General features: G+C 35.8%; 3 protein-coding genes across 9 annotated transcripts; all 3 read right to left on the bottom strand.

Moving 5' to 3' along the window:
* Positions 1 to 10891: 10891 nt before the first annotated feature.
* Positions 10892 to 74158, bottom strand: LOC127541232 (sulfotransferase 1B1-like). Of its 2 annotated transcripts, XM_051966437.1 has the most exons (9): positions 30608 to 30702; positions 30310 to 30433; positions 22733 to 22911; positions 21132 to 21260; positions 17785 to 17882; positions 14241 to 14367; positions 13677 to 13771; positions 12089 to 12269; positions 10892 to 11101 (listed from the first exon to the last, which is right to left on the bottom strand). In XM_051966437.1, the coding sequence occupies exons 3-9, from the start codon at positions 22875 to 22877 to the stop codon at positions 10989 to 10991; spliced, it is 888 nt and encodes a 295-aa protein (XP_051822397.1). In that variant the 5' UTR covers positions 22878 to 22911; positions 30310 to 30433; positions 30608 to 30702; the 3' UTR covers positions 10892 to 10988. The 2 variants fall into 2 exon arrangements, with proteins under 2 accessions (XP_051822397.1, XP_051822398.1); XM_051966438.1 differs by lacking the exons at positions 30310 to 30433; positions 30608 to 30702 and adding an exon at positions 74118 to 74158.
* LOC127541234 (sulfotransferase 1 family member D1-like) lies at positions 36242 to 74216 on the bottom strand. 5 transcript variants are annotated; one of them, XM_051966443.1, is made up of 9 exons: positions 74118 to 74216; positions 61596 to 61750; positions 60955 to 61045; positions 59322 to 59447; positions 56644 to 56741; positions 52213 to 52339; positions 42740 to 42834; positions 41192 to 41372; positions 36242 to 37481 (listed from the first exon to the last, which is right to left on the bottom strand). In XM_051966443.1, exons 2-9 carry the CDS (start codon positions 61626 to 61628, stop codon positions 37369 to 37371), a joined length of 864 nt encoding a protein of 287 aa, XP_051822403.1. In that variant the 5' UTR covers positions 61629 to 61750; positions 74118 to 74216; the 3' UTR covers positions 36242 to 37368. The 5 variants fall into 5 exon arrangements, with proteins under 5 accessions (XP_051822403.1, XP_051822404.1, XP_051822402.1 ...); XM_051966444.1 differs by having other exon boundaries at positions 60955 to 61003; XM_051966442.1 differs by lacking the exon at positions 60955 to 61045 and adding an exon at positions 63490 to 63638 and having other exon boundaries at positions 74118 to 74214.
* An 8947-nt stretch (positions 74217 to 83163) lies between these two features.
* Positions 83164 to 111767, bottom strand: LOC127541233 (sulfotransferase 1 family member D1-like). Of its 2 annotated transcripts, none has more exons than XM_051966440.1 (8): positions 111489 to 111767; positions 97409 to 97563; positions 95186 to 95311; positions 92503 to 92600; positions 89063 to 89189; positions 87519 to 87613; positions 86034 to 86214; positions 83164 to 83470 (listed from the first exon to the last, which is right to left on the bottom strand). In XM_051966440.1, the coding sequence occupies exons 2-8, from the start codon at positions 97551 to 97553 to the stop codon at positions 83358 to 83360; spliced, it is 885 nt and encodes a 294-aa protein (XP_051822400.1). In that variant the 5' UTR covers positions 97554 to 97563; positions 111489 to 111767; the 3' UTR covers positions 83164 to 83357. The 2 variants fall into 2 exon arrangements, with proteins under 2 accessions (XP_051822400.1, XP_051822401.1); XM_051966441.1 differs by lacking the exon at positions 111489 to 111767 and adding an exon at positions 104612 to 104627.
* Positions 111768 to 125908: the final 14141 nt, after the last annotated feature.

Below are 125908 nucleotides of genomic sequence, written 5' to 3'. Positions count from 1 at the left end.
AGAAGGCAAAGAATGGGGGGAGGTGCAGAAAAATTAACACTAGTGACGCTGGGATCAGAGCAATCATTAATTTTGTTAAGCTTATAGGTTTAGGGTCATGTGGCTCATGGTGCCCTCAGTGTTCCACAGGGGATTATAGGAAGGGCCTGGGTATTTAGGGGGCTTATATCCAAGTGAGTACTTATATAGGGTTCTAGTTACTGAGGAAAATATATGGCTTCAGCAGAGAGCCCATCAATCAGGTCACAAAAAGGAGCAAAGAACAGATCTGAAGAAACAAAGTGTGGGGATGTGGTTTGGAAAGAAATGTTTGGGGAAAGATATTATGTGTTGACTTTACACTAAGTCTTGTAGATCTTGTGGAAGGGTTGTCTCAGGGCACTCATGGGTCAGTTTTGTTCAGGAGTAATAACCTGGCTCCCATGTTAGCACATTTGATCATAGTAGGCCAGTAGAGTTTAACCACCTATTTATAACTAATTTTGTGCAATCCCCTATTGTCAAGTGTTAACTCTAGTTGAATTTGGTCAATTTGAATTTATTAATGAAAGAAAAATTAATTATAAAACTAAATTCATATAACTTACACATTATGAATTTTTTTCATGTAATTCACAATGAAAAAAATATGGATATCTCTAAACTCAGGCAGCACCCTTATTTTTTATGTACAGGAGGAAATAAAAACCAAAAGAAGTGAATTGACTTGACTGAGATCACACCTTGAGTTCATGGCAGAATTAGAGTTAAAGAATAAGTCTCAACTCCTCGTGCACTGCTTCTCCAAGTAATACTTGGTGGAAAAGGCAGGAATGATGGTCTGCAAAGAACTTCTCTCTGTGCTGAAATGGAGCTTGCTTCCAAACTGAAGTTCATCTTGATTCCAAGTAGTGGCAGGACCTTGTAGTTTGTGGAGTAAGCACATGTATAAGCATGTGTAACTAAAGAAACATCTTGTACTTTCTGTCCTATTCTAACAACTTTTTTTTTTTGTTGCAGTTTATTGTCCGCACATAATATATCATTGGTATCCTGTTTGTACAACTGTTTCATTTGCTGCAATTAATTATCTAAACAATATATCATTTAAAACATTTTAGAGCAGATTTTTTTTGCATATTTTTATGTTTTGTTAGTGTAGCCAGCCAGAATAGAGTAAGCAATTTTTTTCACCTTGTTTTTCTGTAGAAAAGGAACTCTATGGTAAAATCTAAAACCAAAACCAAAACAAAACAAAAACCATTCAGATAATATCTGTCTTTATATCTCTCCTTTGCTGAGCAGTTAGGTGACACAGTAGTGGTACACTGGACTCATCCTCACAAGTTCAAATTCAACTTAGGACATTTTCTACCTATATGACCCTGGGCATGTTGCTGTTTGCCCCAGTTTCCTCATCTGTAAAATGAACTGGAGAAGGAAGTGGCAAACTGTCCTAGCATCTTTGTCAAGAAAATCCCAAAATGGGTCAGAAAGAGGGAGACATGACTAACAGTTCTGAACAACAACAAAATCTTCTTTGTTTTTAAGTTAAAAATCTGTTGACTAACAATGTTATCTCTGAGTTTTTCTTTCAGGTCCTATGCTACAATATCGCCATTAGTGCAGTGGATAGAGTGCTGGAGTACTCATTTTTCTTAGTTCAAATCTGGCTTTAGATACTAGCTGTGTGACTCTGGGCAAGTCACTTAACTCTGTTTACTTCAATTTCTTCATCTGTAAAATGAGCTGGAGAAGGAAATGGCAAACCCCTCCACTATTTTTTTGTTAAGAAAACTTCAAAAGTGCTCACAAAGGATCAAACTGACCGAATGCTTGAAGAGCAACTCTGCCATGACTTGAAGATTATTGTATTTGAAAAGGCGTAGGATTAATCTAGGTTCAGAATTCACATTCAACTATCATAGTCTTAAAGAGATTGGGTACAAATTTATTACTGCTCAGAACCTTGAGTTAAACAAAATATAAGAAAAGAAAAAGAGGAAATAACATAAAAATAATGTGCAGTTAACAGTGATTGTTAATAAGACAATATAAGACTATATATATATAAGACAACATAAGACTATATATACGACAACATATAGAAATATATATATGTGTATATATATATGTGTGTGTATATATATATATATATATATATATACACATTGTATAGACAATATAAGAAACAAATAGACAACAGACAATATACATCATAACCATTACAAGGAAATGCCAACATCTGAATTCTAACAGCTGGGAGAACCTGGGTCCAAAATTCAGAATCTTGAGTGGGAGGCAGTGTCAGGCAAGTGGTACCAAACTTCCTAAATGAGTTCTCAAAGTTCCTTTCCACTAAGGGGTTTTTATATTCTGAGAACAAAGAAGGCACTATTAAAAATTCTCACTTAATATGTGGCCCTTGAGAGGAGTAATCCCCTCATGTACAGGACTTTTCTGTGGCAAGAAACTCACTGAAGAGAATGTTTGTTCTCTTTAGAAGGATTGTTTACTCTAATTGCTGGCCAGCTTTCCAGGGTAAACATGGGCCTTTCATAAAGGATGTTCATTAATTAAGGCACCAGGAAGATGGCCAATCTTCCTAATGCTTCCTGAGTAGATAACTGGGAACATGTTCCAAAGCTCTCAGCAAACAAACTTACATAAAGGCATGCCCAAGTTTACTGGGATTCCTTACTAGGATCCCTTATATAAAGGCCCCATGGCATTCTAGCAGTATCTTTTACTTTCAAACTGCTGTGCTTATGGTCTACATCAGCAATGTGTCAAGCTATAGGAGATCATAGCTTTTCATACCCTGAGTTTTTCTTTTTTAGGCTACTAGGAAGCTATATAAATAGTTTGAGACAACTCTCTGGATCAATTAATTCTTGAAGAAAGTTTCATTGCTTTTTAGGGAAAATGTAATCTATCCCACGCAGAGTAATAATGCTCTTACCACAGTGATATATATTTCAAAAAAAAATTGTGACTTAAAATTCTACTTGAGGTGAAGGTTAGGTAAATCTTAGACCATGAATTCTGGGCTAATTTTGGTGCTGGATGAGGGAATCATGGGAATTAGGGGGAGGATCCTGTTCCTGTTTCATTCTCCCCCCCAAAAATATTAATTCCTCTTTGAAAATGGTGGATATGGATCCACCTTTTCAGTTCTCCTTCTTCTCTTTCTTTATTTAGTCATTTTCCCTTCTACCATGCTCCTTATTTCTTTCTCCTTTCACTATGTTTCACCAAAGGGGGAAAAAAAGTGGTTTTGAGGTCCTCAAAGCAGGCTTCCATCCTATAATAGGTCATTACCTTTTTAAAAAACTTGCCTCTGAAATGGTTTTTTTACTTGATAAAAACTCCTTAAATCTGTTATCCTGACTTGGTATTTAAACTTTTCAGACACAAAGATTATGGTTTAGTTTGGCTGCCATTTTGGACGCTGAGAAAGAAGTCAGAACAATAAAGTCTGACCTTAGGTCTTTCCTCAGGGATTTGGAGGCCTCTTGACTTGGTATCTTAACTCTTTCATGCTTTATAAAATTCATTGAACAAAATTGATGTTTCTGAATCCTAGATCTACAAACAGAAGCAAGGGGAGCCATGGCAACTTGATTACATCAATCTTATGGACAGGGAGCAGGGTCTGTTCACTTAAGCTTCCCTATGAATTTACCTATTTTGAAGAACTCCTTCTTGTCTTGTTTCCCTAGAATCTAGGCTGTGTAGCCTTAGAAGAATGGTGGGGCTTGGATTGAATGACTTTCCAGCAGCATAAACCAAAGGCAACAGCAAATCTGTATTCTGTCTAAGACCCAAGATAAAGAGTCCTCTGCATTTGATAGTGGTTTTTACATTTTATTATTAATTATTCCCTTCCCCGGGCCAGTTTCCTTGCAAAATCATGAGATAAAAAAGATGGAGGAATAATTAGGAAGATATTTAGGAAATTCTTAATATAACTGTAGAGTAAATCTGAATTCCAGTGCTAAAAGATATGACTGTTATATTTGGAAATTTTATTTTACATGTGTCACTAAAAATGCATGAAACTGATTTCTCCATTAAAAGCACAGTATAACTGAGCTAAAGAAGAAAGGAGAAGTTACCTACATGTGAATTTTAACAATTTTATACAGAAGTGTAATTAATATAAGCAAATGTCTGGAACAAGGAGACAAAAACAACCTAAAAACATCATCAAGCAATTAATTTATTTGCCAAGTAGCCAAATGCAATACATTTTAGAATATAGATCAGTTTGTAAAATATTAATAGAGATTTATGGTGGAAGTCTATAAACTAGGAATAATATGTCAACAAATGGAAACAATGGAATGTGAAATTCACAAAAAGAAAGGTTGGGAAGAGACCTAGCTGAGCAAAGTTCTCCTTAGGCCATTTAAAGATCAGAACAGAAAGGTTACAAAAAGAAGAAAAATATAAAAGATTTACAAAGATTTTTATAAAAAATCTTAATCATTGAGGAAAGTAAAGAGATCATACTTGGACACATCAGAATCCTTAGAAATGGCACCAAAGAGAATGAGACAGAGGAAAGCATCTGAATTAGACCAAATGAGATTAATGTTAGAGGGTATGAGGGGATTAGAAAGCATGAGTGGATGAAAAAGTTAATAAGTATTTATATACAGTAAGCTCTGGTGTAGAGGGCTGAAACTCTTGAGTGGATGCACTGAGGTCAGACAATCTAGCACTTAAGGCTTATTTCTATTGGACAATACTCTATTAACATATGCTTGGAAAATGGCTCTTCCCACTATTCTGTACTGACTCGATAATTGGTGTATACAGAGAATTGTAGGAGGGACTAGGAGATGGAGTAAGACTAGCCAGGGTCACTTTGGCGGTAGATGAGGAAGAAAGTGGTTGTGGAGATTCTGCGTCCATCCAATTCACTCCTACCCCTAAAGACCAAGAATAAAGACTAAGGACTTTTGCTTAGCCTGACTCCCACTGATTCTAAGGTATCCTGGGTGCTAACGTGGTCATCACATACTGGGATACAAATTGAAAAAGTGGCTAACCCTGTTGTCAATGAACTCTCCTTCTAATTAGGGGAGATAATATACATTCATACATACACATATGTATATGTGTGTTTGCATGTATGTATACATATATAGCTATGTGTATGTAGATTTCAATGAAGAAAGACCTCCAAATCCTAAGAATTCAGTGATAGAGTATATGGAAAAGCTCAGGCATTCTTAAATCATATATAGATCAGACATAAGTATTGAAGGTCTTCCAGATATAAAAGCAGGATATATGATAAGGCTGGGATAGAGGGAAATAGAGATTTCTATTTCATCAGAACCTTTTATCTTTTTGTTGTTGACTTTTATCTTTATGGATTATCTTGTATAAGCCATATTAGTTTTAAGGAGCCTAGGCAAACATGGGAAAATATTTTTTTTTCCTAGTGTTAGTGAGTCTTCCTGCTAACTAGACATCTCAAATGGGTTTTCATTAATTCCAGGGCCAGTTAAGGTAATGATGACGAAAGATATCAAGGAGAGTCATCTTAATGTTGGTGAGTCAAAAAATATCAAAAATGTAGAAAAAGCCTTTAATAGCATTATCACCCTCTTGAGGATATATATTAGTGGATCACTTCCCTGTGTTCCCTACTTTAAAATAAAGGCAGCTAATAGATTCTTATTATTTATTGACTTTCAGTTGACTGCTGAGCTGGAGCTCCATGGCTATACTAAACAGGCAATTCCTGCCTTTCCTACCTGTTTTTCTTGCTGGTCTGGAAGTATGACTCTCATAGCTCCAAACTGCAGTGGCTCTCAAACTTTTGTTCTCAGTATCTTCATGTTGTTAAAAAACTATCGAGGATCTGTTCAAAGAGTTTTTGTTCACATGGGTTATATTTATAGCTATTTACTATATTTGAAATAAAAAATGATTTTGAATTTGTAGACCCTCTGAAAGGGTTTGAGACCCTAACAATTCTTTGGACTACACTTTGAGAACCACTGCTCCAAAGGGTCAGATGGAGAAACTCATATCCCTCCACTTGGTGCTTAGCCACGAGGGTATGAGGGGATTAGAAAGCATGAGTGAATGAAAAAGTTAATAAGTATTTATGTGCAGTAAGCACTAGTGTAGAGGGTTGAAACTCTTGAGTGGATGCACTGAGGTCAGACAATCTAGCACTTAAGGCTAATCGATAATTAGCTAACAATCAACAGCAATACAGACTCCCCAAGAGTCACCCAAAGAGGGAGAAAAAGTCCAGAAAGGAGTCCATTTGGTGACAACAGGGGCTTTATTTGGAGTGAAATGTATGTAGAGGCATTTGCAATTGTCTCAACAATGTCTAAATCAGGGGTCCTCAAACTTTTTAAATAGGGGGCCAGTTCACTGTCCCTCAGACTGTTGGAGGGCTGGACTATAGTAAAAACAAAAACTTTGTTTTGTGGGCCTTTAAATAAAGAAACTTCATAGCCCTGGATGAGGGGGATAAACGTCCTCAGCTGCTGCATCTGGCCCACGGGCTGTAGTTTGAGGACCCCTGGTAAATGTTAGTCTCTTAATTGATTTTATTTATTCTATGATTATTTCTTAGCATTCTTTTTTCTACATAGGAATAAAATTGCCTGTTCTAGAACTTATTTTTTTGTACTTTACCCACTTTTTTTTTTTTTTTTTTTTTTTGCTGAGGCAATTGAGGTTAAGTGACTTGCCCAGCTAGGAAGTGTTAAGAATCTGAGACTAGATTTGAACTCAGGTCCTCCTGATTTCAGGGCTAGTGCTTTATCCACTGTGCCATCTAGTTGACCCTGAGCACCTTTTTTAATGACCATTTTTCTTGGTTGGAGAGGGCCTCTTAGACTAGAGACCAGTGTAGAACTGCTCCTCAAAATCTTTAGTGGAGGTGGAATTAGAGCTTTGGAAACCTGGTTCCCTTCTGGAGGAGACAGGCAACCCTAGAATAGTGAACATAGGGTAAACATAGAAAGTGGATACAATACAGGGAATGACCAAGACCACCAGCCAATATGGGCCCAATCTGTGGTTGTGGCCATAGCAGTACCTGGCTGGGCAATGTTCTAGAAACAGAAAAAGAATCTCCAGGAAAAAATACCATTTCATATGATCCTTGTTTGTGAGGATGTTCTACACTCACAGGCAAGTTTTTACACATAGGAATAGACCATATCGGCCACGTGTTGTGCCCTGAATCAGAATTACTTGGATGAATTGAGAGATGAGATTTATAGGCTTCCTTTTTGGCTCTATTATATTCCTCAGCCTTCTCTTGATCCATAAGTGAGGGCCACTGCCTATCTTCTACACTAATTTTTGTATTATCAAGCTGTCCATAGGAAAAAAATCTTTTTCATTTTCAAGTCCCTAGGGCCTTCTTCAGGACAAGTAATCTCCTGAGTGGGCTCACATGCCTTTACTTGCTCCTGCTTACTATGAGGTAAGCCTTTTTAGTTCCCAGAGGACAGAAAATTTCAATTCATCAGGGGGCTGATCTTAAAGGAAGACTTTAAAATGCATAATCTTGTGTTTCCCTCCATAGATTCTTTTCAAACACTGTCTGGATCCATTCCTATTATTTTACACTCACTCTTTTCTAGTTATTAAGAACCTCATTCCTCATCCTTAATTCTGTTCTCTCTTAGATCTATACAACTTGATCCTACTCCTGCAAAGTCTTACTCCAGATCTGCCTGCCCTTTCTTCTAGCTCTCTGGAGTAGCTATTTTATAATTAATTCCCTTTCAATTTAAACTTTTTTCTTTCTCATTCCTTCTTTACTCTAGTTCTCCTTGAGATGTCACTCTGTCCTGACAGCACCACTTCATTTACCACCTTTTCCAGTACTGGCTACATTTTCTCTCATCCTCCTCTTCAGTCCCCAATTCATTCATTGTGGTAGTGGTCAGAATGTTTTTTTCCTCATTGACACTTTCAGACCATCTGTTGACCAGATTCGTTAAATAATCTCTCCTCCTCTGACATCAATACAAATCCCATTACCCATCAAGCCTCAAAATATTCTTCTTTTCAGAAAGAAGGATTGCAATACCTGGCTCATAATCTTTCTCTCTTCCACATTTCTTGACCTCTTAAAAGGGGAAATCAACATTGATATTGATACCCTTTCAAATACCTTAATCTACCAGCTTCTATATCCAATCAATTACCATGACTTACTCCTATGAGAAAAGCATTACTTTCTTACAGAGATATCTTGTTGTCAGTCACAAGTCCATTTCCATGTTTATGAATTGAAAATTCCTCTATCTGAACCCAATATTTTATCATTACCTTTTTTTTATGCACTATGACCTACTTGAAATGGGGAAGAAACTGAGGTTCAGGAAATGAAAAGTCACTTGTGAGAGAAGAATTTTTGGATTGGAAGCATGTTCAGGATGCATGGAATCCAACTCTCATGCTTGACACATTAGGAAACAGGCTCAGGCATGGAAAGACATTGAGGCTCCCAGTGTCAGGACTAGAAGAAGCAATATAACCAGTGACATTTGACACACTTACTTAACACTGAAGAAAACTAATACTGAAGAAGGAAATGGTATTTTAGAATATGAAGGTATTATGATTGGAAGCAATGTCAAAATATTTGGAATTCAACACCCTTAATTAAATTTCTAATCCTCACTGAGGTATTAGATAGAGAAAATTAATGAAAATTCCAGAGTAACAGGACTGGTAATTCTGGGAGTTGCTGTTGCTTGAATTGAAGGAAACTGAGGTTCAGGGAGGGAAAAACCACTGAGCATCACAAAGTGTACTTAGTCAAATGTGCTCATCTGACAGAGTAGGAAACTGAGGCTCAAGTGGGAAGCCCCTCTACAATATCCTTTAGGTCTCTAGTTGTTGGATTAAAGAGTGGTTATCTATTTCTTTTTTTTAATCTTTATATATATATATTTTTTTATTAAAGCTTTCTATTTACAAAACATTTGCATGAGTAATTTTTCAACATTGACCCTTGCAAAACTTTGTTCCAAATTTTCTCCTCCTTCCTCCAATATATGTTAAATATGTTAAAATATATGTTAAATCCAACATATGTATACATATTTATACTGTTATCTTGCTGCACAAGAAAAATCAGATCAAGAAGGAAAAAAAACTGAGAAAGAAAACAAAATGCAAGCAAACAACAACAGAAAGAGTGAAAATGTTATGTTGTGATCTACACTCAGTCCCCATAGTTCTTTCTGGGTGTAGCTGGCTCTCTTAATGACTGAACAGTTGGAACTGGTTTGAATCATCTCATTTTAGACAAGAGCCACGTCCATCAGAATTAATTCTTGTATAATCTTCTTGTTGCCTTGTACAATGATCTCTTGATTCTGCTCATTACACTTGACATTAGTTCATTTAGTTTCTCCAGATCTCTCTGAAATCAGTGGATATATATTTCATCAGTGGTTGTTCACTGTAAATGTTTGATCTGCTTAATCATTGTCACTTTCCCATTGTCCTTAGGGCTTTGAGGAATCTATGGCTATAGGTTCTATTAAAGAGGGAGGAAAGATAGTCTTCTGCATTGTTAAAAACTTTGAATGTTTTTTATTGGCAGCAACTTTGAATTGCTTTAATTGAATGTTTTTTTATTGTTTGTTAGACCCGATTAAGACAGCATCAGAGAGACTTAACTGCCTGCCCCTCTACCTCTTTCAAGTCTTTTTTTCACAGAAGAAGTGATGGTGAAGAACCTTTGTTGGATAGCAAGATTTTATTTGATGTTCCTCACATGGAATGTGTAAATGGTGTAGCTCAAGAGACTATCATTGTACAAGTTACAAATTATCTACCTCTAATTACAATGGATACCTTCTATAAATGTTCTCTATCCCTATTAGAATGTGGTATCGTTGTGAGTAGACTCTTTTCTTTTTCTATTTGTATTCCTGATTTCTGGTTCAGTACTTGATACACAGCAAGTGCTTTATAAATTTTTTATCCCATTTCTTCCTCCAAGTTAAAAACTTAGCAAGGTGATTTTGATTATTGTCCTTCAAACTCCTTCTCCATGAATTCTATGAACCTGAAGAAATAATGGCTTGTCTTGGTTTTATTTTTTTTTATTAATATGAGTTTCCCTTTATAGAAATTCTTTAGTGTGCATAACCAGTCATTAGGTCAATAAACACTTATTAAGCACCTACAGTATGCCAGACACTGTGCCGAGATACAAAGATACAAAGAGATACAAAGAAAGATAAAGAGCAGTCCCTGACTTTAAGGAGCTTACAATCTATCAACCAAGCTAAGTTTCCCTTAGGAGTTAAGTCTTTTCTAGATGCTGTTCTTTTATGGGAACATATGGACAGGATAACAGAGCATTTGTTTGGGAGATAGACTGGAAGTCTCTGTATCTGCTTTTCCTTGGCAGTCCTTTCCTGATTCAGAGTCAGACCTATGTAGCTACATATTTTCCCTGTCCCTACTGGTGTGTCTATGCAATATAAAACCAATTGAAAGTGGGGGAAGAGGGAGAAGCCATTTCATGTGGTGTGAAATATTTTGGGACAGTCAATTAGTGAATCTGTTTCACTTGGTTTTTTAATTTATTTACCTATCTTTTTATTTGCTTATTCATCCATTCATTTATCTATTTACTTGCTTACTCACTTTGTTTGTTAATTTTTTTATTAATTAATTACAAGAGTTTTCCCCCTGATTTGGAGGGGATGATGGGGACAGCAAGATGGATTAGAGAAAAAAATAGATGTCCTAATTTAAAAAAAATTACATTAAATTAAAAAAAAGAAAGCTATTTGTCAGGAGTTGGAGAGGAGCTGGATTTCTTAGAAATTGCCCCAATTTTTGGCTTTGCTTCTTATGCAATTATTCTTATTTGAACCATCAAGATAGTTGCTTTTATTTTGTAGGTTGAGGGGAAAAACTTTTATTAGAGATATTTATTGAAATGTAATTGCAACAAATTTACTTAATACATAAAACTTTTTTTTTTTTCAGATTTCAGTTCGGAACTTCAGAGTTGTTCCCCTCATCTTTTTCTCATAATCTGCATCAAATTTCTCATTTTGTGCCACAGTAAAGTAGTTCTTCCAGTCACCAGCAATCCCTGAAGACAAAAGACAGAAAAAAGGATGAAATTCCCAACCAACTGAATAATATTTTAATAAATGCTAACAATTACTTCATCAAGATGACTAGAAGAAGAAAGCCATTCCATTTCTCCATGGGCTGAAACAAGAGGAAATAAAGTTCAAAAAAGGTTGAAGAACCTGGGTAATAGAGTGGCTAAAGCACTGGATCTGGAATTAGGATAAGATCTGAAGTCAAATCTGTCCCTCAGAAACTAGCTCTGTGATCCTGGCCAAATTGCTTACCTGTTTGCATCTTGGTGTCCATAACTGCAAAATGGGGAAAATAATAGCACCCGCCTTCCATAATTATAAAGTGCCTTGTAAGTCTTAAAGAATTAAATAACAACATCTTCCACCACCACCACCATAATAGTAGTAATAATAATAATAATAATTCCAACTCTCTTACTTATAAGATGTGTGATCTTGTTTTTAATGCCCATGAGTCTTAGTTTTCACATGTATAAGATGAGAGAATTATAGATGACCTTTAACTTCTCTTCCTAATTTAATTGTTTTGATTTAGACTTTCAAACTTGGGCTACTAACTGGCAACATAACTTAGGCAGAGCAGGGCTTCTTAAAGTTTGTCTACTCATGACACCTTTTTCATCTGAGAAATTTTATACAGGTATGTAATAGATGTCTAAATTAAATATTTACTGATAACAAATCATAACTTCATAACTCGTACATTCAGTTATGAGAACCCATATGGGTTCACAAACCACAGTTTAAGAAACTCAGCTGTAGAAAATAGATCACTTTAATTTAGGAATAGTCACATAATTATGGATAAAGTGTTTAATATTTCAATGCCCAGAAAATTCTTTTAGAATATAAATGACAAATCATTAAAGCTTTGAATTGTATTGGTAGAGGGGTTTTCCATATTGGGAGTTCCTCACATTGATAAAATTGTGGGTCTGAAACAAAAAAAAGTTTAAAATGGCCATATTTACCCTTGCGCATGAAAGGAGAGATTTTATGGTCCATCAAAGAAGTTGGTAGTAACTTGTAATTCACCATTAAATTATCTTTCATGGATTCAAAGGATGTGTGTTGGACAATTCTGTCCAAAGTTTCTTCATCAAATTTCTTCCCTAGGAATTGCAACACCTTCTTAATTTCTCTCTTTGGGTCCTATGGATGGAGGAAGACATTTTGAGAGATAAGAAAGATGAAGGTCCTCAGTAGTAATATGAATTAAATATAAACCAGTTAAAGAAAAGGTCTGTGATAACTCCCTCTTTAATTATGCTTTTATTTGATCAACAATGTAAATATTTGTTAGTGCATTTGATTCTAAGTCATGTGAACTCCCTTGGTAAGATGATTATTCATCATCATGAAGCTTTGTGATCTTGGTAGCTTTAATCTTTAAATCTCAGTTGAGCTACAAAGTTGTACAATGATAAAAAAGGAAAAAGAATTTAAACTTAAAAATTTAATAAATGTTTATCAGATTAAAAATTAATCAGAAATAAAACATTCTTCTTTGATCCATGATAAATGCTGCTTTTGGAAATGGAAAGCATACTCATTTCAATTATTCTGCCTTCCAAAAAAATAAGTTTCCTCATTTTTCTCTACTCTTAATATTTTAGCAAGACAGTCAGATGTGGGAGAAAGCTAGATACAATCTAAGTGATTCAATGAATAGAGGGCTGGCCTGGAGTCAAGAAGACATGGGCTCAAATCTCAACTCTGACACTTATGTTTGTTGTTTGCTCTTTCTTCTCTAAAGGATATCAGGAAGGTGACATTTTGACTTTCAAGTCAAACTTATGTTTGTTCAACTCAATCCAACTTTTTGGATTTAAGTGAGCCAGAGTTGTGCAAAATCATCAGTTTTGCTTTCTCCTCCTAGTCATCTGTATCCAATGGTAAGACATAGGACTAGATGATTAGTGATAGCCTTGGATGCAGTGGGAGATTTTGTGTTTTTGCTATGTATGTGACCTTTGGTAAATCAAATCATCTCCCTAAGCCTCAGTGTGCTCATCTATAAAAAGAGGATTTTGGACCAGAGGTACTTTAAGGTTCTTTTTGGCACTAAATCTAGGATTCCATAAACTGAATCAGAAAATTCATTATGATTCTGTCACTTATTGGTAGTATAAGCCCAGAAAGACAGTGTAGAATTATTTAGTTTACTTAAGATAGATATTGACATACTCAAAGTCAAACAGGTAATAAACATCAGAATTGAGATATGAATCCAAATATTTTGATTTCAAAGAAGTTAGTCTGAAGAATTTGAATAAAAACTATTTTGTGGAATTATCACATCATCATTGGTACCTTATCCATTGGTACCTAATCCATTATAGCTGAATCTTCTTATGGCCATGATTATACATAACTGATCTTCAAAAATTAAAATATGCTGGAAATCATCCATTCAATAGATGTTTGTATCAAAGATAAAGAGGTTAGTATGGATATCTTGAATGGAAGCTTTCACCTATTTTATTTTAGCTGGAATCAACCTCTCATCTCAATGGTAGGAAAAGGATTTGCTGAAATATATCACTGTGTCAACTCTACCTCTTTTATGTCCTCGTAGAACAGATAGAGTATAGGGTGATCTTTCTTCTTTTCCCACCAGCTCGTGACATGTTCGTGCCAGTGGCCATAGCCCACTACATTCAGAAAATAAAATGGAAAAGGAAAAATGCATTAGAAGCATCCCATACTAAGTTGAGATTTCTAGATATATCATGAAATATACCTGCAATTTGTTTTAATCCTGCATATGAAAGTTCAGAAGTAAAAAGAAAATGAACTTGCTCCTCTTCCCCCCAGTCCCTGCCCCCTGAAATTTCTTGTTGATGTTGATGATTGTGTCCTTGTGAAAGGTAAGTACATAGAAGTACTGAATTTTAGTTTAGTGGAAGACCACAAAGAAAAAGAAAAAACATGGGAAACCATGGAAATCCCATCAAGGAGAGAACAAAAAAGATGGACATTCAAGAGGATAAAATGACTTAGATAGGAAATGACTTAGAAGAACAGTATTTACTGAATACTTTCTGATCTCTACAGTACTTCTGCCAGCAGCATCTTTTGTGACTCTTATCTCAGTAAATTTATCTTAATTTCTTTACTTACCATTCCCAGACATAAATTTCTCTAGGTACTCAGCAAATGTGCCTGGATCGGGGTGGAACTTATTCATTCTGTCAAAATGGTAATAGGAGACTGCCACATCCTTGGCGTTCCGAGCCACATAGATAACCTATAGGCAGGCAGTGGAGGAAAGAGCTGTTATTATAGGGAGTAGAGCCTAGAATACTGAAGAGTTCTCCATTTAAACCTGTGGCTAAAACTACTTGAGCTTTGGAAATGGGAAAGGTAAAGATCAAAAGCCATAGGTAGTAGACAATAAATATGGTTTCCTTTTCTTCTTGGACTTTATACTGTCTTCATTCTAACCTCCTTCATCTCTTCCCCCATCTCTTTTTCAGCTCTCAAGCTCCACTATGGGAGTGTTTTTATTTATGTCTGTATTTGTATTTCCAGAATTCAGCAGAGTGCCTGGCATATAGCAAGAATTTAATAAATGGTTGTTGATTTGTTGACTGATTTGTAGTTCCACAAATTTTTCAGGAACTTTCTTTTCCAGGAGAGTATATGAGGAGTTTTTGTCAGTGTGTATGTCTGAGTCTTTTGTATTTTACACATTTCTTGTCATGGAGAAAATAAATAATAGTCATATATCTGATTTATTTTATATTGTAGGTACTTTTCTAAAAAGGACACTTAATTTTTTCGAGACTCTAAACATGAATCATTAGAGATTGCCTACTTGGAGTCAAGGACGTAATGAGCCAGAGAATATGAGAAAAGTCAAATTCCATTCCCTTACAGGTCAGATTCTGAGGATTGAACTTAGTTCTGCATGAGGCAGCCACAGTCCAAAGCTGAAGGTGCTTTCTACATTTAAAAACACAATCTAACTTTATTTAAGAATGTAAAAAACCCATTTTTTAGATCATTGATAGTATAAGAGCAAATGGCTGGATGGATTTGCTCCATGGGAAGTTACAAGCTGGTTCAAACCACAGTTTGGTACTTTAAGTCCTGTGGGGATCATGGGAAAAAAGGACTCCCCAGAATGATAGAGGGATAGAGTTTCCTTCCTAGAAAAATTGATAGACTTTGTGTAAAACTATATCTACTATGGAGGCTTTGTTAGTTTTTCCCCTGGCAGGGAAACTATCCTTGAGATTGGATTGGTCCAGGAAGTGATGGTTTTTCTGATTGCTTGGGGTATAAAAAACCCTTCAGCCTTGGTGGGCTGTATCCTCCCCAAAACATCCTGGGGTTCAGGTTCTTTTCCATTTGGAGATGTTATTTAGTCATTTTAAGTGATAGTATGAGAAATACTGAAAAGTTTGGTTTCCACCAAGTGTGGCAAGCTTTGAGGTAGTATAGGATAGTAGGTACCACTGCCCAATGGGTTTTCAGAAAGTGAGAGGTTAAGGAAGGGTAAGATTCCACAGGACAATTAAGTTTCAATCTCTCAGAAGCCTTGAGCAAACAAGGAATTAGGGGGCTAGGAAGGATTCAGCCAATCAGAAAGAATTTTATGGTTTTGAGAAATTCAGAAACTTAAGATAATAGCCAATCCAACCCAAAATAGTTGGAATCAGTAACGTGACTTGACCAAATCACTATTGCTTGCTTTGTTCACCATTTTTGAACATGGGATGCATGATGAGGGAGCGTGACATGCTTATACATATTTAAGGGAAGACACATAGTGTGTCTATGGGAAAGACTGTAACCCTGAAGGAAATGGACCAATCCAGTCTTTGAAGGGAGGGACTGCACCAAACTAACAAGTATAAAGTTTCTCCCACTTCTGTTCTCAGGGCTTCATGGGCTCCCTCTTCCCAAAGAAGAGTGGAGCCTGCTTCTGACCAGAAACATTAACATGATTCTTTATGATTCTTCTTTAATAAATTTTCTTTAACATCTGATTTTTAGTATCAAGAGTGCGTTTCTAACAATGCCAAACTCTTTGTTTTCTTAGAGTTTTCTTGGCAAAGATATTAGAATGGTTTGCCATTTCTTTCTGTAACTCATTTTACAAATGGGGAAACTGAGGCAAATAGGGTTAAATGATTTGGCCAGGGTCACACAGGTAGTAAGTGTCTGAGGCTGGATTTGAATCCGGTTCTTTCTGACTTAGACTTTGACTTTCTGACTGGCACTCTATCTACAGCAACACCACTTAGCTACTTGCTGTTTGGAGATGAATGGGGCCATTTTTACCTGCATTCTTTTTGAGTATTCTTATGATGGCTATGATTAAGTAAGCCATCTTTTGTTGATATTGGATGGCCTATAGGTATAGCATTTCATTTTAATCCTGAGCCTTGAAGTAACAGACTAGAGGCCAGCCTTGCCTATAAGAGTCTATTTGTAGGCTGACCCATCCCCAAGTTTCTGTATCTGTTTATGGATTCTGGCCTCCTTAATCATTTTCTCTGGTGTGAAAGTGAAGGTCTTTGCATGCTCTATTCCCATATCATACATGGAATAGTTGAATGGAAGATGTAAATCCCGTTACCCACAGTTAGGATATACTAGGCTTAATTTAGAATACTTTCCTATATTAAATCCAAATTAGAACAACAAGCAAAAGAAAGAAAATGAAAACACTGATGTTGAGGGAGTTAGTCCTAGCATTGGACTCCATCTGTGTAAACCTAGAAATCTTGGGGGATGGGTAGAATCTGATTAGAGATGTAAAGTTCTTGAAGCCAGGAATTATTTTTACTTTTTTCCTTGACACTCCCAGGGTCTTTGAGGCAGAAAGAGAGAACATCAGCCTAAAATCCATGAAGACCTGGATTCAAGTCCCTTTGATATATCCTGACTATGTGGCTGTGTGCAAGACATGTGACCCTGAAGTTCTGTAACAACTCTAAGCTCCTGAATTGCAGAGAAGGTGGTGAATTGCATTGGTAAAGGAAATGCCTGTACTAATCAAAGGTGTAATCCCTCTCCTTCTCTCTCCCCACAAAGTTCTATATATACTCATTTGAAAATAGTGAGCATTTAACAAATGCCACAAAGCTTCAGCTAACATCCCACCTTCTACAGGAAATCTTTCCCCTTTAATTCTACTAATAATATTTAATTCATCTTATCTAGTTCTTGCTGGCATATAGTTGTTAACATGTCTCCCCCATTCAACTGTGGTCTCCTCCAGAGCAGATTCTGCCATTTTCTTTTCTTTATATCCCCAGAACTTGGTGCAGTGCATGATACATAACAGAGACTGACATTAATGAGCTCTGTCCTTAAAGTACTGACCTTTGTCACTTATCAATGATCCCACTTTTCTCTCTGCTGAGAAATTAAGAGTCACAAAGGTGAGGATTTAACTGGAAAACTAGTGCAAAGCTAAGCTGGAAGAAATGCTTACATTACTTAACCTTTCTATGCCCTTAGAATTGTGAGAGGGAAGGCAAATGATGATATAAACTTGCCTTGTCTATCAATGTAGTTTGCAAAGCACTTTCACACATGATTCTTTAGGGTGGGCGAGGCAGGTGCTATAATCCATATAGTCCCCTGTTCTTTTGTCTCCTACTCTGGTGCTTTATAAAAAACTACTTTGTTTCTCAATGCTTGGGGTTACCTTGCAGTTGCTCTCCCAGAAATTCTTAGGAAGGAGGGGAATTGGCAGGTGACTCTTCACAAATCGAGGAGATGGCAGCTTTTCTAAAACATCTGTACCTGAGAAAAGTCATGTACATGTAGAAATTAGATTTTCCACTTGAAATTTCTACTATCTTGTCTTAATTGATGCTTTTCTTGCATCTTTCTGAAAAGTATTATCTGCTTGGGAAGACTAACCCAGTCTCTAGTTGTCTTTGTTTTTTTTCATGCTGGGAAGAGCTGGGATGGAATCCCTTCTCCACATCCTCCCCCTTATTGAATCAACTCACCACTGGATCACTGAAAACAGAGGCTGCAGTTGAATGAAAGCAGGAGCTGGGGCTTGGAGGTCCTATGCACACATGATCCCCTTTAATGTCAAAGAACTACCCATCATCTCAAAACTAAGGAAAAATTTTTTTTGCTAATAGCATTATTCCAGCTAATATGACCTTTTGTGGGTAACATGGAGTAGTGGACAGAACATAGGCTTAGAGTCAGAAATACTTGGATTCATATTTCCTGCTTATGTGACTCTAGTCAAGTGTCAGACAACTATATGACTGCATAACATCGTGGAAGACTGGTTTCAGAGACTAAGTTGTTGAGTTTGGACACTGAAAAGACTTCTTGTTGTTCAGTCATTTTTAATCATGTCTGATTCTTCATGACTCTAATTAAAATTTTCTTTGCAAAGATATGTGAATGATTTACCACTTCTTATTCCAATTCATTTTACAGATGAGGCAACTAAGGCAAACAGGGTTAAGTGATTTGCCTAGAGTCACACAATTAGTAAGTTTTGTAGGCCAGATTCGAACTCTTCTGACTCCAAGCCTTGTGTTCTATTCACTGCATCACTTAAGTGTCCAATGAAAACACTACAGGTCTATATATTGTATTGCCTATCCTTCAAGTAATCTGTTTAGAAGTATCTATTCAGAAGTTCCATGGCCAGCAATCCTTTGCTTTAAGTTCCACTCTCTTATGTTTACTATTTGACTTTGTCAAATCAATTAATCTCTTTTAGCCTCAGTTTTCTTATCTAAAATGAGGGAGTTGGACTTGATTTGCCTCTAATGACCTTTTTTGTTCTAAGCCTATGATTCTCTGATATGCTAGGAAGACCAGAAGTACATTTTCCAAGTCCATGTATTGCCCCTTCTGAAACTTAAAGTAATTTACATGGAAGTTAATACTATGGGAAATAAAGAGTATTTTTCCTGTGTATCAATATGTGCTTCATTAATTAAGAAGAGGTCTGGACTTTTTTTTTCTTTTTTTTTAGAAGACTGAGACTTCCTTTCTTGCTTAAGCTAGAGACACAGTGGTCACTCCTGGAGCTAATCCTTATGTAAGCTTTAACTTGCTTCATTTTCCTAAGTGAGCTGGTTTTAGGCAGCCAGGTGGAACCTTCACTTTGAGCACTAGTTTTGTTGGTGCCAGATATATTAGAGACTCTGTTGGAGCTCAGGACTCCCTACTTAAGTGATCCAAGCCTCTCCAATAACCACAGCCTCCTCTGAGACAAGGATATTTGCTATCACGAGTGTAGACCCATGATTTTATGGGGCATTGGTTCTCAAAGTGTGAGCATTGGGCCTTTGGGATTTCTTGGAGACCTTTTTAGTCATATACTCGTCAAACTATAAGTCAAACTACTTTTAATAGTTTGTAGTCAAAACTACTTTTATATGAAAACTAAGATGCTACTTGCCTAATAAAATACTTTTTGCCATATCCAATTACATATCTGTGTGAGTCTGGATTTTCTTTAGCAAAAATAACATTGCAACACATTGAATGAAGAAGCAGATAGGAGAATCCAATTGTCTTCTATTAAGTCAGACATCAAAGTTTTGAAAAAGATATGTAAAGCAATATTATTTTTCTCACTGATAAGTCTTCTTATTTTTCATAAAGTAAGTTACTTATATTGACATGTGATGGGTTTGTTATTATATTTTAAAATAAATTATAACATTAAATTTTTTTTATCAGTTTTAATTTTAAATACAGTAAATATTGGTATAGACCGTAAGCCCACATAAACAAAAGCTCTCAGGGGACTCTCAATAATTTTTAAGAGCACAAAAGGATCCTGAGACCAAAAAATTAGAGGGTAATTGGGATAGGGAACTTCCTGATAAGGAAATTCCCTTTATCCATGTAGTATGCAACTTTACAATTTATATAGTCTTAGAAAGTTGTCTTGACTCTAGAATATTGAGTTTAGTGACTTGACCAGCCAGGATGGATTAGAGGCAACATTTGAACCCAGTTCTTCTTGAATTTGAGATAAATCCTCTATTTACTAAACCGCATTACCTTTGTTTCTTGGGAGTGCTTTAGTGATAACTACAGGCAGATACATCTGCCTGTGCGGTTCCCTAAGATAGCGCCTTGTGCCACGGTCAATTAGTATTAAGGCAAATGTGTGTTTATTGGAGGATATTCACTTAATAGTGGTTTGCTTCAATTTCCTCCTCTGTAAAATAGGGGATAATAATAGCACCTACCTCCAACAGTTGTTGTAAGGACCAAAGGAGATAATTGTAAATCTGGCACATAGTAAGTGCTAGTATTAATAATATTTGTAAAGAGCTACTAGGAATACAACTACTACTATCACTACTAACACTACTTCTACTACAAATACTACTATTACTACTAACACCATCACCATTACTACTACTACAACTGTTACTATCACTGCTATTACTATTACTACAATACTACTGTTACCACCATTTTAACAACTATTACTATTATGACAACAATTACTATTTACTATGGCTACAAACTACTACTATTACTCTTACCACTACTACAACTATTACCATCACTAGTACTACTGCTGCTGCTGTGGCTATTGCTATCAGCAATCAAAGATCAGCTAGAACTTATATCACACCCATAGTTAGTGGGCTAAGTTTTTGCCCTCAACACCCCCAAGTGTGACCTGAATCAACTTAAAATGTAATAGGAAAATATTGAAAAAAATGAAATTATAATAGAACATAGATAAATTATTTTTGGGGAACAATTCAGATTCATTTTTTATTTTGAATTCTAAATTATTTCCCCTCCCAGATCCCTCCTCTGCCCATTGAAAAGGCAAATGATATTATACCTATTATAACAAAAAAGAGGAAATGTTTATATCTGTTTTTCTAAGTTATGAGCAGCAATTGTAATCCTGTCGTACAATTAATGGGACTATTTCTATTTTTTAGGATAAAATACTGAGCCTTTTTTTTTTTTAGCAACTTTATCCTTGAGAAAGATAATCATAATAAATTATGAGAACATTTATAGGGTAAATACTTGTGGGTAATATTCCAGGAGCTGCTGACTCTAACATTGGGATACGGTCAGTAATTGGAACATTTTTCTGTTTTTCAGCAAAACCATCATTTTTAATTAAGTCCATGATTTCACTCATCCATGTGGTACCTGAAATAAAGGCAAAAAATAATAGTCATACAATGAACTTGTATTCAAGGGTACAAGTAGTAATGAGATCAGTGGAGATGGGGCCAAATTTAGAATTAGGAAGTACTGACTTTGAATCCTGCTTCAGACATTTATTAGCCAGATAATTCTGGAAAAGTTGCTTATCTACATTCTGTCTCAGTTTCCTCATCTGTAAAATGGACTTAATAATAGCACTTGCTTCCCAAAGTTGTTGTGAAAATCAAATGAGTTAATATATATAAAGCACTTTGCAAATCTCACAGGCTATATGAAAATTAACTATTATTATTGTTATTTTTATTTTGTTACACTTTTTGTTGTCAAGAATCAATCTGTAAATAAATTTAAAAACATGATTAAGGACCTATTATGTGTTTGTCACTGTGTTAAGCACAGGGATACAAAGAAAGGTAAAAGATAGCTTTTGCTAAAAAATATTCAGGGCAATAAAATGAGAGAAAATTTAAATAATTCAGTCTCAGGAAAAAAAAAAGGAATTGAACTAACTATAAAAGAAAAGAACCTGTATGCTAGAGGAGAGGAAAAAAAAACAGTTATGGAAGGATTTCAGAAAGTAGGAGGGACAGTGAGATATATAGACACAGATCAAACAAAAGAAGCAAGAAGCTGAGATCTCTAGGCTAAAAAGGGTAGTGTAGAAACATGGGCAAGAGAAGCAATGAGAGAGAAAGCCAATGACTTCCTCATAGATTCATATTCACAGATAGATTTACATCTCCCAATTTCCATTTGCATAAGGCATTATATTTTACAAGGGCTTTCATATATATCATCCTAATGGATGTACATCATCCCCATGGGTTCTCATGCTAATCTTATGAGATTTATGTATGTATATATCTGTATATGTATGTTATATATATGTGTGTGTGTGTGTGTGTGTGTGTGTGTGTGTGTGTGTAATCAATATGCATGTGTATATGTATATGTGTGTCTTATAAGCTAGTTAGGCAAGTGTTCTTAACTGGGGGTACAAAAACTTGATGTTATATTTTTTTGAATCAACTCCATGTATCCTATTTAACTATCTTTACATCTCACAGGGCTGATGTGAAGAAGAAATGTTGTTGAGGACAATAAGAGTGTATGGGTGAAGCAGTGTATAGAGAGTTGGGCTTGGAGTCAGGATTCAAATCTGGCCTTACTAGCTGTACAGTCCTGGGCAAATCACTTAATTCTATTTGCTTCAGTCCCTCAACTGTAAAATGAGCTGGAGATGGAAATCACAAGCCACTATCTTTGCCAAGGAAACCCCAAATGGAGTCATGAAGAATTGGACATGACTAAACAGCAACAAAATTATTATTATTTCATAATTTCATCAGTATTGAAAAATCAAGTGATTTGTGAAGATGGAAGGGGAAAAAATTGTAGGGGAGAAGGAAATAAGAATTTGGGACAGACATCTCTTTTAAAGACATGATACTCACCAGACTTGGGATAAGTGATTATCCAAATATCTTCTGGCCTGCATTGGAACTGTTCAATCCTTTCCCAGTTGAATGTAAAGGCATAAACCATAGGGTAGCCATGGATAATCTTGAAATCACGTCGGATGAAATCTGGAGAACTCATTTTGGTGTTAGATGGTGGATGTATAATTGTAAAACTGAAGAAGCAAACCAGAACATGATTAGCAAAACATTGTGAACAAAAGCAGAAATTTATATGGGTTCAAGATACATTGAGAAGGAAGAAAAGAGAAGAGGAAGGAATATAAATTTGGGTTGAATCTGAGTTAGAAGTGGCCATGAATACAAGGCCAAACAGTGTGAATATTATCCTGAAGACTAATGGGCTTCAAAATGAGAAGCCATGCCATGACCCCAAAGAAATTGTGACCAAATAATCAAAATGTAGGCATCCTTCCTTAACCTGGGGCTCACCTCCAATCTCATATCTACTCTCTCTCTGTGAAAAACTTGTACATCCTGGTGAAATAAATTAGACTGAATTTTAAGTTTTTAGTATCTTTTTCTGCCTTTAAATATATGTTCATAAATATCTATAATTACATATATGTAAATTATAAATTCATTTTGCTTATGCCATAAAAAGGAAAAGGCTAATTATAATTATATCTGTTTATTTAAAATATTTTATTCCTGATATCTGTAGCATAGGTAAAGGATAAATAAAAGCAAATCCTAAAAATGATAAAAAAAAGTATATCTATGCCTTACCCAAGGGTAATCTCATAGTTTAGGAGAAAACATTTAAGAGCCCTGTGATAGTTAACAAATAAATGAAGTATAAATAAAAGGAAATGCAAAACCTTATTATTTGAGCCTGCAGAAGTCAAATTACTACTTAGCTCAGAAAAACATTCTCCCTTGGCTTGAATAACCATGCCAGATTACATTATAATGTTTAAATCTATATCACCTGCGATCAAAACTTCAGATTTAGGAAGGCAGCTGGGAATGTCTTTGATCAGAGAGAACAAAAAGACTTCCTTAAGGTGAGGATGATTCTTGGAATCTAGAGAAAGGCTCCTTAGTGATTAAGAATGTAGAGAGCCCCCATTCTTCTATGTACTTTATTACAAAACTTCCACTCCCTTGCTGCCTTCCCTTCATTATTTTGCTATGCTTTTCTTCTCTGAAGAGAAGATATTTTTGTAATAGAAACAGATGGAACTGGGAAGCTTTTTTCATATTCAGATGGAACCATAGGGTTGTGAAGTCTGTACTAAAAGTCCCTGGTGATTCCCTGGACAAATTTTACTTTGCATTTAGCATGCAAATGAGAATTAATTATTCAAGTTGGGGATACTGTTAATGGAGACGGGGGTCAGACTGAAAAGATGTGGGGATAATCAGATAGACTGGGTCACCAAATAGCCTCCATCTTTCTGGCTTCAAGTCTAGTGTTCTACCTCTTATGCTGCCTGCTGCCCTATAGGGGAAAACTGGTATTAAAATTCAGGCCTCATGACTTCCATTCCTATTCACTTTCTCTCTGTTTTTTAAGTCATTTATTTCTTAATGGAATAAATCATTGATTTCTGTATAATGAGTAGCTTTGGGAAATTTTTTTAAGAGTTTCCAATGTTAATGGAAATTTGCTAATCATTTCTCATATTTCCTTTGAGAGTCTTGAAGAGTGACTCTTGTAAATATTATCTCACATTTCTATGGCACTTTGGGTTTACAAAGCACTTTTCTCAGGACAGCTTTCTGTGATAGGTGGTACAGTTGTTATTTAAGATTGGCAGCTATAATTTACATTCCATCCCCTATCTTTACAGCTAGCAAATTCCCATCACTTGTCACTCTCTTTATTTCTGTATAACTTAATCACCAGCCACCAAGTAACAAACTCTTCCCCAACCTCTACCTTCCTGTGCTCTCATCCCCATTTTTTATCAGCTCCATTTCCCCCATTCTAACTTTGTCCACTCCTTCCTTGCTGCCCTCTAGAACTCCTGTGCCATAGTGAACAAATTCCTTTTGTTCTGGAATTCTTTCTCTAATACATCTATTGATTTGCTATCATTGAAATTTGACTTCTTCCAGAAGTCATTGCCCTCCTGGTCATCCTCTCCATTACTTTTACTCACATTACCTGTCACATTGACCCTGTAGAGGTGGAATACTTGCTCACCACTGACACTTGTAATCTCTTCTTTTTTCATTCATTGCTCAGTAACCTCACTTCCTTTGAAGTTCATTCTATTAAAAATTTTGTAAATCCTGTTAGCTATTGCATATGGGGCCTCATGCCACATGCCACAGGGCAAACATATTCAGTGCTTGGGATGATGTTTTCCTTTCTTCAAATTATGCCCTTATACTAGAAGATTTCAACATATGTGTTGATACTTTCTCACACTCCCTAAATTCCTAATTCCTCAATCTCTTTAAAACATGACTTGTTTCTATACTCATTCTCAACCACACACAAATATGGTCAGTCCATAGATTTCATCATTACAGAAATCTGCTTTACTTATCAACAATCTCTAACAAGCCCTCTATCTGACCATAATCTCTTACTAGCCTAACCCTCTTTATGCCTCACCTCTCCTAAATTTATTCTTCTTCATAATCTTGACCTCAATTTCCTGTCTCTCCTTTCCTTTATATACTTAGATCATTATCCTGTTGAGATTTCACTTTTCACTCCTTCTACTCTCTCCCTTAGAGATAGCTAATTCAACTCTTCACATTATTGTTCTATTGCATCCCCCAGCTGCTTTGCTTAAATACTACCAATCTTGCCAAACTCTAAACCTGCATTATTTTCACCAAAGACTTCCTCCACTTTACTTATTTGATGCTAAATGGAGTTAGAGAATGTCACCTAAGAAGAATGACTGGATTACACTATAGTTTTATGGTACCTAACTACAAATAGTCTCTCAGGGCAATATTCCTTTTTATTCCTCCCTAAGTGATTCTTTATCTCACTTCCCACAGAAGTTATTCCAGATCTCTTCTCTCTTCAAGCCTTCCACATCTTCCCCTCACTTTATTCTCTTTGTTGAAGATCTACTTAACTAAGAAAATTATCATTTGATGTGAACACCTTTGTCCCTTCTTTTTATTTCAAACCCCCTTCACATCGTTCTCCATTCTGTTGTCCTTTACTCCATCCTCTGACAATGAAGTGATACTTCTTTGTGCCAAGGCCCAGACTTCTTCACATGCCTTCTCATTTTCTCCATCCTATTGGCCGCTCAAGCATCTTCCTTTCTAATACTGAACAATTTATTTCTACATTTACTAGTTTTTCCCCTAATATCGTCAATCACCCCCAAGTCTCTCCTATCTTTTTCAGATAGGACCAATGTGTTTGCTTTAGAACACTGTACTTATTCAATTCATTGAAGGTTCAATGGTAAGGGTAGGGTTATTGTTGAGAAGCAACAGTGACAAAGCCCTTTGAGAAACCACAACTATTTGAAATATATTTCTACATCACAATGAAGCCTCAGAGTAGGATTTTGTGAAGGGAAACTGATTTATTGGATACTCTTCAAGTTCAGGTCCTCTGAAAACAGGTTTTTTTTACCCAGCTAATCTTGTCTCTGGTTCAATTATTGCTTTTGACCAGCATGATTTCCCAGTGAAAACTCCTTTCCTCGAATAAGTAAATGCCAGATGTTGTAACACTATCCTAAAACCCTACTATGTGCCAAAGTGCCCTAAACCTAGCCTGATAATAGGTTTAGGTTCTGGAAGGTACACTTATAAAATGAGTGCCCTGTTCTGAGAGACAACAAAACAGTAATGGAATGAATACTGGATCTGGAGTCAGAGAACTTGGTTTGAATCCCAAGTCTGCCACTTCTGATTGTGTTGACATCAAGCTATTCCACAATTGATGACCATTCCCTCAACTTTCAGTTCTTTGCCATCACAAAAGAGCTGTTATATATAATGTATATATAAAGGTTATTTTGTTCTTTTTGGGATACAGACCTAGTAGTGCTATTGCTGAGTCAAAGAGTATCTTTAATTTTATAACCCTTTGGACAAATATACAAAATACACTTTTAAATTTAATCTGCATTATTAGCATTTTCTCTACCACCTTTTAAAGTTTAGAAAGTCAGCAAAACTAAATCATGTCCTGACTTGTAGCCTTAGAAAAAACTTGGAATTTAATAATTAGCTCTTGAGATTGGTTTTGATAGCTCCAAGAAAACTAAGCTGCTTCCAAGGAGTTTACAGACTTTGGAGGGTGGGGAATAGCATATATACAGGTGAGAAAGCCTCCAAAGTATACAAAAAGCAATTCATGGTACATTTAATGTTATAGAATATTCTAGTGCTCTAAGCTATGAAATGTAAGATTAATATAAAAAGACATAAAAAGCTTAAATATATTGATGCAAACTTGAGCAGCATCAAGGAAACAGCATGTACAATGACTCTAACAATGTAAATGAAAATAACCACAAAATGGAAAGTAAATGTTACAAAATTACAAAATTCAATCTTGGCACCAAAGAACAGATAAGAAAAGCTGCTTTTTCTATAGCTTTGCATAGTGGAGATCCACAGGTGTTTAACTTTGCATATATGATGAGCTTTTTCAAAGTCTTTAATAAGTTTTGCTAATTTTTTACATTTCTTGCTGTTTTTCTTTTAAAATATTCTTTATTATATGAGAAGGGTCTCTGGGAGAAGGAAGGAGTATAGAAGAAATTTAAGTGATATAAAAACAAAAATATGAATAAAATTTTTTAAAAAAAGTAATACAAAAGAATTTTAAGAGACGGAGAGAAACAATAACTAACTAATGGGATCAGGAAAATCCTCCTAAAGAATCTTGGCTGTGAAGATGTTTTAGAAAGAGAAAATAAGATCCACACACCATATATTATTGTAGCAGTATTTTAAATGTATTTAAACTTCAGAAAAGTGTTTTTCGGGGAAGAAGGGTCCAGTGAAGTGATTTCATCAGTGTAAGGAACTTTCTGTGAGAAGTCAACAATTTCTCACAATGTTAGGAAGAAGAACAGAAAGGAATAAGCCTACTATTATACTATAGCAACCACTGTGGTAAAAACTTTTTTGTTTAATTATATCTTTTTATTTACAAGAAATATACATAGGTAATTTTCCAGCATTGACAGTTGCAAATCCTTTTGTTGGTAAAAGCTTTTTACAAATATTACTATTTTTGATCCTCACAGCAACTTTGTGAGATAGGTGTTATTACTGTCCCTAGTTTACAATTGTGGAAACTGAGGTAGGCTGAAGCTAAATGTTTTGCACAAGGTCAGCTGGCTAAGAAATGTTTGAGGCTGAACTTGAACTCAGGTCTTCCTGATCTTTGCCTGGGTTCCCTCATTCATAAAATGAACTGGAGAAGGAAATGGCAAACCTTTCTAGGATCTTTGCTAAGAAAATCCCAAAGGGGGTCACAAAGACTGAAAAAACAACTGAACAACAACAAACCACAACAACTTCCCGACTCTAGGTTCACTGCTCTATCCATGGTGCAGTGAGTGAGCCAGGAACCCTAGGATGTTAAGTGAATTGGCTATGGGCCTGTGACAGTTTGTCAGAGGCAAAATTCCAATTCAGTTTTCCCCAGTTCCAATGCTGGGCCTATCTCTCAACTCTGCTGCCCTGTCTTTCTCAGGAAGAAAAGAAAAAAGAAAGCCCAGTGTGCACAACAATTAGTGAGTCTTTCCAAGGATCCCTGATTAACATAAACTCTGCTCTTTGCTTTTCTGGAGATAGGAGGAGCACCTGAGGACCAACCTGGATTCTAAGGATAAGCTGCAACTGGGAAACAGGAGAACCAAATCTTCTGATCAAATCACTCCAATATGGGACTTTCACAGAGCTTGGGAATTCTTGTTGAAACTTCTACAGCTGAGTGTCTTTTGATATGGATTGTTTAAAATCACTTAAAGTTTGATCACAATAGAAAAATTGTTTCCTGTTTTCAAGATTTAAGGGGCAAAGTTTTTCTGAAGGAATTCTCACACTCCTAATTACATTCTCACTGCTTCAAAAACTGTTCTTGGAATGCTTCCACTTGGCTGGAGTTGAGGCTCTTGGGTAATATTTTTTATTAACATAAAATTAACAAGTTTTCCTAAGAGTTAAAATAAGAGAAAACAGAATTGGAGAAACATCTAATTTGGGGGGATGGAGTGAGGGGAGTTTCTTCATCTAATTTTCAATGCAATACCAGTGTTTAAATCCTAACAAAACTGGGCCTCAGGTTAGTTCTCTGCTTAGTTTACATTTTAAAAGATGTATAACCCGATGAAAGATGGGTACTTTAATAAGGCGAATACTTAAGGGGGACATAAATCTATAGAATAAACTTCAGCAACTTTAGATCCCAAGACTGAGCTGAGTACTGTGACCAAAAAATAGTAGGGAAAAGAATTATGTTGGTAGGTGTGTTGACAAGATGTAGGTATTTTAAATTAGATTCAAAACAGGGAGAAGAAAAGGGATTGTTGTAGGGGTAGTGCAAAGAGTCCTGGAAAGACAAGGTGATATTTCAGTGTTGGTAGAGCTATAAACTTATCCAAACCATTTGGCAAACAATTTGGGAATATGCAAGACAAGTTACAAATTGTTCATATCCTCTGATTCAAAGATTATTTTACTTGGATTCTGCCCCAAAGAGATTAATAGAAGCAAGAAAGAACCCATGCATCCAGTGATATCCACTTTATTTGCACTATTTACAATAACAAAAAAGTAAAAATAAATGTCTGTCCAAGGATGAGTGGCTGGTCAAACTGCAACAAAGGAGAATGTAAAGAATCCAGAGACACATGAGTGTAAAGAGTAGAGTGAAGAGAGCAGGACCAAGAGAACAATGCCCACAATAAAGTGCATCATACATTTTAAGGTTCTTTTTCACAAGATGGAATTTGGACTGGAAGCTGGATATCATAGATTTACATATTTTAACATATTATATGTTATACAATGTGGAATAACAGAAAAATTCCGGGAATCCAGACCTGGATCTAGTACTGACTATCATTAATCATTTATGCCCAAAGTGTTTCCCTCTTATATGTGACAAAGCATTTCCTTCCAGAACTTTGTTTTTTTCATTTGCAAAATAAATTAGATAATCTCTAAGATTCCTTCTGGCTAAAAGTTTAGGCACTTTGTGTCAAAGTTACTTGATAAATCTAATCCAATTAATTCAGTTATTAGCTGGAGTGGACCTTAGAAATCATCCCAACATTTTCAAGTGTGAATGACTTCTTTTTCCTATTAAATCCATCCACAAAATAGTAGAAGTACTATGGATATACATTAAATGAGGAAATACATGACTAGAGATGTATTTAGTGCCAAGAAAATTTGGGGTTCAAAGACTGGGAATCATTGAATTGAATCCCTTCATGTTTGTCTAAAATCATGCATATAGTAGGGAACCCAGATTTCAATTCAGGTTCTCCAATGCCAGAACCTCTGTGTTCTCCATTGTCCTTTGTCTGACATTTTAGGTATTTGAGAAACACAAACATATGATGAAAAAAGTCCTGGATGAGAATAAAAGGACTTACCCTCTGGATCAAGTATTCAGTCTTTGCCCAATAAACCAGCCTTCCTTCCCTTTTTCTTCTGGTTGCAGTCTGTTTCACTTCTGCTTTTGATAACTGGACCTCCGATATCAATTTACACCCATCTCTAAGAGACAACAGAGTTTTCCTGGTACATATCTATTATCCACTTGAAAACCCTCAAATGATTTGAGGAAAAAGTACATAGAAATGATTGAAGGGTAGATTTGGCTCATAGACATGGTTTTGCAAGCAAAATAGGAAGAAAATAAATATCCCATCCGCCCTGTCAGAGACTTACCAGGAAGAGAAAACAGAAACGTGCAAATTCTGCAGTGGCTGCTATGTAAAGAGTTAAAAGTCTAGAGTTGAACAAGAGTTCCTGGACACAAAATAGGGAGGGCCATTTGGCTGAGAACAGTGAGTGCAGAGCCTTGGGCAAGGAGCCAAGGAAGAAATAAAAAGTTGCAATCCCAAGGAGCAAGACTGGACAAGTTATTATTTTTTAACAAGGTCTTTTTCCTGCTTGTTGGAGTAAAAAAAAAAAAAAACCCAGTAAGGAATGCAGCAGGTCGGGTCTATCATACCTGAACTTTGTGGTACTTTTATAATACTATCTGAGGGGACAGGAAAGCATTTGACTCATTTCCATCTTTCTCACTGGACTGTTATATTAAGGCCATTCCTTTGGATAAAGAGGATAGCATTCTGGGACCCCCGTCAAAACACCCATTACCTGAACACTATTACATATATGCTGTTCCTTCCTCTCCCCTCACCCTTCCTACCATATTCACATTTTGGCAATTGTTAGTTTGTAAGATTAGCTTGTTGTTGCAGTTATGTAATCAAGGAATTTTCATTCCTTTGTTTTTTCTCAATTACATGTAATTTTTAACATTCAAAAAATTTTGAGTTCTAAATTCTCTCTCTTTCTCTCCTTTTCCCTCCTTGAGAAGGCAAATAATTTGATATAGATTATATGTATAAAATATAATATAAAACATTTCTGTATTAGTCATGTTGCTAAAGAAAACACAGATCAAAAAAGAACCATAAAGTAAAACAAAATTCAATTAGCATTCATTTTTTGTGAGCAGATAGCATTTTTCATCATCAGTTTTTTGGAATTGTTTTAGATCGTTTTATTGCTGAGAATAGCCAAATCATTCCCATTTGATCATAATAAAATATTGCTGTTAATGTGTCCATTCTTCTCCTAGTTCTGCTCACTCCACTTTCATCAGCTCAGTCTTCCCTGCTTTTTTTTTTTTTTTGTCTCTCTCTTTCTCTGTATGTCTGTGTGTATGTATGTATCTATATAAAAAGTAAATGGAAGATTTAAACTTAAATGATTAGCATTAGCATTGAGGAAGACAGGGAAGATTCTTTTTCAAAAGATGGCTTTTAGATTGAAATTTAAAGAAAACCTGAGAAGTCAGGAAGCAGAGAAAAAAAGGAAAAGGAAAAGTGTTCCATCCATGGAGTTCAGCCAATTATAAATTATAGAATCAGGATATGTAGTACCTTGTTCAAGGGACAGAGAGTAGGCTATTGTAGCTGGTAAGTGCTTTGAAGGGACTATAGTGTAAGAAGATTGGAGAAGTAGAAAAGCATCTGAATGAGAAGGGATTTAAAAGGAAAACGAGAGAGAGGATGGAGGAAGAGAGAGAGAGAGACAGACAGAGAGAGAGAGAGAGAGAAAGAGAGAGAGAGAGAGAGAAAGAGAGAGAGAGAAAGACAAAGACAGACAGAGAGAGAGAAAGACAAAGACAGAGAGAGAGAAAGAGAAAGAGAGAGAGAGAGAGAGAGAGACAAAGACAGAGAGAGAGAGAGAGAGAGAGAGAGAGAGAGAGAGAGATTTTATTTTATTTTAGAGGTAGAAGGGAGACATTGTGGTTGACTGAGTGTGGGGAAGGTTGAGTCATATGGTCAGATCTGGACTTTAGGCAAATCATGACTTTTGACTGGAGGATGGATGAGATCTGAGGCAGGGAGAGCGACTCTCATTTTTCTATGACCTTCAATCGCTCCACTTGTCAGTGTTCTCCCCAGTAATGACTTAAGCTTTAGCTGCACTCTCCTTCCTTCCCTATCTCCTTTCCCTAACCAATTCAATACCTTTGCCCTTTATCTTATCATCAAGTATGCTTTGCCAAGCTTCAATCTTGAATTACTACCACCATTTGCAACCTTTACTCCTATTGACTTGCTATTAAATGGAGCTGGAGAAGAACCACCACACTGCTGATTTGGTCCATCATAAAATTATGTTATATAATCTCAACTGGACACTTTAGCAATTACATTTATTTATCTATTTTTATACCTTTATTTATTTCTATATAACTCAATAGTTATTGAAACCTTTTTAACTCTCTTCAACCCCTCCTCCAACTCTGTTAAGGACACTTCATGAATAAAAAATTGAGGCCATTAGCCCTACTTCTTTCCTCTTTTAATTTTACTTCATTTCTTTTATTCACTATCTCCTTCTTTCCTTTATTACATGAAGAGATATCCCTTTTCTTTCTTTTTTTAATTAAAAAATTTTTTTTATTAAAGCTTTTTATTTTTCAAAACATATTAATTCTTCAACATTAGCCCTTGGAATTGGAACCCTATTCCAATTTTTCCCCCTTCCCCCATATCCTCCCCCAGATGACAAGTAGTCCAATATATGTTAAACATGGTAGAAATATATGTTAAATCCAACAAATATATATGTATATATGTATTCATACAATTATGTCACACAAGAAAAAAAGAGAAGCAAAATAAAATGTAAGCAAACAACAAGAAGAATGAAAATGCTATGTTATTCCCACATTCAGTTCTCACAGTTCTCTCTCTGGGTGTAGATGGCTCTCTTCATCACTGAATAATTGGAACTGACTTTAACCATCTCATTGTTTTTTTTTTTTTTTTTTTTTAATTATAATTTTTTATTGACAGAACCCATGCCTGGGTTATTTATTTATTTATTTATTTTGCAACATTATCCCTTGCACTCACTTCTGTTCTGACTTTCCCCCTGCCTCCACCCCCTCCCCTAGATGATAAGCAGTCTTATACATGTTAAATATGTCACAGTATATCCTAGATACAACATATGTGTGCAGAACCGAACAGTTTTCTTGGTGCACTGGGAGAATTGGATTCAGAAAGTAAAAATAACCTGGGAAGAAAAACAAAAATGCAAGCAGTTCACACTCATTTCCCAGTGTTCCTTCTCTGGATGTAGTTGCTTCTATCCATCATTGATCAATTGAAACTGAGTTAGATCTTCTCTTTGTCGAAGAGGTCCACTTCCATCAGAATACATTCTCATACAGTATCGTTATTGAGATATGTAATGATCTCCTGGTTCTGCTCATTTCACTCAGCATCAGTTCATGTAAGTCTCTCTAGGCCTCTCTGAAATCATCCTTCTGGTCATTTCTTACAGAACAATAATATTCCATAACATTCATATACCACAGTTTATCCAACCATTCTCCAACTGATGGACATCCTTTCATTTTCCAGCTTCTAGCCACTACAAACAGGGCTGCCACAAACATTTGTGCACATACAGATCCCTTTCCCTTCTTTAGTATCTCTTTGGGATATAAGCCCAGTAGAAACACTGCTGGATCAAAGGGTATGCACAGTTTGATAACTTTTTGGGCATAATTCCAGATTGTTCTCCAGAATGGTTGGATTTGTTCACAACTCCACCAACAATGAAGTGTCCCAGTTTTCTCACATCCCCTCCAACATTCATCATTATTTTTTCCTGTCATCTTAGCCAATCTCACAAGTGTGTAGTGGTGAGATGTCCCTTTTCTATGCAAGCCAGACCCCTCTGTCTGAACAGGGGACCCCATTCCATCCTGTCTTCTCTAAGTGATTGCTTCCTCTGTCATCTCTACTCTCCCTTCAATCTCTCCTTTTCTATCTGCTGTGCCCCTGTTGCCTATAAACATGCCTGTGTCTCCCTCCTTCTCAAAAAACTCTTGACTGATTCATCCTTCCCTGCTACCTATCATTATGTATCTTGTCTTACTTTCATGGCCCAAGTCCTTGAGAATAGCATGTCAGTCAGTGCTCAACTTTCCTCTTGTTCTCTTTGTTTCTCTGTTGTCTTGCTTCCCACCTCATCAGCTTTCTCTAAATTTACCAATGGTTTCTCAATTACTAAATCTATGACCTTTTCTCAGTTAAATTGCAGAGAAGATTGTAACCTCTTAGTTTCTGGTTGTCCAGTGGTTGAAGCCCCTTGGACGTGGTGCCAAAAGGTATTGGTGTTATCTCCCTTGCTTCCACACATTATTGCAACTGTGATCTTCCTCCATTTTCACCACAGTGTGCTCTAGGGCTCTTGACCACTACTCTTGCTATTGACTTATTCCAGGACTTATTTAGCATAGTGTCTGGCATATAATAGGTGCTTTATAATGTTTACTATATTGTAGAGTTATATTGACTCCTGAAATTATCACTGATGAAAGAAAATCTTTAAAAAAAATTTTTGGAAGAAACTTGTAGAGAATGGGTCCACTGAATTGGCTCATTGCCAACTGCTGTCCAAATGCCACCAATGAACATGTAAGCCCAAGTATTTCAATGACAACATTGCCTTTCCACTATCCTAGACCACTGGCCCCACTTCCATTCTAGCCCCTGCAGTTATTATTGAAAAAGGGAATTCCTTTCAATCTCCCTTGTGAAAAGGGGTCTACCATCCATATCATAATTAATCCAAATTATTGATTACCACCAACAGGGCAGACAAGCCATTCTGGCTAGAATAGCAAAATAAACATAATGAGAAAGGAGTTGTATTCCTTTTCGAGTCAAATCACTGTTATCACCTCCACTTGCTTAATCTTAAATCTAGTTGAATAAAGCCTAGGACTCAGAACCTAAGATCCTTTGAAAAGAAACACCTTTTATACCACTGGTGACCACTGGCCATCAGTATTAATAGTTGGCAGAAAGCTTTGGACTCAAATGTGAATAATCTGAATCTTTAGAATAGTGAATAGTGGTCCTTTTTCTGAACTTTCATTATTCTAACAATTGATATCTCAACATTTTGCTTTGTTCTTTTACTATTTCTTATGTGTTTTGCCACTCAAAGAAGATTATGAGCTTTTTTGAGGGCAGGGACTATCTTATGTTTTCTTATCCTCCATGTTGCCTAACACAGGGCTAAGTACAGTCTCACACACAGTAATTACTCAGTGAATTAAGTAATTTGATTAAAAGTTGTTAGGATTCTTACAAAGTGATAAGTTGGTTGTCTAATTTAGCATGATACTTAATAAGTTCTCTAGCTCACTAATGTATTTAGCATACATTGTAGTTCATACCTATGGAGAGCATATATAAGCTAGGAGTCTCAACTAGGATTGACTTCCTGGAGATTCACAAGTCCAGGAGATTCACAAGTTCAGTGGGGGAGATTCACAAGTCACAGCTCCCACAATCCCACTCTCGGAGGAGGAGTCAACCTTTGAGTTCACACTTTTAAGAGATCAGCTATAAGAAGCTTTTGAAGCCTCAGCCAGGAGTCAGCAGAGGAGATTGAGAAACCAGAAACTGCCATTGGGCAGAACGGGGGATTTGGAAGAAGAGAGGCTGAAGCTGGAAGTGGCAAAGGATTAGCAACAGGAGCTCTTGGAACCAAAGAGAGAGATAGACCTCTAAGAAAGCTAACCAGGCTATTTTGGAAGAGACGATAAAGGATTGGATTTTAATCCCTGGCTGCATTTGAGGTGATTATTACTCTGAACTGAAATTAAGGCTGCCTCCAGAAGCTCCCCAAGAAATCTGTTCCCAGAGAATGATTATACTTTAGAGAAGAGAACATCACAAAAAGTACTGATAAATGCTTACTAAATAATTTCTGAAAGCTGTGTTCTGAGAATATAACAAAGAAATCTTGCCATTTTTGGTATTTGTTCTCTATATTTATTTTTTGTTACTTGATATTATTTTATATTATCATTGTAGATTATCCATGGAGAAAGTAACTATCAAAACATTGAATTGTTGTAAGATTATAATGCAGTTATCTTGATTAGCTGAAATAGGTTATTGGGCCACCTGAGGGTGAAGCTATCTATTACTTTTCTTGTGTAGACTCTTAAAAACTCATTGATTTGACACACACCAGTTTTCATGGAAGGAGACAGTAATGATTTGGGGAACTAGTTTTGTTGAAGGTTGTTTTTGAGTTTCACTGATCTCAAAGCTTCCCTCATGCTGAGATTTTCTTCCAGCAAGAGACATCATTTAATCCTTTCTACTACTTATACAATTAAGTCTTGAAGAAACAAGGTAGCATACAACTATAATTGACAGTTTTGATATCTGTGGCAGAGAGATCAAAATGGGATCTCAAATTAACTTGAAAACATATGATGTAAAAACAGTATAGGAAATAATTAAGACAAAGTCAATTGAGTAGGAGAGATACAAAGATGCTGAACTTTGTTAAGAGAAAGTTATATAGGTGTTTAGGTGGCCACTTTGATTGGGAACTTGGTGGGCCCTAACTAGTGAGGAATTCACTTCTGGCATATATTCTATCTTTTGGTAATTTCCACTTTAAACTAATAGTCTTTGTTAAAGAGGTACATTTTAATTCTACTGAATTCCATAAGCTATCAAACACAACACAAATTAACTTTGAAAAGTTTATAACCTTTTAAAATCATCAATCTAAGAAAATTTCAACCTTCTAAATTTTTTTTTGCTTCTGGACAAGGACCCATTGTTCAACTCTAGTTACAACATTGTACAATAGGAAAATGTGTAATTGGGTGCTTTTAAAATCATTGTTTCATGATTTAATTCTTTAAGATAATATAAACATTTGAGCAGACAGTTTATTAGGAAATCTTGGAAATCATTCTTTACATCTTCTGATTTAAACGTTAGGACTTTTCTCAGCAATATCTATATAAAGTGCTAAATCATGCAACTGTAGAAGCTCAAAGCCTATACATATTATTGATAGGTGTTTTTCTTCTTGCAAACATTTGAGAAGTTTGGAGGGAAGAGAGACATTCCTTAGATCTCAGACCGAAACTTCAGTGTAGTACCTTCCATTTGTTGGTTATAATATTTTTCGAATCTCTCATACTGGGCTACGGTGAAATGATTCTTCCAGTCACCTGAAATCCCTGGCAGAAAAGAAAGGTTAGACTATTAAACCATTGTATCACTTTCACATCAAACCATTTTTTGTCTGTTTTCCAAATCATGGCCCAAATCTTGGATTTTGATTTCAGAACCTTGCTTTACCTATTCTCCCTCATTCCTGTGGCTTTTCCAACATATGACTTAAATAGCTCTTGGACCATCCAGTAAAAGACTCTGGGATTTAAAATTTGAACAGTTTCATTTTCTTGCTATTTTATTGAACCCAGATATGGAAAATGAAGAATTCAAAAAGGTTTCCACCAAAATCCTTTAGAATGAAAATGGATGAAATATGGCTTTAAAAAAAGGTAGGCTAGCTGCCCTGGAGGGTATTTGAATATCATCACCATTTCTCTTGGTTATTGTTGTTCAGTCATTTCAGTACTGTATAACTCTTTGTGATCCTATTTTAAGGTTCTTTTGGCAAAGACTCTGGAGTGATATGTCATTTCCTTCTCCAGCTCATTTTACAGATGAGAAAATTGAGGCAAAAAAGGAGTAAGTGATGTGCCCAGAGTCACTCATCTGGTACGTATTTGAGGCCCAGATTTGAACTCAGGAAAATGATGCTTTCTATTTCTAAGCACAATGTTTTCTTCACTGCACTAAGGATTCCTTCAATCTTTTCTTTTAGCTTGGATATCTGTAGATAGCAGAGAGAATTATTAACATAATACCATTTAATATTCAAATAATCTTTAGCAGTAATACACAATGTTTCTAAAGTCATAGTACGATTTTAAGCCTTAAATTAATAGGCTTGTTGTTGTTCAGTCATGTTCAACTTTCCATGGCCCCATTTGGAGTTTTCTTGGCAAAGATTCTGGAGTAATTTGCCATTTCCTTCTCGAGCTCATTTTACAGATGAAGAAACTGAGGCAAAGAGAGTTAAATGAGTTCCCCAGGATCACACAGCTAGTCAGTGTCTGAAGCCAGATTTGAATTCAGGAAGGTGAGTTTTCTTGATTCCAGGTCAGGTACTTTATTCACTGTGCTATCTAGTTGTTCCCAATTTAATAGTTAAATATTATATATATATATATATATATATATGTTTGGGGCTAGATTTAACCTTTAATCTTTTTGATTCCTGGTCTTGCACTCTGTCCTAGACTCCAGATCTACCCAAATTATCTAGGAAAATTGCAGCAAATCCCAACAAGGAACTTTATTATTTTAATAAGTATGTAAAAGTATGAGTTGAATATTTCCATATCTCCAAATTTGCTCAAGCAAATATCCTTGACAGCATATTTTTATATTTCTCCCATTAGATTTAAGTGTCGTTTGTTTCTTTTTGTACTCCCATGTTTAACATAGTACCCAGAATATAATAGGCTCTCTCTTTGTCTCTCTGTCTCTCTGACTTTCTTTCTCTCTGTCTCTGTTTCTGTCTCTCTCTCTGGCTCTGTCTCTCTCTGTCTCTCTTTCTCTCTCTTTCTGTGTGTCTCTGAGTCTGTGTCTGTCGGTCTGTTGGTCTGTCTCTTATTTGAATTTCTGGACAACAATAGTAGAACACAACTGAACTTGGCTAATCCTCAAATCCCCAGAAGGTACTCTAAGCTCCAAGTCCCATAACATTTCTTGATTGATTCTTGTTGCCTTATTGTGTCATTCATTTCCATTTGTTCAATTCTGAATTTTAGTGTTATTTTATTTATTAACTTTTTTAAAACTTCTTTTTGTATTTGTCCAATTGAATTTTTGAATAAGTTGTTTTGTTCTATGGAATTTTTTTCCATTTCACAAATTCTGTTTTTTAAGAAGTTATTTTCTTTTTGTTTCACAAATACTGTTTTTCTGGGGGGGAGGGGTGTTTCCTTTTTCCAGTTTATCAAATCTATCTTTTAATGAGTTATATGCCCTTTCCATTTCACTGTGTCTATTTTGTATTGTCTTTTCCAGACTTTCTTGCAAGACTTTCATTTCCTTTCCCTATTTTTCCTCTACCTCTCTTAAGATCCTTTCTAAGTTTTTCTAGGAGAACTTTGTGTGATGGGGATCAGGTTATTTCACCCCTTGGAGCTTCATTTGGAGACAATCTGCCTTTAATCTCCTCAGAGTTTGAAATCTGTTCTTCTCTTTCACCATAAAAGCTTTCAATTTTTATAGTCCTTTTTACTTTTGTACTCATTTTTTTTTTTAAAGTTAAGGTCTGCCTTTAGGGTGGGAGAGGTTTTCCAAGAAACAGCACTTTGTCAATGCTGATTCACTCCTGGTGCTGGCTCTGCCATATGGAGTTGTTAGAGTCCTGGGGCTCTGTGCTGTCTGCCCTGGTGTTTGTGGTTGAAGTCTGCTCAGCTAGCCTGAGACTGCACTGTTCCAGGACTCTGAGCTGTCTGTGCTGGTGTTTGTGGTCAGCTGCCCAGGGCTCACTGTTCCTCTCCTGCTTCCAATTGAAACAGACTTTCTTTGGTCCTCTTCCTCCCACAAACTCTCTGCCCCGTGGAAGTCACACTGCCACATTGAAACTGCTCTGGCCTCTGGCTCTGCTCTGTCTGTGCTGGCATTTGTGGTCAGCTGTTTGTGTTTCTCTGCTTCTCTCCCATTTCTGATTGAAACAGATCTTTTCTGCTCTGTTTCCTCCTGCAAATTCTTTGCCTCGGGACACTAAGCTATCTGTGCTGGCTTTTATGCTCAGCTTCTTATGCTGGCTTCCTCCCTCCTGTTTCCAATTGAAACATACCTTTTTTGGCAATCTTTGAAATTATCTCCTGCTGATAATTGTTGCACTCCCTATATTTATGGGTTCTGCCCATCCAGAGCTAATTCAGAAGCTGTATTTTGTAATTATTGTGAAGGTTATAAAAGAAAGCCAGAGAGAAATATATGCTGTCTTCGCCATTTTCTGCCCCATACCATTTCAACCACCTATCCATCCACAACTTTTACTGAAAATATGCTAACTATATAAATTAAACACATATGCATGGGCAATTCTTCAACAATGCCCTTGCAAAGCCTTGTGTTCCAATTTCCCCCCTTTTCCCTACTCCCTCCCCTAGATGGCACAACTTAGTTATTTTATCAATGAGAGAGCTGCTCAGGGAAGTATACCCACCATCCCCCAGCTATTCTTGCTTCTATTTCTTTTACAGCTACTGACACTCTCTTGAATGAGGAAACCCAGGTCCTTTCAGTAGCCCAAGGTGTCTTGCTTTAATAAAGGATCTCAGGGAAGACCCTGGTTGGGATATTGGCTTTGTATGCCAAGGGGAAGTTCTCCCATGAAGGCTTCCCAACAGATAAGATTTATGGCAGTAAAGAAGTTTGCTATAGAATATTACTTTGAAGTTGTATTTTTCTTCTTGCCCCCTCATCTTATTACTCTCATAGCATGTATAAGTGGTATATTGAATCGAGCACCAAGCCTGGAGTCAGGAAAACCAAAATTCACAACCACCCTCAGACATTTACTGGTTGTGTGACCCTGGGCAAATCACTTAACGCTGTTTACCTTGGTTTCCTCATCTGACAAATGAGCTGGAGAAGGAAATCTTCATCAAGAAATGCCCAAATGAAGTCACAAAGAGTCAGACATAATCAACAATGACTGAAGAACAACAAAAAACCACTCATGGTTATTATTTCTCCCCCCCCCCCCCACTCCTGCCATCATTAGTTTCATGAAACTTGAGGGCTGGATTAGATGAGCTTTAAGATAATCTTTGAATAAGAGTGTTCCTCTTACCCTTTCGCATAAAAGGAGATATTTTGTGGTTCATTTCATCTTCTGGCACCATGGTATAATTGACTGTTGGGTTGTCTTTCATTATCTCGAAGGAGGTGTGATAGAGGATTTTATTCACAATCTCTTCTGGGAAATCCTTTTCCAAGAATTTCAGTATTTTCAATAACTCACCTTTTGGGTCCTAGAGAATCATGGAATGATAGGATTTTAAAGTTTGCATTATAATGGCTAGGTATCTCAACTCATACTTCAGAGAAATTCCCCATTGTAACATAGACAACAAATGGCTATGCAGTTCCTGTCTGAAGATTGCCAAAAAAGGAACCCATAATTTTTCAAAGGGGCTCATTCCATTTTGGGATAGCTCTCATTTTTAGGAAGTGTTTTGCTGGGATCATACCTAAATTACTTTCTTTATGATTTCTACTTGCTTCTGTTTGTATTCTTTTGGACAAAAAAAAAAACACACGAAAACTTAGTTCTTAATGAAAGCCCTGCAAATATTTGAAGACAGCTTATTAAGTTCTCGCAAGTCTTTCCTTATCTAATTTATCCTGTTCCTTCAAGGGATCATTATGGCCTCAAGGCCCTTACTCTGAATATTCTCCAGTTTATCAAAATCCTTCTAAAATGGAGGACCACATTCCATATGGCTGCTTATGGCACAATACAATTGTACTTACATTTTCCCATTCTTAGAAGATATGCTTCCCTGATTGAAGTTGAAGACATTATTAGCTTTTTGGGAGCCACATACCTTCTGATTTATATTGACCTCATGGTCCACTAAAATCCTTCAACTTTCTTTTTTAAAGAAAAAATTATTTTCTCTGTCATTTTGGGAAGATGGCAGAGTGTATCAAAAATTTCCAAGGTCTCCAACTTTTTTCTATAAACAGGACATCACCAGAAAATGAATGTAGAGTGGCAAAAATGAAGGGATAAAGCAATTGTTTTAATCAGACAACTTGAGGGGGCCTCAAGAAAGATACATCTAATCATGTCTCCCATCTTTTATATGGAAAGCTGATATATGTTTTTTGTGACTGAAGCATAGGATTTTATATTTATGCTTACTGAATTTGAACTTGTTGGAGTCAGTCCAGTACTTTATCCTGTAAAGGCCCTTTGGGGTCCTGATTTTGTTTTCTAGGATGTTAACTACTTTTCCCAATTTTGAGTCATCTCAAAATTGGATGAACATGACATCTATGATTTTATTTGAGGCATTGATAAAAATGCTGAATAACACAGGGTAAAGCACAGATCTGTGGGGCAACCCGCTGGAGTCCTTCTGGGATATTGGTGTTAAACCATGAACAATAACTCTTTGAGTCTGGTCATTTCAACTAGTTTTCAATCCATCTAATTGAATATTCATGTCTAATTCATCTCTCTTAATCTCCACAAGCAGAGTATGAGATACTTTGTCAGAAGAAGATAGATCATAGGATAGTTGTATCTGAAAAATTATTTATTGAAGAGCGTTTCAAGGGAAGAATGGAAGTATGTAGAGTTTCATATGGAAAAGGGTTGTTTTTCTCTCACCTCCTTCATATCTTCATAGAAGAGGTAGAGGATACGGTAGTCCTTCTTCTTCTCCCACCAGCCCTTCACATGGTTATACCAGGAACCATAAGTCACTAAGTTGCAAAAGATAAGACATTCGGGGGAATAAAGGTTTTGTAGGAAGGAAAGATTTTAAAAATCCACCCACATTTCTTGTTTTTTTTTTTTTTTTTTTTTTTTTTTTATTATGTCATGTTAATTTCCTTTTTTTTTTTTTTTTTTTTTTTTTTTATAATAAATTTTATTTTATTTAATAATAACTTCGCATTGACAGAATCCATGCCAGGATAATTTCTACACGACATTATCCCTTGCAATCACTTATGTTTCGTTTTTTCCCCTCCCTCCCTTCTCCCCCCCCCCCAGGATGGCAAGCAGTCCTATATATGCTAAACATGTTGCAGTATATCCTAGATACAATACATATTTGCAGAACCAAACAGTTCTCTTGTTGCACAGGGAGAATTGGATTCAGAAGGTAAAAATAACTCGGGAAGAAAATCAAAATTGCAAATAGTTCACATTCATTTCCCAGTATTCCTTCTTTGGGTGTAGCTGTTTCTGTCCATCATTTCTCCAATGAAACTCAGTTAAGTCTCTTTGTCAGAGAAATCCACTTCCATCAGAATACATCCTCATACAATATCGTTGTCGAAGTGTATAAAGATCTCCTGGTTCTGCTCATCTCACTTAGCATCAGTCCATGTAGGTCTCTCCAAGCCTCTCTGTATTCATCCTGCTGGTCATTCCTTACAGAGCAATAATATTCCATAACGTTCATATACCACAATTTACCCAGCCATTCTCCAATTGATGGGCATCCATTCATTTTCCAGTTTCTAGCCACTACAAACAGGGCTGCTACAAACATTTTGGCACATACAGGTCCCCTTCCCTTTTTTAGTATCTCTTTGGGGTATAAGCCCAATAGAAACACTGTTGGATCAAAGGGTATGCACAGTTTGATAACTTTTTGGGCATAATTCCAGATCGCTCTCCAGAATGGCTGGATTCGTTCACAACTCCACCAACAATGCATCAATGTCCCCGTTTTCCCGCATCCCCTCCAACATTCATCATTGTTTTTTCCTGTCATCTTAGCCAATCTGACAGGAGTGTAGTGATATCTCAGAGTTGTCTTAATTTGCATTTCTCTGATCAATAGTGATTTGGAACACTCTTTCATGTGAGTGGTAATAGTTTCAATTTCTTCATCTGAAAATTGTCTGTTCATATCCTTTGACCATTTATCAATTGGAGAATGGCTTGATTTTTTATAAATTTGAGTCAGTTCTCTATATATTTTGGAAATGAGGCCTTTATCAGAACCTTTAATTGTAAAGATGTTTTCCCAGTTAGTTACTTCCCTACTAATCTTGTTTGCATTCGTTCTGTTTGTACAAAGGCTTTTTAATTTGATATAATCAAAATTTTCTATTTTGTGATTGGTAATGGTCTCTAGTTCATCTTTGGTCACAAATTTCTTTCTCCTCCACAAGTCTGAGAGATAAACTATCCTATGTTCTTCTAATTTATTTATAATCTCGTTCTTTATGCCTAGGTCATGGACCCATTTTGATCTTATCTTGGTATGTGGTGTTAAGTGTGGGTCCTTGCCTAATTTCTGCCATACTAATTTCCAGTTATCCCAGCAGTTTTTATCAAATAATGAAATCTTATCCCAAAATTTAGAATCTTTGGGTTTGTCAAACACTAGATTGCTATAGTTGACTATTCTGTCTTGTGAACCTAACCTTTTCCACTGATCAACTAATCTATTTCTAAGCCAATACCAGATGGTTTTGGTGACTGCTGCTTTATAATATAATTTTAGATCAGGTACAGCTAGACCACCTTCATTTGATTTTTTTTTCATTAATTCCCTTGAGATTCTCGACTTTTTATTGTTCCATATGAATTTTGTTGTTATTTTTTCTAAATCATTAAAATATTTTCTTGGAAGTCTGATTGGTATAGCACTAAATAAATAGATTAGTTTAGGGAGTATTGTCATCTTTATTATATTTGCTCGGCCTATCCAAGAGCACTTAATATTTTTCCAATTATTTAAGTCTGACTTTATTTGTGTGAAAACTTTTTTGTAATTTTGCTCATATAATTCCTGACTTTCCTTTGGTAGGTAGATTCCCAAATATTTTATGCTATCAACAGTTATTTTGAATGGAATTTCTCTTTGTATCTCTTGCTCTTGGATTTTGTTGGTGGTGTATAAGAATGCTGAGGATTTATGGGGATTTATTTTGTATCCTGCTACTTTGCTAAAATTGTGAATTATTTCTAATAGCTTTTTAGTAGAATCTCTGGGGTTTTCTAGGTATACCATCATATCATCTGCAAAGAGTGATAGTTTGGTTTCCTCATTGCCTACTCTAATTCCTTTAATCTCTTTCTCGACTCTTATTGCAGAGGCCAGTGTTTCTAATACAATATTGAATAATAATGGTGATAGTGGGCAACCTTGCTTCACTCCAGATCTTACCGGGAAAGGTTCCAGTTTTTCCCCATTGCATATGATGCTTACTGAAGGTTTAAAATATATGCTCCTAACTATTTTAAGGAAAAGTCCTTTTATTCCTATGCTCTCAAGTGTTTTTATTAGGAATGGCTGTTGGATTTTATCAAATGCTTTTTCTGCATCTATTGAAATGATCATATGGTTTTTGTTTGGTTGGTTGTTGATATAGTCAATTATGTTAATAGTTTTCCTAATATTGAACCAGCCCTGCATTCCTGGTATAAATCCTACTTGGTCATAGTGTATTATCCTGGGGATGATTTTCTGTAATCTTTTTGCTAATATTTTATTTAAGATTTTAGCATCAATATTCATTAGGGAGATTGGTCTATAATTTTCTTTCTCTGTTTTCAGCCTACCTGGTTTAGGTATCAGTACCATATCTGTGTCATAAAAGGAGTTTGGTAGGACTCCTTCAATCCCTACTTCTTCAAATAGTTTATTTAGCATTGGAGTTAATTGATCTTTAAATGTTTGATAGAATTCAGATGTAAATCCATCTGGTCCTGGGGTTTTTTTCTTAGGGAGTTGATTGATAGTTTGTTCTATTTCTTTTTCTGAGATAGGAGTGTTTAGGATATTTACTTCTTCCTCTGTTAGTTTAGGTAAGCTATATTTTTGGAGGTATTCTTCTATTTCATTTAAGTTGTCGAATTTATTGGCGTAAAGTTGGGCAAAGTAACTCCTAATTATTGCTCTAATTTCCTCTTCGTTAGTGGTGAGTTCTCCCTTTTCATTTTTAAGACTAACAATTTGATTTTCCTCTTTCCTTTTTTTAATCAGATTTACTAAGGGTTTGTCTATTTTGTTGGTTTTTTCATAGAACCAACTCTTAGTTTTATTAATCAATTCAATAGTTTTTTTACTTTCAATTTTATTGATCTCTCCTTTTATTTTTTGAATTTCAAGTTTAGTGTTTGATTGGGGGTTTTTAATTTGTTCCTTTTCTAGCATTTTTAGTTGCAAGCCCAATTCATTGACCTTCTCTTTCTCTATTTTATACAAATAGGCCTCTAGAGATATGAGATTTCCCCTTATTACCGCTTTGGCTGCATCCCATACATTTTGGTATGATGTCTCATTATTATCATTTTCTTGGATGAAGTTATTAATTATGTCTATAATTTGCTGTTTCACCCAATCATTCTTTAGTATGAGATTATTTAGTTTCCAATTATTTTTTGGTCTACTTTCCTGTGGCTTTTTATTGAATGTAATTTTCAATGCATCATGGTCTGAAAAGGATGCATTCACTATTTCTGCCTTACTGCATTTGAGTTTGAGGTTTTTATGTCCTAATATATGATCAATTTTTGTATAAGTTCCATGAACTGCTGAAAAGAAGGTGTACTCCTTTCTGTCCCCATTACATTTTCTCCAGAGATCTATCATATCTAATTTTTCTAGTATTCTATTTATCTCTTTGACTTCTTTCTTATTTATTTTGTGGTTTGATTTATCTAATTCTGAGAGTGCAAGGTTGAGATCTCCCACTATTATAGTTTTACTGTCTATTTCTTCTTGCAGCTCTCTTAATTTCTCTTTTAGGAATTTAGATGCTACACTACTTGGTGCATATATATTTAATATAGATACTTCTTCATTATTCATTCTACCCTTTAGCAAGATATAGTGCCCTTCCTTATCTCTTTTGATTAGATCAATTTTTGCTTTAGCTTGATCTGAGATCAGGATGGCTACCCCTGCTTTTTTGGCTTCACCTGAAGCATAGTAGATTTTGCTCCAACCTTTTACCTTTAACCTGCATGTATCACCCCGCTTCAGGTGTGTTTCCTGTATACAACATATTGTAGGATTCTGGCTTTTAATCCATTCTGCTAACCGCTTCCTCTTTATAGAGGAGTTTACCCCGTTCACATTTATGGTTAAAATGACCAATTCTGTATTACTTGCCATCTTGTTGACCCCGGTTTATGCTTTTCTCCCTTCTTACTCCCTTACCCCCTCCCTTACCCCCCTTCCCAGTATTAAGCTTGTGAGCTCCCCTTGCTTCTCACAGCCCTCCCTTTTTCAGTATCCCTCCCCTCCCCTTAGAGTTCCCCCCCCCCAACTTACCCCTTTCCCTCCCAGTTCCCGTATTCCCTTCCACTTAGCTTATTCCTTCCTTTTTCACTTTTCCCTTCTCACTTTTCAATGAGGTGGGAGAAGTTTCACCATAGATTGAATATGTCTAAAATTCTTCTCTTACTGCCAATTCTGAAAGCAGTAAAATACTCACTATTTTCATTCCTCTCCATTCTTTCTCTCAGATATACTAGGTTTTCTTTGCCTCTTCATGAAATGTAGTACCCCCACTTTCCCTTTTTTCTAGTACAATGTCCTTTCCTCAACTAGTTTCTAGAACAAGGTATACATGTATTTTTTATACATCTTTACAGCCGAAATATAGTTCCCAAGATTAATCTTTACCTTTTTAGATTTCTCTTGAGTTCTGTGCTTGTAGATCAATTTTTTGTTAAGTTCTGGCTTTTTCATCAGAAATAGATGAAATTCGCTTATTTCGTTGAATGACCATCTTCTTCCCTGGAAAAAGATGCTCAATCTCGCTGGGTAAGTTATTTTTGGTTGCATACCAAGTTCCTTAGCCTTTCGGAATATCATATTCCAGGCCCTTCGATCCTTTAATGTGGATGCTGCCAGATCCTGGGTGATCCTTATTGTGGCTCCTTGATACTTGAATTGGGTTTTTCTAGCCGCTTGCAGTATTTTTTCCTTTGCCTGAGGGTTCTGGCATTTGGCCACTATATTCCTTGGTGTTTTGATTTTAGGATCCCTTTCAGTAGGGGATCGATGAATTCTTTCAATGTCTATTTTACCTTCTGTTTCTATGACTTCTGGGCAGTTCTCTTTGATAATTTCCTGGAAGATAGTGTTCAGGCTTTTTTTTTCATCATACTTTTCTGGAAGTCCGATGATTCTCAGGTTGTCTCTCCTGGATCTGTTTTCCAGGTCTGTTGTCTTCCCCAGAAGGTATTTCACATCCTTTTCCATTGTTTGATTTTTTTGGATTTGCTTGACTGATTCTTCTTGTCTCCTCGAGTCATTCAATTCCAATTGTTCGACCCTGATTTTCAGTGAGGTATTTTCTTCACTCACTTTTTTAAGATCTTTTTCTAATTGTCCAATTGAGTTCTTTTGTTCTGTGGAATTTTTTTCCATTTCGCCAATTTTGTTTTTTAGAGAGCTGTTTTCTGTTTCCAGTTCACCAATCCTATTTTTCAAGGATTTGGTTTCTTTATCCACTCTCTCTTTAACTGACTTCTCCAGGCTCTTTTGCCAAGCCTCCCTCTCCTTTTGCAGAGCCTCCCTCTCCTTTTCCCATTTTTCTTCTAGCTCCCTTGTGAGAGCCTTTTTAATTTCCTCCATGAGATTCATCTGTGCTGAGGGATATAAGGTCTCCTCCTTCGGGGATTCACCTGGGGACTGTTTGTTTTTAGTCTCCTCAGGGTTTGGAGTCTGCTCTTTATCTGTATAAAAGCTGTCCAGGGTTAAATTCTTTTTCAGTTTCTTGCTCATTCTGTCTATTTATCAAAGACAAACTATCAAAGAAACAGAAGGAAAAAAAACCCCTTGAATGGAGGCTGCTTTCTTTGGGGGAGGGGCAGGGTATTCGTGAGGCACAGGTCCTACTGTGCTATGGCGCCTGCGCACTGAGATCCGAGCGCTCTGAGATCCGAGCGGGCTAAGACACTGTGGGGGAGGGGTGGCCAGGTCCCTAGAAACTCCAGCTGTTTGGGATTGTATTCTTCACCCCCGGTGTTTTTAGCTTCTCTGCTGGGCTGCTGACTTGCTCCTATAGCAAAGCTCTCACCGCAGAGACGGCTGCGGTCCTACCCCCTCTCTGCTCCACCCGGTTCTGAGCTGCTATCTGTGCTCTGGTTGCAGCTGCTGCTACCCGCAGACTGCTTCCAAATACCGTCCCCGCCCTCGCGCAAAAACAGACCTTTCTTGACGAGTCTCAAGGATGGTTTCTCTTGGTAAGTAATTGTATGGTTTTTTTTTCAGTCGAGCATTAATTCAGAGGCATGAAATGAAATGAATAGTGAGAGAAAAACACGGAGATTACACAGAAGTGTATTTCCTCTCCGCCATCTTGGCCGGAAGTCCCCCCACATTTCTTGTTAATGTCACCATCATCATGTCATCCCATTTTAATTCAAGAAGCATTTATTAAGTGCCAACATGTTGAAAACACAAATTTTAGGGATATAAAGGAAAAAACAACAAGGAGCTTGTTTCCTCAAGGTACCTATATTTTGCTGGTGTAATACAATATGCCTCAATTGTTTGTTGAATACTGATACAATTAAGGCACTATGTTCTAGGAATAAGAAAGACATATTCTTAAAAATAAGCAGTCTGTGCTCAATGTGTTAGCAATCTAGATGGAATGCATAAGTTCTTTACTTCTCTGGGATTCAATTTCTTTATTTTTAAAACAGAGGGTTGGATTGGATATCTTCTTTGGAACTCTCCAGTTCTAGATTTAGGAGCTTATGCAAAAAGTTGGGACTTAAGCAGAGCTTTGAAGGACAAGTAGAACTTAAATCCTAAAAGAACATGGGGAAGGACATTTTATACAGGTAGAACATCATGAACAAGAGCAAAAATATTAACCTGTCTAAGACAGACTTGGGAAGAAATGAGTAGAGCCATTTTTGATGGAGGAGATCTGGCAGTGAGTTACAGAAGCGATGGTTGGGGAGACAGTCTAGGGAAGATTGTGCAATGTCTTGAATGCCAGTGTGAGGATAAGGTTCCACTGATTATTGCATCAGTTAAAAGTAATTCCCTTTGTTAAGTAAAATCATCTTTTTGATTGACAACCAGAATTAGTGTACACGAATCTAAATATATAGGCTTTATTCACATTCCATTTTGATTTTGAAATTCAATCAAAAAAGTGTCCATATCTAATTTGTTGGGGCAGGTAAGTGGCACCATAGTGCATAGTGCAGTGGAGTCAAGAAAACTCATCTTCCTGAGTTCAAATTTGACCTCAGATACACTGGCTCTGGAGAAGTCACTTAACCCTATTTGCCCCAGTTTCCTCATTTGTAAGGTAAGCTGGAGAAAAAATGGCAAAGTACTCCAGTGTCTTTGCTAAGATGGGATCATTCATAGTCAGGACTAAAAATGACTGAACAACAATAACCTCATTTGTTAAGGTTATATAATTACTTTTAAAAGAATAAGATAATCAATATAGTCTCTCCTGTATATTAGACAAAGCAATCTCTCTTTTATTGTGTAGCAACTGAGTTAAGTTTTGCAAAACGTGGAAAATTTGAGAAGGTACAGATTGGAGGCAGGAAGACAAGTTTGGAAAATTTTGAAACCTTCCAGGCATAAGATGAGGGTGTGTATTAGGGTAATGAGAATGAATTTTGGCAAATTATTGTGAAAAATGTTGATCTATAAGTTCTGATTATTTACAACACCTGTTCTATTGGGAAGGGATATCATAAAATATTATTTTTGTTTATCATGTTCACTTCTTTTTAAAATTTTTCCTCCATTTAAAAATTCATTTATTTTTAATACACATTGTTTTAGGAAACATGTTGAGAAAGTAAAATGAGAACAAAAGGGGAAAACCATGGGAGAGAAGGGAAAAAAAAAAAAAAAAATAAGTGATCATAACCTTTGCTGATTTTTATTCAATTCTCTATAGTTCATTTTCTGGATGCACATGAAATCTTTTGTTCTTTTTCTGGATGCACATGGAATCTTTTATCCAAAGTCTATTGAGTAGATTTTTTTGAATTTTCTTCATTTTTATAACAATAATATTAACATTTGAATAGTGTTTTCAGTTTTGCAAAGCATTTTATCTTTAAAAAAAAAACTTCTCATAACAATCCTGGGGAATCAGATGGTATCCTTAATTGACAAGTAAGGTTGAGAGAGATTAAGTAACTTTTTTTTTTTTTTTTTGCTAAGACAATTGGGGTTAAGTGACTTACCTAGATTTACACAGCTAAGAAGTGTTAAGTATCTGAGGCCAAATTTGAACTCAGATCCTCTTGACTTCAGGCCTGGTGCTCTATCCACTGCACCACGCAGCAATTTTAATTAGGTAACCATTTAAGATCACAAAGTGTCTAAGCATGGATTTGAATTCAAGTCTTCCTAAATCCATCTCTAGCATTCTATTCATTATGCCATCAACTATGCCCTTATTTCCTCTCTAAGAACATAGGAAATAGATAAAGGACATCAGTCAACATATATTAATTCCCTGTGAATTCCATGTCCCTTTATTCAATCATTCAATCACTGAGTATTTTTTACTTTTGAGCTCAGATCCAATGAATACTTAGTCTTTTCCCCACCTCTTTAAAAAAATAGCTTTTTATTTGTCAAAATACATGCAAAGATTGTTCTCAACACGCACTCCTGCAAAACCTTGTATTCCAAATTTTTCTCCTCCCTTCGTCCTCCCCTGCACAGCAAGTAATGCAATACAAGTTAAACATGTTCAATTCTTCTAAACATATTTCCACATTTATCATGCTATGCAAGAAAAATAAGATTAAAAGGGAAAAATGAGAAAGAAAAAAACAAGCAAAAAGATAACAACAACCAAAATAAAGGTGAAAAAACTACTTTGGGATCCCCATTCAATCTCCATAGTCCTCTCTCTCTGCAGGAGGATGGCTCTTTCCATCACAAGTCTATTGGAATTGCCTTGGATCACCTCATTGTAGAAAGAGCCACGGCCATCACAGTTGATCATCACAAAATTTTGTTGTTGCTGTGTACAAGATTCTCTTGGTTCTATCCACTTCATCCAGCAATAATTCATTTAAATCTTCCCAGACTTCTCTGAAATCAGCCTGCTCCTCACCTCTTACAGAACAATAATATTCCATTACTGAATAGTTAGTCTTACCCTTTCCAGTCATATATTCCTCCAGAAACTCCTCCCAAGTACCAGGCTCTGGGAACATCTTTGCCATCTTATGAAAATAATAGTAAGAGACAGCGACATCCTTAGCATTCCGTGCTACATAGATCATCTGTGGGAAGAAATGGGAGATTTGTGGAGATTAATTAGTATTCTTTTAAAAGAAGATAATTAAGTGACTTCAGTAACAGATGTTGCCCCTTCCTACTTTCAGATATAGGCTTCTATCTCTGTCCTCTGACAAAGGCCTTCATAGCTGTGCATTAGTACAGCATGGAGAGGAGGGGGCACCATTTTCAGGTCTCCAGGAATGTATTATAGTCAATTCGAATTGCCTTGAGAGAAGTGATTTAAATTTTCAACATGAGAATTTATATCTGAAATATTGGCAAAAGGCTACAAATCAGGATTAGGTTTATTGTTTTCTTGTTGTTGTGTTTATATTTAAGAGAATATTGAAGAAAATGTTAATAATATAGATTAATTAAACTGAAAAGTGGGTTCAAACTACATTTTTTTCCCTGTGGGATTGTTCAGTTGTTTAAGTCACGTCTAACTCTGCGACTTCACTCGGGGTATTCATGGGAAACATTCTGGAGTGATCTGCTGTTTCCTTCTCCAGTTCATTTTACAGATCAGGAAACTGAGGCAGAGGGTTAGGTCACTTGAGCAGAATCACCTAGCTAGTAAATGTCTAAAGTTGGAGTTGAATTGAGGCCTGACTTTAGACTCAAGAATTATATCCACAGAATCACCTAACTGTCCTCTACAACTCAGTTATTAAACATTCACCATTATACTACTGCATGTGTGTTTTTTTAACAAAAAAAATTATGTCATCACAACTGTAAATGCTCCACTATGAAAAGGTCCTCGCTAACCAGAATCCAATTAAATTATGAACTTCAATTAAAATCTTTTTCTGCTTTCTATTTGTAGGAAAAAGAAGCCAACCATAAGAAATTAAATCTAACACCAGAGATTCCATTTAAAAGAAAAGAAAAATCCAAATACTGCTGGCATAGTTGAGAATTTTATAGATAAGGCTTATGCTTTGGGAGAGAAGTGGATGAACTGACTAAAGTCCCTCTTCACCCTATGATTTTGTGATTCTATGACAATACATATTTTCTACTACAAAAGAACTATTGTTCTGTGGAGTGTGTAGACTTAGTTTGTATTTTGAATATGAAATATTAATTTTTTTTCTTACATGTCATTCTCTTACCTCTCTTCCCTGAAAACAAAAGCAAGGAGTGTTTTTGTATGCCTGGCACAGTATCTATCACAAAATAGGCATTCCATCCCAATTTGTTGAGTTTTGAAGTTTCAAGATCTGATTTTTAAAAGTAAAGCGGTCAGTTTTCATGACTCAGCAACTTACTCTTGAAAGTTTGCAAAGCTCTTTACATAAAGTAAAAATTTTATTCTTTCAACCCAGTAAGGTAGGTGTTAATATAATTTCCATTTTACACATTTAAAAAACTGAAGCAGACAGAGGTTAACTAGAATTTTAGGAAGGATGGAACTCAAGTCTCTCTGATTCTAGATCTAACACTCTATCCTTTAGGACACCTAGCTCTAAGTATAGTATTTTTTAGTTTTTTGATGACTACAATGCTTTGATATTATTATTTTGATATAATAGGGGTTGCCAGGTCTTCTTTTCTCATATGCTCTGACAAGAAGACAACACCATGGGAACATTCAGGGTAGAGTTGAAAAGAGAAAGAACTTCTGCTTCCACTCTCTACTTTTTGTTTTCCTGAAATAACACATGCCCTGAACTCTATCTCAAACTTCCTGTGGGAAGCAGGGAGTAGGGAGGTAGTTCTATGACCTTTTTTTCTCCCTTTAAATAAAGACTGTTGATTAGGCAGCTCTTCCTGTGCAGTGGCCACTAAGGGTGTTCCATTGCCTTCTCAAAGACTAGGTCCTTCAGATGTACCAGAACTGTCTCTGGAGATAGCCCAAAGGCAGTTATCCCATTCTACCAAAAGAATGACATTAAAGGCACTGCTGTCATTAAAGAAAATGCTAATTGTTTCAATACATTTTATTTATTAAGTTACAAATGTTGGCTACTATATGATGTTTTCAAACATTTATTCATCTATTTAATAAGTATTATTTTTTATTATGTGCCAGGCATTGTGCTAGACGTCCAAAGAAAATAACAAAATATCTTCTACTTTTTTTTCCTTTTTTTTTTTTTTAACTTTTTATTGACAGAACCCATGCCAGGGTAATTTTTTACAACATTATTCCTTGTACTCACTTCTGTTCCGATTTTTCTCCTCCCTCCCTCTACCCCCTCCCCCAGATGGCAAGCAGTCCTTTACATGTTAAATAGGTTACAGTATATCCTAGATACAATATATGTGTGCAGAACCGAACAGTTCTCTTGTTGCACAGGGAGAATTGGATTCAGAAGGTATAAATAACCCAAGAAGAAAAACAGAAATGCAAGCAGTTTATATTCATTTCCCAGTGTTCTTTTTTTGGGTGTAGCTGCTTCTATCCATCCTTGATCAATTGAAACTGAATTAGCTCTCTTTATCGAAGAGATCCACTTCCATCAGAATACATCCTCAAACAGTATCGTTGTTGAGGTATATAATGATCTCCTGGTTCTGCTCATTTCACTTAGCATCAGTTCATTTAAGTCTCGCCAGTCCTCTCTGTATTCATCCTGCTGGTCATTTCTTACACAATAGTAATATTCCATAACATTCATACACCACAATTTACTCAACCATTCTCCAATTGATGGGCATCCATTCATTTTCCAGCTTCTAGTCACTACAAACAGGGCTGTCACAAACATTTTGGCACATACAGGTTCCTTTCCCTTCTTTAGCATCTCTTTGGGGTATAAGCCCAGTAGAAACACTGCTGGATCAAAGGGTACACAGTTTGATAACTTTTTGAGCATAGTTCCAAATTGCTCTCCAGAATGGCTGGATGTGTTCACAATTCCGCCAACAATATATCAGTGTCCCTGTTTTCCCACATCCCCTGCAACATTCTGCATTGTCTTTCCCTGTCATTTTAGCCAATCTGACAGGTGTGTAGTAATACCTTCTACTTTTAAGAAAGTTACATTCCTTTGGGGGAAAGTGGCACACAAAGAAAATTAAATAAAAAATACAATAAATACAAGGTAATTTTTTATAGAGAAAATCTATAAAGGAGTGAAATTCTGTAGGACCTGGAATATCAGCTAAGCCTTTAAACAAACTAGGGATGTTGGGGAAGAAGTGAATAGGGAGTTTATTACAAGCACAGGAGACAGTTGGATTACTCCAGAAAGACACAAACTAGATAAAGAATAACCCCTAAAGAAATAGAAGGCCACAGGAGTATAGATTTAACACTTCCAATTTCCTCATTTTAAAAATGAGGAAACTGAGGGAAAATGAGATGAATGAACTCAGCAAGGGACATAGGGGTAATTTAGCACCACGGACAGCAAAATGCATGGTTTTGCTGGAATTCAGTGAATGAAGAAACATTATTTGTACTATGGGCTGGGAAAGTGGGCTGGAGATAGATTTTGAAGGGTTTCAAAGATGAAGTAGAAGAATTTTTATTCATCCTAGAGTTCAGTGGTAGTCTAATAAGCTTTTTTTTTTTTTTTTTAAATTGAGAAGTGATCTGCTTGGACCTGTGCTTTAATAAAGCTGTGTGTGGAATGATTGGTAGGAGTGTCCAATAGCAAGTGACTTTCCAGTTAGGAATATCTACTATTGAATAGGTTCCATTCAATTGAATTCCATTCATATATTTTAAAAGTATCTACTATGTGTCAAGCATGGTGCCAGGTATTAGGTACCAAAATGGTAAGGAAATATGGAAAAGGCTTTATTCTAAAGAGATATTATTTAGGGGAGAAATTACCTTCATAAGAGCTTCTTGACTCAAAGTGACAGCTATTTTATGTCACATACTCATGTAGAAGCTAAATGCTGTTGTGGAATGATCCCTAGCAAGAGAAGCAGCTTGGTGGCCCGGTAGATGGAGCACTAGAACTGGGACCAGGAAAGTCTAAGTTCAAATCCATACCCACACATTTTCTACCTGCGTGACCTTATGAAAGTCTGTATCAATTTCCTCCCTGGAAAAATGTAAATAATAATAGGATCTACTTCCCAGGATAATTGTGATAATAAAATGAAATACTCTTTATAAAGTGCTTTGCAAAGCATAAAATGCTATATAAAATAATAGCCATTTAAAAAATTCTGTACCTTTGATTCTGTGAATCTCTGATTACATGGATGCCATCCCTATAGACAAGATCTTATGTAATTGTCTCTTCCCTGGGAAGGAATATCTCTTCCATTTATGGGAGATGGAAGGCCTGATTAGAGAAGGCCAGCTTATCAGCCTCCTCTTTCCTTTCAAATTGATTACCTTACAGTCATTCTTCCACAGAGAGGGAGGAAGGAGTTCCACTGGCAGATGGGTTTTCACTAGGCGTGGGGACTTCATTTCTTCTAATTTCTTTACACCTGTAAAGTGTGGAATGAAATGACAAGATTGGCAATGATTACTTCTGTCTCTTCATGTCTCTTCTAGTCCAAGTCATCATTAGCATGTTCTTTCCTTGTTATAGTTCATTGTATAATTAATATATTACAGAAATTTAATTTTATGGTGTGGTTGATGTTTTCCCTCACCTTCTTATTTAAAAAAAAACAACCTAAGTTTAATTCTGCAAATCCATGGTTTGTTGCATCATTTTTCTCAGAGTCTCTTGAAATTAATTCATAGATTAGAATTGGAATCAACATGGAGGTTATTTGGTTTGTAGAAGATAGAGGTAAAATCCTCCTGTTTTACGGATGAAACTGAGACTATAAGTAAGTTGCCCAGGCTCACCCAGGAATGCTAGTCCTCTAAATTTAAAAACTAGTGTTCTTGATGCTCTGCTCCATTTCCTTCTTCAGAATGCACTGATTCTATAGATTTATTGGACAAAACTGCACTTTATTACACAAAGCTTTCATAGGATATAGGATGTTTCATTTGGCTAAGTTTAAACTAATGTACTGGGACCAAACCTGCCTGGGAGGCTAATAGCACTATTTAAATATCTTTATTTTTGATGGTGATTTGGTGGTAATTTGGCATAAAATCTTAGTGCCTTAGGAACAAAGAGAAGAGAAGAACAAGAAATTAAATAAGCATTAGGATATCAGGAGTACAATATTTTAATTAAATAGGGAGCCAGACTTGAAATTGGGAACAGTCAGATAGCTTCAAATGCTACTTAATAAAGACATACATGCCTATATGTGTGTGTGTGTGTGTGTGTGTGTGTGTGTGTGTGTGTATAATATATGTCTATGGGCAAATCATTTAAGTGTTTCATGACCCATGTATATGCCAAAGTCAGCTTATATTTAGAGCTAATCTCTTTTTTTTTGTGGGGGGAAGGGGAGGCAATTGGGTTAAGTGAGTTGCCTAAAATCAAACACTAATAAGTGTCTGAGGCCAGATTTGAACTCAGATCTAGGCTTGGTGCTCTATCCACTACATCACCTAGCTACCCCTTAGAGCTGGTCTTCTTCAGGGGAGAAAGGAAGGAAACAAGTACCTATTATGTAGGTTCTGTGCTAAATACGTTACAGATATGATCTAATTTGATCCTCCCAATAACCCTCCATGATAGATGCTGCTATTTTTATCCTCATTTTGCAGTTAAGGAAACTGAGGCAGACAAAATTAAATGACTTGCCCAGGGTCACACAGATAGTGTCTGAGACCAGATCTGAATTCATGAAAATAAGTCTTTCTGACTTCAGGCACTATGCCACTTAGTCATATATCCAAATCCACCTATTAATAATGTTTAGTCTTATACTCAGCTTTTACAGTCTTTTTTCAGCTATTTTTCTAAACATTTACCTGAGAAGCTTATAGGTGTTTCAGCAATAAATATTTTCTTACTTAAAAATACTGCCATTTGGGCTTTAAAGAAAGCCTTACCAAGTCTATTTTACAAATGGAGAAATTATGGGGAAATTGATTGCTCATGAAGTAAGTGAATATTTGCTTACATTTCTATAACACCTTAGTCAGGCCGTAAACCATTCATACAAACATATGTCCTCATGTTTATCCTGTTAGGGCTGAGGAAATGGGCCTAGTATTCTTTTTCGTTTCATAGCTAATACTGGTCAGAGCTTGGCACACTACTTCAGTGTCAAAATAGGCTTTGAATTCCCAATGCCAAATCCAGCGCTCAATCCCCTATGGCAGCTGCTTTTCAAATGAAATGGAGGGAAATATAAATTAGACAGAGTACAATTGGCCATAGAATGGTTTGAAGATGTGCAAAGAGCTACCATTCGTTCTCTGAGACAGATGACATTATCTATCTCCATTTTATAGATGAAAAAACTGAGGCTGAGAGATGTTAAGCGATGTGCTCAGCACCAAAGTCCTCAGAACTCTCTGAGGTAGACTTATTCAGCCTTCCCATGCTAAGCCTAGTGTTTATCCTTTCTGTTATTTAACTGGGAAACAAGTTATGGGACAAGTTTTGATAGCATTAGGAAATGACAGAAAGCCTGGGCCAAGCTTCAGAGAAGAGAATCTTAAGCAGTGGTGGTTTACGGGCTAACAAAAGCCAGGGGAAGAATGTTTTTATTTGAGAGATCTGTGGAGAAACAAAGACTTGGCTTGAGTTCTTGTTTTTCCTGGGGACAGCACTTCTTTCTATTAAAAATATGCAATGTTTCATAAGTACATTCAAGATTTTCCTTTAGGATCTGAACAAATGTCTAAAAATCTTTACATCTGAATTTAGGAGATGATGTACTTCTTGGCCAATGACTGCCCCCTTACTGTTCCCTTTACTATCAAGTGGTTGCAGAATGAAGGGAAAAAATTTGTTGCTATTATCTGATGATTAAATTATTATAATTTATCATTTTCTCAAATTATATTTGATTAGCTTCCTATACTTTTTTTAGCTTTATAGACTTTTTTTCACCATATTTTTCATAAAAAAATCTGTGTTAGAGATGATTGGAAGAGTATGATAATGGTTGATTTCTTCTAATATATACCTTAACTAGAAATACCATTTAAAAATTCAGGCACTATCAGTTCCATAAGAGGGATCCGATTGAATATAGCATCTCGTTTGCATTTCTCTACATCTCCATTGTTATAGATCAGATCCAAGATTTCACTGACCCAAGTGGTACCTGAAAAAGTAAATTATAGAAATTATATTTATTAAGTTAAGAAGAAGACTTTATTTCAGTTTTATGGAAGTATGTTTATTAAAGAAAAAAGCATTTTCACACAAGGAACCTGCAGGCAGCTAAGTGGCTCCATGGACAGAATACTGGTACTTGAATCAGTAGGACCTGAAGTCAAGTCCCATCTAAGATTCTTATCTTCTGGGTGAGTCTGGGAAAATCACTTAACCCTTGTTTGCCTCAGGTTTTCTAATTTGTAAAATAATGATAGTAATGGCACAGACTGGCAGGGTTGTTGTGAAGATCAAATGAGATAAATTTGTAAAATGTTTAGACAATTCCTGGCACATAGTAAATGCCATATAAATGTTAGCTATGCTTTTTATGAACGAAATTGCTTGAAAAATTTATGCTAAAATTAAAAGTGGGTAGAAAGGGGGCTCAGCAATGCTTTTGATTATATAGCACTGAGGTCCCAGATCTAGTTGGTCTTGAATTTGTCAAACTGCTCTTATAAAACATAGAAAAATCAATTAAGATCATTCAAAATCAAATGAAGTACCCAGTACTGGAGAATACAAGTTACTAGTATTGCAGGTACAAAACTCTTCTGATTGGTTGACTAATACAAGCCAATTAATAATCCATTTGAGCTAATTAGGATGAAACCTTTGCTTGTGAGATACTTGTGTATGATATTCCTGTTTTGGTGATTGAAAAACAGAAAGAGGACATAGATTTTATTGGTCGTCAATCAAGAAGGACTTGGGCTCTTCTACTTAACCCAGGTAAGGGATAGTACACTTAAAGGACCTCTTAATCAGAGGTCTATAGATGCATTTTTGTGAATAAATTTCAGGGGGTTTCATGACATTGAGGCGGGGAAATGACACCTTTATTTTCACTAAACTTGAGCTGAAATCTAGCATTTTTCTTAGTTATTAAAAATTATCCTGCTAAAGGTCCATAAGCTACATAAGACTGACAAAAGAGTTTATGTCATTCCCCCAATATGTTGAGTCCTTAAGTCCTTTAAATGGAGAGATTCACCAAATTTGGGTAGGAGCCATTTGACCATGTGTGGAAAAATGAGTTTAAAAAGTAGCGTACAAGAAATAGGTATAGGGACTGAAATCTCAGGGAAGGAAACTCCAACCAATGCTGGTTTTCATCTTCTCTAATTTACCTTTTTAAATCAATCATTCAATCAAAATTTATTGAGAGTATAATTGCTGGAGGCAAAAAAGACAATTCTTGCTCTTGTGAAGTTCTTAATCTAATGGAGGTGACAAGAAGCAAACACATATGTATAAGCTATGTAAAGGATATATAAATGATTAAGAAAGAGATGACACTAGAATTAAGAGGACTTGAGAAAAGCTTATTGTAGAAAATGGGATTTTAGTTGATAGGTAAAAGAAAGCCAGAAAAAAATCCAGGGATGTTGGCAGGTAGAAAAGAGGAGGTAGACTATTCCAGGCATGAGGGAGAGCCAAAGAAAATTCCATACCTGAGAGATGGAGCGTCTTTTTGATGGGATGGGCAGGAAGCCAGGGAGCCTTGATTGAAGAGTACATGTGGAGGAGTAACTTGTGAGAAGACTGGATAGGTAGCAAGCATCTAAGTCATAAAGGACTCTGAATGCCAAACAGAGCACTTTATATTTGGTCTTGGAATTGGGAGGGAATCATGGGAGTTTACTGAGTAGGAAAATGACACACTGAGATTTGAGCTTTAGAAAAATTAATGAATCTAGATCAATGAGGTCAAGCTCAAATAGAAACAGGGCCCCTAAACTCATAAACCATAAAACATATTCCCATGGGCTGCCTATTGATTAAGAACAATACACACACACATATGTATGTGTTCATATGTATAAATATATATTTGTATACATATCTATGTATATATATGCATACACATATCTGTATATCTCTATCTATATATATGAACAGATCCACACATAAAAATCAGATGGGAACTCAACTTTAATGTGGTTTCCATCCCACTCTGGATCAGATCTGTCTCATGGCTGAATGTTTGACATGTCTGATGGAGAATATTGAGAGATGAGATGATTGGCTTAGTATCACATAGGCCATATGTAACACAAATGACTGGTAATTGATTTATGAAATGACAACTCACCAGATTTGGGATAGGTAGCGATGAGAAGGTCATCTGGTTTGGCCTCAAATCCTTCTACTTGGGACCATGCTTCTGTGATGGTCCAGAAGAGAGGGGTTCCATGAACATCCACTAATTCTTGTGGGAATATATTTTTCTTCTCCATTTTTAAAAGACTGGTTTTAAAACAAACAAATGGAAGACCCCCATAAACATTTGCAGAGTTTATGAAATCTTCATTTTGATACATTACTTGATATATATTTGATGTACATTTTTTGACATACATATTCGACACACACACACATATATGCATACATATATATATTTGTATTATCTTTTTTGTGAAGTAAAAGAATAAACTATATATGGTGGCACCCTATTTTAATTCAGCTATTCAGTTACAGTTATTAAGTCATGAATAGTAAAAAAAATCTTGATCTAACATTGATTACTGAGGAGACAAATAATTTAGACTTCTAACATCAGCATTGCCAAAATAATACATAGAATCAGGCATTTGGAGGAACTCACAGAGTTCAAAATTGAGAAACTTCTCAAGATCTTCAGATTTGCTTTTTTTTCTTTGTATCCTCAGTGATTTCCACAGAGGCTGGTATACAAATTTTTGTTGATTGATTAATATAGTATGATTCAGAGCAATTATAAAGGTCAGAGAATATTTGTACCACATTCTCCTTTATGTACATAAAAGCTGAGAGATGCTCATAAGAGCAAATAGTGATTTAAACACTTAATTTTGCATCCATGAAAATTGCATAATGTTGGGCTGTGTGGTTCAGTTTTTCTTTTAAATATTCAAACAGATTTTGACAAAATGAAGTCCTAGAAATGAATCCCTTTTTATTAAGTTAATTGCAGGGTTAGAATTTAAGTTCAAAGTTCTTGTTAGGAAAAACAAGTGAAAGCAAAAACAAGTATATGAAAAAAAATCAGTCAGTTGTCAATTATTAAAATACTTTCAAGTTAGCTTTGGCTAAAATAGTAATAAACTAATTAACACACATTTATTTAGTCACTTGGATTCTGATGAGTGTTAATAATGAATCCCGTATAATAGTAACATTATTTTTAATTCCCTCTGCATATTTCCATTGAACTGGAGGAAATAATCATATTTTAAATAATTAAAACTTCAAATAGTGAATTTGAATACTTATGGTGACTTACATGTTACTTTATTCATACTAATTCAGACCTAGAGGGCACACAACTTAATAGTTATTTATTGTCTGAATGGCTAAGTGGTCAGTTACATTTTTCTCTATTATTTACTTTAGGGAGGATTCTTTCAGCTATCTTCTAGCACCTGTTGGTGCTGACTTTGCTATATTCTAAGATCTGCTTTGTTGTTTGGCCTATGGTAGGAAAACTACCCCTAAGTTCCATCTCACAATGCCCAATACTATTTTAAATAGCTTTAAAAACATACTTAATAATAGATATCCTGATATAATGTAGAAAGTATTGGCTTTGGAGCCAGAAGCCCTGGAACTAACTATTGTCTTTGATACATATTACATATGTGACAATGAACAAGTCATTTAAACCTCTCTTTGCTTCAGTTTCTTCATCTGTAAAAGGAGGGAACTAAACAGTATTAAGGTTTCTTTCTATGATCCTATAATTAATAGTAAAGATATCATGTGATGTGATATCATTTCTTCTAAAACTGAAACCCACTAGAACTTAATTAAAATCAGCAATATGGCTATTTAAAATAAATGTAATTCAAGGGAAGAAGAAATTAAATTGGTAGCAGAGTGGTTAAAGTACCAGGCCTAGAGTCAGTAAGTTACTGTTGTTGTTCAACCATTTTTTAGTTGTGTCTGACTCTTTGTCACCACATTGAGGTATGTTTCCCCCTTACCCCCCAAATACTGGATTTATTTACCATATTCTTTTCTATCTCATTTTACCGGTTGAAGAATCAGGCAAGGAGATTAAGAACTGTGTTAAAATCTGGCTGCAGATATTTAACAGCTGTGTCCTGGTCGAGTCACTTAATTCTGTTTGCTTCAGTTTTTTCATCTGTGAAATGTACTGGAGAAGAAAATGGCAAATCATTTTAGCTATTGTTCATTTGTCTTTTGTTCTTGAAGAGGGCCATGACATCAGGAAGGTACTGTTATGATATTTAAGTGAATTGAATTGAAGTGAAGGAATGTTGTGCAAAATCACCAGCCTGCCTTTTTCCTCTGGAGCCATGTGGAACCAGTGGCAAGATATATCTCAGGTAACTGGACATTGTTCCAAAAACCGCTCCGGTATCTTTTCCAAGAAAACCTCATTTGGGGTCTTGAAGAACTGAATATGGCTGAACAACAACAAGAAGTGGAATCACCAGAAAAGGAACGTCCTGTTGCAATTATGCATATTGTATGTCTTAGATCCTCATATTGTATGTCTTAGATTATCTCTCAAAGAAATCGATTTTTTTCTAAAAGAGAATGAAGAAATCAGAAAAGAGAGCATGAAGAAACTCATGATTTAGAATTTGTATAGACAGAATGAGATTTTATAGTCTTCTATGATTCTTTTTATTACTGAATGCAGTAGAAACCCATTTCTCAGCCTTAAACTTTATTCTCTTCTCCCAGTAATCTTCCTTAGATCAGAGGAAACACAGCTACTCATTATCACTTCCTTCCTCAGATCTTCAATGATATTCTCCAAGCCACTTACTCTCTGGCTCTCTCCCATAAATCACTGAAATCATCCTTATGGTGACTGCCTTTTGTAATCATATTACTGTACTACTCTTCAAGTACTCTATACATTCTTAGTCCAGAGTTAGGGAGCTTTCCATCCATGTTCTTAAACTGGCCTTTAATATGCCTTATCTAAGCAATTGCAGTCCTGACTCCACTTCCTTATTCTTTTCAAAGATCCAGAGGTTAGGGATCCCTGTGTTCCCTGGTAAGTACCTTCAGGGAACAATGACCTCCATTTTGTCTCTTCTTGGCCCTAGTGCTTATCATATCTTCTCTATAATCCTTGGCCTTTTTCACTTGGATTTGTGGAAAACATTAACTTCTGCTAAAATAAACAAGAAAGGTATTGAATGCTTTCTGAAATGCTTCCTGGTTAAATATTTTATCTAATGTTCTACCTTTTGCTTCTCTATAAACTGATCTCTGAATGTTGAACATAAATTAAGGACAAAACCAGTTATTTGGAGTCAGTTCTTAGCTGGAAAAAAATGATATACTTGTGGGGATTTTAGTTAGCCATAGCAGGGGAAGAATATTCAAGAGAACTTATATTGAGGACACCATGAGTTGGTTTAGCTAAATGAAGCTCCGCTTTGTATGAGTTGCTTCTTATGGTTTACCAACTAAGTCTTGGAGCCATGATGAAACTCTTATAGATGATTTAAAAAAAATTCATTTATTTATTTACTATTTTCCCCCAGTTACAATTTTTCAATAGTTTGCATTTGCTTTTTTTTTTTAAACTTTTGAGTTCCAGATACTTTCCTTATCCCTACTCTCAGTCCTCATTATACAAAATATTTCCATAAGTCATGTTGTGAAAGAAAACATAGATCTCCCACCCTAATAAAAAAAAAACCTTCAATAAGAATAAAATTAAAAGCGAAAGACAGGAAGAGAAAGAGAAAGAAAGAGATAGAGAAGAAAAAAACCAGACACACACATAAAAAGAGAAAGAGAAAGATACAGAGAGTATGCTTCAATCTGTATTCAGACAAAATCAGGTTTTCTGAGTATTGTTAGTTTTTATTATAAGTTCTTCAGAGTAGTAATGGATCATCGTATTGCTGAGAATAGCAAAATAATTGACAGTTGGTCATCCCAGAACATTGCTCTTACTTTGTATACAATACATTTCACTTTGCTTGAGTTCATGGAAGACTGTCCAAGTTTTTTTTTTTTCTGAGACCATCATAATTTCCCATAGAACAATAATATTCTATGACAATCACATGCACAATTTATTCAGACATCTCCCAATTGATGGACATGTCCCTCTTAATTTCCATTTTTTTTTTTTTGCCCTGAGAAGAGAGCTGCTATAAATATTTTTATACATAGAGGTCTTTTCCATTCTTTTTAAAAATCTCTTTTGGTATTCATGCTTACTAGTGGTATTAAGTCAAAAGATGTGCATGACTTTATCATCCTTTGGGCATAGATCATATCTTTTGTTTAGTTATCAATTGGGGCATGGCTCATTTTTTTAAAATTACTTTTCAACAGAGTTAAATAACAGAACCCATGCCAGAGTAATTTTTTTTTACAGCATTATCCCTTGCACTCACTTTTGTTCCAATTTTTCCCCTCCCTCCCTCTACCCCCTGCCCCAGATGGCAAGCAGTCCTTTACATGTTAAATAGGTTACAGTATATCCTAGATACAATATATGTGTGTAGAACCAAACAGTTCTCTTGTTGCACAGGGAGAATTGGATTCAGAACGTATAAATAACCCGGGAAGAAAAACAAAAATGCAAGCAGTTTATGTTCATTTCCCAGTGTTCTTTCTTTGGGTGCAGCTGCTTCTGTCCATCTTTGATCAATTAAAGCTCTCTTTATCGAAGAGATTCATTTCCATCAGAATACATCCTCAAACAGTCTCGTTATTGAGGTATATAATGATCTCCTGGTTCTGCTCATTTCACTTAGCATCAGTTCATGTAAGTCTCGCCAGTCCTCTCTGTATTCATCCTGCTAGTCATTCCTTACAGAACAATAATATTCCATAACGTTCATATACCACAATTTACTCAACCATTCTCCAATTGATGGGCATCCATTCATTTTCCAGTTTCTAGCCACTACAAACAGGGCTGCCACAAACATTTTGGCACATACAGGTCCCTTTCCCTTCTTTAGTATCTTTTTGGGGTATAAGCTCAGTAATAGCATGGCTCTTTTTTAAAAAATAAATTTGATTCAGTTCCCTTTATGTTTGAGAAATAAGACCTTCACAGAGAAACTTGCTTCAATTTTTTTTTACAATGACTTGTTGACTGTATTTCCCCCCATTTATTCTATTCTCTCTCTCCTTTCACTCTGGGGCTTCAACGGTTTTGCTACTGACCATTCCTTCTCCCAATATGCCCTTTCTTATATCACCCTCCCCTCATAGCTTTTCTTTTTACAAAAATTACCTGGAAATAACATTGATCACTTGAGCCCTTTATTAGCCAAGCTAATGAAATCTTGAGGTTGGTCTTCTTTGAAAATCCAGACCAAACTGTGTGGGGGTTGGGAACTAGAATATTGTTCCCGTCATATCTTATCTAGGTTCTTAATCCTTTCTTGAGGTAGAAACCTAAATTTTAGGATCCGAATAACTGGCTTCTTTCTTCCTCTGAGATAAAACACTAGTTTGAATGCTTTCCTTGGAACTGCTTTTTCCCCAAAGTGCCCCTCATTCTAGGACCTGTAGCCTCATATAACTTTAAACTCCAGGTCATTGTTGGGGTGGTGGGGCTTTGCCGTTCTGAGTCCACTTCTGTGTAGGGTCATTGCCCATATCTTTCATTAGGGCACCAGTGCCTACACAAAGGAGTCAAGAATTCCATGCCCACTCATATCTAAAATTTGGGCCCATCTTAGGCCAGAATGTTAATGGACTGGACACTGAAAGCCTTTGCTTTACTTGTGGAGGCTATTCTCTACTTTTGCCCATTAGGCTCCTCTTTTTTACCCACATTAAAACTAGTGAAATCTGAGTATGGATTACCCTGTGCTGCCAACACCAAGGTGCCCAATTTTGTCAGTTGATCCCTAGCTGCATGAATTGTAAACTTGCCTATTGTTTAATCTGCTCTGTCCTTTGGGTCCCATCTGGTGGTATGACCAAATCAATTGGCCCTCTCATGTTGTCAGAGGCCCTGCTAGGTGATCCTGAAGCCTATTGCAAAGCTAGTATTTAAAAGTTTTCATCAAGACAATTTTTTGGCTTTCAAATGCTTGAGTTTCTTCATGTATGCTATACAGGTTTTGTCCTTTCCCTGTTGCTTAGCATCAAATTATTATCATTATTAATAATTCATTAAGCAATAATACTATATATTTGAAAACTATATATTTGACCCAAAAATTTTAAATTAAACAAATGAGATAGTGTTTGTAAAGCACTCAGTACTCTTTGGATCACTTTTAAAAATATGAAGTCATTTGATTCTCATAATGAACTCTGGGAGTTGGAAGTTATCACCTCCATTTAATAGATAATTTATCTACATCATATCATAGAATCATAAAATTTTAGGATCAGAAAAGAACTCAGAAGCTGTCAAGCCCATTCTGTGCCTGAATTATGTAACTTAGGCTATTAATTAAGTGGATTAATTCAAGCAAACACCCAAATTAACTCCATGGTTGCCCATTGCCTCTAATCAAAATTAGATTCATCTCATTCTGCCTTGCATTAACTCATTTGACTTTCAGAGAACTATTTTTCTAGTAATGTTTTCCTTCAATCAATCAAAAATCAGCAACTTTCTGTTCAGTTATTTCAATTCTTTCCAATTCTTTGGAGTTTTTTTTTTTTGGGGCAAAGATACTGGAGTGATTTGCCATTTTCTTTTTCCCGGTTATTTTACAGTTGAGAAAACTGAGTCAAACAGGGTTAAGTGACTTGCCCAGGTTCACACAGCTAATAAACATCTGAGGCTGTCCTGTTTGTAGTGGCTAGAAACTGGAAAATGAATGGATGCCCATCAATTGGAGAATGGCTGGGTAAATTGTGGTATATGAATGTTATGGAATATTATTGTTCTGTAAGAAATGACCAGCAGGATGAATACAGAGAGGACTGGCGAGACTTACATGAACTGATGCTAAGTGAAATGAGCAGAACCAGGAGACCATTATACACTTCGACAACGATATTGTATGAGGACATATTTTGATGGAAGTGGATTTCTTTGACAAAGAGACCTGAGTTTCAATTGATAAATGACGGACAAAAGCAGCTACACCCAAAGAAAGAACACTGGGAAACGAATGTGAACTATCTGCATTTTTGTTTTTCTTCCCGGGTTATTTATACCTTCTGAATCCAATTCTCCCTATGCAACAAGAGAACTGTTCGGTTCTGCAAACATATATTGTACCTAGGATATACTGCAACATATCCAACATATAAAGGACTGCTTGCCATCTAGGGGAGGGGGTGGAGGGAGGGAGGGAAAAAAAATCAGAACAGAAACGAGTGTCAATATAAAGTAATTATTAAATAAAAATTAAAAAAAAAACATCTGAGGCTGTGTTAGAACAAGGTCAACAAAAATGATAGTTCATTCTTGTTTCTGGATTTCTCTGAATATTGGTCCTTCCTCCCCTACCCTCATCTCTGAAAAATTACAATGGATTCATTTTGATTTTATTTATATTTATGGTGGTATGTTTCTTCTGACAAGAGAATGCAAGCTCTTTATCATTATAGATTATGTGATTCTTTTATCTGCATTCTCTACCTGCAACACAGTGCTTGGTGTGTAGGAAATACTTAATAATTGTTGGTTTATTAATTTAATACATTAGAGTAATGACATTAATCATATTTACAATTTGCTTAGTGCTATAAGGTCTGCAAAGTGATTTGCCAGTATAATCTCATTTAGTCTTCACAACAACCCTAGGAGGTAGGTGCTATTTTTAGTTCCATTTTATGAATGAGAACACTTAGGAAGAAATCAAGAGCCTTTTCCCAAGGTCACCCAGCTAGTATCTGAGGTCTGATTGAACTCAGGTCTTTCTGCCTCCACTAGAGCATTCTACCATCTTAATTTTCTCATCTGTAAAAGGGAGATTAAAAAAAGCACTTATCTTCCAGGGTGTTTGTGAAGATCAAATGAGATAGTGTTTACAAAGCACTTTGAAAATCTTAAAGCATTTCACAAATGCATGCTATTATTATTATTTAGTAAGCCACGCTGTACAGTAGTAGTAGTCATCTTATCAATCTTTTTCTCTATTTAAATATATAGACTTGCTCAGAGTCCCCCAGATACAAATGTCTGAGGTGGGATTTGAATTTGGCTCTCCTGTTTTCAGAGACTTCTTTGTGCCAAGACCAATCCCTCTTCTCATGCTTCCCATTTTCTCCATCCAAATGACCAATCATCTTCCTTTCTAATATTTAACCTTCCACATTTACTGGTTTCTTCCCTACTACCTTCAATCACCCCCAAGTCTCTCCTATCTTTTTCAGATAGGACCAATGTTTTTGCTTTACAACACTGTACTTATTCAATTCATTTAGGGTTCAATGGTAAGGGTAGGGTTGTTGTTGGGAAGCAGCAGTGACATACATACATATATATATATATGAAAGGAATATTAACAAAACATTTGAAAAAATAAAAAAGAAAGGAAAATTATAATGTGTTACTAATATGATACTTGAAGCCTTTTTGATTTGGCAGGACTTACAAGATATACCTCTGACATACATACCTCTGACATACATACCTCTGACAAAGCCCTTTGAGAAACCACAACTCCATACTTTTACATCACAATGAAGCCTCAGAGTAGGATTTTGTGAAGGAAAAACTGATTTATTGGAGAATCTTCAAGTTCAGAGCCCCTAAAAATAGTTTTTTACCCAGCTAATCTTGTCTCTGGTTCAATTATTGCTTTTGACTAGCATGATTTCCCAGTGAAATCTCCTTTCTTTGAATAAGTAAATGCCAGATATTGTAACACTATCCTAAAACCCCACTATGTGCCAAAGTACCCTAAACCTAGCCTGATAATAGGTTTAGGTTCTGGAAGGTACACTTATAAAATGAGTGCCCTGTTCTGAGAGACAACAAAAAAGTAATGGAATAAATACTGGATCTGGAATCAGAGAACTTGGTTTGAATCCCAAGTCTGCCACTTCTGATCTGTGTTGACATTGAGCTATTCCACAATTGATGAGCATTCTCTCAACTTTCAGTTCTCAGCCATCACAAAAGAGCTGTTGTTACATATATTTTTGTATATAAAGTGTTATTTTGTTCTTTTTGGGATACAGACCTAGTAGTGCTATTGCTGGGTCAAAGGGTATCTTTAATTTTATAACCCTTTGGACATATATACAAAATATACTTTTAAATTTAATCTGCATTATTAACATTTTCTCTACCACCTTTTTAAGTTTAGAAAGTCAACCAAACTAAATCAAGTCCTGAAGTAGCCTTTGAAAATTTCTGAGGTATGAATGTTCATATTTGGAATTTAATAATTAGCTCTTGAGATTGGTTTTCATGGCTCCAGGAAAACTAAGCTGCTTCCAAGGAGTTTACAGGCTTTGTGGAGTGGGAAATGGCATACATCCAGGTGAGAAAGTCCCCAAAGCATACAAAAAGCAATTCATGGTATATTTAATGTTATAGAATATTCTAGTGCTCTAATCTATGAAATATAAGATTAACATAAAAAGGTATTAAAAAAGTTAAATATATTGATGCAAACTTGAATAAGCAGCATCAAGGAAACAGTATGTAAAATGACTCTAACAATGTAAATGAAAATAACCACAAAATGGAAAATAAATGTTACAAAATTACAAAATTCAATCTTAGCACCAAAGAACAGATAAGTAAAGCTACTGCCTTCCATTGCTCTGCAGAGCTGAATTAAACAGGTATTTAACTTTACACAAATGGTGAGTTCTTTTAAAGTATTTAATAAGTTTTGCTAATTTTTTACATTTCTTGCTGTTTTTCTTTTAAAATATTCTTTATTATATGAGAAGGCTCTCTGGGAGAAGAAAGGAAGATAGAAGAAATTTAAGTCATGTAAAAACAAAAATATGAATAAAATTTATTTAAAAAGTGATACAAAAGAATTTTAGGAGAAGGAGAGAAACAATAACCAACTATTGGGAACAGGAAAATCCTCTTAAAGAATCTTGGCTGTGAAGATGTTTTGGAAAGAGAAAATAAGACCCAGACACCATATATTAATTGTAGCGGTATTTTAAATGTATTTAAACCTAATAATTAGTCAACCTTTTCAACTTTAGAAAAATGTTTTTTGAGGAAGAGGGTACATTGAATTGATTTCATCAACATAAGGAACTCTATATATTTAACAACTTCTCACAATGTTAGGAAGAAGAACAGATGGGAATAAGCCTACTATGTAGCAGTCACTATGATAAAAACTTTTTACAAATATTACTATTTTTGATCCTCACAGCAACCCTGTGAGATAGGTGTTATTACTGTCCCTATTTTACAATTGTGGAAACTGAGGTAGACTGAAGCTAAATGTCTTGCACAAGGTCAGCTGGCTAAGAAATGTCTGAGGTTGTACTTGAGCTCAGGTCTTCCTGATCTTTGCCTGGGTTCCCTCATTTATAAAATGAGTTGGAGAAGGAAATGGCAAACCTTTCTAGAATCTTTGCTAAGAAAGCCCCAAAGGGGGAGTCACAGAGATTGAAAAAACGACTGAACAACAGCAAACCAGAACAACTTCCTGACTCTAGGCCCACTGCTCTATCCATGGTGCAGTTAGTGAGCCAGGAGCCCTAGGATGTTAAGTGAAGTGGCCATGGTCCTATGACAGTTCGTCAGAGGCAGAATTCCAGTTCAATTTTCCCCAGTTCCAATGCTGGGCCTATCTCTCAACTCTGCCACCCTGTTTTTCCCAATAAGGAGGGAAAAAAGAAAGCCCAGTGTACACAACAATCAATGAGTCTCTCCAATCATCCCTGATCAACATAAGCTCTGCTCTGCTTTGCTTTTCAGGAGGTAGGAGGAGCATCTTAGGACCAGCATGGATTTCAAGGATAAGCTGCAACTGGGAAACAGGAGAACCAAATCTTCTGATCAAATTACTCCAATATAGGACTTTCACAGAACTAGGGAACTCTTGTTGAAACTTCTACAGCTGAGTGTCTTTTGATATGGATTGGTTAAAATCACTTAAAAGTTTGTTCACAATAGAAAAATTGTTTCCTGTTTTCAAAATTTAAGGAGCAAAGTTTTTCTGAAGGAGCTCTTACACTCCTAATTACATTCTCAATGCTTCAAAACACTTAAAATTACTTGGGATGCTTCCACTTGGCTGGAGTTGAGGCTCTTGGGTAATATTTTTTATATTAAAGTTTTCCTAAGAGCTTAAAATAGGAGAAAACAAAATAGGAGAAACATCTAACTTTTGGGGATGGAGTGAGGGGAGTTTTTTCATTTAATTTTCAATGCAATACCAGTGTTTAAATCCTAGCAAATCCAGGCCTCAGGTTAATTCTCAGCTTAGTTTACATTTTAAAAGCTGTATAGCCAGATGAAAGAGGGGGCATTTTAATAAAGAGAACCCTTGAGGGTGACATAAATCTATAGAATAAACTTCAGCAACTTTAGATCCCAAAACTGAGCTGAGTAGTGTGAAAAAAAAATGGTAGTGAAAAGAGTTATGGTGGTAGGTGTGTTGACAAGATGGTGTAGGTGTTTGAAATTAGATTAAAAGCAGGGAGAAGGAAAGAGAATGTTGTAGGGGTAGTGCAAAGAGTCCTGGAACAGACAAGCATGACATTTCAGTGCTGGTAGAGCTATAAACTGGTCCAAATCATTTCACAAACAATTTGGGAGTATGTAAGAAAAGTTACAAATTATTTATACCTCTGATTCAGAGATTTCTTTACTTGGATTCTGCCCCAAAGAGGTTAATAGCAGCAACAAAAAACGCCTGCATCCAGTGATATCCACTTTATTTGCACTATTTACAATAACAAAAAAGTAATAAGAAATGTCTGTCCAAGGATGAGTGGCTGGTCAAACTGCAACAAAGGAGAATGTAAAGAATCCAGAGACACGTGAGTGTAAAGAGTAGAGTGAAGAGAGCAGGACCAAGAGAACAATGCCCACAATAAAGTGCATCATACATTTTAAGATTCTTTTTTACAAGATGGAATTTGGACTGGAAGCTGGATATCATATTTACATATTTTAACATATTATATGTTATACAATGTGGTATAACAAAAATTCTGGATATCCAGACACCTGAGGTCTAGTGCTGACTACCATTAATCATTTATACCCAAAGTGTTTCCCTCCTATGTGACAAAGCATTTCCTTCCAGAACTTTGTATTTTTCATTTGCAAAGTAAGTTAAAAAAAACTCTAGAATTCTTTCTGGCTAAAACTTTAGGCTCGCTAAAAGATTCAATGAATCTAATCCAATGAATTCAGTGAATAGCTGGAGTGGACCTTAGAAATCATCCCAATATTTTCAAGTATGAGTGACTTCTTTTTCACGTGAAATCCATTCACATAATAGTAGAAGTATTATGGATATTCATTAAATGAGGAAATAAATAACTAGATATGTAGTTAGTGCCAAAAAAATCTGGGGCTCAAAGATTGGGAATCATCGAGCCTTGATGTTTGTTTAAAATCATGCATATAGTAGTGCAGCCCAGATTTCCACTCAGGTTCTCCAATGCCGGAACCTCTGTGTTCTCCAGTGTTCTTTGTCTGACAACTTAGATATTTGAGAAATACAAACATATGATGAAAAAAGTCTTGGGTGAAAATAAAAGGACTTACCCTCTGGATCAAGTATTCAGTCTTTGCCCAAAAAACCAGCCTTCCTTCCCTTTTCCTTCTGGTCGCAATCTGTTTCACTTTTGCTTTCGATAACTGGATCTCTGTTTTCAATCTGTATCCACCTCTAAGAGACAACAGAGTTTTCCTGGCACATATCCATTATCCACTTGAAAACCCTCAAATGATTTGAGGAAAAGCACATAGAAATGATTGAAAGGTAGACTTGGCTCATAGACATGATTTTTCAAGCAAATTAGGAAATATCAGATAGGAAGAAAATAAATATCCCATCCTCCCTGTCAGAGATTTACCAGGAAGAGAAAACAGAAACGGGCAAATTCTGCAGTGGCTGCCATGTAAGAAGTTAAAAATCTAGAGGTGAACAAGAGTTCCTGGACACAAAATAGGGAGAGCCAGTTGTCTGAGGACTCATTTACAACAGTGAGTGCAGAGCCTTGGGCATGGAGCCAAGGAAGAAATAAAAAGTTTCAATCTCAAGGAGCAAGACTGGGCAAGTTATTATTTTTTTAACATGGTCTTTTTGCTGCCTGTAGGAATAAAATAAAATAAACATTAAGGAATGCAGCAGGTCGGGTCTATCCTACCTGAACGTTGTGGTACTTTTATAATACTATCTGAGGGGGGCAGGAGGGCACTTGACTCATTTCTATCTTTCTCACTGGACTGCTGTATTAAGGCCATTCCTTTGCATAAAGATGTTAGCATTCTGGGACACCCGTCAAAATACCCATTACCTGAACACTATCACATATATGCTGTTCCTTTCTCTCCCCTCACTCTCCCTACCACATTCACATTATGGCAATTGTCAGTTTGTGAGATTATCTTGTTGTTGCAGTTATATCTCTGTTGTGTCCTGCTTTCTACAGCCCTCAAGTTGGGATGACAAAATGTACCATTGCGTTCTAGAGCCCCCATGCTGGGGTAATTGAAATATTGAGTCCTGCTTTCTAGAGGTCCCAAGTTGGGATGAAAAACATACTATTGCTTTCTAGAGCCCCCAAACTGGGGTGATTAAAATATCCCTTCTTAATGGAGAATTGATGAGGTGGGACTCCCAAGGATGGTGGAAAAATGAGGTCTATTTATTTCAAGGATTTCCTCTTTTTATACCCTCATACCCTTATGTAACAAAAACACTGGGAATAAACCAAGTATATACTGTGCACATAGGACCACATAAACAACTTGCTAGTGTATGTAGTTTGACACCTGGTATCACTCTGCTTCAATCATAACACAGCCTGTCACTGCCTCCTGACTTCTCAGGAAGGGTGAGAGCCCTTATGGGATATGGGGAGCTGAACTAGACATTGGTACCAGGTTCCCTCTGGGCTGAAGTGTCTTATACTTCATCCAGAATTTCCCCACTTTCTGTGACTTTCTATATCATCCTTTCTTTTGTTTTAATTGAAACAGGTAAACTGCAGTGGTAAAATCCATCACCATGGGAGGAATCACAGGCAACTTGTAATATCATACAAGCAAGTAGTAACATAACAAACAATATGAATAAACAAAATACTATAAAAGATTTCTGTGACTTCCAGAAGGAAGGTGTAAAAAATAACTATCAATTCACAACCAAACATAGACCATACACTTCCTTCAGCAGCCAAGAGATAGTCCAAAACCAATCTATTGTCCATCACTTCATGTCTCAGGGAATCCAGTGATTCCTGAAGGTTTTGAAGTCCTGCCTCCGTCTCACTGAGGATGATTTTTGATGTTCATGAGTCAATTGCCATACACAGAGAGTACACTATCAGGGTTTCAGTGGTGGGCACAATCAGCAATGGAATCACCTGATATTTCTTGGGTCTTCTTTGTTTTGAAGGTCTTCTCTTTATCCAACTCTCTGATGGAGAAGGTGGATACGGCTCATTGGCACCCATTGGGTTTCTTCTCCATCTGTTGAGCTACAAGAAAACCCTCTCCCTCAAGCAGTTAACCTATCTTGTCCCTTCCATTCACCACTTTCTGTTTCTTTCCACATCACCTGGTGATTATTTAAAGATAATGGACCTTCTCAAACTGGACACTGCCCTTCTGGTGGGTTATGTAACTTATCTGTTGGAGTCAGTGCATCTCCATCAAAAATTAAAAAAAAATTAATACCTAAAATTAAATTTAGAAGTTCTCTAGAGTTACCTGTGCCTCCTCTTCTCTTATTTTTGGAGAAGCATCTTGATGTCTTCAAATTTCAATCTCAAAGGGATAGCACTAAGTTCAGCTGCTATTGATCCTCCTATACCAGAAATATAGGTGCTTGCTCTAATCTTTGGCTAGTGACTGGGATATTAGCTACACATTCCCCAGTTTCCCAAATCAGTGTATGGATAGACACTGTTTTGTAAGCTCTCTCAGGAGGTGAAATGGTCAAGCCAACTGTGTGTGGAGGCAAGGGTTCTATAGGCCAGACAGGGAAAGTTTTCAGCTCTCCAGGGGACATCTCAGTAGTCCCAGTGGCATTCAACTGTATTCTCCCTAATTGCAATCCCCTTTCCCCAATTGGTTGCTTCTCATGTTGGATCATGTTGGAGTACTGAACTTTTAAAGACTCTGGGTGTAACAGCAGTTGCCATCATGCCCCAAGTGCTTTTTGCTTTGAGTCCTGGAGCTGAGCCCCACTTCTTGTTTCCCTGAGTCACTCTACACTCTGATGCCCAGTGAAAGCCCTTATTGCATTTTGGACACGGGGTTTTGGGTTTTGTTCCCTCACCCTGTTCTTTCACATTATATTTTTGCCAACATTGAGCTTTTAACTGCCCTGCTTTACCACATTGAAAGCACTGATGAGTTTCTTTAGAAGTCCCTTCCCAAAAGAGACCCTGTCTTTCCATGTTCAGATCTTGAAAAGCTTGCATCATAGTCTGGGCATAAAAGATATTTGTACCCACTATGGCACAGTGTCATGATCTCATCTAAAGGAGCATCTTTTTTTAGTCCTAATATAATTCTTCTACAATCCTTATTAGCAGTTTCTCTAGCAAGTTGTCTTATCATAAATTCTGTTGCTACATTTTCACTAAGAATTCATTTGACAACTGTCTGCAGATGTCCCACGAAATCAGCAAAGGGTTCATTTGGACCTTGTGCTTCCCCTTTATCTTGTCTTCCTGGGAGGGTTCCACATGCTTTGATAGCAGCAGAAGCAATTTGCTTATATTATATTATATTATTTATATTTATTATATAATTATATAAATTATTATATAATTTGCCAATGGGTAATTAATCTGTGTTAAAGTGTCTGCATAAGGACCTACACTTGCTAGATGGTCAAAGGTGACTGGTATATTAACTCCAGGTTGCCTATATCATTGGGCTTGTATTCTACAGAGTTCACTATACTCAGAAAGCCACAAGTGTTGTCCAGGTTCTAAACATGTTTTTGCGATAGATCTCCAGTCATTGGGGGTTAAAATGTCATAAGCCAAATTCTCTAACAGCATTTTTACATAAGAGGATGTAGACCCATAAAGAGTGCAAGGATTTTTCAGATCTTTAATGATTTCCAGATTAAAAGGCATGTATCTTCTTCTGATTTGACCAGAAGAGTTAAGCTCTTCAATTGTAAGATGTGCTTCTCTTCTCAATATAATTGTATCCTGTCCTTCTTCCTCAGCTTTAACTAATGCCTCTTGTAATGGTGACATAGGGGATGGCTAAAACAGCTTCATGGGTGGTGCTGATGGTGTCATTGCCCTTCCCACTGCACCTCCTCTCTCCCACAAAGGAGGAGTTGAGGAAGGAGGGTCAGAAGATGGGAAATACCCTAAGGGCACATATTGAGGTGGAGGTAGAAGTAAAACTGAGCTGTGAAGGTGAGAAGCATCATATTCTTTAAGCTTATCAATAGTACTTGAGGTGCTTAACTTGTCCATGCCTTCCAGTTGTGTTGTCAGCACCATCCCCCTCCTACTTTTTCTCCTTCCCCTTCCTTACCTGGCTATCCACATCAAAATCTTTCCTTGTTTTAAAACTTGTGGGATTCTTTAAAGCCAATTGTATTATATTGTACATAAGGAATGTTTCTTTAAGAATTGAATCAGAACCCACAGTTTTGTAACATCCAATTAGTTGCTTTCCCACTATTTTCCACATCTCTGGATCTAATTTTTCTTCCTTAGAAAACCAAGGAGAGGTGTACTCTAATATATTTAGGAAACTCAGTGATCTGCTTCTGAGGTACCAACAAACCTTGTTTCTCTATTTACCTAATTACACATGCTTCACACTTCCCTTGGTGTGTGGGAGGCTCTTTTCTTAGTATTAGCCCCATTTTGGTTGAAAAACAAAACTGACTAGATTAGTTCTTACCAATTCTTCCTGTTTGCCTATTTTTATACTTACCCTATTCCAGGTCATGGGGACTTCTCCACTAAATTGAGCCAATCTGTCAGTCAAGATGATTTGTATAGGAAGTCACCTAGAGCCCCAATTTTTATGCCCAAATGTTATGTCCTGCTTTCTAGAGCCCGCAAGTTGGGATGACAAAATGTACCATTGCTTTCTAGAGCCCCTACACTGGAGCGATTAAAATATACCATTCTAGTGGAGAAGTGATGAGGCGGGACTCCCAATGATGGTAGAAAAATGGAGTCTGGTTATATAAAGGGTCACAGTCAGTGGGGAGACTCTGAGTGAGGGATAAGATCCTTCAGCCCAGAGGGAACCTGCTAACAATGTCTGATTCGGCTCCCCATGGCCCCTAAGGGCTCTAGGCTTTCCTGAGAAGTCAGGGGGCAGTGACAATATGTGTTGAGATTGAAGCAGAGTGATACCAGGTGGAAGAGTGATTCCAAGTGGCAAACTATGTACAATAGCAAGTTGTTGATGTGGTCCCACGTGTGCACTGTTGTTTTTGTTACATTATATAAAGGGGAAAGTTCTTGAAATAACCTGTTGTGTCCTGCTTTCTAGGGCTCTAGAAACTGGGGTGATCAAAATATATCTTACTAATGGAGAAGTGATGAGACAGGACTCCTGAATATGGTGGGAAAATGGAGTCCATTTATTTCAAGAACTTTCCCCTTTTTGTACCCTCGTACACTTATGTAACAAAAACTCTGGGCATATATCAAGTATATACTGTGCATGTGGAACCACATAAACAACTTGCTATTGTATGTAGTTTGCCATCTGGTATCACTTTTTGTGTTCTAAATTCTCTCTCTCTTCTTCTCCCTCCTTGAGAAGGCAAAGAATCTGGTATAGATGATACATGTATAGTAATATAAAACATTTCTGTATTAGTTTTGTTGCTAAAGAAAACACAGACCAAAAAAAGAATCATAAAGTAAAAATATTCAATTAGCATTCATTCTTTCTTTGTGAGCAGATAGCATTTTTCACCATTAGTCTTTTGGAATTGTCGTAGATTGTTGTATAGCTGAGAATAGCAGTCATTCCCATTTGATCATCATACAGAATTGTTACTGTGTCTATTTTTCTCCTAGTTCTGCTCACTCCACTTTCATCAACTCATAAGTCTTGCCTGCTCTCTCTCTCTCTCTCTCTCTCTCTCTCTCTCTCTCTCTCTCTCTCTCTCTCTCTGTATCTATATACAATGTAAATGGAAGATTTAATCTTAAATGTATAATATTAGCATTGAAAAAGACAGGGAAGGTTCTTTTTCACAAGATGGGATTGGGTTGAAATTTAAAGGAAACCTGAGAAATCAGGAAGCAGAGAAAAAAAAGGAAGAGTATTCAATCCATGGAGTTCAGCCATTTATAAATTACAGAATCAGGATATGTAGTACCTTGTTCAAGGGACAGAGAGCTGGTAAGTGCTTGGAAGGGACTGTAATGTAAGAAGAGTGGAGAAGTAGAAAAGCATATTAATGAGAAGGGATTTATAAGGAGAGAGACAGACAGACAGAAAGAGACAGACAGAGAGAGATACAGAGACAAAGAGAGAGAGAGAGAAAGAGAGAGAGAGAGAGAGAGAGAGAGAGTGACAGAGAAATTTTATCTTACAGGTAGAAGAAACATTGTAGTTTACTGAGTTTGGGGGAGGTTGAGATATATGGTCAGATCTGGACTTCAGACAAATCATGACTTTTGACCAGAGGATGGATGAGATCTGAGGCAGGGAGAGTATCTCACATTTTCATTGTGACCTTCAATCTCTCCACCTGTCAGTGTGCTCCCCAATAATGGCCTAAGCTTTAACTGTACTCTCCTCCATCTCAGACTTTCCATGAACCAATTCAAGTATACCCTTTTAACTCTTATCTTATCATCAAGCATGCTTTGCCAAGCTTCAGCCTTGGATTACTGCCACCATTTGCAACCTTTACTCCTGTTGACTTGCTACTGAATGGAACTGGAAAAAACCACCATTGGGTCTATCTTAAGTTTATGTTATATAATCTCAACTAGACACTTTCTATAGCCAGGCACCTATGTTTATTTATCTATTTTTACACCTTTATTTATTCCTATCCAACTCAACAGTTATTGAAACCTTTGTAACTCTCTTCAACCCCTCCTCAAACTCTGTTAAGGACACTTCATGAAAAAAAAAATGAAACCATTAGCCCCACTTCTTTCCTCTTTTAATTTTATTTCATTTCTTTCATTCACTATTTCCTTCTTTTCTTTATTACATGAAGAGAGGTCCCTTTTCTATGCCAAGCCAGACCCCTCTGTTTGAACAGGGGACCCCATTCCATCCTATCTTCTCTAAGTGATTGCTTCCTCTGTCATCTCTACTGTCTCTTCAATCTCTCCCTTTTTATTGGCTGTGCCCCTGTTGCCTATAAACATGCCTGTGTCTCCCTCCTCCTCAAAAAACTCTTGATTCATTCATCCTTCCCTACTACCTATCATTATGTATCTTGTCTTCCTTTCATGGCTCAAGTCCTTGAGAATACCATGTCAGTCAGTGCTCAACTTTTCTCTTGTTCTCTTTTTAACTCTGTTGTCTGGGTTCCCACCTCATCAGCTTTCTCTAAATTTACCAACGATTTCTCAATTACTAAATCTATGACTTTTTCTCAGTTAAATTACAGAGAAGATTGTAACCTCTTAGTTTCTGGTTGTCCAGTGGTTAAAGCCCCTTGGATGTGGTGCCAAAAGGTATTGGTGTTATCTCCCTTGCGTCCACACATTATTGCAACTGTGATCTTCCTCCATTTTCACCACAGTGTGCTCTAGGGCTCTTGACCACTACTCTTGCTATCGACTTATTCCAGGATTTATTTAGCATAGTGACTGGCATATAATAGGTGCTTTATAATGTTTACTATATTGTAGAGTTATATTGACTCCTGAAACTATCACTGATGAAAGAAAATCTTTAAAAAAATTTTTTGGAAGAAACTTGTAGAGAATGGGTCCACTGAATTGGCTCATTGCCAACTGCTGTCTAAATACAACCAATGAACATGTAAGCCCAAGTATTTCAATGACAACATTGCCCTTCCACTATCCTAGATCATTTTCCATTCCAGCCCCTGCAGTTATTCTTGAAAAAGGGATCCTTTCAATCTCCCTTCTGAAGAGGGGGTCTACCTTCGATGCTATAATCAACCCAAATTGTTGATTACCACCAACAGGACAGGCAAGCCAGCCTGGCTAGAATAGCAAAGCAAAAACATTGAGATAGGAGTGGTGTTGCTTTTTGGGTCAGATCACTGTTACCACCTTCACTTGCTTAATCTCACATCTAGGTGAATAAAGCCTAAGATCCAGAACTCAAGACCTTTAGAAATGAAACACCGTTTACACTAGTGGTCAAGGATTAATAGTTGTCAGAAAGCTTTGAAATCAAATATGAATAGTCTGAATCTTTAGAATAGTGAATAGTGGTCCTTTTTCTGAACTTTCATTACTCTAACAATTGATATCTCAACATTTTGCTTTGTTCTTTTGTTGTTTCTTTTGTGCTTTGCCACTCAAAGAAGATTGTAAACTTTTTGAGGATAGGATCTATGTCTTAAGTTTTCACATCCTCCATGTTGCCTAACACAGGACTAAGTACAGTCTCATACTGTGTAATTACTCAGTGAATTAAGTAATTTGATGAAAAGTGATGACAAATGCTTACTAAATAATTTCTGAAAGATGTGTTCTGAGAAGATAACAAGGAAATATTGCCATTTTTGGTATTTGTTCTCTATATTTATTTGTTGCTTTCTTGATATTATTTTATATCATCATTGTAGAAAATATATCCATGGAGAAAGTAACTATCAAAACACTGAATTGTTCTAAGATTATAATGCAGTCATCTTGATTAGCTGAAACTTAGGTCATTACTTATTAAATAATAGTATTCTGGCATTATCTCTGTTAAAAACTCATTGATTTGACACATCCCACTTTTCATGGGAGGAAACAGTGAGGAATTCGGGAACTAGTTTCGTTGAAGGTTGTTTTAGGTTTAGGTTTTTACTTCCCTCATGCTGAGTTTTTCTTCCACCAAGCACACATCATTTAATCCTTTCTACTACCTATACATTAAAGTCTTAAAGAAACAAGATAGCACAAAACTATAACTGACTGTTTGGATAATCTGGGGTAGAGAGATCAAAATGTGACCTTAAATTAACTTTAAAACATATGATGTAAAAACAATACAGGAAATAATTAAGACAAAGTCAGTTGAGTAAGAGAGATCCTGAACTTTGTTAAGAGAAATTTATAGGATGTGCTTAGGTGACCACCTTGATTGGGAACTTGGTGGGCCCCAGCTAGGGAGGAATTCACTTCTGGCATATATTCTACCTTCTGGTAATTTCCACTTTGAACTAATAATCTTTGTTAAAGAGGTACATTTTAATTCTACTGGATTTCACAGTCTATCAAACACAACACAAATTAACTTTTAAAAGTTTATAACCTTTTAAAATCATCATTTCAAAGTTTTCAACTTTCTAAATTTCATTGCTCCTGGACAAGGATGCATTGTTCAACTCTAGGGACAACACTGTGCAATAGGAAAATATGTAAGTGGGATACTTTAAAAATTACTGTTACATCTCATGATTTAATTCTTTAAGACAATACACACATTTGAGCAGACAGTTTATTAAGAAATCTTGGACAATCATTCTTTCCGATGTAAAGGCTTAGGACTTTTCTTAGCATTATCTATGCAAAATGCTAAGCCAGGCAACTACAGAAGCTCAAAGCCTATACATGTTATCGCTAGGTGTTTTTCTTCTTGCAAAACATTTCAGAAGTTTGGAGGGAAGAGAGACAGTCCTTAGATCTCAGATCGAAACTTCAGTGTAGTACCTTCCATTTGCTGGTTATAATCTTTTTCGAATCTCTCATACTGGGCTACAGTGAACTGATTCTTCCAGTCACCTGCCATCCCTGGCAGAAAAGAAAGGTTAGAATATTAACCCATTGTATCACTTTCCCATCAAACCAATTTTCCAAATCATGGTCCAAACCTTGTAGTTTGATTTCAGAACTTTGCTTCACCTATTCTCACTAATTCCTGTGGCTTTTCCAACATATCTGAGCAATCATGGCTTAAATGGTTCTTGAACACCCAGTAAAGGATTCTGGGATTTAAAACTTGAACAGTTTCATTTTCTTGCTAATCTTATTGAACCCAGATTCGGAATACAAAGAATTCAAAAAGGTTTCCAGCAAAATCCTTTAGAATGAAAGTGGGTGAAATATGGCTTTTAAAGAAGGTAAACTAGCTGCCCTAGGGATATTTGAATATCATAACTATTTCTCTTTGTTATTATTCAGTCATTTCAGTCCTGTACAACTCTTTGTGATCCTATTTTAAGGTTCTCTTGGCAAAGATATTGGAATGGTTTGTCATTTCCTTTTCCAGCTCATTTTACAGATGAGGAAATTGAGGCAAATAGGGGTAAGTGATGTGCCCAGAGTCACTCAGCTAGTATCTGAGGCCAGATTTGAACTCAAGAAATGATGCTTCCTGTTTCTAAGAGCAGTGTTTTCTTCACTGCACTAGAATTCCTTCAATCTGTTCTTTTAGCTTGGATATCTGTAGATATCAGGAAGAATTGTTAACATAATAGCATTTAATATTCAAATAACTTTTAACATTAATAAAGAATGTCCCTAAAGTCTTACTACAGTTTTAAGCCTTAAATTAATAGGTTTGTTGTTGTTCAGTCGTGTTCAAATCTCCATGATCCCATATGGGATTTTCTTGGCAAAGATACTAGAGCAGTTTGCCATTTCCTTCTCTAGCTCATTTTACAGATGAGGAAACTGAGGGAAATAGAGTTAAGGTAATTCCCCAGTATCACACAACTAGTCAGTGTCTGAGGACAGATTTGAAGTTAGGAAGGTAAGTTTTCTTGATTCCAGACTATGTACTCTATTCATTGTGCCATCTAGCTGCTCTCAGATTAATAGATAACTGTATAGCATTGTTAAATCTGTGATTCTCTTTTGTATTTTAAAATTTAAAATCTTGAAATTTCACTTAGACTTTTAGAACACACTTTATAGTTTATGAAATATATTTATAAAAATATTTTTTGTAATAATAGCAAGAACTTTCATTTATATAGTGTTTAGTATATGGCAGGCACTATACCAAGAGCTCCTTTGATCTTCACTACAACCCTGAGAAGTAGGAATTTTTGCCATTATCCCCAATTTACATATGAGAAAAGTAAAGGAGGCAGAATCTTAATGTCTTGCTCAAGATCACACAGCTATTAAATGTTTGGGGCTGGATTTGAGCTTTAATATTTTTGATTCCTGGTCTTGTACTCTGTCCTAGACTCCAGGTCTACCCAAATTATCTAGGAAAACCCAATTTTTAGCAAATCCCAACAAGGAACTTTATTATTTTAATAAGTATGAATTGAATATTTTCATATCTCTAAATTTGTTCAAGCAGATACCCTTGACTGCATATTTTTATATTTCTCCCATTAGTTTATGTGTCTTTTGCTTCTTTTTATACACTAGTGCTTAGCATAGTGCCTGGAACATAATAAGCTCTCTCTCTCTCTCTCTCTCTCTCTCTCTCTCTCTCTCTCTATTTCTCTCTTTTTCTGCCTATCTGTCTCTCTCAATTGAATTTCTGTACAACAATAGTAGAACACAAGTAGGCTAATCCCCAAATCCCCAACAACTATTCTAAGCTCCAAATCCCATACTGTTTCAACTGTCTATCCATACACAACTTTTACTCAAAAAATGCTAACTATATAAAGTAGAATTCTAGAACCAGAAGGATTTTTGATGGTTATCCAGTTTAATTTATTCATTTTATCAATGAAAGAGCTGCTCAGTAAGTACACTCACCATCCCCTAGCCATCCTTGCTCCTATTTCTCCTACAGTTATTGACACTGTTCTGAATGAGGAAAACCAGGTCATTTCAGTAGCCCAAGGTGTCTTGCCTCAGTAAAGGGTCTCAGAAAAGACATTGGTTGGGATATTGGCTTTGCATGCCAAGGAAAAGTTCTCCCATGAAGGCTTCCCAACAGGTAAGATCTGTGGCAGTAAAGATGTTTGCCACATATTACCTTTTAGTTGTATTTTCTTCTTGCCCTCACCTTATTACCTTTCTAAGACACTCATAGGATGGGTAGGTGGTATAGTGAATTGAGCACCAGACCTGGAGTCAGAGAGACAAAAGTATATAAATCCACCCTCAGACATTTACTGGCTATGTGACCCTGGGCAAATCACTTAACCCAGTTTACCTTGGCTTCCTCATCTGTAAAATGAGCTGAAGAAGGAAATCTTTGTCAAGAAAACCCCAAATGAGATCATGAAGAGTCAGACATAACTGACAATTAGTGAAGAATAACAAAAAAGCACTCATGGTTATTATTTCTTTCTCCCAATTCCTACTCTCATTAGTCTCATGAATTTGAGGGCTGGATTAGATGAGATTTAAAGTAATTTTTGAATATGAGTGTTCCTCTTACCCTTTCTCATAAAAGGAGATACTTTGTGGTCCATTTCTTTTTCTGTTATCATTGTATAATTGGCTGTTGGGTTGTCTTTCATTATCTTGAATGAGGTGTGATGGAGGATTTTATTCACAATCTCTTCTGGCAAATCCTTTTCCAAGAATTTCAGTATTTTCAATAACTCACGTTTTGGGTCCTAGAGAATCATGGAATCATAGAATTTTAAAGTTTGGATTATAATGGCTAAGTATCTCAACTCACACTTGAAAGAAATTCCCCAGTATAACATAGACAACAAATGGCTATGCAGTTTCTGTCTGAAGATGTCCAAAGAAGTTAATCCACAATCTTTCAAAGTGGCTCATTCCACTTTGGGACAGCTCTCACTTTTAGGAAGTATTTTACTGATATCTTACATAAATTACTTTCTTTATGATGTCCACGTCTTGCTTCTATTTGTATTTTCTTGGACAAAAAGCAAAACAAAACAAAACACATGAAAACTCTGTTCCAAATGAAAACTCTGCAAAAACTTGAAGACAGCTTATTAAGTTTTTGCATGTCTTTTCTTATCTGATTTATCCTATTCCTTCAAGAAATCATTATGACCTCAAGATCCTTTACCATCCTGGCTATTTATTCTGAATATTCTCTAGCTTATCAATATCCTTCTAAAAAAGAGGACTATGTTCCATATGGCTGCTGAGGGCACAATACAATTGTATTTACATTTTCCTATTCTTAGAAGCTAAGCTTCCCTGATTGAAGTTGAAGACAATATTAGCTCCACTAAAATCCTTCAACTTTCTTTTTTAAAGAAAAATTGCTTTCTCTGGCATTCTGGGAAGATGGCAGAGTGTGTCAAAAATTTCCATGCTCTCCAACTTTTTTCCATAAACAGAACATCACCACAAAATGAATGTAGAGTAGCAAAAATAAATGGGTAAAGCAATTAATCCGATAACTCGAGGGGACCTCAGGAAAAATAAGCTGATATATATATGTTTGAGACTCAAGAATAAGACAATATTTATTCTTACTGAATTTGATCTTGTTAGAGCCAGGCCAATACTCTACCATGTAAATGTCCTTTGGGTCCTGACTTTGTTGTCTAGTATGTTAACTAACTTTCCTAGCTTTGAGTCATCTGTAAATTGGATGAACATGCCATCTATGACTTTATCTGAGTCATTGATAAAAATGCTGAATAACAGGGTAAAGCACAGATCTATGGGGCAACCCCCGGAGAGCTTCTGGGCTATTATCAAATCATGCACAATAACTCTTTGAGTCTGGTCATTCCAACTAGTTTTCAATCCATCTAATTGAATATTCATGTCTAATTCATCTCTCTTAATCTCTACAAGCAGAGTATGAGACACTTTGTCAGAAGAAGATAGATCATTAGTTGTATCTGAAAAATTACTTATTGAAGAGAGTTTCAAGGGAAGAATGGAAGTATGTAGAGTTTCATATGGAAAAGGGTTGTTTTTCTCTCACCTCCTTCATATCTTCATAGAAGAGGTAGAGGATACGGTAGTCCTTCTTCTTCTCCCACCAGCCCTTCACATGGTCATACCAGGAACCAAAACTCACTAAGTTACAAAAGAGAAGACATTTAGGGGAAGAAAGGATTTATAGGAAGGAAAGACCTTTAAAATCCACCTACATTTTTTATTATTGTCACCATCATCATGTCATCCCATTTTAATTCAAGAAGCATTTATTAAGTGCCAGCTTTGTTAAAAACAGCTTAAATTTTAGGGATATAAAGGAAAAAACAAAAAGAAGCCTGTCTCCTCAAGGAACTTATATTTTGCCGGTGTAATACAATATGCCTCAATTGTCTGTTGAATACTGATACAATTAAGGCACTAACTCCTAGGACTTAAAAAAAGACATGAAAAATAAGTACAATTCATGTACTGATCAATACATTAGCAATCTAGATGGAATGCATAAATTATTTGCTTCTCTGGGATTCAATTTCTTTATTTTTAAAATGGAGGGTTGGACTGGATATCTTCTTTGTAACTCTCCAATTGGGACATAAGCAGAGCCTTGAAGAATACGTCAAAATTAAATCATAAAAGAAGATGGGAAAGGGCATATTAGGCAGGTGGAATATCATGAACAAGAGTAAAAATATAGACCTATCTAAGACAGTCTTGGGAAAAAAATGAGTAGAGACATTTTTGATTGAGAGATCTGGTGGTGAGTTACAGAAGAGATGATTGGGGAGATGGTCGAGAGAATATTATGCAATGTCTTAAATGCCTGTGTCTGAATAAGAATTTGAATTCAAGTCTTCCTAACTCAATATCTAACATTCTATTTTCTATGCCACCAGCTGTCCAAGAAGATAGGAAATAAAGGGACCTCAGTCAACATATTTTAATTCACTGTGAACTCCATGTTGCTTTATTCAATCATTCAATCATTGAGTATTTCTTGCTTTTGAGCTCAAATCCAATGAATAATTAGTCTTTTCCCTTCCTCTCTAAAAAATAATGATAGCTTTTTATTTTTCAAAATATATGCAAAGATATTTCTCAACATTCACTCCTGCAAAACCTTGTATTCCGAATTTTTCTCCCTCCCTCACTTCTCCCCTGGATAGCAAGTAATCCAATATAAGTTAAACATGTTCAGTTCTTCTAAACATATTTCCACAATTATCATGCTATGCAAGAAAAATCATATCAAAAAGGAAAAAAGAAAAACACAAGCAAATAAACAACAACCAAAATAAAGGTGAAAAAACTACTTTGGGATCCCCATTCAATCTCCATAGTTTTCTCTCTGGATCAGAATGGCCCTTTCCATGACAAGTCTATTGGAACTGCCTTGAATCACCTCATTGTGGAAAGAGCCACAGCCATCACAGTTGATTATCACATAATTTTGTTGCTGCTGTGTACAAGGTTCTCTTGGTTCTACCCACTTCATCCAGCCACAATTCTTGTAAGTCTTTCCAGACTTTTTGAAATCAGCCTGTTTATCACCTGAACAATAATATTCCATTACTGAATAGTTAGTCTTACACTTTCCAGTCATGAATTTCTCCAGAAACTCCTCCCAAGTACCAGGCTCTGGGTGCATCTTTGCCATCTTATGAAAATAATAGTAAGAGACCGCGACATCCTTAGCATTCCGTGCTACATAGATCATCTGTGGGAAGAAATGGGAGATTTGTGGAGGTTAATTAGTATTCTTTTAAAAGAAGATAATTAAGTGACTTCAGTAAGAAATGTTGCCCCTTCCTTCTTTCAGACCTAGGCCTCCAAAAGCTGTGTATTAGCACAGCATGGAGAGGAGTGGGCATCATTTTCAGATCACCAGACTACAGATCTCTGTAGTCAATTTGAATTGGCTTGAGATAAGTGATTTAAATTTTCAGCATGAGAATTTATATATCAAATATTGGCAAAATTTTACCAATTAGGACTTGATTTATTAATTTTGTTGATTATCTATAATTAAGAGAATATTGGAGAAAATGTTAATAATGTAGATTAATTAAGTTGAAATGTGGGTTCAATCTACATTTTTTTCCCCTATGGAGTTGTTCAGTTGTTTAAGTTACATCTAACTCTCTGTGACTTCATTTGGGGTTTTCATGGAAAGATACTGGAATGATCTGCTGTTTCCTTCTCCAGTTCATTTTACAGATCAAGAAAATGAGGCAGAGGATTAGGTAATTTGACTAGAGTCACATTGTTAGTAAATGTCTAAGGCTGGAATTGAACTCAGGTCTGACTCCAGCCTCAGAGTTATATCCACAGAATCACCTAACTGTCCTCTACAACTCAGTTATTAAACATTCACATTACACTATTTCATTTGTGTTTTCTAATAAAGAAGAAATTATGTCATCAGAACTATAAATGCCTCATTATGAAAAAGTCCTAGCTAACCAAACTCCAATTAAATTATAATCTTCATTTAAAATCTTTGTTTTTTCTGCATTCCATCTTTAGAAGAAACAAGCCAACCATAAGAAAATAAATTTAACACCTGAGATTCTAAGTAAAAAAAAAACCAAATACTTCTCTCATAGTTGAGAATTTTATAGATAAGGCTTATGGTTTGGGAGAGATGGATGAACTGAGTCTCTTTTCACCCTATGATTTTGTGATTCTATGGCAATTCATTTCTTCTATTACAAAAGAACTATTGTTCTGTGGTGTACGGAGACTTACTTTGTATTATGAATTTGAAATATTTATTTTTTTTCTAACATGCCATTCTCTTAGCTCTCCCCCCAAAAACAAAAGCAGGGAGTATTTTTGTATGCCTGGCACAGTGCCTATCACATAGTAGGCATCTTATCTCAACTTGTAGAGTTTTGAAGTTTCAAGATTGGATTTTTAAAAGTAAAGCGGTCAGTTTTCATGACTCAGCAGCTTACTCTTGAAAGTTTGCAAAACTCTTTACATTAAGTAAAGATTTGATTCTTTCAACCCAGTAAGGTAGGTGTTAATATAATTCCTGTTTTACAGATTAAAAAACTAAAGCAGACAGAGTTTAATGAATTTATAGCTAGCATTTGAGGGAGGATGGAACTCAAGTCCCTCTGATTCTAGACCTAGCACTCTATCCTTTAGGACACCTAGCTCTAAGTACAGTATATTTTAATTTTTTGATGACTACAATACTTTGATGTTATTATTTTGATATAATACAGGTTGCCAGGTCTTTTTTTTTCATATGCTCTGGCAAGAAGACAACACCATGGGAACATTCAGGGCATAGTTGAAGAGAGAAAGAACTTCTGCTTCCACTCTCTACTTTTTGTTTTCCTGAAATAACACATGTCCTGGAACTCTCTCTGAAACTTTTTATTTGAAGCAGGGAGTAGGGAGGTAGTTCTGTGACCTTTTTTTCTCCCTTTAAATAAAGACTGTTGATTAGGCAGCTCTTCCTGTGCAGTGGCCAGTAAGGGTGTTCCATTGCCTTCTGAAAGACTAGGTCCTTCAGATGTACCAGAACTGTCTGTCTCTGGAGATAGCCCAAGGGAAGTTATCCTGTTCTACCAAAAGAATGACTTTAAAGGCATTGCAGTCATCAAAGAAAAGGCTAATTGTGTTGATACATTTTACTTACTATGTCACAAATGTTGGCTATTATGTGATGTTTTAAGCCATTTATTCATCTATATAATAAGTATTTATTAAATTTTTATTATGTGCTAGGCATTGTGCTAGACATACAAAGAAAGTAACAAAAGAACCCTACTTTTAAGAAAGTTACATTCCTTTGAGGAAGAAATGACATACAAAGAAAATTAAATAAAAAGCATACAATAAATATAAGGTAATTTTTATAGGGAGAACTTATAAAGGAGTGGAATTCTGTAGGACCTGGAATATCAGCTAAACCTTGAAGAAAACTAGGGATGTTGGGGAAGAAGTGAGGAAGGAGCTTCTTACAAGCACAGGAGACAGTTTGATTACTCCAGAAACACACAGATTAGATAAAGAATAACCCATAAAGAAATAGAAGGCCATAGGAGCATAGATTTAAGACTTCCAATTCCCTCATTTTTATAAATGAGGAAATTGAGGGAAAATAGATGAATGAACTCAGCAAGGGACATAGAGGGAGTTCAGCTCCAGGGGCAGCAAAATGCATAGTTTTGCTGGAATTTAGTGAATGAAGAAACATTATTTGTACTATGGGCTGGGAAAGTGGGCTGGAGATAGGTTTTGAAGGATTTCAAAGAGGAAGTAGAGGAATTTTTATTCATCCTAGATTTCAGTGGTAGTCCTATAAGCTTTTTTTTTTTTTTTTAATTGAATAGTGATCTGTTTGGACCTGTGCTTTACAAATATCAGTCCTTCAGGTGTGAGTGGATAATTGGTAACAGTGCACAATAGCAAGTGACTTTCCAATTAGGATATCTACTATTGAATAGTTCCATTCACTTCATTTATTCATCTATTTAAAAAGTTTATACTATGTATCAAGCATGGTGTCAGGCATTAGGATGCCAAAAAGGTAAGGAAATAGGGAATGTGATATAGAAGCTAAGTGTTGTTGTGGAATGATCTCTAGGAAGAGAAGCAGCTTGATGCCCCAGTAGACGGAGCACTAGAGTTGGGGCCAGGAAGGTCTGAGCTCAAATCCAGAACCACACATTTTCTACCTGTGTGACTTTATGGAAGTCTACATTAGTTTCTTCACTGGAAAAATGAGAATAAGGGTAGGACCTACCTCCCAGGATAATTGTGAGGATAGAATGAAATACTCTTTGTAAAGTACTTTGCAGATCATAAAATGCTATATAAAAGGATAGCCATTAAAAAACTTCTGTTCTTTTGATTCTGTGAATCTCTGATTACATGAATGCCATCCCTGTAGACAAGATCTTATGTAATTGTCTCCTCCCTGGGAAGGAATACCTCTTCCATTAATGGGAGATGGAAGGCCTGATTAGAGATGGCCAGCTTATCAGCCTCCTCTTTCTTTTGCAATTGATTACCTTACAGTCATTCTTCCATAGAGAGGGAGGAAGGAGTTCCACTGGCAGATGGGTTTTCACTAGGCGTGGGGACTTCAATTCTTCTAACTGCTTTATACCTGTAAATTGTGGAATGAAATGACAAGATTGGCAATGATTACTTCTGTCTCTTCATGTCTCTTCTAGTCCAACTTATCATTAGCATGTTCTTCCCTTGTTCAAAATTCATCATGTAATTAATAAATCACAGAAATTTAATTTTATGGTGTGGTCGACATTTCCCCTCATCTTCTTATTTAAAAAAATCTAAGTTTAATTCTGCAAAATCATGGTTTGTTGAATCATTTTTCTATAAGATTATTGAATTAGTTCATAGCTTAGAATTGGAATCTACATGGAGGTCATTTGGTTTTTAAAAGATGGAGGTAAAATCTTCTTGCTTTATAGATAAAACTGAGACTTTAAGTAAATTGCATGGTTCACCCAGGAATGCCAGTCCTCTAACTATAAAAACTAAGGTTCTTGATCCTCTGCTACATTTCCTTCTTTAGAATGCACCGACTCTATAGGTCTACTGGACAAAACTATACTTTGTTACACAAAGTTTTCATAGGATATGGGACATTTCATTTGGCTAAGTTTAAACTGATATGCTGGGACCAAACCTGCCTTGGAGGCTAATGGTCCTATTCAAATATATGTATTTTTGATGGTGATCTGGTGATTATTTGGCTGGTAAAAGTCTCAATGCCTTAGGAATAAAGAGAAGAGAAGAACAAAGAAATTAAATAAGCATAATGATATCAGGAGACACAACATTTTAATTAAATAGGGAGCTAGACGTGAAGTCAGGAACAGCCAGATAGCTTCAAGTCCTACTTAATAAAGACATACACATACATATATATGTCTATATACATATATATATTATATATATATATATAATATATATATGATATATTACTATGGGAAAATCATTTAAGTTTTCATGATCCATGAATATGCCAAAGTCGGTTTATATTGAGAGCGAATCTTTTTTTTGGTGGGGAGGGGAAGGGAAGCATTTGGGTTAAGTGACTTGCCTAAGGTCCTACAACTAATAAGTTTCTGAGACCAGATTTGAACTCAGGTCCTGCTGTCTCCAGGCTTGGTGCTCTATTACATCACCCAGCTATTTAGAGCTGGTCTTCTTCAGGGGAGAAAGGAAGGAAACAAGTACCTATTAAGTAAGTTCTGTGCTAAATACTTTACAGATATGATCTACCTTGATCCTCCCAATAACCCTCCATGATAGATGCTGCTATTACTATCCCCATTTTACAGTTAAGGAAACTGAGGCAGGCAGAATTAAGAGACTTGCTGAGATTTGAATTCATGAAAATAAGTCTTCCTGACTCTAGACCCAGCACTCTATGCACTATGCCATTTAGCTGCCATATATCCAAACCCACTTATTAATAATGATTAGTCTTATACTTGGCTTTTACAGTCTTTTTTCAGCTGTTTTTCTAAACATTTCTTTTAGGAGCTTATAGGTGTTTCAGTAATAAATATTTCATTAATATTTAAACAGGCTGCCATTTGGTGGTTAGAGAAAGCCATTACCAATTCCATTTTGCAAATGGAGAAATTATGGAGAAATTGATTGCTCATGAAGTAAATGAATATTTGCTCACATTTCTATAACACCTTAGTCAGGCCACAAACAATCATCCAAACATGTATCATCATGTTTATCCTGTTAGGGCTGAGGAAATGGGCCTAGTGTTCTTTTTCGTTTCATAGCTAATACTGGTCAGAGCTTGACTCACTGACTTCAGTGGCAAAATAGGCTTTGAACTCCCAGTGCCAAGTCCAGCGCTCAATCCCCTATGGCAGATGCTTTTCAAATGAAACAGAGGGAAATATAAATTAGACAGAATACAATTGGCCACAGACCACAGAATGGTTTGAAGATGTGCAAAGAGCTACCATTCACCCTCTGAGACAGATGACATTATCTCCATTCTACAGATGAAAAAAATGTGGCTGAGAGATGACAGGAAATGTGCTCAGCACCGAAGTCCTCAGAACTCTCTGAGGTAGACTTACTCAGCCTTCCCATGCTAAGCCTAGTGTTTATCCTTTCTGTTATTTAACTGGGAAACAAGTTATGGGACAAGTTTTGATAGCATCAGGAACTGTCAGGAAGCCTGGGGCCAAGCTTCAGAGAAGAGGGAACTTTAAGCAGTGGTGGTTTAACAAAGCTACCAAAGACCAGGGGAAGAATGTTGTTATTTGAGAGATCTGTTGAGAAACAAAGACTTGGCGTGAGTTCTCATTTTTCCTGGGGATAGCGCTTCCTCCTATTAAAAATATGCATAATCAAGATTTTCCTTTAGGATATGAACAAAGGTTTAAAAATCTTTAGATCTGAATTTAGGGAATGATGTATTTCTTAGCCAGTGACTGCCCTATAAATGTTCTCTTAACCACCAAGAGGTTGAAGAATGAAGAGAAAGAATTTGTGGTTATTATCTGATGATTAAATTATAATAATTTGTTATTTTCTCAAATTACATTCGAGTAGCTTTCTATACTTTTTTCTTTAGCTTTGCAGATTTTTTTCATCATATTTTTTCATAATGTCTGCTGTAGAGATCATGCTGTAGAGAAGAATATGAAAGTGATTGATTTATTCTAATATGAAGATAACATTACATACCATTTACATATCCAGGCATTATCAGTTCCATGAAAGGGACCCGATTGAATATAGCATCTCGTTTGCATTTCTCTACATCTCCATTGTTATAGATCAGATCCAAGATTTCACTGACCCAAGTGGTACCTGAAAAAGCAAATTATAGAAATTAAATTCATTAAGTTAAGAAAAAGACTTTATTTCAGTTTTATAGAAGTATAATTATTAAAGAAAAAAACATTTTCACACAAGGAAAATGCAGCTAAATGACTCCATGGACAGAATACTTGTACTTGAGTCAGTAGGACCTGAGTTCAAATCCCATCTAAGATTCTTATCTGCTGTGTGATTCTGGGCAAGTCATTTAACCCTTGTTTGCCTCAGGTTTCCTAATTTGTAAAATAATGATGATAATAGCACAAACTAGCAGGGTTGTTGTGAAAAGCAAATGAGATAAAATTATAAAATGTTTAGGCAATTTCTGGCACATAGTAAATGCCATATAAATATTAGCTATTCTTTTTATGAAGGAAATTGCTTGATAAAGTTATGTTAAAATTAAAAGTGGGTAGAAAAGCGGCTTAGCAATGCTCTTTTGATTAAATATCACTGAGATCCCAGATCTACCTGGTCTTGAATTTGTCAAATTTCTCTTATAAAACACAGAAAAATCAATTAGGGTCATTACAAATCAAATGAAGTATCCAGTATTGGAATATACAAATTATTAATACTGCAGATACAAAACTCTTCTGATTTGTTGACTAATACAAGCCAATTATTAACCCATCTGAACTAATTAGGATGAAGCCTTTGCTTGTAAGATATCTGTGTATGATGTTGCTGTTTTGATGATGGAAAAGCAGAAAAAGAGCATAGATTTTATTGGTTTTCATTCAAGAGGGACTTGGACTCTTCTGCTTAACTCTGTTAAGGGCTAATACACTTAAAGGAGGGGTTCTTAATCAGAGATCCATAGATGCTTTTTTGTGAATAAATTTCAAGGGGGTTCATGACATTGAGCGGGGTTCATGACACCTTTATTTTCACTAACCTTCAGCTGAAAACTAGCATTTCCCTTAGTTATTAAAAAAATTATTCTGCAAAAGGTCCATAAGCTGCATAAGACTGACAAAAGAGTTTATGTTACCCTCTCAAAATGTTGAGACCCTCAATTTTTTAAATGGAATGATTCACCAGATTTTGGTAGGAGCCATTTGACCATGTGTGGAAAAATGAATTTAAATGGTAGCGTTTAAGAAATCGGAATAGGGACTGAAATCTCAGGGAAAGAAACTCCTTCAACCAATGCTGATTGTCAACTTCTCTGTAATTTACCTTCTTAAATCAATCAGTTAATCAAAATTTATTAAGAGACTAAATGCTGGAGATAAAAAAAAAAAGCAAGACAGTTCCTGCTCTTGAGGAGTTTATAATCTAATGCAGGAAACAACAAGCAAACAAATCTGTATAAGCTATGTATGGGATAAATAAATAATTAAGAAAGGGATGACACTAGAATTAAGAGGGCTTGAGAAAATCTTACTGTAGAAAATGGGATTTAGTTTAAAAGAAAGCCAGAAAAAAGAATCCAGGGATGTTGGCAGGTAGAGAAGAGGAGGTAGACCATTGCAGGCATGAGGGAGAGCCAAAGCAAATTCCATAGTTGAGAGATGGAGTGTCTTTTTGATGGGACCGGCTGGAAGCCAGGGAGCCTAGTTTGAAGAGTGCATGTGGAGGAGTAAATTGTGAGAAGATTGGATAGATAGTAGGCATTTAAGTCACAAAGGGCTCTGAATGCCAAACAGAGCACTTTATATTTGATCTGGGAGGTGGGAGGGAATCATGAGGGTAGGAAAATCATTGAATCTTAAAGAGTTGTCTAGAGCAATGGGGTCAAGCTCACATAGAAACAGTGTCCCTAAACTATTAAAAAAATACCTCCATGGGTTGCATATTAAGAACAATACACACATGTATAGATGTATATATATATATACACATATATATGTATATGTATATATATACACATATATATTTAGATGAACAAATCAATAAATGAAAATCCAATGGGAACTCCATTTTAATCTGGTTTCAACCCTACTCTGGATCAGATCTGTCTAATGGCCATATGTTTGACATGTCCATTGGAGCATACTGAGTCTTGTGGTGATTAGTTTAGTGTCACATAGGCTGTATATAACAGAAATGACTGGTAATTGTGTTAATGAATTGACAACTCACCAGATTTGGGATAGGTAGAGATGAGAAGGTCGTCTGGTCTGGCCTCAAATCCTTCTACCTGGGACCATGCTTCTGCGATGGTCCAGAAGAGAGGGATTCCTTGAACATCCACTAATTCCTGTCGGAACATTTCTCTCTTCTCCATTTTTAAAAGACTGATTTTAAAAGAAACAAATGGAAGATCCCCATAAACATTGGAAAAGTTTATAAGAGCTTCATTTTGACACTATCATTTGATATATATTTTATGTATATTTTTGATATACATATTTGATACATATACATATATATTTATTTTTTTTGTCAAGTAAAACAATAAACTACATATGGTGGCACCCTATTATAGCATAGTTTATTCAGTCACCGTTATTGTCACAAATAGTAAAAAAATTTTAATCTAACATTGATTATTGAGGAGACAAATAATTTTGACTTCTAACTTGAGCACTGCAGAAATAATACACAGAATTAGGCATTTGGAAGAACTCACAGAGTTCAAAGTTGACAAACCTCTAACGATCTTTAGATTTGTCTTTTTACTTTGTATCCTCAGTGATTACCACAGAGGCTGGCATACAAATTTTTGTTGATTGATTAACATAACACAATTCAGAGCAATTATAAGGGTCAGGTACCTTTGTACCTTCTCATACCTTATACCATATATATATATGGTACTTTTGTGCCATAGTCTCTTTTATATTCATAAAAGCTGAGACATGCTTATAAGAACAAATGGTGATTTAAATACTTAATTTTGCATCCATGAAAATTGCATAATATTGGACTGTATGGTTCAGTTTTTCTTTTAAACATTCAAACAGATTTTGTCAGCATGAGGTACTAGAAATGAATCCCTTTTTATTAAGTTAATCAGAGGGTTAGAATCTAAGTTCAAAGTTCTTGTCAGGAAAAACAAGTGGGAGCAAAAACAAGGATATGAAAAAATCATTAGTCAGCTGATGATATCTTCAATGGTACAAGTTTTAGCTTTGGCTAAAATAGTAATAAATAATTAACACATATTTATTTAGTCACCTGGGTCCTAATGAGTATGAATAATAAATCCTATGTAGTAGTAACATTATTTCTATTCCTTATGCATATTTCCATTGAAATGGAACAAATAATCATATTTTAAATAATTATAATTTCAAATAGTATGAATTTGAATACTTGTGGTACAGTACAGTGTAGAAAGTATTGGCTTTGGACCCAGAGGATCTGGGATTAAACATTGTCTTTGACACATATTAGATGTGTCACAATGGACAAGTCACTTAAACCTCTCTTTACCTCATTTTTCTCATCTGTAAAAGGAGAGAACTAAAGAAATAATCTTTACGTTTCTTTTATAGTCTATAATTAGTGGTACAGACTAAGGATGTGACATCATTTCTTCTAAAGCTGAAACCGTTAGAACTTAATTGAAATCTGCAATATGATTATTTAAAATAAATGTAATTCAAGGGGAGCAAAAATTAAATTGATAGCACAGTGGTTAAAGTACCAGGCCTAGAGTCAGGAAGTTACTGTTGTTGTTCAACCATTTTTTAGTTGTGTCTGACTCTTTGTGACCCCATTGAAGTATGTTTTTTTCCCCAGAAATACCAGGATTGGTTTACCATATTCTTTTCCATCTCATTTTACAGATTGAAGAACTAGGCAAGGAGGTTAAGACCTGTGTTCAAATCTAGCTGCAGATACTTAATAGCTGTTTCCTGGGCAAGTCACTTAATTCTGTTTGCTTCAGTTTTTTCATCTGTGAAATAGACTGGAGAAGAAAAATGCAAATCATTCTAGCTATTGTTCATTTGTCTTTTGTTCTTGAAGAGGGCCATGACATCAAGAATGTTGTGATACATAAGTGAATTCAATTGAAATGAAAGAATGCTGAATTGAATTGAAATGAAAGAATGCTGTGCAGAATCACCAGCCTGCCTTTTTCCTCTGGAGCCATGTGGGACCAGTGGCAAGATAACTGGACATTGTTCCAAAAACCGCTCCGGTATCTTTTCCAAGAAAACCCCACTTGGGGTCATGAAGAACTGGATATTACGCAATTATGCATATTGTATATCTTAGATTATCCCTCAAAGAAATCGATTTTTTTCTAAAAGAGAACTGAAGAAATCAGAAAAGAGAGCATGAAGAAACTCATGATTTAGAATTTGTATAGACAGAATGAGATTTTATAGTCTTCTAGGATTCTTTTTTCTACTGTATGCAGTTCAAACCCATTTCTCAACCTTAACCTTTATTCCCTTCTCTCAATAATCTTCCTTAGATCAGAACAAACACAGCTAGTCACTATCACTTCCTTTCCCAGATCTTCAATGGTATTCTCCAAGCCACTTACTCTCTTAATCTCCCCCATAAATCACTGAAATCATCCATATGGTAACAGCCCTTTCTAATCATATTACTGTACTACTCTCCAAGTACTCTATACATTCTTAGTCTAGAGTTAGGAAGCTCTCTATCCATGTTCTCAAGTTGGCCTTTAAAATGTTTTATCTGAACAATTGCAGTCCTGACTCCACTTCCTTATTCTTTTCAAAGATCCAGAGGTTAGGGATCCCTATACTCCCTGGTAAGTACCTTCAGGGAACAATGACCTCCACTTTGCCTCTTCTTGGCCCTAGTGCTTATCATATCTTCTCTATAATCTTTGTCCTTTTTTGGCTTGGATTTGTGTAAAACACTGATTAACTTTTGCTAAAATAAATAAGAAAAGTATTGAATGCTTTCTTAAATGCTTCCTGATCAAAGATTTTATCTAATCTTCTACCTTTTGTTTTTTCTACAGACCGATCTTTGAATGTTGAATATGATTTGAATATAAGACCATTATTTTGGGTCAGTTTTCAGCTGGGACAAAATGATATACTTATGGAGAACTTAGCCATAGTAGGGGAAGAACATTCAATGAGAATTTATATTGAGGATACCATGAGTTGGTTCAGCTGAGTGAAGTTCCCCTTTGTCTGAGTTGCTTGTTATGGTTTACCATCCAAGCCTTGAAACCATGATGAAACCCTTATAGAAGATTTTTAAAAACAATTACATTTATTTATTTAATATTTTCCTCCAATTACAATTTTTACAATTATTTGTAAGTGCTTTTTTTTTTAAACTTTTAAGTTCTAGCTTCTTTCCCCTATCCCTACTTCCAGTCCCCATTAAAAAATCACATGTGAGGTTATGCAAAATATTTCTGTAAGTAACATTGTGAAAGAAAATATAGATCTCCCACCTTAAAAAAAAACAAACCAAACTTCAAGAATAATCAAGTTAAAAGAGAGAAACAAGGAGAGAAAGAGAAAGAAAGAGAGAGAGAAGAAAAAAAACAGAGACACACACATAAAGAGAAAAAAAGGGAGAGATAAAGAGAGTATGCTTCAATCTGTATTCAGACAAAATCGGGTTCTTCTCTGAGTATTGATAGTTTTCATCATAAGTTCTTCAGAGTAGTCATGGATCATTGTATTGCTGAATAGTAAAGTCATTTCCTGTTGATCATCCCAGAACATTGCGATTACTTTGTATACAGTACATTTCACTTTGCTTGAGTTTATGGAAGACTTTCCAAGTTTTTTTTTTTTTTTTGAGACATACTGCTCATAATTTCCCCAGAACAATAATATTCTATGACAATCACATATATAACTTATTCACTTATCCCCCAATTGATCAATATGTTCTTAATTTCCAATTTTTTGCCCTGAGAAGAGAGCTGCTACAAATATTTTTGTACATAGAGGTCTTTTCATTTCTTTTTTAAAAATCTCTTTTGGTATTCCTGCCTAGTAGTGGTGTTGTTAAGTCAATAGATGTGCATAAATTTATAGCCTTTTGGGCATAGATCATATCTCTTAATTATTTGTCAATTGGGGCATGACTCTCTCTCCTTTTTTTTTTTTTTTTTTTTTTACAGATTTGACTCAGTTTCCTCTGTTTGAAAAATAAAGCTTTCACAGAGATACTTGCTTCAAATCTTTTTGCAATTACTATTGTTGACTGTATTTCCTCCCATTTTTCTATTCTCTCTCTCCTTTCACCCTGGAGCTTTAAATGTTTTGTTACTGACCATTTCTTCCCCCAAAATGCCCTTTCTTTTATCGCTCTCCCTTTGTAGCTTTTTTTTTTTTTTTTTACACAAAAATTATCTGGAAGTGCTATTGATCACTTGAGCCCTTCATTAGCCAAGCTAATGAAATCCTGAGGTTGGTCTTCTTTGAAAATCTAGACCAAACTGTGTGGGGGTTGGAAACTAGAATATTGTTCCCATCATATTTTATCTAGATTCTTAATCCTTGTCAAAGTCTCTGGAGATAGAAACCTAAATTTTAGGTTCCTGATAACTGGCTCCTTTCATCTTCTGAAGTACAAGACTAGCTTGAATGCTTTCCTTGGGACTGCTCTTTCCCCAAAGTACCCCTCCTTCTAGGGCCTCTTACAACTTTAAACTCCAGGTCATTGTGGGGGTGGTGGAACTTTGCCCTTATGAGCCCACTTCTGTGTAGGGTCATTGCCCATATCTTTCATTAGGGCACCAGTGCCTACACAAAGGAGTCAAGAATTCCAGACCTACTCATATCTAAAATTTGGGCCCATCTTAGGCCAGGATGTTAATGGATTGGAGACTGAAAGTCTTTGCTTTACTAGTGGAGGTTGTTCTCTACTTTTGCCCATTTGTAGGCTCCTCTTTTTTACCCATAGAGCGAAATCTGAGTATGTGTGACTCAGAGCTCATAGCATGCCCTGTATTGCCCTGTGCTGCCAACACCAAAGTGCCCAATTTTATCAGTTGATTGCTAGCTTCATGGATTATAGACTTCCCCAACCTTCAATCTATTCTGGCCTTTGGGTCCTATCTGGTGGTGTGAGCAAATCCATTGCTCCTGTCAGGTTGTCAGAGGCCCTGCTAGGTGATCTTAAAGCCTATTGCAAAGCTACTATTTAAAAGTCTTCATCAAGACAATTTTTTGATTTTCACACGCTTGAGTTCTTTCATGTATCCTATACAGGTTTTGTCCTTTCCCTGTTGCTTAGCATTGCTGTCACAGAACCTGCCTCTTGGGAGGGTACTAGACATTTTCTATAATTTAGTTCTCAAGCATCAGGCTCCTAGGCTCCATCAAAGGCAACACACAGCACAGCTGTCACATCAATAATGTTTCTAGTATTGTAGTAGGCCCTAAAGATGGGACTAGAAGAGTTGATAGGGAATGAGTTTAGGTATACCCCATAGTATCATTCACAAGACTGGTTACTCCTAACAATGCAATTTAAAATAACTTAGATAATATTAAGGGATGGGGAGTGAGGGGAGGTCTATGAATTTATAGAATGACATCAGTTAATGAGTCAACAAACATTTATTAAGTTCTTAATATGAGCCAAGTATTGTGCTAAACACTGGGGATACAAAGAAAGACAAAAATAGGGTCCCTGCCCTCAAGGAGCTCATATTAGAATGGGACACACACATTCTACATACATACACACATATCTTATGCTTTCAATATATGTATAGATCTTAAATATATCTTGTGAGATATATGTGTACATACCTCTCCATCCATTTACTTATCTATCCATTTATCCATCCATGCATCTATCATCAATTCATTTATATATCTAAAGAAATAAGAAGGTACTTTCATAGAGAAGACGCTAGCAGTATATGTGTATGTGTGTGTGGGGTCTTGTCAAGACCGCTTAAAGAAAGTGGTATTTAATCCCCTCACTAACTCCTCTGGAGCCATTGGGAAGGGCATAAGGGAGCAACCAACATATTCAACAAGCTTGTTGTTTTATTTTTTTAAGATGTTAAAAGAAAGTTCTTAGGGATCATTAAGCTGCTCTCATAAACTCTGCACCAAACTTAAGTAATTTCAAATGATGAGACAGGAAAGCTGTTTCCATGGTATCTCTAAAGTTATCATGATATTATTATGAACATCTCTGTCCTGCATCACCCTGTACTTCTGCTGTCCAAGGTAACCTCTGCTAAACCAGTCCCAGCCAGGCCCTCCAAAATCTAAAATTCACACCTGTTGTAAGACACTGAGATTGATCTCACTGGTTAACCTCACAGCTCTCTCCATTGGTTCATCCCATAGTAGATCATGAAGATACAGATACTGCCTTTCACAGTTTCTCAGACTAGACAGATTCTAATGCATGACTAGAGTTTCCAATTTTCAGATTTTACTCCTGAATTCAGCAGCCTTTCTACTGTACCCAGGATACAACAGCCTCTCCTTTCTTCATCTACTTTCCAAGATCCCAATTTCCTGAAATAGCTTCCAGATTTTGCCCTAACCTAGAATCATAGGTAATTTATAGAAAAAGGAAGGCCATAAATATTTCTAAATATATGGAGCATTTGTGTATAGGTGACACCATAGTCCAAGCAATTTTATTCTACACCAGAACAATTGGAATAGTAGACAAAATGATTATTGATCCATAGACTCTTGAGGGGTTTCCCTTCAACCCAATGAGAAAAATCCAAAGTACAAGTAAATAAAAATATTATTACCAATAAACATTTATTAAGTTCTTGTTAAAAACAAGAACATTGTGCTAGGTAATAGAGATATCAAAGAGCTTATAATTACATTGTAAAGAGATAGAATGTCAGCTTCAAGTGATGGATGTTGATGCATATAGTGTTATTCAGGACTTGATTTTAAATCATAATTATTGGAATTATTGATGGCTAATTATAAGGATAATGTAATACTTTGGAAAATAGTTCTTTGTACTATTTAGATGACTTTCACAAATGTGAAATTTGATTCTCATAACAGACTTTTGGGAGTAGAAGGGGAAAATACTATCTTTTCCATTTGGTAATGCCAATGAGTGGCATAGAATATTAGATGTTATAGATATTCATAGAAATGAAAGATTGCTATAAATATAGCACAGAATGGAAAGCCTTCATGGGCGAGTTGTTGTGAAGAAAGGAGTTAAGGTCCTCCATGGATGAGTAGATAGAAGGGAAAGGAAAGCATTCCAGAAAAGAAGGATAGTGCCTTTTGTTCACAATATCTTTTGTTCCTTGACTACAAAAACAGAAGTATTTAAAAAAAATAAAAATTGTCATCATGAAAATATGAGAATATAGAAATTTCCAAAATGTATCTTATCTTATTAGATAAATATAGTAAATTAGGAAATTTCACTTACCTTTAAACTCCAGAGATTTTAAAAATCAAGTATCAGAGCCAAGAGCATTCAATTTACTTTGTCCTGAGTACCTTCCAAATTCCTACATCAGGGATGCCTGTGAGCTTAAATTACAGACTGCCTGTTAATGATTTCCATTGGGCCCCTATTGTTTACTTTTGTAACCAAGGACTCTGGGAATAGAATTTTCTCCAGAGGATATTTCTAATCTTTTGAAAAACAATCAGACCCTGAAAGATTGACTAACCTGCTATCAGGAGTTAACTAAAGCATAGTGTGGAATTCTATTGCCCTTTAATATGATAAGATAAAGAAAGTCCTTATCCATTGTGTTATCTCAAGATTATCTTTAAACTATAACTATTATCATTATTAATAATTCATTAAGCAATAATACTATACATTGGGAAACAGTCCTTAGTACTCTTTAGACCACTTTTAGAAATATGAAGTCATTTGATTCTTACAATAAACTCTTGGAATTGGAAGGGAAAATACTGTTATTATTTTCATTTAATAGATAAAGTCTACATCATATCATAGAATCATAAAATTTTAGGATCAGAAAGGAACTCAGAAGCTGTCAAGTCCAATCTGTGCCTGAATTATGCAATTTAGGCTATTAATTAACTGCATTAATTCAAGCAAATGCCCAAATTAACTTCATGGTTACCTATTGCCTCCAACCAAAATTAGATTCATCTCATTCTGCTTTGCATTTACTCATTTGACTGTTGGATAACTATATTTTCTAGTAATGTTTTTCTTCAATCAATCAAAAATTAGTAACTTCTTGTTCAGTTATTTCAGTCCTTTCCAACTCTTTGTAACCCTTTTGAAGTTTTCTTGGCAAAGATACTGGAGTGATTTGCCATTTTCTTTTCCAGGTCATTTTACAGTTGAAGAAACTGAGTCAAACAAGGTTAAGTGATTTGCCCAGGATCACATAGCTAATAAGCATCTAAGGCTATGTTTGACTGCAACTTAGTTCTGCCCTTTGGTTCCAAATAGAACAAGGTCAACAAAAATGATGTTCTCCTGTTTCTGCATTTCTCTGGCTATTAGTGCTTCCTTCCCTCCCCTCATGGATTCATTTTGATTCTATTTATATTTATGGTAGTACATGTGTCTTCTGACAAGAGAATGCAAGCTCTTTAACATTACAGATTATTTGATTCTTGTATTTGCATCCTCCACACATAGCACAGTGCTTGATATATAGGAAGTATTTAATAATTGCTTGTTTATAATTTAATATTTTAGAGTAATGACATTAATCATATTTACAATTTGCTTAATGCTATAAGATCTGCAAAATGATTTGCCCGTATTATCTCATTTAGTCTCCACAACAACCCTAGGAGGTAGATACTATTTTAGTCCCATTTTATGAATGAGAACACTGAGGAAGAAAGAAATCAAGAGCTTTTTCCAAAGTCACCCAGCTAGTAAGTGTCTGAGGCTAAATTTGAACTCAGGTCTTCCTGCCTCCACTATAGCATTCTACTGCCTTAATTTTCTCATCTGTAAAAGGGGGATTAAAAAAAAGCAATTATTTTCCAGGGTGTTTGTGAGGATCAAATGAGATAGTGTTTGTAAACACTTTGAAAATTTTAAAGCATTTCATAAATTCTTGCTATTATTATTATTTAGTAAGCCACTCTGTAATAGTAGTTAGTGCAAGTTTTATTCTCATCTTATCACTATATTGACTTGTCCAGATCTTTTTCTCTAAATAAATACGTAGATTGCCCAGAGTCACCCAGGTACAAGTGTCTGAGGTGGGATTTGAATCTGGCTCTGCTATTTTCAAGTTCAGCCTTTTTTCAAATATGCTTATTGATTTTTATTTTGTAGATGTTAAAATAGAGAAGCCAGATTAAGGAGGGGGAATGCACAGAATGTTGGATTTGAATTAGAATCTTACTTCAGGCATATATTTCTGTGTAATCTTGGACATCAAGATGCTTTTTTTCTTTCAGCCTCAGTTTGCTCATCTATAAAATGGGGATAATAATAGCATCTACCTCCCTGGGTTGTTGGGAAGAAAGAATGAGATAACTTAGGTAAAGTGCTTAGCAAACTTGAAAGTGCTCCATCAATGTTATTAATAAAGTCACATTGTTAGCAAGTAAGAGTCCAGGTTTTCCAATTCAGATTCATTACCATTGCTGTGAAACCTTCAATGCCTTGAAATTCTCTGACAATTCATGCGAGGTATGCATACAATAGGATTCTGGGAGGCACTGAGGTATCTGTTTCAGGATCTCTCAGTATAGGCGATTGCCAATAGAAGAGTTAATTAGACTTCTACCCACCTGTTTTCCCTAGGGTCTCTTATTTCCATAGATACCACCTACCAGCATAAACCTCTGGAGGAATTGAAGACAATTATGAGATCATATATTCCAGCTGTTGCTGACAGTATGGACAAACAGATTTTCATTTTCTCATTAGATTTTCTTTTGAAGAGAAGCTTAGACAATCAAAGAGTAGGAATCTTTATTAATTTGTGTGCATATGTTTTTAAAAATTTCTTCTTCCTTTTGCTCTCTGTATATTTGTAAACATATTCATTTTATTTCTCAGCAGACTTCACTTTTTTTTTTTTAATCTCAAACACTCAGCACTTAACACAATGCCTGGCACATAGTAGGGACTTAATAAATATCCATTGATTGATGGTTGTTTGGAAATTGCAATTCTTGCTTGTTAAAATATCTGATATGTTTGAGATTAATGTTTTATTATAAATAAAGCAAAAAATAAATATGATCTCTATAAACATATAGACACATAATTATTTATGTGATGAAGTCTAAGTGGGGCTGAAAGAGAAAGGGAATGTCTCTTTTCTATTGTTAAAACCCCTTCCTTATATACTTTCCAAAATCTATTTCATATTTATTGCTCCTGGTGCCTATTTTACCTCATCATTTTGTCTGTAACCTCTCCTTGTAAATAAAATGATCTTTTAGCAACGAGAATGATCATTGTGAATTAGTCACATGATGGAACCCCACCAATTGTTGTCAAACTTGCTCTCCTGAATTGAACCTTCCCATTTGGTGCTTATACTTAATCTCATCACAAAAGACTGTTTCTCCAAACCATATTGCTCATCTAGTAGGACTGCCTTGTGTGTTGCATATATTTGAGTCCATGAAGCTGTTTAACATAAAATAAAAGAGCAAATCTTTAGAACATGTGATGGATGGCTGGGTTGATTTCTTCAGGTCAATTAAATTGTAACTAAATTTTTATCACACACACACACACATCAATATTTACAATCTATTGCTCTCCTAAATCTCTTTCATGTTACCACTCCTGGTGCCTATTTCACCTCTTCATATCTATTAATGTTACTTTCTACCCGAATTAAATTGGAAGCTTTGCCTAAATTGGTGTTATGAGGAACACAGTAAACAAAAGGAGCTTGAGCATTCAGAGTCAGACCTTGTGATCCTCATCAGGATCTATCTCACATCTCCAGCATAACCTTTTTTGTCTACCTCTCATATTCCTGCTTTCTTAGCCTAACTTTGACTCACACAGGTTATTGTTTTTGTCCTTTGTTTTCGAAGAGCACCATGACATCAGGAATGAGATATAACAATTTGCAAGTAATTGTATTTAAATGAGGGAAGGCTGTGCAAAGTCACCAGCCTCACTCTTTCCTCAGGAAAAATTTGCTATATGCATAATACAATATATTACATTATTACATAATAACATATAATATGTATAAGATATAGATCAGGACTAGAGGCCATAGTCTAGGTAGAGTGGAAGACCTTGGCCTTTTTTGAGTCTTCCTCAGGTTTCAATTTGTCTGGGGCAAAACCCATTCACTGATTAAGGCTAGGTAAAAATGAGGCTAAGAATGGTCTCTTTTACCTAGTCAAAAAAAAAAATCAATCTGGGCAGGGAAGACCCTCAGGGCTTGTGGTCAAAATAGAAATAACTACATTATAAGGAAACTGAATTATAAGGGGTTAAGAAGAGAGTGAGAGGAGAGAAAGGGAGACACTTATTGTAGACAGGATTAAGTGAGGGCTTTTTGAAGATGGGAGAGACATAGGCATATTTATAGGCAGGAGGGAAGCAGCCAATAAACAGGGACATTAGTGATAGAGTGGGCATACAGAGATGTTGGAAGATGAGATAGAATAGGATCACTTTGGCATAAGAGGAGTTTATCTTGGTAGGGAGAAGGCCCCCTCCCCCCTTCACATGAGACAGGGGTGAGAAAGGAGAGAGTGATGTAAATCTAAGATGAGGAAGAGGGGAGAAGAATCAATTCTTGGCAAATATTCACATTTTTCAGTGAAATATGAATCACAGTTCTCGACTGAGAAGATGAAGGGCAGGGAGCAATGGGCAGTTTGAGAGAAAATGAAAAGGAGGTTTGGTGAGTTGGATAGTGCATCTGGTGCAGGTAGGGAGATGTTATAAAGTTGCTTTGCTTCAATGAGGATCTGGTTGAGATCATGTAACATCAACTTATAGTGGACCCAGTTAGCATAGTTTTGTGATTTTTCTCTAGCTTTGTTTAGCAGTACATAAGTAGGAGCAAAGGCAGTGAGTGCATGGTGGGAGTGATCCCAGGCTAATGTCAGTTGGGTTAGAATGTCGAGGCAAGGGACTCAAGAGAAGAAAAAAGTGAAGAGTTAATCTGGCTGACCAAGGAGTCAATTTGGGGAAGAGAGAAGAATGCAGTCAGTGGTAAGAGTGATGACCTGATGTATCCCACAGAAGTCATAAAAGATGGGAAAGACCTCAAAATGTTTTCCAAAATGTGCAGAAATGTTTATAGCAATATTTTTTGGTGGCAAGGATGAGTGGTTGTCCATCATCTAGGAAATGGCTGAAAGCTATGGTATGTGAATGCATGGAATATTATTGTTCTTTATGAAATGATTAGCAGGTTGATTTCAGAAAATCCTGGAAAGACTTAACATGAACTGATGCTGAGTGAAGTGAGCAGAATCAGGGGAACATTGTACACAGTAACAGCAGTGATCCAAGGAAATTCTAATAAAATACCATATACATCCAAAGAGAGAAATATGGAGACTGAAGGAGAATTGAAGATAGTATTTTCACTCTTTTTTTCTTGTGCTTTTACCCTTTTGTTCTGATTTTTCTTTCATAAAATGACTAATATGGAAATATGTTTAAAATGCATGTACACATACAACCTATATCAGATTGCTTGCTGTCTTGAAAGAAAGATGAAAAGGAGGGAAAAAAATTGGAACTCAAAATCTTACAAAAATGAATATTAAATACTATCTTTACATGTAATTGGAGAAATAAAATATATTGGAATTAAAAGAAGAAAAAGTGATGATTTGGGGAAAAACTGAGGGATGGGATTAATAGTGATTATAATGAGGACATGAAATGACATCAGCTTATAGTCACACAAAAGATTGTGATCTAAGATAGTATTATTATGGATCTGGCTCAAGTTTCTGCCCAAAGTAAATCCTAATGGGGGTGAGATAGGTTCTTGCTGGATTTTCATTTATTTCCTTTCCCCATATACAGGGAAGTTTAATTTTTGGCTAGCCAGTTCTGTGCAATGGTCCCTGAATTGCCTCATCTCCCTGCCCCAATTACCCTTCTTTTCCCTCTCAGAGGGGCAGTTAAATGGCACAGTGAATAGGCTTCCAGACCTACAGTTAGGAAGAATCATCTTCCTGAGTTCAAATGTGGCTTCAGACACATTATCTATATAATCTTGGGTAAGTCACTTAACCCAATTCGTCATTTTAAAAAATGAGCCAGAGAAGAAAATGACAAACCACTGCAGAATCTTTGCCAAGGAAACCCCAAAGATTCAAACATGACTGAAACAATTGTACAATTGTACTCCTTCCCAGAGCTGGACTTAATTAGTGCCTACCTCTTCTTATGAGATGAGAGAGGTTGGTTCCTGTTCTCATGATTTACTAATAACATAATAAAATGGAATATAGGGGACAGTGAAGTAGCACAGTGGATGGCCCTGAAGTCAGGAGAACCTGAGTTCAAATCTAGTCTTAGACATTTATTAGATGTGAGATCCTGGGAAAGTTTCCAATTGCCTTGGGGAAAAAAAGGACAAATATACTCAAAAATCTACCATGATAACAGCCAAAAAATGAGTGCAATTTTTGAAAATTAAAATTCCAAAGGGCATTTGTGAAAACTGATGCTATAGCCACCCATATAAGATAATCTGGGAAACCAATCACATGACAGACTCCCAAGGAGCTCTTTCTGATATAGGTCTCTTAATTATTTGAACTTGGTGCTGTTATACAATAAATTACAACTGAGTGATATCAGAAATACTGAGAGATGATTAGGTCTTAGCCAGAGGAAGAATTCACACCTAACAACTTGAAATTTCTTATTTTTATCTTGCTTAGCTTTAAAAAATGGCATATGGGACTGTCTCTATCTTGAGTTTAATCTAACTGAACAAATTTCAGGTCTGTGCATTAGCATCTTGGTCCTAAATTTAATCTTTATTGTTTAAGGGGGAAAACTCAGCCCCATCACACTATAGCATTTATATAGCTATATAAAGGTGCATTAAAACCTTCTTTTTCATGTCTTCAACAGTACAGCAGAGCTGAGTACTTCTGAGCTGGAAGAAACCCAGAGATCATCTCATCTCATTTTATAAGTAAATTAGCTCACTCAAAGTGATTCTCCTGAGATCATACAGGTAGTTAATAGCAGTGCTAAAAAGGCAGTTCTTCCAAATAACTAACCACATCTTCCTCTACTAGGCTCTGCTCATTATTTACTTTTTTGGTTCTTTGAGTTTTTGATTAGCTTAAAGGAGATCATTATAAACAAAGGGTAATGAAATCCTTACCTGTTCCTTGTCTCTCCAGAAAATCAGAAACCCAGATTTTCTCTGCCTGATTTGGAAAATGATTCAGCTCCAGTGACTCAGTCAACTTAGAAGAATTCTTTCAATGTTCTTAGAAGAGGCAATAAGATAAGGAGAACAAAGACATACAAAAAAGTGACCTGACCAAGGGTCTTTTGTGTTTGTTATTCCAAGCTGGGAAGGCTTAGTTGCAGGTGTATTTTGCCTTGGTGGGGAACAAGATGAAAAAAAGCAGAGAAAATCTACCAAGCTCAGCAGCTGGACAAGGTGCTGTGAATAAATATGTTTGTTTGATAAAGGATAGACTAAGCTCTCTCAGCTCCTCCCAAAGGGAGGAAGGCTGGGCCAGATATAATCACTTATGACTAGGGAGCTGTAAAACAGAGAGGAAAAAAACAGGCATATTTTATTTATCAATGACAAACACAGTACTTGTCCAAGTCAATGAGTGCATCTGATAAAGGATATGGAGCTAGGCACTGGTGTTGCATGAATATTAAGAAATTAAGATCATATTAATAAAATACAATATTTTTTCTTTGTAACAAAGACTAGCTTTTAGCCAACCCTCTTGGAAAGTCAGATATACTTTTTTCTGAAGTGTTCAATGGGTTAAACCTGTCCAATTCAAGAGTTGTGTGAAAGGAAATTAATTCTAGCATTTACCACAAATATACACACAGAGAGTATTTATGGAGCATCTTAAGTATTTCAAAAAGTTTTACAAATATTAACTCTTTTTATTCAAAGAAGAGCAACAACAATAATAATAGCTATCATTTACATGGGGCAGCTGGATGGCACAATAGTTATTGTGCCAGACTTAGAATGAGGAAGTTGTTATTGTTGTTTTTTAGTTGTTTTTTGGTCATGTTTGGCTCATTGATTCTTTCTGGGATTTTCTTGGCAAAGATCCTGGAATGGTTTATTATTGCCTTTTCTAGCTCATTTTTTGGATAAGGAACTGAGGCAAACAGTGACTTTTCTAGAGTTACACAGCTAGTAAGTGTCTGGGGCAGGATTTGCCTTCAGTTCTTTCATACTCCAAGTCCAATGTTCTATCCACTGTGTCATAACTGTCAAGAGCAAAAAATAAGTGTGCTATAAGAAATGATAAGCAGGCAGATTTCAGAAAAACCTGGAAAGAGTTACACAAACTGATACTGAATGAAGTGAGCAGAACCAGGAAAACATTGTATATAGTAACAGCAACATTGTGTGATAATCAACTCTTATAGACTTACCTCTTCTCAGCACTACAATGATCCAAGACAATTCAGAGTCATGATGAAAAATGTTATCCATATTCAGAGAAAGAACCATGGAGTCTGATTGCAGACTATTTTATGGAAAGAATATTATTTTCACCTTTTATGGGTATTTTTTTCCTTTTGTTTCTTCTTTTACAGTATGACTAACATGGAAATATGTTTAACATGACTGTACATGTATAACCTATATCAAATTGCTTGCCGTCTTGGGGAGGAAGAGGGAAAGAAAAGAAGGGAAAATAAATTTGGAACTCAAAATCTTATAAAAATGAATGTTGAAAGTCATTTTTACATATACTTGGAAAAACACTATTTACACAAAAATGAGAAATAAAATAATTTTTATAAAGAAAAATTCTTTGTTACATAACATTTTTAAGAGTATAAAGTTTTTAGATGTCTTTCAAAACACAGTCAAGTTGTCTACTTCCCCACTCACCCTCAAAAACTCCTTGCTGCTATTGCCACATTTTTAGTGTATACTTGGAGAAATCTACCCCATTCTCACTTGCCAAACACACTCATAAAACTATAATTCCTTTTAAAACAATTTAGCTCATTTAACAGGGTAATGGAAGATTTTTTTTGCCCTTCCTTGTGGGATATAGAGAACATTTGAAAATGTCCATTGCTTGTCTCCAATTGACTGTGTGGGTGCTACTTTTGGTCATGTGGAATCTATTGATGATACAAATTTGTATTTTCACATCACAAAATAGACTGTTGAGTGGTCCCTTGGTCAACTTCTAACTCAATGACAGCATCAGGTGAAGAAGGGGACCACATTTTTGAAGGAAGTGAAAGCTCCTTGTGGAAGTTCTTTTGGTTGAGACTGTCCTTTTACCATCATTACAATCACACCTTACTATCTGGGGAGTTGGAGTCAGGGAAGATGAACTCTTCTTTTATCAGGTGCTGCACTTCTCCCATCTCCATACTACCCCCCCCTCCCCCCGCCCAATGCTTTCAGTGGACATATTGAAACATTTTAGTAGGACAATGGAAGGATCACTTAGAGTTTATATAATCTGGTTAGAATGGCAAATCCCATCAACAGTGGATGTCCAAATGGCCCCAAAGCTCTTATTTTTCCATAAATTGGATGGAGGAAAAGAATATTTGTGTAAAATCTGGTTGATCAGCAAGAAGGGCCAATCTGAACATGCCTCATGATTATGTTAAGCAGGGAAAAGTTATTATAGAAGGAATTAAAGGTTTATGGACATGTTTGTTAAGAATGAACTAAGCCTCTCCAGGTGTACAACAAAAATCCTGCAACTTCATTGGCTGGAGATCAATTCAGGGTTTCCAATTATTGTGGAGCTCAGTAACATGCCATTTATAGGCTACTGTCATTGTTTTTCCCCCTTAGTTTTAATATAAATATTTCATATTCAAACTTTATTCATTTTTAAAAAATTTTTTTATTTTATTTTAATTCATGAAATAAAAAAGTATTTCCACAACATAGTAGAATAATTAAAAAATGATTGTTCATGAAACTGCAATCTATTATATACAGCTTGGTATTCCTTTTAAATATAATAAATTTATTATATAAATTTCTCCCTTCCTTCATTTTTCCATCCCTCCCCTTGCATACTAGAGATAGCTACAATTAGACACAAATATGTATGCAAACACACATATATGTAAAACATACATATTTATATGCACGCACATACATATACTTCTATTTATTATTTCTTTCTCTGGATGTTTTTAATTTTCCTTTAGATATTCTTTGTAGCTTTTTTGGGTAGTTACAAAAATCAAAATGACTTAGTTAAATTTTTTTTTTAAATGATATTATTGTTACCATACCCAACATTCTGTTGGTTCTTTCATTTTGTTCTACATTATTTTGTACAAGTCTATGTTTTTCTAAAATCAATGCTCTTCATTTGGTTTTGGTCAGTAACAATTATCCTTTCAATTGTTTGTTTTAAATTTCTCAGTTGCTATACAATGGACAGTCTGTTGCTTACCTACTTACCTTTCTTTCTTTAATTCAAAAATTTCCCCATCAATACAAGTACTTTTGAGTCTTTCATTTGGATAATCCCAAGGGGAACCTAAAAGTATTAATACAATTTTAAGTTTTAAGAACTTCAGAAGCTACAAACTTATAAAAACATTTGAAAAGTTAAATATTTAAAATATCAATGTGTTTCTTAATAAGATCAACAAAACTATCATCTTGTGTTATATATTGCTTTAACTAATTTTCATACTTTGTAAAAAATTTCATCGACTACTGCTCAGTGATTGAATGGGTCACATTTGTAATTCTAGACTTAAGATCATTCAGAGAAGGAACAACTAAATGGTGCAGTAGATAGAGCATCAGTCCTGGGGTCAGGAGGACCTTAACTTAAATCTGGCCTCAGGCACTTAACACTTTCTAGTTGTATGACCTTAGGCAAGTCATTTAACTTCTATTGCCTTGCCAAAAAAAAAAAAAAAGTCATCCACAAAATGAGAATTTATAAGACAGAGTCTAATGGACATAGATCAGATGACCAAGGTGGCTAAGCAAAAAGAACTCCTATTTATCCACTGGTCTGAGAAAATATCATCCAAAAACTTCCTTACATGCATTGTATAATAACAGGGTGCCCTATCTCATTAAAATTCAAATAAAAATTTATTAAGAAAAATTCATAAAACTAAATTAGTGGGGAAAAAATTTAAGCAAACTTTAAAATGAAAATTTTTGTAAGTCTGTAGTATATATAGTTCTGAAGTTATTAAGACTTTTGGAACACTCTTTATAGTTATTTACCAAGTACTCCCTCTGTTTTCCCCACCCATTCCAGGGCACATGCAACCCATCTTGATGGACTCATTTTAGCAGGATCCAAACCTTCTGTTCTGGGTCCTTTGGCTCTGGATTTGTGTATTATAAATGATACAATTACTAAAAACCACCAGAAGGCTCTTGGGAGAGATATCTATTAGTTTATTCAGGAGTCCCTTTTTCTTCTTGTCAACCAGATTTGTTAAATTTCTGATGAGCACGTTAAGGATCCTAAAGAAATTTCATAGAATCATAGATTTAGAACTCCAAGTGATCTCAGAGATCATCCATTCTAGAGGTTCTTCCTTTGGGAATTTATGAACTTTGAAAAATAAAATGACTATTTCCCCCTATATGTGGCTTCCTTTGCAGTTTCAAGCATTTTATTTGATGCATTTAAAAACATTCTTCTGAGAAGAGGTCTATAAGAGGTCTATTGTCTCCAAGAGGTCCATGACATAATAAAAAAAAAAAGATTAAGAACTTCAATGTAATCCAATCTTCTTATTTTACAATTGAAGAAATTGAGGTTGAGAGTAGTGAAGTGATTGCCAGAGAACTCTCTCTCTCTCTTTCTCTCTCTCTCTCTCTCTCTCTCTCTCTCTCTCTCTCTCTCTCTCTCTCTCTCTCTCTCTCTCTCTCTCTCTCTCTCTCTCTCTCTCTTTCTTTCTATCTTTCACACACACACACACGGAATAATCAGATCCAGATGAACTCAGGTTCTCAGATTCCAAATCTAAGAACACTTTTTTTTTTTTTGACAAAGCAATTGGGGTTAAGTGACTTGCCCAAGATCACACAGTTAGAAAATGTTAAGTATCTAAAGCCAGATTTAAACTCAGTCCTCCTGACTCCAGGACCAACACTCTATCCACTGCATCATTCTGCTGCCCCAATCTAACAACATTTTTGCCATTTCTACACTGAGGTAAGCCCTAAATAGGATATCTTGAACCTATTCTTGTCTAGCAAACCTCAGGGCTTGTCTTTCTGGGACCTTCTTCTGACTTCATTCTGACTGTCATTACTACTTCTCATTTGTATGCACTAAAATATCGGTGTCTTTTCTGAGTTGCACCCTCCAAAACAAACACAGCATATGCTTTAAAACTCTCATAAGAATGAACCCAAGTTAGTGTGTGTAACCTCCCCCCAAGAACCTCCCTTTCTGATCTTGGGACTTTCTTTGTTTCATTTTAAATCCAAAGGCAGAGAGGTTCAATTAAATCACTCAGGGTGAGACAGACTTATTCTTCCTAGAGAACTAGGTCACAGATCCTTACCGGGAAAAAGTAGGCAGAAAAGGAAACCAACTAAGATTGGTTTTTAGATGTCATGGGTGACATTTCCAAAGAATCTGGACTCTGTGTTATCTTCTGAGGATTAAAAAGAAAAATGGCGTCATTCTTGCCTTCAAGAGGTTTCCATTCTAATTGAAGTAATGACTTCATGAGAGACCAATGCAAAGTGTGATGTGGCAATGGCAAAGAAGAGAACCAGACAAAATGATCAGGCTAAATTTGAGGAAGTGATACACATTGAAGAAGAATAAACATGTATTAAGTACCTATTATGTGCTAGGCGCTTTATAAATATTATTTCTGAGAAAACCAAGATCTCTTTCAGCAGTGGGAGGCTGGGATGAGAGATAATGAGAACATCATCTGATAAGGAAAGAGTATATTCCATACATCATGGAGGCAGAAGAACATGTTCTAGGCAAATGAATGGAGTAAGGAGAAAGAATGTGAGATGAAATTAGGGAACAGGCAGTAGTCCATGCTTGGCTGAAATAGAGAATGTGGAGGTAAGTAAGAGAGAGTGAGAGGAGGTAATACACATCTATTCCTCAATCTGTAACTCTTAGATGTCTCCTAATGTTCCTAAAAACTTGAAGGTTCACACTTGTGCCTTCAAGAAATATAGTGTCAAAACGTAGATGTATACATACATGCAGGTTATAAGTACAAATTACAGTACTACAAGGTTTTGCAGACCCACTAAGTACCAAGGTGCTGCTTTCTTAAGTTTGCTACAGGAATTGTTCAATTTATATTCCATAATTTTAAACTCATCAAGTATCTTTCCCCCCTTTAAAACAGGTTTCTTAATATTTAAATACCAACTCTTCTGCTGTGGTATATTGCTAAGTTTTTCAAATGACATTTTATACAGCAAAAATTAGGTTGCAATGGTTTTAAGACATTTTCAAGTTGGCATGGGAACATTCCAGTGCTTTCCAAGAGCTTTTCTATGATGTAGAAATTCTATAGATCTTTTGCTTTTTGATATAAATTGTATTAAAAAATAAATTGTAGTTTCCCCATATAAATTAAAAAATCTATTGCCCTACACAGTCAGTGACTTCCTAAGTAAGGAACTTCCTTACAAACTTGGGGATGGCAACATGAATTGTGACTAGCATATTCCTCTGCACTGGATTGACCTTTCCAATTCCAGGACCTTTACAAAGGGAGATGGGAGAATAGGCAGTAGTCCAGGCTTGACTGAAACAGAAACTATGGAGATGAGCAAGAGTATGAGAGGAAGCAATACATATCTATTTCCCTGGATTCCCTTGCAGAGGGCGAGTAATGATAGCTAATATTCATCAAACACATTAAGATTTCTGAATATAATTGTTGTCCTCAACTCCACATGGCAATTATGCCAGGGCCTAGAGTGATAGTAGATTGGAGATCAGAATATAATACCTAAATATTCATGACTATTGCCTTCTTTCCCTTCTGCTCTCATTGGGAAACATACACCTGGCATGAGATCTACCCCTGGGGAGACATTGCTTGCCTCATGTAATGAAACCTTGAAAAGCCTGGGATGTGATGGTGACAGAGGAGCACTGAAGTAGCAGGAGGCTGCTAAAATAGAAAAAGTTCTGCTAGGAACAATACAATACTACCTTTGGCCAACGTCTTTCTTTGTTTCTGAAACAGAGGCTTGAATTAAAAATTTTCTCAGCTAAAGGTTTCTCTTTGTTTCTTTAAATAATATTTCTTGGATTCTAGGTTCTTTGATTGGACAGTCTGCAAGCATTACGTCATTATCTACTATTTGCAATCACACTGTGCAAATACAAATATGAAAAGGAATTCTTGACTTCAGACAGCTTACATTCTTCTGTATTAAGGCTGTGGATTGGTACTTCTGGGAAAACTAACGTCAAGGCTCCGGCTTTGACAATGCAGACTTTAGAAGCATAGAACTTCCATCCATGTGGAAAGTGTATAAAATTAAGCAGAAGTCAAAACAATAATAGTGTTTCCTGAGTCATTGCAACTCAAATTCTATCGAGGTAGAGACTACATTGGCTCAGATTTTCACATTACCGGATTTGAATATCTTCCTGCCAATTCTGTCAGTCAGGCAAACATTTATTAGAACACAGCTTAACTGTGGGTTTGTGTAACAGAATATGGTGGTCACAAAATTATGATTAATTATCAGTAAATGTTTGATTTGCATGCTTATTTTACATACCTATATACCCAGAGTCACATAAAAATTTCTTGGATGGAAAGGTGTTGTGAGTGGAAAAAGTTTAAGATGCCTTGTACTAGAGCACTAACTATATACCAGGTACTCTGCTAAGCACTGATATACATAAAAAACTAAAAGATGGTCTCTGACCTCAAGGAGCTCATTGTCTAATGGATAGTTTCTTCTTAAAGCAACTGTTCTTCTAGCATCATCACCAATCCTGAGATCATCTTTCCTAAGAATAACAATCCATTCCATTTTAATGCAAGCATTGGGCAACATTTTTTGAGACTCCAGAATAAATTATGGTTTATCTCTGCAAAATATTCCTAGTCTTTTGGCTGTAGGAAAACATATTCTCAATTGAATCAGGGGAAGGCCTTTATCTTACCCCCAGAACTTACTATTTCTCTCCATTATTTACCAACACTTCTTCCTTAGTTGTTTTTGTTTCTGAACCAGTTGACTATGTTTTCCACCATAGAAACAGGAAATATTGGTCCTAGTAAATTCAGTGTGGCCATTCCTTGAAAGACTGAGATTTTTTTTTTAGCCTGTCTTTAATTCCACTCCCTTTCTAAGGACACCTTTCTATAGTCCCTAGTTTTGACTTGCTGGTATGATCAGTCTGTGCAATTAAGGACATCACATTGGAATAATATACAGTGGCAAGTCCATTACTGTAGCTCCTTAAAATGCCTCAGTGTCTGACTCACAGATGCCAGTTTGTGACTCTCCTCCTTCAATGAGTCATGGAGTAAGGAGCAGAGAGAGAATCCAAACTGAGGTTCTCTAACACCAAATCCAGTATTGTTTTCAATAATATACTTGCCACATCTCCAGGCAGAAGATGACACACAAATTTAAAGTGAGTACTGCCTGTGGTATATGGCATTCTATCATCTACCGCATGTAAAGGCAGAGAGAAAGTTAGTGTGATTTAAATAGATTTAAACATGATTTTGGTGGGAGGGCTCAAATTCAGTAATAGACTCAGTTCTTTTAATAGCCACGACTTAAAAAAATATCACTGGTATTTTATTTTTCTTATTACATGTAAAGATGGTTTTCAATATTCATTTTTGTGAAATTTTGAATTCCAAATTTTTTTCCTCCCTCCCTTATTGCCCCCATACCCAAGAAAGCAAGCAATCTGATATGTTATACATGTGTAATCACTTTAAACATATTTTCATATTAGTTATGTTGTAAAAGAAAATCAGAACAAAAGGGAAAAACCACAAGAAAAAAGCAATAAGTCAAATTAAAATAGTGAAAATAGTATGCTCTGATTCATGTTCAATCTCCATAGTTTTGTCTCTGGATGCAGATGGCATTTTCTATCCCAAGTCTATTGGAATCATGTTGGATCACTGTATTGCTGAGAAGAGCTGAGTCTGTCAGAATTGGATCAGGATATCATCTTGCTGTTATTATTTACAGTGTTCTGGTTCTGCTCATGTCATGCAGCATCAGTTCATGCAAGTCTTTCCAGACTTTTCTGAAATCAATCTGCTTATCATTTTTTATAGAACAATAATATTCTATTATATCCATATATCATAATTTATTCAGACATTCCCCAATTGATAGGCATCCACTTAATTTCTATTTTTTGCCATCACAAAAGCAGTATAGCAGTGACTTCTTGACTTTGCTCAAATACCTGTCTCATTTTGTGAACAATTCATAGGCAAAAGGCAAGATTTAACACAATTCTTGAGGCAGTTTCATTAACACAATGCTTAGAAAAACTCAAGAAATATATATTTAGAGAGAGACTCCACTGTTTGGCAAGAATGGTTATGAAAACTGGAAAATATTGTTGCAAAAAATAGAATGGCATCTTATGCTATATGCTACAATATATTCCAAATGGAGAAACTAAAAGAAAAGAAGACAAGCAAGAAAGAAAAACAAAAAGAAAGAAGAATGATGCCCCTGAATGTGAGAAAATTGAATTGGAATTTCCAATTCACCCTTGTCATTGGAAATCTTCCTTGCCAAGGGAAATTGCTTAGCTGCTGCTGAGTGGAATTATGATGGTGATCAACAAATCTACTCATTTTGGGAAATGGGATTGGGAAATGGGATCAGAATGATCATGTTGACTCTGGACTAAGAGAGATTTCCCAGAAACTTTTAGGAAATAGGGCCAGGAAGTGTCATCGGAGTCAGCCAGGCAATAACTGGGACTTGTGTCCCTATCTGCCTCATTTGCAAGTGGTGGCAAGAAGGCTGTCATGATTCTAGAGACAGTCGCTAGGCAGGAACCACCATGCTTGAGAATGGTTCTGATAGGAACTTTTTCTGGCAGTTCTTTTTCCAAATCAACACAGAAAATTTGAAACGGAGCTAAAGAATGTCCCAGCTAAATTTAAAGCCAGTACTTTAAAGGTAGAACAATGTAGCTTTAAAACCTCTAATCTAATGGGATTTTAAAGTTTAAAAATTTAAAGAGGTTTTAAAGCTACAATGTTCTACCTTTAAAGTACAAAGTACCAATTTCCTCCCTTGAGACTCAAACAAGAATTTTCCTATTGGATACAATGATCTAAGACAATTCCAAAAGACGTGTGATGGAAAATGCCATCCACACACAGAAAAAGAACTATGGAATTTGAAAGCAGAATGATGCCCCTGTTATTTTTACTTTTTAAAATTTGTTTTTTGTTATTTTATGATTTTCTCTTTTTGTTCTGATTTTTCTTTCGCATTATGACTTAATGTGGAAATATGTTTAACCTGATTGTATGTGATTGTAACCTCTATAAAATTGTTTGCTGACTTGGGGAGGGGGGAAGGAAGAGAAAAAATTTTGGAGCTCAAAATCTTACAAATATGAATGTTGTAAATTATCTTTACATGTAGTTGGAAATATAAAATATTACTAAGTGCAAAAAAAGGAGAATTTTCCTACTCTGTCTTTTTGAAGTTGAAAATTTGGCAAGTTTGGACTTTCTGTTCCCATGGAAAGAATTTTTTGTGTATCTGTCAAAGGGATCACTCATGGACCACTAGTTTGGTGGCTGGAATAGAGTGACGCCCGATGATAAAATTATAAACTACACACTACTGCCAAGAAACTCCAGGTCTTTCTGCAGGCTTGTGGAAGACAAGACATATATCATTTGATTCTCAATGACAATCCTATGAGAGTGATTGTGCTATAATTGTTATTCTTAGTTTATAGATGAAGAAATCTGGGCACTACTGATATTATCATATTATTAGTTAATATCAAACTAATATATGGTATATAATAAATTAATTATATTCATTAATACTGACATTATTAAAGGGTGTGTATAGGTTGTTAAAGCAGGACTAACTCTTTTGGTGTGAGGGTTGGCTGAATCATTTTCAGGACAATTCTTACCTGTGATATAAAAAAGTTGGAGCATGCACAATGGCCACACCCTAGTGTTTTGGCAGATGGGCTAAACCAGTTTGAGAATAACGAATAAGCCTTAAAACTTATTGGTGAATTAGAAAGATATTTATCCCAACACAGGAAGACTTTCTCTGGTGGAATGAGTGGATGAGAAAAACTTATTCCAATGACCAAGAAGGTGGCTAAAGCAACAGTATGGAGTGCTGAAAGCTTAGCCAGATTAAAGATGCCAAGATTATCTGTTGCATCTTGGCCCATCACTGATTGACCTGACTATTTGCCTAAGTCACAGTTGATTTTTTTTTTTGTGAGGCAATTGGGGGTAAGTAACTTGCTTAGGGTCACACAGCTAGGAAATATTAAATATCTGAGGCTGGATTTGAAGTTGGGTATTGAGTGAAAGATGGAAAAACACCATGGACAAACAACTGCTGCCACAGTTGATATTTGAGGCAGAATTTGAATTCAGTTGTGTTGTCTCCAGGACTTGAATCTAGGAATCATTCCACTCTACAATTCTGACCCTTTGCCAGTCAAGCGACAGTAATAAAAACCATAAAAAGATATTGAGTACCTTGAAGGACTTGAGGTAGCTGACATAGAGTAGTATGTAGATGAACTATGTCTAGAAATCAAACAAACTCAGGAAGAATGAAGAAGAGTTAGACAACTGAGAAATAAGCCAGGTCTTCTCAGTCATCTCACACCAATATTTACACATTTGGATGTGCATGAAGAAAGTTAGAACCACAAATAAAGCATTTTTGCCAATAAGTAATTTTTTACATACATATTCCTGCTGATGAGAGATATTCAGAGCCCTTAAGAAAAGAAAGAAACTGAGCAGTGAAAGCTGTTCATAAATAACCATGAATGAATTTCATTAATTGGTGCTAAATAAATATTTGAGGAACATGAAAGAGAAATTCGGGAGAGGCCAATCATCCTCAGGGGCTTGATTTCTTTGTCCTTCCACATGAATGCTTAAATTCAACATTATGTGGTTTCCAAAACACGTGTTCTCTTACCACTGGGAACATGTTTTAGATTCTGCTGCTTCCTGATTTTCCCTCTCTCTGGTCCCAAAGTAAAATGAATGATATAATACATAGTTTGGAGAGAAGGAGAAGATAAGATCATTCATATAAAGCTGAAATGGGACCTTATAAAGACCCCAAGTTTAATGACTTGCTCAAGTTCTTAGCAGTAATAAATCCGCCAGGCAGAATTTTAACTAGTGTCTTCTGACATCAAATCCTGCCATATCTTGATCTTCTCAGGAAAGAGGCAGTGTATCTCCTTCAAAACAAGTGCAGAGAGCTTTCTCAGATTTCACACAAAAGCTCCAACAGAGATATTTGAACCTGGATTCCATTTACATAAAATACACTTTTGAGCAGATAAATTAGTCTATGTAATAATTGCTACAACTGATAATTGTCAGAGATTATAGTTTTAGGCCAGAAAAGAACCTGAGAGCTAATTCAACTGCACACATTCATTTTTACAAAAAGAGCAACTGAGACCCAGAAAGGTGAAAGAGGCTTACATGAGCTCACAAAAGTAGTAGATTCTTTTCCAAGCAGTAAAGCTAATCTTGAGACATGAAATATTTTGTTTTGATGAAAAAATATTCTTTATGGTAAGTGAGCTTAGTTCTCGCTACTATAAAGTGATTTATAAAGTTTAATAATACTAACCTCATAGCCTAATCTACTTTCTATGTTTTGATTGGAGTATAACAGCAAAGAATAACCAGGGAGATGCACAGAGGGGATTTCATATGTACTGAGACCACTAGTGTTTTTGTCAATGACATCCTCATTCTCAATTTTTATAACATAATTACAGATCAGTGAAGAGAAATCATAAAGAATAACTGTATTCCAAAAACCTACATGAAATGAAAATTGAGGAGTTAATGTTATTTGGAAGGGGGAAAAGTTGAAGGAATGAAAGGAATTGGAAATTTAACTTGACACAAACCCCAGGAGAATTCCTTAGTAATGCGATAAGTACCAAAAATGAGATTGATATCTCAAATGATTTTCAAGAGGAGATGAGAAATATTTAGACTGTAATTTTTTTAAAGTTCTAGATGAGTTTTATGATATGGATCCAATTATATCAAAACAAAGTAATGTATGTGCCTGTTACAACCATTATTAAAAATATATCTCCTATAAATTGACTGCATAAAAACATTTTAAGACCTAAAATTAATGCTGTTGTTGTTACCATGTAAGGATCATAAGAGGAAAGAAAGGTGGAGTTATAGAGGTAAACGTCTAAGGATATATATCAAATGAAATCATGGTCACAGTTTGCTGCTTGAGAGCACTATTGAGAATTTAATGATATATTACATCAATATCTAATTGGCACACACAATAGAAAACTTGAATGCTTATATTACCTGTTTAAAGGCATTGAAAAAGAAGGATGTAGAAATGGAATCTGGTATACCTGAAGTTTCCTGTATCTTTAACAAATATTTAAAAAGTAAAAACAAAAAGGCTAAGGTTATATAAGGAATGAAACAATGAAAATAAGAAAATTCAACATAAGTCACAAACTATGTTATAGAAACATGGAAAAACAAAGAAATTAGAAGACATGTAGCACCCCTGAAGAAGAAGACTGTAGAAAATTTCTGATCATTTACTTGGTAGAAATAAGTTCAATATATTAGAAAGCTTGGGCATTGCTAAACATGTTGAACAAGGAAGGTGATAGAAACTACTTTTCCTACAAAACTAGAAAGTGGTGAGTCAGTATAAGATCCATAATTATTAACTCATATGTTTCACAATGACATGTGAATTACCAACAAAGCACTTTACCAGCTTCTTTTCTGATATAAGATTAATTCCATCTTTTTGTTAATTGTCTATATATCTTGGATACCAGACCTTTGTTACAGATATTTCATATACATATTCTTCACAGTTTACCACTCTCCCTCTCATCTGAGATGTACTAATTTTGTTCATAGAAAAGGTTTTTCAACTTAATATAATTAAATTTACTTAACTTTTGCAACTGCAAGAATTTTGCCACTAGTTATAGCTGGATATAGGTTTTTTGATCTGATTATTCTAAGTTTTCATGATATATTTTTTATAATTCAAGTCACATAACCATTTTGAATTTATTATTGCTTATGTTTATTATTATTATTATTGGTCAAAACGTAATTTATGTCAGACTTTTCTAGTTTTCTCAGCAAATCTTTAAATAGGGATGAGGTTGTACCTCTTTGCTACTTTTTTCTCCAATATTTTTGCAAAATAATCACTAGAAATACTGTTTTGGAATTTTCTTTCTCTATTTTCTCTCTTCCCAATTTGAGTATTAAGATTTTATCTGGGGGCAGCTAGGTGGTGCAGTGGATAGAGTTCTGAAGTCAGGAGGATCTGAGTTCAAGTGTGATTTCAGA

Source organism: Antechinus flavipes, chromosome 6, assembly GCF_016432865.1.
Source record: "Antechinus flavipes isolate AdamAnt ecotype Samford, QLD, Australia chromosome 6, AdamAnt_v2, whole genome shotgun sequence".
Lineage (NCBI taxonomy): Eukaryota > Metazoa > Chordata > Mammalia > Dasyuromorphia > Dasyuridae > Antechinus > Antechinus flavipes.
Note: the sequence above shows the minus strand (reverse complement) of the source record. Positions and strands in the feature narration are given on the sequence as shown.

What these genes read in the sequence shown, in the direction of transcription:
- LOC127541234 (XM_051966442.1), bottom strand. Translation starts at nt 61,740, where the DNA reads ATGGAGAAGAAAAATATATTCCCACAAGAATTAGTGGATGTTCATGGA. An exon ending in CGCTACCTATCCCAAATCTG is followed by an intron (nt 59,448 to 61,595) that starts GTGAGTTGTCAT and finishes TTACTTTTTCAG; the next exon opens with GTACCACTTGGGTCAGTGAA. An exon ending in ATCTCCTTTTATGCGAAAGG is followed by an intron (nt 37,482 to 41,191) that starts GTAAGAGGAACA and finishes CTTTTCTGCCAG; the next exon opens with GGATTTCAGGTGACTGGAAG.
- LOC127541233 (XM_051966440.1), bottom strand. Translation starts at nt 97,553, where the DNA reads ATGGAGAAGAGAGAAATGTTCCGACAGGAATTAGTGGATGTTCAAGGA. An exon ending in TATGGAAGAATGACTGTAAG is followed by an intron (nt 89,190 to 92,502) that starts GTAATCAATTGC and finishes TTCTTCCCACAG; the next exon opens with ATGATCTATGTAGCACGGAA. An exon ending in GAAATTCATGACTGGAAAGT is followed by an intron (nt 87,614 to 89,062) that starts GTAAGACTAACT and finishes TTTGTAACTTAG; the next exon opens with TGAGTTTTGGTTCCTGGTAT.
- LOC127541232 (XM_051966438.1), bottom strand. Translation starts at nt 22,877, where the DNA reads ATGAGTTCTCCAGATTTCATCCGACGTGATTTCAAGATTATCCATGGC. An exon ending in AATCACTTATCCCAAGTCTG is followed by an intron (nt 21,261 to 22,732) that starts GTGAGTATCATG and finishes CCTTTATTTCAG; the next exon opens with GTACCACATGGATGAGTGAA. An exon ending in CTCTCCTTTCATGCGCAAGG is followed by an intron (nt 11,102 to 12,088) that starts GTAAATATGGCC and finishes TTTTGTCTTCAG; the next exon opens with GGATTGCTGGTGACTGGAAG.